This window comes from Heteronotia binoei, chromosome 21 (genome assembly GCF_032191835.1).
Source record: "Heteronotia binoei isolate CCM8104 ecotype False Entrance Well chromosome 21, APGP_CSIRO_Hbin_v1, whole genome shotgun sequence".
Classification (NCBI taxonomy): Eukaryota; Metazoa; Chordata; class Lepidosauria; order Squamata; family Gekkonidae; genus Heteronotia; species Heteronotia binoei.
In genome coordinates this window covers 86977066-87093208 of record NC_083243.1, presented here as the reverse complement: position 1 = coordinate 87093208, position 116143 = coordinate 86977066, and the positions used below count along the sequence as shown (strand labels likewise).

At 43.7% G+C, this 116143-nt stretch overlaps 1 protein-coding gene across 2 annotated transcripts; it reads right to left on the bottom strand.

Moving 5' to 3' along the window:
* Positions 1-4223: 4223 nt before the first annotated feature.
* On the bottom strand, positions 4224-71725 carry LOC132590022 (deubiquitinase DESI2-like). 2 transcript variants are annotated; one of them, XM_060262845.1, is made up of 6 exons: positions 71372-71725; positions 70718-70840; positions 25499-25571; positions 17340-17433; positions 14927-15068; positions 4224-4921 (listed from the first exon to the last, which is right to left on the bottom strand). In XM_060262845.1, the coding sequence occupies exons 2-6, from the start codon at positions 70754-70756 to the stop codon at positions 4685-4687; spliced, it is 585 nt and encodes a 194-aa protein (XP_060118828.1). In that variant the 5' UTR covers positions 70757-70840; positions 71372-71725; the 3' UTR covers positions 4224-4684. The 2 variants fall into 2 exon arrangements, with proteins under 2 accessions (XP_060118828.1, XP_060118827.1); XM_060262844.1 differs by lacking the exon at positions 71372-71725 and having other exon boundaries at positions 70718-71254.
* Positions 71726-116143: the final 44418 nt, after the last annotated feature.

Below are 116143 nucleotides of genomic sequence, written 5' to 3'. Positions count from 1 at the left end.
GGTCCCTTCCAACTCTAGGATTCTATGATTCTAGGTTCCTATCCTTTCGCCACTGCTGCACAACTCTAGAGAAGGGAATTTAAACTTTAAACTCCTTCTCTGGTATGGCGCTGCAGAGGGGCACACAAAGTTAGTTTTGGCTAGGGCTCAAAACTCTCTAGGGCCAGCCCTGCTGAGGCTTCCCCTCCCCATACAAACACCTGATGGGGTGTTTAAATGGAGTGTGTGTGTCAGATTGCCCACGGGTCCCTTCATTTTTTGAGTGGGGGTGCCATTCTTTGGTTTTGCCCCCCCCCCTCAAAAAATATGTAGATCCAGCCCTAGGCCATAGTCACCAACTGGCTGCTTGTGGAGGAGAGGGGAATTGAACCTGGCTCTCCAAGTTAGAGTCCTCCGCTTTTAAGCACTATACCACACTGGACCAAAAAATTGGGTTATTTTTCCCCCTCATACAGACTGCTGTTGCCTTCAGCTGTAAGGGATCCAATCTGATACTGACTTCACTCTATGACAAGGTTACTCCAGCCCCTGCAGGGACTTGGATATAGTCTCCCGTGGTGCTGGATGTGGGATATCACTATTTTAGTGGCTACAAGCATGAGCACAGTTTTCTGATGAGGCCCTAAGCTACAGAGAAGAGCATCTTTGGCAGTAAATCAACCAGGAGACTTTCACTAAGGCCAGGCTCCCTATTCCCAGGCTTCTTTAGCTTAGAACAAAATGATAACTTCACATGTGAATGGACAAGACAGCAGTGGGCCATTCATGGGAAAATGCAGAGATGATGGGAATATAGTAAGGATGAGGAACAGAATCCAGAACCATGGAACAATTCAAGGGTGGGAGAGGATGGAGTGGGCGGATGTGGCTGAAGCTCTGTTTATGTTTGTGTGGCTGTATTTTTGTTTCTCAGAGCCTGTGTGAGAATGTTGGCAGCAGGGAAAAAGTCAATGATGTATGTATGGGACAGCACAGAACTCTTTTCCTCACCCATGACTGGACACATGGTGTGAGCATTTCACTATAAAAATTCTTCATCTCTGCCAAGATCAGACAAAGGAAGTTTCATGCTCTCTTTGAAAAGGGGAACGTCTGTCTGCCAGTTCTAAGATCTTTTTTAAGTTGAACCATTTTCTTAACCTAGTCCCATCCCACCTTCCAGATTAATCAGTCTCTTTTTGTGCTTCTACATACATATGAATCTATGGCTCCGAATCGTGGGTTTTATACCGTCATCACCTGCGACTCCTTGAGCGCTTTCATCAGCGCTGCCTTCGCACCATCCTCAACATCCACTGGAGTGACTTTGTGACCAACACTGAAGTCCTCAAGAGGGCAGAGGTTACAAGCATCGAGGCACTGCTGTTGAAGACGCAGCTGCGCTGGGCAGGGCGTATTTCTAGGATGGAAAACCACCGCCTTCCCAAGATTGCTCTGTATGGCAAACTTTCCACCAGCCATCGAAATAGAGGGGCACCAAAGAAGAGGTACAAGGACTCCTTGAAGAAATCCCTTGGCACCTGTCGCATCAACCATCACCAGTGGTCTGACCTAGCCTCAGATCGCAAAGCATGGAGGCACACCATCCACCAGGCTGTCTCTTCCTTTGAGAACGCACGCATAGCTGGTCTTGAGGACAAAAGGAGACTGAGGAAGAATCGCACTGCTACAGCACCAACCCCAAATCAGACTTTTCCCTGCAGCCACTGTGGCCGGATCTGCTTGTCCCGCATTGGTCTTGTCAGCCACCAGCGAGCCTGCAGCAGACGTGGACTACTGCACCCTTCTTAAATCTTCGTTCGCGAAGTCAAGCCGAGAGAGACATACATATGAACATATGAAGCTGCCTTATACTGAATCCTTTGGTCCATCAAAGTCAGTATTGTCTTCTCAGACTGGCAGTGGCTCTCCAGGGTCTCAGGCTGAGGTTTTTCACACCTATTTGCCTGGACCCTTTTTTGGAGATGCCAGGGATTGAACCTGGGACCTTCTGCTTCCCAAGCAGATGCTCTACCACTGAGCCACCGTCCTCCTGATTACAATGAGAACAAACATTCTAATTTAGCAGTATGTGAGCAATAGTCCATAAATACCTACCTTGGTCCAGAATGATGAAAAGCAATATTTTCAGCATGGATGTCCAGCTAAATTGACAATTGTGTAGTTCACTAGTAATGGACATGCTGTGAAAGGATGGTACAATGATGGACACAAAGCTATTTCTAATGAGCATGAAGAAGTTTGTTAGGTAGGTTTGATGTCACTATTCACAGTAGTAAAACTGAACACGGAAATCAGTCTTTTATTGGGTGAACATCTGGACTTTCTGGATCAGCTCTAAAAATATGCTGGATTACTTAATGACATCTAAACCCCTACTACTGCACCTCCATGCTGAGAAAAGCTGCACCTCTTGGATTTATGTCCATCCCATAGCTATTAAAGGAGCAGAGCTTGTCACTGGATCTTTGAGGGTTCATTTTGCAGCACACAGACTTATGTGTTACATACTGATCTGGATTTCCCAGTACTCTGGCAGTAACTCTCCCAGGTTCTTCCTAGTCCTGCTCCTGGAGAACTTTTTAATCACAGGTGTCAGGGATGGAATCATTCTCACTCATGGCATTTGATCTACCATTCTCCAATCTGTGGGCTCTTGTTAAAATCCCAAGATTTCCTTAAAGGAGAAATGAATAGCCTAGCCTTCATGCTTGCAAACCAAAGGTTCAGTGGCCTAAGTAGGACTGGGAAGCATGGGATGCAGCAAGAAATGACACTCCCTGCCACTAAAAACCTGGAAAATGAGCCTTTAGGAATGAAAATAACCATGAGGCCTTAGTGCAAGTAGTGCAGAGCTCATTGAAAATATCAGTTTAGCATGCTAGGGAAACAAAAAGGCATCAATTCCATGTTAGGAATTATTTGGAAAGGAATTACAAGTTGCAGGGATCATAATTTCTCATCATTTGTTGGTGCAATCCCATTTTAAGTGCAGGCTAAAAAAAAGAAATTGCCCCATCTATCTATCTCAGAGCTGGATAATGTAGAAAAAATTTTGCTTAAAAGGTTAAGGAGTTGACAGCATTTAAGGCTTTCCTTTAAAAGTTTAGTGGTTTTAGTTCTGAAGAAAAATTGCCAAGGCTGGAGTAACTTGACTGAGATTTTTAAAACTGGTGGGACCAGATAGAGAGAAGATATCTTCTAAACACAAAAGTTCAGGGTCACCTAATGAAACTGATTTGATGTAGGTGCCAGACAAACTGAAAGAAATGCTTCATTGCACTATATAAAACTACAGAATTCATTCCTAGAACATATGGTGATTGCCATTAGCTTAGGTGGTTTTAAAAAAGAATTAGACAAGTTCATGGAGGATAGTCCTTAGAGTACATAAGTGGAGCCTGGAATGTTCAGAGACTGTACACCTCTGAGTATCAGATACTGGGAACAAGCAGGATCTGGCTATCACCATTATAGCTGTAATGGTAATTTGGTTGGCTGCTATTGCCAGACTGTTGGCTTCAGTTGATCTGCCCCAACCAAGCAGTCCTTAAAGATGGCTCAGGGCACAGGAACTGCTAGAGCAGCACTGATCAGGTTGAAGATGGGATGATAAAAATGTCCATGGTGATTCATCTGTCAAGCAAGTCATCCTCTCTGTTTTAAACATTGTATGATTTAAGCATTCACCAATAGTTTTAGCACACTCATGTTCTAGAACTGTTTTCAAAACAAAGATTGCCCATGGTAGCACCAAGGAAACCTCCACCACTTCAGGCCAATGCCAGCCTCAGATAAGTTTGCCAATTCCATTCTAGACTGAGGTGTGGCCACAGTTTCTTTTACATGACACAGAGAAATTCAGCAGGTTTCCCATGGAGGAGCTCCAGTGATGGTAAAAACATTGCACCCCTTTCATTTTTCCATGTCATGTAGGCCGTGGAGACATAGGAACCTCTGCCCAGGAAGAAGCTAGGGACATTAACTGTCCATAGCATTCCCCGAACAAATAAAAGTTGGAACTGTGCATTCATTTCTAGATTATTTGTGCAATTATATTTGAAGGGTGGAAAGGCCTTCAGTCTGGTACATGTGATTTTAATTCACACAAAAAACCCCTCTGGTGGTAGAACGGTAGAATAGCAGCACCTTTCATCTATCTTTCAGGTGACTTAAAAACTAGTGATTACAAACGGAGAGAGAAGATAAGGTTAACGAGCTGCTTCTGGTCTTCAGGATGAGAAAATGAAGCACTAATTCTAGTTTGTTATTTTGGTACTTGGAGGTGGTGTACCATGGGTGAGATACTGTCATGAAGAAACTGGAGAGAAGGTTTTTGGAGTGGGGGACAGGAGGAGGCAGAGGATTAAAAGAGTTCCACCCAAGGAACATCTCAATATGGCTTCCCTCCAGGTCCACTTTGTCGCATCCCAGAGATTTCAGCAGTTTTCTGTTGTTCAAGGAGTACATTCTGTTCCCAGAAGTTTAAAACTCTACACTGTTAAAGGTAGTTCTAGAGTGATAAGTCACTTTGTTAAATAGTAGCAGTACTTGGAAAAAGAGGCAAGAGATTCATCTCCCTCTTGAAATGATACTCCCCAGTGTTCGTAGGCGAAAGATAAAGAAATGAGTACAAACTGGGAGGGAAGGGGAGAGAGCCGAGAGCATGTTAAATGGGCACAGTTCAGACCCTTGTATGTCTGCAGGTTCGCGAAGGGCCTGAGGCAGCTGCAGAAGTGGACGGGGATTCCTCATCAGTTGTGTCTCCCTGCTCTTCCTTGTGAAGCCCAAGGCTAATGTGGCTCTGCAGTGCTGCTGGAGTCAGCCATTCCTTGGGAAGGCAGCTTTGGAGGAAGGGAATGCAGGAGCTGAAGTAGGCCAGGCGGTTCACCCAACGTGGGATTTCCTTCCCACACAGAATCTGTGGGATTAAAAAAAACATCATGGTTATGGAGAGGACATATGAAGAGGATTATCCACCCATCAAAACCTTCTCATTATTCCTTCTGTTATTGGTGGGGGGATACAAAGTGTTGACAATGAAGCACATGGATACCAAGAGCATAAAATAAAAATAAAAACAAATTGATAGCATTTTGATTTTTCAGGTAACATCCAGTTTCTTTGTTGAACGGTCCAGGGAAATAAAATGCATTTGTGTCATTTATGGAACAGAATTCAGTTAATGCAGTTCTTGTCCTGGATTTGTTCTGCAGCTAGGGTTGCCAACTCTGGCTTGAGAAATTCCAGGAGACTTGGGGTAGTACTGGGGGAGGGTGGAATCTGGGGAGGGGAAGGCCCTCTGCAGGGATCTGATTCCATGAAGTCCATTCCCCAAAGCTGCCATGTGGGTCTTTGTTGTCTGGAGGTCAGCTGTGATTCCAGGAGAACTCCATCCCCACTCAGAAGATGGCAATAGGGTTGCCATGTGTCCATGTTTGAACCAGACAGTCCAGGATTTCCCCTTTCTGTCCAGTTTATAAAGTGAGGAAATACTGAAGAAAGCTGTAAATATCCAGTATTTTCTAATTAAGCCAGCAACCTCCATGGCCAAGCTCTATGCATGCCCTCTTTCTTTCCCCTGCAGCTTGATAATGTGGTGACACCCCTGACCTCGTGTTCTCCATCAGAGCAGCAAGTAAGGTATACAAAGAATCAAAGCCACCACTCAGCCACCAAGCAGGATACTCCCAGAGAAATTCTGTTGGCTCAACTGAAGAAATTTGGGGAGGGAGAGATTTTTGTGGCAATCAATTGGTTCCAGCTGACTGGGCACGGGGGGGGGGGGGGGGAGATGGTGGCAGGATTGAATCTTCTAAAGAAAAGTGAAAAAGATTGGGGGGGGGGGGCAGAGAGCTATTGAAAGCATCCCAAGACACAGCAATGTGATTTCTAACTGCAAAACCACTGCATTGTGGGACACTCTAGGATTTCCCCAAAACTCTACAGTGAAAACCATAGTGTTCTGGGAAATCCTGAAACTTCCTACAATGCAGTGACCTCACTTCCAGTTATGCAGTTGGAAATCATGTTATGGTGTTGCAGAGTACTGTTTTAGCCCCCACCTCTTGGAGAATTTCCCCGCCTTCAGTAGTCACTTGGCAACCCTACCAGTTTTTCATGTCTGCTCCTTGCTGTGCCCAAGCCCCTGTTTAACACCTTTAATCTCTCCCCTGGACTAGGGCACAGTGAGTATAGTGTAGTAAGGTAACCATTCCAGGCTCAGGACCTTGGAAATCATTGGTTTTCCTCTCACTGAAACAGTGTGTTTCCACAGATGTAAATAAGCAGTTATTAATTTTGACCTAACCAATCAAAGCTCTCACTACAGAGACCTCAAGGAAGCCAGTCTGATCCCATTGCATCCCAATAAACAATGTCTATGAGCTCCAACAGCGGTGATCTTTCCAATAGCTTCCTCCTTTGGTTCAAATAGAAACCAGGTTTGCCACACAATTCTGCTTTTTAAATGCACAAAAATCCTTGAGATGAAGGAAGCAGCTGCAGGAAAGATAGCAAGTGGACCTTTGGGGCAGGATGGGTTGTAGTTGACTGAGACTGCCAGTGAATAGTGGGCTTCACCCTGAAATCTGTACTGGCACAAAATGAAATTTTTCTATGTCACAGATATTGCCATAAAGCCAGTATCTTTAAGCAAGAGGGCATTATGACTGGGCTGCATGAGATATAAGATTAGCTACATTATAGCCTTGCATTGTCCTGAAGGGAGAAAACAGTGATGTGGGAAAGCTTACCTGGCATCTACTGGTCTTTAAACTGGATTTGTCTCCATGGGAGGTTCTAGTTGGACCACCAACACTCAGAATTGCAAAGTTCAGAATGTAAACCTCTCTGCTCTCAAACCACCAGGCTAATTACAAGCTGAGCTTGAAGCCCCACCGAAGTTTGGAATTGGCTTTAAATGATTTTGACATCAGTGCAAAACTTCCCATCACTTTAGTCTCCCCTTGCATGCTGAAATGTACCTGTTAGTAGTGGTGGCAATGAGAAGGGCTGCTTCTGTGCCCGTCATTGAAAAGCACAACCATTGTAGGTGCCACCAAGACTGGGTTTAAAGCCCTAAAAAGGTAAAGGTAGTCCTCTGTGCAAGCACCAGTCATTTTTTACTCTGGGTGACGTTGCTTTCGCAATGTTTTCACGGCAGACTTTTTACAGGATGGTTTGCCATTGCCTTCCCCAGTCATCTACACTTTCCCCTCAGCAAACTGGGTACTAATTCACCGACCTCGGAAGGATGGAAGGCTGAGTCAACCTGGAGCTTCCACTGGGATTGAACTCAGGTCATGAGCAGAGGTCTCTGACTGCAGTACTGCAGCTTTACCACTCTGCTCCACGGGGCTCTTAGTTTAAAGCCCTAGGAAACCATAATTTATAGGAATCTGGGGGCACAGGATGCTTCTTGCAAATATGCTCACCAGTGCTAGTAGTACAGGGATCCGTGGGAACTGTAGTTTTCCAAGGCTCCAGAGCCCTGCCATTAGGATCCAAACTTAAACAGGGACTGACCTGCATTAAGGCCAGATAAGCTATTTTTTGGCAAGCCCACTCTGAACTGAACCTGGGAAAGTTAGTTCTCTCTGTCAATGACATCTCTCCTTGGAGTTGGTAAACATCCTAGAGACAAGAACGAAGAGCAATGAAAAGTTTTATGCTTAAAATGTCTCTTCTGTTCTGACAATGACAATGAAACTGGACAACTAAAATGTCTGGAGATTTCTGCAGATTAATTTCAATTATCTTGGATAAAGCAGACTTCAAGAGGATACTCTGATTTGATGGGGTTTGAAATCTGCATGAATAATTGAGCTTTTAAATCTATGGGAAAATCTTCAGGTTTGGCTGGATACCTTGTGGGATCCAAGCACCTTCCTCCTATTTTAGGAAGCTATTTTTCCCTCCATAAATGGTATCTCTCAAAGCTATATGATGTAGAAATTCACAGTAGTAAAAAACAAACAAGGTGCATTGCAGAGAAGCATGCTGGTAAAAAAAAAAATGTAGGCACCTGCCAAGATGGGATACCCCCACTTGTCCATGACTCCCTGCTGCATTGCATGTTTAAAGTGATGCAAGTTTAAGGTGATTTGCCTGCTTCATTCTTTACAGAATTTTCTACCGCAAACACTCATGCATCTGCACTTGCCCAGAGTGTAAACTGACCCTTCAAAAACTAGCTGATCCTTCAGTCTGGAATCAAAGAAGTGTTTATGGTGCTGAATCATCAAACTTCTAGAGGAGGTTTGCAATTATGATTGCTTATTCCAGCTGAGAGATGAACTGGTAGCTGATCAGAACTAGTAACTGTCCAGAATTTAAACCACGGTATTATCACCAAAAAATTCTAAAGTTTGGATTGTGTTTTTTAATCTTCCAAGTGTAGGCTGGAAGATACGGGGAATCTGGGGGTTCATCTGGTAAACTTTCTTGCCTGAATTTCAACTAATGCTACATTTCCGCATCCTTTTGAGGTAATACAGGCTATATTGGTAGGGAATTTCCTGAAAATCAGAGCCCTCTATCTCAGGGGCATCAAGATGTTTTGGACCAAGGGTTACATTTAGATAATCATCTGGTGGGCTTGGCTAGGGTTGTGGTTGGGGTTGGATCTACTCCATTTCTATGTTAGGCATGCCCCAGTTGCTCTAGAATCTGTAAACAGTCCAATCTCCTTTTTATAGGCAGGTCTCTGGGGTGTGCATTGGCATCACATCTCCACTGAGCTCCCTCATCTCCCCAGACTCCCCCAAGCATTGTCCCCAAATCTCCATTAATTTCCCAAGCCAGAATTGGCAACCTATTGCCTTAGCCAGTCTCCATGGGAATAGCTTTCATGTAATGCAGTGGCTGCAGTTCAAAAAATTAAAATCTCCTGGGTACATGAAGCAACTTCATAATTCTATATTTAGCAGTCCCAGTGGGGAGGCAATAAAGCAGATAACTGCACTAGACAAAAACCCTTAAGCTTTCTTACTAATAATTGGGGGGGAGGTGATTTCTGGAAATTGCTAAAATGTCAGGAGAAACTTCATCACTAAGAATAACTGAGCAATGATATATCTTGACTACAAGAAAAAGGCAAAGTTTCCTATAGAAGCTTTTCTAAAAGAGACTGAAGAAACAAAAAAAATGGTTCAGCCCACTGTTTCATGATGAACTGTTTATGGTGCTGAATTATCAAATCTATTAGAGTAATTTAGAAAGGGAGTTAGAACTATAGGAACCAAAGATTCCTTCCAGCCAAATAACTCTCGCAGACCACTGCTGTGCATGTTTACTTGGAAACCTACTGACTTAAATGGGATTTACAAGAAAGTAAATAAGCATAAAATTCCATCCTTGAGAATTAATCTAACCCAGAAATGTCTATTTTGATGGCCTTCTATTGAGTTGACTTTTACTGCGACATCTCCAGAAGGACTGCACCACTGTCTCCTAACTCCATTATTACTTTCAATTCCATTACTACTTCAGTTGCCTAAAGATTTTCCATCTTTTCTCCAATGGGTCCTGTCTGCTGATATCATGGTTTCTACGGCATCCCATCTTCCTTGTCTAGATCATGTCTGTATCGTTCCTTGATATACTCAGATTTTTCAACTGGCTTACAAAGTTATATATATTAAAATTAAAGTTATATTAAAGTTATTATTAAAGTTATATATTCTTAAAATAACTAGAAGAAGGACAAATTCTGTGGATATATGATTATTATCTGGGATATTAACTTTGCATTCAGCATGAGACATTCATCAGGATACTCACCCAGGAGGAATGGATCATCATCCATGAGATTGGACCACCGTATGGCCTTGTACTAAACTTTAGAATGGAGTGTTGCTCAGTTGGAAAGGAGGGAAATTGAGAGTGTAAATCTTGGTTATGAGTTTTAACAATATGTGCAATAGTTGGCGTCAGGAATTTTGTGTAAGAGGTGATGGGTTTGTTTTTATGATTTTGTTTTTGTTTGTATTAAGCTGGTCGGATGACCGTGAATAAAGTACTACAAGAATGGAGTGTAGCATGATCAACATTCTCTTATCATTCTAATGCAACAAGAATGATCACGTTTTATGGGAAATGTGGTCTTGAATAAATTTTCATACATATATAACTTCACAAAATGTGAACAAAATCTATGGCTGGGATGCAACTCCCATTTGTTGATTTGGTACAAAATGCCCCTACAGCAGGGGTGGCCAAGGGTAGCTCTCCAGATATTTGTTTGCCTACAACTCCCATCAGCCTCAGCCATTGACCATGCTGGCTGGGACTGATGGGAGTTGTAGGCAAAAAAACATCTGGAGAGCTACCCTTGGCCACCCCTGCCCTACAGGCATGCATATTGGGAAGCATCTACTCAAGGTCCATGTATAATGTAAGCAAATATTTTCTATGCCATTTGTATACAAGCTGATTTGCCAAAAATCTGGGACCATTCCAGATTCAAGGACCTGAATAGCACCAGTTTTCCAAATCTGTGCAGAATTTCATTCCCACACTTAATACTTCCATGTTCAGCAGTGATTTTAGTCTGTACCATATCAAATGAGTAGCAGGGTGTGATAATTATTTTGGATGAGTTATTCCATGCAAAATATTATCATTACTATCACTGTGATAGTGTCCTAGACAGAGAAAAGGATCTTGTCACAAAGAAGCTAATACTTTTGCAAGTGACTTCGTCAATCAAATCCTAAAAAGACATACGGTACGTAGGAGTAAGGAACCTTTGAAATAATAATTGTGCTTCAATTCTGTACTGAAGTGTAATAAAATGCATCTACTGAGTTCTTGGGAGGGGGGAGAGAAGACGTGGCAATTTAGAAAATGCCTTGAGATGTTTAAGTCTTTGTCTCAAAATCCTACAGAGCCCTTTAAGGGGTGGAATCTCCTGCCTACACATCTCAGTTTGACTATCAGGGACTTCAGAAGACCCATCACTTTCGCCTGAGCAGCCTGGCTTATTAAAATACACTTTACACAGTAGCCATAGGTGTAACAAAGCCTCCGACATTGTCTCCAGGCCTCGGATTCAGCAGGAGCTCACAGAAGTGCAGCTCAATTCCTGAACCTTTCTGAGGGTTCCCCCTCCTCCTCCCCACCTTGTCCCATAATGAATAGAAGGTGCAGCTGCATAACAATCCCTGGATGAGCTCCACCACCTATTTTTCTACAAAGCAACCCCTGATTATCTTCATTGTAAAGTGCTCTCAGGAAAGGGCAGTATGTATTAGACAAGGGAAAGGCCATGCTTATGCGTTCTCCTGGCAGTCACTGTCCTTCTGAAACGTCTATCTATGAACTTTTATTCTTCCCCATCAGCTGTGTTTACTTTGAAATAATAGAAGCAGAACCCACTGGGGAGTAAGGAGTAGCTAGATGTCAGCGGAAGGTAGAATCACACTCTTCCCTTCCACAATGTACATTGCCCCTTCTTGAGGGAGTTCTGCAGTAGAGAAGGGGCCCCTGAGGAATCATTACATATGGCTACAGGGTAATGTGTGGTTTGCGAGGATTGTCAGAGTGCTATGTTTCTTTCACCTGCAGCACTAGACACTGCTGAGCATCAAAATGACCATTTAGGCATTTTCCTGTTTTCTGTCTTTTATAGTGTGTTGGAGTAGGAAATACACACCTGCTTCACAGCAGCCACAGAACTTATAAATAACTCAGGATAATAGTAGATAACAGCAGCGTATGATTTTTTCTATGACTTTTTCTAATTTAAAGAGCCCCTACAAATCTGAAAGATATCCAGTAGAAAGTAAAGGGACAAATTGTTTTTTTGTAAACCAGAAACAGACCAGCTCTTTAAGCTCTTCTCTTAAGTCAGAGAAGGCTTGTTCCATAGTTTCCGTCAGGATGCCTTTCAAATAAAATAGGGTTGGGGGGAGGGGTGTTTAAAATCATTTCCCTAATTATCAAGGCTTCATTTGAGAATGCATTGCAAATGAGACTGCTGGGAGCAGCCATAAAGGATGGATGGATGGATGAGGAATCAAGGTTGTGAAATTGTATGACTGCAAAAGGGAACAGGCGAAAAGATTTTCCTACATCAACTGATCTTACAGTGCCTAAAGATCTTGGGCAGATTTATTTGTTTGTTTCTTTGTTTTATTTTATTTATATCCTGCCCTCTCCGCTGAAGCAGGCTCAGGGCAGCTTACAGTATAAAAATCACAACAACTTAAAATCGATACATATTATAAAAAATTACACATTCAATAATTAAAACAATCAGAAATAATTTTGTGCTAATCTTTTGATACTATGTTTTCAGTGGCAACGGTATTTCTTCAGTTTCCCTACAATACAGGCTCTGCGTCAGTTGAAGAGAGCGGTCTTACAGGCCTTGCAGAACTAGACAAGGTTCCACAAGGCCCTCACTTCCTCTGGCAGTTGATTTCAGGCTTGTAAGTGGTGGAGGTGGAAAGAGAGTGCAGATGGTGTTTTGCTCTGAGACCAAAGGACATAAGTCTCAGGAGCTCAGCATTTGCAAGACAGAGATGGAGGTTTGACTCACAGGGCGTTTTCGCACTCACCTTCAAGTGGCGTGACCACCCTCCTCACGCCGGAGGATCTGCAGGGATTCCGCATAAGAAGCGCCGGAGCAGCCAAAAGAGCCGGCGACTTCCGTCGCAAAAGCCGCTCAAACGTTTTCCTGCTTCTTGGCGGTTTACGTTTGAGCGGGTTTCGCGACGGAACTTTCCGGCTCTTTTGGCTGCTCCGGCGCTTCTTATGCGAAATCCCTGCAGATCCTCCGGCGTGAGGAGGGTGGTCTCGCCACTTGAAGGTGAGTGCGAAAATGCCCACAGAGTCATTTTAAGAACTGTCTTGCGGGGGGGGGGGGTGAGTTTAGCCTGCACAGCTATCTAGCTGTTCCTGGCTGTGCATAAACTGTTCTGGGTCAAAGTCTCTCTGGATTCTAAACAGACACTCAAAAGACCTAGCAGCCCCTGTTCACAGATACATGTACAATCCATGTACAGTCTATGCTTGATTTTTCCTTATACACATGTAGAGTGATTCTCATGTTGACTTGAACACATGCATAGCTGCATGTGAGATTTAAGCTTCACATTTATTCAAGTATTTAGTTTCTTCTGTAAAGTGAATACTCATTGGCTCTTCCTTACAAGCAGGTTGGAGGCTGTATGTGCACTCACTGCAACATGTGAATAGAGCTAAGGGTTTAGTACATGCCAAACTCAAGCTGAGTTAAGCCTCTGGCAGTGAATGCACAGCACAAATCAGCTTTGGCCCACTCACCAAAGCTATGACAGAAACTTGTCATATAGCAGCTTATGCATGGATGCCAGCCAGAGGGGATTTGCTAGAAAATGTTGTTTGCTTTTTGAGTGATACCTTTATTGCTTTGATGGACAGACCTTATTGTCTATTTCTCTATTTGTAATATTTCATCTTACAGGTTATATACGAAAGGCCATCTGCAAAACTAATAATCCTGCTGGAACTTTTTTCTAGCCAGTCAGTGAAATGCTGCAATGCTGTTACACATTTACAAATATTGATCTGTGGAATGAGAGGCAGTCAGCAATGGAATGTTGTTAAAAACTCCAACTTCATTAAAATAAATCTGTATGTTGGTTATGATTTTTAAAAAATCTGTAGGAACTAGGAACTCCCAGGGGCAGAATGTAATACGTGCTTATGGTATGCTGAAAGGCTTGGAGGACATAAAGTGAAAGACAGTTAGTTCAAGGTGACAACTGAGAAGAAAGCAAAGGAGACGGAAGGAAAAGGGCAAGAAGCTCGGAGGCAGAACTGCAAAAGAATTGCAGCTGGGAGAAGAGACCAGACCAAGGTTGCTGTTGGTAGAAAGGCAAATGCTAATGAGCAGAATGTAAAAATGGCCCAGAGGCAGGTTTGTGAAAGGATCTGAGAATGTACTCTCATGCCAGAATTAGGAAGGGAAAACCCAAAAGTAATAATGCTGTATTTATTACAAGTACAGTGGTGCCTCTGTATTCACTGATTAGATAACCAGTGAAAGGCAGGCTCATGCCCAGTAAGAACCTGAAACAGAGATGAGTGAAACAGACAATGAGTAGGAGGAGAAGAAGCAATAACATGACTAAGGTTTAGGGCTTCTAAGTGCTGGAGGTGGAAAGAGAGTGCAGGTTCTCCAAATGCAGAGCACTGATCATTAACGCACGCTGCCTCTCAGAGCATTGCCATGACATCACCATAAACTGTGTGTCCTTGTATGCACCACAATCCTTTCCATTCTGTCTTCACAATTCTGTTAGAGATCCATGACGGGAAGCCTTTACAGAAGACAGATACCTGCACTTAATTTCATATTCTAGGCCAACTAACATCTCAGTACCATGTTGCTAAAAGAAGGTGCCTGTCAGGCAAATATTAATGGCAGTGGCACCTTCTGGAGTGGGACGCAAGGAATATCCAAGTCTGCACCACTGTGCTTCAAGGGGAGAGCAAGGAGTGCCCTTACCAATGGATATTATGTTACTTAAACTAACATAGTCATTGTGGATATAAGGAGGGGATGGCAGAGCTGTTGTGGCCACAGCTACAGCACTGGGCAGGTGGGTAGCAACTGAGTGGGGAGTGGAAGTTGGCATATGTGCAGCCTGATGACACTGATGGTGGTGCTGGTTTATGCTAGCCACTCAACAGATACACAGCTGTAGCCATGGCCACTGCAACCCTTCCATACCTCCTGAGGACAACTGGTAGGGGTACTGCCTTCCCCTCCTGCTTCAGCAGCACTCAGTGGTATGGGTTGGGATACTTCCTACTACACCCCACTCCACAATCTGTAGCTGATCCATGATGCTCATGGTTGGATATATTGCAGCCTGTGGTGTTTCCTAGCCATTGTGAAGGTCCCAAAGCATTACACAAAGAAAGCAAGCCCAACCTCTGCCAAGGCAGCTGAGAAGTGATTACAGTTCTTGTGCATAAGGTGGTAGGCATTGCCCTTGTATTCCTTGCCCAGCTCCTCCATAATTTTATCCACATCTTCCTCTGTGAAGTCTGTTGTGCCCAGGGCAATAGATTCTCTGGTTAAAAAAGAAGAAAGAAATCAAGAGTAGGCATATGCTGTGGGAAATCATGAACGAGGCTGAGTTATTACCAGCTAAAGAGAGACATACATATTCTTCATTTAGCTGAATGATTTGGCTGTGAGACAGTGATGGTAGAAAGCCAGAACAGGTACATGCTACAACTATAATCTCTTTTATGACATTCCATGCTTCCCAAGGGAGCTGGGGAATTATATGTCATAGGGTAGGAATCTTTTATAATCTTGTCAAACTACAATTCTCAGGATTAAGCTACAGCAAAGTGGAATAAAACTCATGAAAATTTGTAGCTTAGACTTGGGCTGCCAGGTCCACCCTGGCAGAAACAAACCTGAGCACAGTCAGAAACAGTACAAGCTTCTTTTCACATGGCTGGACCAGAACTAAAAGGAGCACCTCTAGGATTTATATACAAGTCATTACCCATCCCTATTCTTGGCCTTTCCACTGTAATCAACAAGGAGCTAGATTACACTATTATAGTCAAAATATCCTGTGGCAGCTTAACAACTAACATAGTTATTGTGGCATAAGCTACCTCAGATATTGATTATCTATTTGGTTAAGTCACTCACTTATGAAGCTCATTTCAAAACAAATTTATTAGACTTTAAGGTGCTGGGTAATTGGGCCTGTACTGTTAACAGAATGTTCCAGAAAGATGCTTTGATAAAGGTATAGGGAGTATTAGGGACCATGGACCACACTAGTCTCTATTGTCCAAAGTACAATCCATTGTTTAATATGTTACATTAACATTCCCATCCCTCCAAAAAATTTCCTATATCCATTCATAGCCCAGAAACCAGTCCTCAAAGGCCATCATGTTAGTCCAATCCAAACCCAGTAATGCATGGTGATACACATAGCTCAGAGGTTTCCAGCCTTTTTGAGCCTGTGGGAACTTTAGGAATTTTGAGAGGGGGGAGGTGAGCACCACCTCAAAATGGTTTGTCACAAGAGGCAGTACCAATCCCCAAATGGCTGTCAAACACTGTGCCTCCTCCCTCACTTTGCGAAAACATTTCAGAAGAGAAATAAAAGAAACCAGGGAAGGAAAGGAGAAACAGAAGAGCAAATAAAAAGAATGAAAGAAATCCTGAAGTGGAGATGGAACCACAGGCTTCGATGCTTATCAGTCCTCCTGATCCTCCAGTGGCTGCTGCTGCTATCCATGGAAAGCCTTTTCATGAATGAGGATGATCACTCACAAGGCCTTTGTGAGCACCCCCTGACACAAGGTCACCTCCCTCCCTTGCTGCTGTTGTACCTTCTACATTGGAGCTCCTTAGGCCTCAGCACTGGGGAAGGTAGGATACCATCTGTTTTTCCCAGATGTGACATCATGACATCAGTGAGGGCATTCCCCTCATGTCCTTGCTCCCCACCTGTCTCCTGGTTGCCTGGCAAACCTAGCCATCACCTCTCAAATGTATGTTCATACTACCACATGCTTAGTGCAGAACGCTGCGGCACAGCTGTTAATGAGGCTCCCTTGATGGGAGCACATTCAGCCAGTGCTGAAAGAGCTGCACTGGCTACCTATTGTGTTCCGAATCCATTTTAAGGTGTTGGTATTGACCTTTAAAGCCCTTTATGGTCAGGGACCTGTTTATCTGCGGGACCGCCTTTCCCCATATATCCCCCAGAGAGCACTGCGTTCAGGGACAAAAAATCTGCTGTTCACACCTGGACCAAAGGAGGCCAGGTTGCGTTTGACACGAGCCAGGGCCTTCTCGGTGGCAGCACCAGAGTTATGGAATGCTCTCCCGGAGGCCATAAGGGCCCTGCGGGACCTTCCTACATTCTGCAGGGCCTGTAAGACCAAATTGTTTTAAACTGAGAGAGAGCTGCCACCTGACATCAGCTAGAGTTCCCGGTGACCAACCGTCTGAAAAGCAAAACCGCCAACATAGTAATGGTACAGCACCATGGAATAGTTTTTAAATTTTAATTGTATTAATGTTTTATAGATTTTATTGACTTATTGTTTTAAATCGTGTAAACAACTGTTGTAAGCCGCCCTGAGTCCACTTGTGGAGAGGGCGGGATAAAAGTCTAATGTAAATAAAATAAATAAATAAAATAAATGCTACACATAAACAGCCAAAAAGTCATAGGAAAGTACTTGGGAAAGGAGAAAGGATGGACAAGATTACTTAAAATGGATTGTCCTGTTGAGAACACATGGGCTGCAGGATGCCTGGGAGGTAATGATGAACGGGGAGGAGAAAGTAAGGCCCTTACTTGAACTTAAAGGTCTCGCCAAGCTCTACAGCACTGCCTGGTGTGATCTCAAAAATCCCACTGAAAGGGTAGGGATGCCCTCCATAAGCAAATTCTGCCAAGGAAAGAAAGAGACAGTAAGAGAAAACACAAAGACAACCCCTGGGAAAAGGCCACAACAGCTGTCTGCTTGGCTAATCATTAGCATTTAAGCCAGCTGTCTCATCAGAGCTGGTTTCAGTTGGGCTTCAACTTTGGCCTTATTAGGCAAAAGACAGCCTCACAGCCAAAGATCTTCAGCTAGGGATGCCAGCCTCCAGGTGGGACCTGGAGATCCTCTTGAATTACAGCTCATCTCCAGACTACAGAGATCAGATCCCCCAGATAAAATGGATGCTTTGGAGGGTAAACTCTGTGGTATTGTACCTCAGTGAGGTCCCTGTACTCCCCAGGCTCCATCCTCAAATCTCCAGGAGCTTTCCAACCTGGAACTGGCAAACACCACCCCCATCCCCTGCCAGTGGCCAGAGGAGACCTGGCAACCCTGTTTTCAGCAGATGTCATCTCTGCCTGTTCCAGTCAATTTGGGACTGCCCTGTTTGCCTTTGACAACCAGCAGGGCAGTGAGTGCATTATATCAATGAGAGCAAATAGCAGAAAAGCAGAAATGCTTGGTTAGAGTCCTTAGTTTCTTCAACAAGGCATTTAGTAAGCCAGATCTTTACATCCAAGGTACAGAAAATCTGTGATTTGCATTTCATTTGTATTTTATAAGGTCTTTTGAAGTCAAGGTCAGGTTTGAATCTAAAGAGACCAGAAGGCCTATAATTTGAACAGTCACTATGACATCCTCTGCAAAGAACTTGCAACTTGCAACTCCAGATGAATTGCTTCTGCAGCCTGTCTCTGAAAATGGCCAAATGAATCCTGGAAAAGCTACAGATGGAAAGGATAATTATGCTATCACTGCTCCTTTTTAAAACTGCAGCCCTTGTGGCCCCATTGCCAGTTGGAGCTGGTCTTCATTTCTTTGCTAGATTAGTGTGAACAATCCACACAAACATCTGGCCATGGGATACAAGGCTTCCTGGACAGGTTGATCCCCAATATTTTAAAATATCTCCCTGTATATCAAACACAAGGTATCGGAGACTAATCTAATATTTTCTGTAACATCCATTTTAAATGAGATTACCTCTCATTGGTAGTGGTGTCATAGAAGAACATTTAAGTATGTAAACCCCTTTGCATGTGAACTGCTTTTTATACAGACTGACCTTCATTCTTAAACTACAAACTGCCGCTGTCCAGTTTACCCAATCAAGAGGCAGTTGAGATCAGTCTCTTCAGCTTCAAGAGGGGACTGGATAAACATATGGAGCAGAGGTCCATGAGTGTCTATTAGCCACAACGTATAGATGTAACACTCTTTGTGGGGCAGTGATGCTCTGTATTCTTGGTGCTTGGGAGGCCACAGAGTTCTTGTCTTACTGCCTAGACCTCCTGGTGGCACCTGGGTTTTGGCCACTGTGTGGTACAGAATGTTGGACTGGATGGACTACTGGCCTGATCCTGATCTTATGTTCTTATCTTATGTTCATTCTCAAGGATCTTCCCAGTGACATTTAATTCAGCTATCTGAGAGGTCGTGCTGAAGTATTTTCTCCCAGCATAAAATTCTTCTTCCATCCAAACAATTTTATGGGGAGAAATGTTTTCTTTCACAATACATCTGGCTCAGGACATGAGGACAGCATCATCTATCTATTTGTGGCTCAAAAAGAAAGAAGGGGTGAGACCACAGAGCAAGAAAGGTGAGGCTGGGGAGGAGAGGGGAGAAAATCTGGACCACGGCATTTGCAGCATGAATCTCACGGCCTTCCATAACATGTCTGGAGTAAGAATTTGCAATGTTCACTGTGCCCCTCACAGTGCAGTGCAGCTGAATGATGAGACTGAATGTTTGAGTTTCACTGGCCCTTTCCTGGCCAACTCTTTCACACTGAAACTGAGCAGTTAGTATCAGCTAAGGCTATCCCTGCTATGCTATTTGCTAATGCTCCAATGCTTTGTGGACTTGTAATGTACTGGGAGACGAGACGTGTTGAAGGCAACATACTTTATTAGCGGGTACATCACAAGAGAGCGAAATGCAGGCCGGGTCCCGCTATATATACAAACCCCCGGAACAACCTTCAGTCTGGCCAGGTCCAATCCTGGCCAGTTAAACTTCCCGCCACAGATCTTGATTGGCAGGGAAGTTTCGTGCGCTACATCGAGCGACCAGTGGACTTCCTCTGGTCACCTCTGTAGCGTCACTGCGCAGTAACTTCTGGACCACATTGCAAGACACAACACTCCTCCCCCCCTAGTTCAAGACACATAGTCCTTCAAGTAAGCTGGCGCCCTGTGCTCCCTGCTTGACCTCCTTGGGGTTATTTGGGGCATTGGACAGGCCGCCGAGGATGGGGTTTCCTCTCGGGGACTTGACACCGGCAGGGGGCAGTCCGACTCTTGTTGCTGTTTTGGAAGCTCTGTTCTTGGTGGGTCGCGCCCTCCGCTGTGTTGCTCTTCTGCTCACGTGGTCGACAAGATTGGCGCCCTCAGAGCCACTTCCAGGGGTGTTGCGGCTATCTCTCCCCCGCTTGCCGCTTCCCCAATCGCTGTTGGTTCTTCCAGCAAGGTGCGGCGGCGCAGCTGGTTAATATGCCTCCTTAGGATCTGACCCCCCTTGGACAAGATCTCGTATGAGCGGAATCCCGTCACCTGAAGCACCCGGCCGGCAACCCACTCCGGGCCGCTTGCGAAATTCTTTGCGTAAACCGGAAAGAATCCCAGCGCTGCTTCCCTGACTTCGAAGGAACTGCGGACGTCGGTGGCCCTGTCTGGATGTAGCCTGTCTAACCTCGTGATTAATTTCCTCCCCATTAGTAATTCGGCAGGGCTTGACCCGGTGATGGGGTTGGGGGTGATCCTGTTGTCAAATAGGAAGGCTGCCAGGCGGTGGTCCCAGTCACCCTGTACGATGCGACCCAGGGCCTCTTTGGTGGCGCGCACCATGCGCTCTGCTTGGCCATTGGTGGCCGGATGGAAGGGGGCGGACCGAATGTGCTGAATGAGATATCTATTCAAGAACTCCTGGAATTCCCGGGAGGTGAAAGCGGTCCCATTGTCCGTGACCAGGGTATCGGGGATTCCATGTGTGCAAAAGACCCTTCGCAGGGCTCGGACCGCTGCTGCTGTAGAGGTGGAGGCTACGGGGATCACCTCTAACCACTTGGTGTATGCATCGACCAAGATGAAGAATATTTGGTCCTGGTATGGCCCTGCAAAATCTAAGTGAAGCCGGGACCACGGCCTCCGGTTGGACTCCCAGCGTTATACGAGGGCGCTAGGCAGATCGGGCCGGGACTCTTGGCAGGGTTGGCACCTTCTTACCCACCCCTCTATCTCGTCGTCCATACCTGGCCACCATACGTAACTGCGTGCCAGGACCTTCATCCGCACTATCCCTGGATGTGTTTCATGTAAAGCTTCTAACACTTGCTTCCGCAGTGGGGGGGAACCACTACCCTGCTATCCCAGAGTATGTACCCCTTGTGTGTGGACAGCTCGTCACTGTGCGATGTGAACACCCTGAATTCTGTGTCCAGTTTATCCATGGGCCACCCCCTTCCCATCCAGTCCAAAACACGTGCTAGTATACGGTCCCTCCCCGTGGCCCGAGCCACCTCAGCGGCGTGGAGGGGCCGCTTGGGCAGAGTCTCCATAAGCATCACATGGTGGGAAGGGCTGGGATCTGGGTCTGTCAAGAGTAGCGGCAGGTGGCTGAGGGCGTCAGCGTGCCCCATAGCTTTACCCGGGCAGTGAACCAGGGTGTTAGTGTATGAGTTTAGAAACTGGTTCCACCTAAGGACGCACTGTGATAAAATTTGTGGGGTCTGGCGGTCTGGGGTGAGGAGGCCCAGGAGCGGCTTATGGTCCGTGGCAATCGTGAAACGCCTACCATACAGGTAGTCGTTGAATTTATGCACGCCCGCCACAATTGCCAAGGCCTCCTTGTCAATCTGAGCGTAGTTGCGGGGGTCAGGGTTCTCGAATAATAGGCCACTGAAACCTCCCTCCCGTTGGGGAGTTGGTGCCCCAGGACTGCACCCACCCCATATGGGGAAGCATCACAAGTCAAAATCAGTGGTAGGGCTTCATCAAAATGGTGAAGCACCGCATTGGAAACAAGGTCTTTGACTGCCTGAAAAGCGGCGGCCTGCTGCTTTCCCCAGATCCACGGGGCATGTTTATCGAGCAGCCTGTGGAGGGGTTCCACTGTGGCCGCTTTGTGGGGCAAAAATGAATGATAAAAATTTAATAATCCCAAGAAACTTTGTAACTCCGCCTTGCACGTGGGGGTTGGGGCATGGACTATGGTCCTGGTCTTGTCCTCTGTCGGGTGGATTCCCGCAGTGTCTACTGCAAAGCCTAAGAACTCCACCCTCGGCACCCCTAGTGAATACTTTTCCTTTTTTACTTTCAGACCCGCCATCTGGAAACGGTGGAGCACCTCTCTCAGGCGGCTGCTGAACTCCTCCGCGTCCGGGGCAGCGATCAGAATGTCGTCAAAGAATGGTTGCACTCCGGGGATCCCTTTGAGAAGAGAGTCCATTATGCTCTGAAAGATCCCTGGAGCTACACTAACCCCAAATTGCAACCGCCACACCCAAAAAGCTCCCCTGTGGGTCACAATAGTTTGAGCCTCTGCTGTCTTGCCGTCTACCGGGAGTTGCTGGTATGCCTGGGCCAGGTCCAGTTTCCCAAAAACCTTGGAGCCTGCTAGGGCCGCCAGGACATGGCTGACCACCGGAACAGGGTATGGATTGTCCTGGAGCGCTTTATTGATAGCGCATTTATAGTCAGCGCATATTCGCACATCCCCGTTCGGCTTCACTGGCTTGACTATGGGTGTTTCCCAGGCAGCATAGGATACTGGTTCCAGCACTCCCTGGGCCATGAGTCGGTCCAGCTCCGCTTCTATTTTAGGTTTTAGCACGAAGAGAACTCGTCTGGCCTTCAGTCTTATCGATCTAACGAGGGGATCAAGAGGTAGGGTGATGGGCGGCCCCTTGTAACTCCCCAGGGACCCATCAAACACTTTGGGGAATTCCCGGCACACATTCTCAAAGTTATTCGTTTGCATCTGCTGCACCCCCACTATCTGAATACCTAGTGGTCAAAACCAGGCCAGCCCCAGTAATGTGGTGAGCTGGCGCTTTACCACGAGAATGTCCAGGGGCCCCCTGAAGTTCTTACGCTCTACCCATACCTTGGCCCAGCCCAACATGTGCACGGGGATTTTTTGGAAGTCCCATAGTATAAAATCAGCCGGCCTCAATTTGAGCCGGCGCCGGGGGCACAGTTTCCTTAGGGTCTCCTCTGAAATTATAGATATGGAGGAGCCTGAGTCCAACTCCATTTGGCATGGAGCGCCCTCGATTAGGACCAACAGTCTGACTTTGTCGGGGGCGGTAAGGGGCAAGTTCATTACCTGCAGGCTGGTCAATGCTGTTGTGTGAGTCATGGTGAGCAGTCTGGCGTCTGCGATTGGCCTTGGCCCAGCAAGCCCGCGCTATGTGGCCCACCTTTCCACAGTTCCGGCAGTCCATGTTGCGATAGGGGCAGTCCCGTCTCTCGTGGAGATCTCCATATCTGGCACACTTGCTGTTGGCCGGTCTCTCTGTTGCTCGTTGCTACGTGGTTGCTCTCGGCCCTATTCCTTGGTGGCGGCAGAGCTGGTTGGCATCTTTGTCCTCTGGGTCGCCTGGCATCATCTCTTCCTGGTGGACTGCTTCTCCTCGCGGGTTGTTGTACGCTTTGGTGGTTCTCTTGAACGCAGTTGCTTCGTTGAAAGCTTGTTGAAGGGTGAGCTCCTCCTTCGCAAAGAGCTTTTGCTGCAGCCTTTCATCTCGGAGGCCCCAGACGAATCGGTCTCTCAGGGCTTCCTCCTGTTTGTCAAATCCGCAGTTCCCAGCAATCTGGCGGAGAGCGGCCAGGTAAACGGCTGCCGTTTCTCCTGCCCCTTGATCTCTCTTGTGGAAGAGAAATCGGCGGGCGATGATTGAGGGCTGGGACAAGAAATGCCCAGTGAGGAGTCTGACGATCTCCACACACGTTTTCTCGGTGATCTTCGCGGGGGCCGAGAGCTTTGGCGATCTCGACGGTGGCCTCTCCGCAGACGCTCAGGAGTACGTCTCTCATGCGGCTGTCGTCAGTAATCATGTTTGCACGTAGGTAGCATTTAACCCTCTTCGTGTAGGTCTCCCACCTCTCAGGGTTGGCGGAGTCGAACTCAGCAAGGTGGCCCGTCATTACACTTGGGTTTGCCATGGTGGCAGCGGGCACTTCCATCTCTCTCAGCTGCGTGCCTTCCTCGTCTCCAGCCAGGTCAGCGACTTCCCGCTTAGGGAGTCACCTAGCTAGATCCCATCCTCGTCGCCAATGTAATGTACTGGGAGATGAGACGTGTTGAAGGCAACATACTTTATTAGCGGGTACATCACAAGAGAGCGAAATGCAGGCCGGGTCCTGCTATATATACAAACCCCCGGAACAACCTTCAGTCTGGCCAGGTCCAATCCTGGCCAGTTAAACTTCCCGCCACAGATCTTGATTGGCAGGGAAGTTTCGCGCGCTACATCGAGTGACTAGTGGACTTCCTCTGGTCACCTCTGTAGCGTCACTGCGCAGTAACTTCTGGACCGCATTGCAAGACACAACAGGTCTGTTGTACATTGCTATTGCTAGTGACAAGACTCTCCAGATCCTTCCTGACCTTTATATTCTCAGTGTGGAGCTGAGCTTGAATGCCATGGGAAACAGCAATGCTGTATATGCCTCACTATCATCTTATAATGAGAAATAATAATAATAATTAATAATAATCTTTATATTGCTATCTAATAAGTGCTCTATATGCAATATGTTAGTAATCCAATAATCAGGAAAAAAGGCTTGCCAGATATATGCTGTTTGCCTGGCTGTCAGAAAAGGAAGGGGCTAGGTTACTCTATTCCATAGTTGATTTTTACTCCTTAAGTAAGTAGGCAGCTGTTGTGCTGGGCTTGGATCTGACTAAAGCCACCGGGCACAGGTCCCCAGTGATGCTCTCTAATTTTTTTTTGTATGTTTGTGTTTATATGTGCGTGTGTGTATGTGTATGCACCTGGAAGTCATGGTGACCTATGGTGACTGACCGCTATTGGAGGCATGGAGGATATTCAGAAAGGTGGCTGAATAAAGCCTGTTGGCTGTGCTCTCTAGAAGCTCTCTCTGTTGGGCTCATGTAGGTCCTAGAAGGTTTTCTTTCAAAGGTTGGCAATTGTAGCCCCTCTGTGTCAATTACTGATACCACTGGGCATTCTTTACGATAACAATAGCTCTGGGTTGCCCCTGGTAAATCCCTGTCCCGCCTTTTTAGACATTCCTTTATGAACCATTTTAGGGAGTGCACACATGCACTGAAGGGACTACTCCTCAGGCACCCTCCATCTAAAGCCTGTGTTGGGTTATAACCAACACTAATGCAGGAACCTAAAGACCAAGGAACCATGCAATGCCCTGCCATACAGGGACATGCTGTGTTTTGGCTCTAATGCCCTTTCTGCTTTTAAACCATGTCCTTTAGTTCAGTTAAATCTTGGTTTTCTAGGACAGCAAAATGCTGGTGCACTGCTTCCCCTTCCCTACTATAGCCACCTGTCAAGACACCAAAGTGGGATTGATGTATTGCCATTCTTTTACTGGAAGTGCAGCTTCATCCACTGTGAGATGTTAAAATGGAAAAGGGCAAAGATCATTTTAGGGACATAGTTGCATCAGAAGACCTGAACAGGACAGGCTACTGTAAAGTAAATAAGACCATGTTTAGAAGGCACTGAAGAGACTTCAGATGATTTGTGTGAGAATACTGAAATCTGACATATATGTGTCATTTTCATTTGTAATAAAGGGGCAAATGCAATTGCAACCTGTGAGGTAGAACAGAATCACATAAACAGCAATAAGTCTGAAGATCTTGGTCTTTTAAAGACCAAGCTACTGCTCTGGACAAAGTAACATAGAGATCACACTCTACTCCCTCACTCATTAGAAGAACCTACTGAAGACATAATTAACAGAAAGCACCATACCTCTGCCATAGATTTCAATGCCAGAATGGAAGACTCCAATACCCAGTGTGGAAGTGTATTCATTTATCCAGTACTAGAGAAGGAGAGGGAACAGTTTTGAAAATATTAATGGAACAGAAATCTGCATTCTTGTATAATAATCTATTCTTTCATGACTTTACATATATATTGTACCTCATTTTGTCCTGAAGGCTGTGGATGTGTTTCAAGAGCATTAAAGCAAGCGTCCAAAATATAACCTATAAAATATCAGAATAAAATTGTGCAAGCCTAAACAAAACTAAAATACCTCCAGGCAGCCACCATATGCCAGTCCCTTTAAAAAGCTGTTCTGATGCTTCTAGAAACCAACCCCCACCCCCCATCCCCCCCCACCCCCGGCATTTGAATGCCCAGACACAATCTTTGAAGCACACTTGGCTTAGTGAGGACCACTAAAGCACATTGGAGCAAAAGTAAGGTTGCCAGCTCCAGGTTGAGAAAGACCTGTGGATTTGGGGGGGGGGTGTGTGGAGCCTGAGGAAGGTAGGTTGTGGGAGGGGTGGGACTTCAATGGGGTATACTGCCATAGACTCAATCTTTCAAAGCAGCCATTTTCTCCAGGGGAACTGATCTCTGTCACCTGGAGGTCAGTTGTAATAGCAGGAGATCTCCATCCACTACCTGGAGGTTGGCAGCCCTAAGCAAAAGTGCTCTCCCACTTGGTGGCTTTGTTTTGGAAAAAATGTCACACTAGGGTCAGGATTCAACAGATCTTATTATGTCTGCAGACTAGCCACTACAGCTCCACTTCTGGCCAACAGAAGGAAAGGCAGCATGGAAACTCATCCCTGCACCAATAGGCCAGAGCTAGCTCATGTCCTGTGCTCAATTTTTAAGCCAGGTTTGTTTCACCAAAGACCTGCCCTTATCCAAACAATTGGCTGTCTTATCCATTGGCTGTCCAGAGACCTGCTTGAGACCTAACAGCTACAGCATTTGCTTCAATTGCATACAAACTAGGTCTGATACCTCATTGTCTCTCCATCCTTGGTCTCAGTGTACAAATAATTCAATAATCATTTTCTTCACCTATTTTCGTTTACTTCTTTTATAATCCACCTTTCTGTCCAATGGAAATCCAAGGGGTGTACATCATTCTCTCCAACAATAATCCAGGGCTGTGTGCAGTACTCTAAAAATTAAAATTCTGCATGAAGAAATGATGGGTTCTGTGCTGCATGAAGTAGCAAGCAATTGTGTGCACTTTTGTTATTAATGTGAAATGGCAAGAAGCCATATGGGCCTCTGATTCAACCCCATTCTCACCCCTGGGAAGCCCCATCAGACACTTCTCTGGTTTGTGATATTTCATCAGACATTGTCCACATACTTTGAAGACTATCTTTCCAACTTAAACACTTACTTTTTAAAAAGATTCTTGGGATACTGAATTCTACTTCCACATCCAATTTCTGTATTTGTTTGGTGGTGATAAGGAATTCATACCTCCCTAACCATAATGAACGGCTCAGCAATGCATGGATTTCCTTTTTCCCAGTTAATCTGCTAAATTGCCTTCTCCAGGTCCCCTGTGCTCATTGTCCTCAGTGGGGAATTCTTGCCATATGGACTGTGCCCCCATCTGGCCTCTGGGTGGTCCTGATGTGTAGTTGTACCACCAGTGGATATTCCTAGTGGATATTCTTAATCCACTTCCCTTGCCTTTTTCCTTGCATTATTGATGATTCTGCCAGCCCTATTAGCTCTCTTCAGTATCTGGAGATGCATTTTGAATGAACACTTCAGTTCCATGTGAAAAATATAATTGCCTTATTATTCAATACAGGAATCCCAAAGGTGTTGAGAGAATGATGCCGCCTCAACCCAAATAGCATAAACCCCTAATTCCAAAATGCCTTGCCAGCCATTTACAAACCTGTTCTCTGGCCAGAAAGCCCCTTAATGCTCCTTGGGTGTCTGGCTGGAAAATGAATGCTCCCATTTTAGAAAAACGACTGGCATTATGACTGGAGCCTCTGTGGTTCCCAAGGCCATCTGTCACTTCTTTCATGGTGGCAATCCCATATTGTTGTGACTCTCCCTCTCTTGCTATCTCTCTCTCAAGGGCATTGACACAAAATATTGAAACAAAGTGGTTCTGTGGTAACAAAAGAAGCACTAGAGAGGGGATGGGGGGCAAATACTCATCACAAAGAATTAGTGCTACTTAATTCCCTCAAGCCTTCCTTGGCACGGGCTATTTGCAGGGCAGCCCACACCATGAATGGGATCACTGCTAAGTAAAGAGAGTCTCTCTATGCATGCCATTTTTTTGCCCCTTTCAAGATATTCATCCCCTTGGAATCTTCTTTGCCTTCCAAATATTATTCTTCAGAAAGGGGTATGGGTCTAAGCTTTCGTGTGCATGCACACTTCATCCGATAACAGATTGTGGGGGGCAGCATACAGCTAGTGCTGCTGGCCTTGATAATTCTGAGCCAATACATTCACACTGCTTTCTTGCCTTTGGTACAGGTCAGTGGATGCATTTGATTTTATTAAAAGAACTTGTGAGTCACCATTCTGCTTGAAAAACTGAGCAATTAAGGTGGCATAGAACGGTGTCTTTTTCCCCCATTCAGCTGTTGCAATTGGTGGGGTGAAGGATGATCCAAGGACAAGCTGAGGGATGAGCACTGACTGCCTAAGTGGAGGGAAGCATCAGTCTCCTCTTGACACTGGCTCACAGGATCACAGCCACATGGAAGAAGAGGGCAAACAGGGAGAGGTAAATTAGACCATTCCCACCACAGTGGCAAGAAATGCCCTTGGAAGTTCAGCAGCAAAGCTAAAAAGCAAGGCAGACAAATCATGGCATCCATTTTGTCCTTCCTTCATGTCCCCTACAGGAACATTTCAAGGGTGTGCATGCAAACCCCTCATTGCCTTTTGGAATAATTTGCACGTTTCTAGCTGCTCTTCTGTCACATACAGCCTGTAGGTGAGCAGGACTCATGCATAACATCTGGACTCCTACTGGGCATTTAGCCTGCACGGTTTTTAAACCATGCCCCTGCCCAATGTAATCTCAATTTTGTCCACAAGTCCAAACTATGGACATCTGTTCTTTTTCCTGCTCAACTACAGGCTATAAGTCTGCAAATATGGGTGGAAAGTTTGGAAACTGCAGAGGGTGTTTTGGAGGGTTAGCAGGAGCCTGGGAGAAGGGTTCTTGCACAGCTTATTCACCTTCTGTCTAGATCCTATACTTCCCTACTTTGTTGGGAAGTTTGTTTGAGTTGCCATGCCCTTCACCATCCTTGTCTTTGTTAAATTCGTCTGTGTTTTGTGAAAACCCAAATCAAAATAAATTGTACAAGCAGGTTTCATTCATAGCACAACTTAATGTGAAAAGTGATCTGAGAAGGCATGAATTGTATTTTGCCATTAACAGCTGACACAACGCAATGGTTTGTTTCTATTCATGAAAAGCAACCTTGGAGAGGTGTGTGAAAGTGGGAGGAGCCTATAGTTGCCAACTGCTAGCTGGGACTTGGAGATCTTCCAGAATTACAACTGATCTCCAGACTACAGAGATCAGTTCCCCTGGGGAAAGTGGAAGCTCTGGTGGGTGGCCTTTGTGGCATTATATCCTTGCTGAGCTCCCTCCCCTCCCCACACCTAGCCTTTCCAAAGCTCTTCCTCAAAATCTCCAGGAATTTCTTAACTTGGAGTTGGCAACCATGTCTGTATATGGCCAGCTATTTAACCTTTCACCCTCCAGTTGTTTCCCAGCTCAGACTCCAGCTTCCTTTGCCAGCAGGATAAAGGCAGTAACCACCATGTTTCTTGTGCTGCTGTGCCTGTGCTGCTCCTCAGCAGCCTGGGCATAAGGGGGAATGTGGGTGCAACTGGCATAGGGCAAAGCTGGATGCCAATGTGCCCATTCTCCTCCTCACTAGCCTAGGCAATCAGGAGTATAGACAAGGTAGCTTTTTGCTCTAAACCAGTGGCACCTTGGTTCCCCTTTTCTAGCCCCATGATGGGTATAGGCAGGGCAGAGGGCAGCAGCCCACCAAGATGTCCCTCAAATAAAGTAAAAGCAGATTCCAATCCACCTCTGAGAGCCTGAGCATCCATCCTGTCTCCACTTTAGCTCTTCTGTACAACAGCATGAAAACGTGTAACTCTCAGCGTGTAACATGCCAGTTCCTTTAAAAGCCTTTCAAAATTGCAGTTTGGAATCAGTTTGGAACTGAAACTTAACAAAATGGTCTGGGGACATTCAGGCTTTGGATTCCACCCACCAATGAAATAAGCATATGCAATTGATTTAGTCTTGTATTTCAGTTATCTCCAGTAGTTCTGTTCTGGTTCAAAAGGCTGTACTCTTATATGAGGCTCAAGATCCAGAATGCTTGCTATTAGTTTCCTTTTAAAAAAACAAACCCCTTCATCTTACCATTTGCATTCAACTTCAGCCGGCCCAGAGCCAAGGCTAACTCAAGTTTTACTGGCAGCTGCCACACAGTTTGCCTTCCAAAGCAGCACTATTGAACTGAATGAATCATCCTGTGAACAGTCATATTGCTTCTGGATGTACTCCCTGTGCTGATAATGAAAGCCACATTCATGGCAAGAGCATGCAATATGTTTCTGAGGCTCTTGTACAATGGGGGACTCCTCCTCTCCCTGGGGAATGCAGAATTTGCATTTGCATTAGAAGCACATGCATCTACTTATTGCAAGAGATGCAGTTCTTTTGCCCATTGTACAGAAATGAAAAGCAGTCTTGGGAGGCCACACTTCTGAACAGAGATGCCATGGGAAAGAGGGTCACTCACAACCAGGCCTCGGATTCTGCAGGAGCTCACAGGAGTGCAGCTCCTGAACCTTTCTGAGAGTTTCACCTCCTCCTTCCCACCTTGTCTATTGAATAATAGGTGCAGCTGCATAACAATCCCTGGATGAGTTCCACCACCTGTTTTTCTACAAAATGATCCCTGCTCACAACAAAGACAATTAGGTCTCTTTTATCCAGCTGGAGGGAAAGAAGCTGGGGGAGGAAATGTTTCAGCAGAAAACAGTGGCAAGGACAACCTCCCCCTTCTCTGCTCAAAACAGTAGAGCATCAAAAGTGAGGAGGGATCCATTTAAAACCAGTTTTATTTTGCTGGTTTTAAATTATGATGCTTTAAATCATGATTTGTAAAGTGCCCAGAGCTATGAGGAATGGCAGGAAATACACATAGAACCATAGAGTTGGAGGTACCTCCAGGATCATCTAGTCCAACCCCCTGCACAACGCAGGAAACTCACAAACACCTCCCCCTAAATTCACAGGATCTTCATTGCTGTCAGATGGCCATCTAGCCTCTGTTTAAAAACCTCCAAGGAAGGACAGCCCACCACTTCCTGAGGAAGCCTGTTCCACTGAGGAATCTAGGAAAGGATTTTAAAAGAAAACAGCCAGTATCATAATGCCCCTGTATAAATCGGTGGTGCGATCTCATTTGGAATACTGTGTACAATTCTGGTCACCACACCTCAAAAAGAATATTATAGCACTGGAAAAAGTCCAGAAAAGAGCAACTAGAATGATTAAAGGTTTGGAACACTTTTCCTATGAAGAAAGGTTAAAACCCTTGGGGCTCTTTAGCTTGGAGAAATGTCAACTGTGGGGTGACATGATAGAAGTTTACAAGATTATGCATGGAATGGAGAAAGTAGAGAAAGAAATACTTTTCTCCCTTTCTCACAATACAAGAACTTGTGGGCATTCAATGAAATTGCTGAGCAGTAGGGTTAGAACGGATAAAAGGAAGTACTTCTTCACTCAAAGGGTGATTAACATGCGGAATTCACTGCCACAGGACATGGTGCAGGTTACAAGCATAGCCAGCTTCAAGAGGGGTTTGGATAAAAATATGGAGCAGAGGTCCATCAATGGCTATTAGCCACAGCATATTATTGGAAATGTCTGGGGCAGTGATGCTCAGTATTCTTGGTGCTTGGGGGGGGGGGTGCAAAGTGGAAGGGCTTCTAGCCCCACTTGTGAACCTCCTCTTTTTTTGGTCACTGTGTGACACAGAGTGTTGGACTGAATGGGTCATTGGCCTGATCCAGCATGGCTTCTCTTATGTTCTTATGTTCTGTCAGGAAGTTCTTCCTAATGTTGAGCCAGAAACTCTTTTGATTTAATCTCAACCCATTGGTTCTGGTCCTACGTTCTGGGGCCACAGAAAACAATTCTACACCATCCTCTAGAAGTACTTGAAGATGGTGATCATATCATCTCTCAGCCGCCTCCTTCCAGGCTAAACATCCCCAGTTCCTTCAACCTTTCCTCATAGGACTTGGTCTCCAGACCCCTCACCATCTTCGTTGCTCTCCTCTGAACCCGTTCCAACTTGTCTATATCCTTCTTAAAATGTGGTGCCCAAAACTGAACACAATACTCTTGGTGAGGTCTTACCAGAGCAGAGTAAAGTGATACCATCACATCACGTGATCTGGACACTATATTTCTGTTGACACACTGCATTTGCCTTTTTAACCACCGCATCACAATGTATGTTCAGCGTATGATCCACTAAGACCCCTAGATCCTTTTTGCACATACTACTGCTAAGACAAGTCTCCCGCATCCTATAACCATGCATTGAATTTTTCCTACATAAATGCAGAACTTTACATTTATCCCTGTTAAAATTCATTTTATTGATTCTAGCCCAGTTTCCCAGCCTGTCAAGATCATCCTGTATCCTGTTTCTGTCTGCTACTGTATTTGCAACCCCTCCCAATTTAGTATCATTGACAAATTTAATAAGCATTCCCTCTATTCCTTCATCCAAATCATTTATAAAGATGTTGAACAAAACAGGTCCCAGGACAGATCCTTGAGGCACTCAATTTGTCACTCCTCTCCGAGAGGATGAGGGACCATTCACAAGCACTCTTTGGGTGTGATCTCTCAACCAGTTACAGATCCACCTAACGGTAACAGGATCCAAACCACATTTTACCAACTTGTCAACAAGGATAGTACGTGGAACCTTATCAAAAGCCTTACTGAAATCAAGATAAATGATGTCTGCAGCATTCCCCTGATCCAGCAAGGTAGTCACTTTCTCAAAAAAAAAGAGATGAGGTTAGTCTGACATGACTCGTTCTTGAGAAACCCATGCTGGCTCTTAGTAATGACATCCATTCTTTCTAAATGTTCCAGGACCGACTGTTTGATGATTTGTTCTAAAACTTTTCCAGGTATAGATGTCAAGCTATCCGTAGTTACCCAGATCCTCTTTTTCCGCGGGAAAGAGGATTTCGTTAATTAATTTAATTTATTAAGCTGTGAAAAGTAACTAAATTGAATTACAACAATTTATAATGCTGTATGATCAAGGTGATAGACTGAAGTCACATCAAATCACAATTGCAAAATATCAAGAACATTTTGAAACATTTCCAAAAAGTTTATGAGGTGCATCACTCTTTCCTTTTCCAAAGTAAACAGGTCCTCCTATCCACTCCTGTATTCTCAAAAGTGTTTGTGCAGTCTCAAATACTCAATAAAGATCTTTGAAAGTTCCATATGGTGTCATGTCTCATCAATTTCATTCATCAATTTTTCAATGATGGTATGGACCCTGAGCTAAGAGCCTCTGACGATATTGTTGAATTAATTTCAGTTTCTCCCCATGTCTTTGTCAAAGAGGCATAATCCAAAGTCCAGCTCATTCCAATAAAGACAACACAGTCTCAGACACTATAGATGGATTTGACTTGAGTATTTGAGACTGCACAAGCACTTTTGAGAAGAATATAGGAACAGATAGGAGGACCTGTTTATTTTGGAAAAGGAAAGAGTGACGCACTTTATTAACTTTTTGGAAATGTTTCAAAATTTTCTTGATATTTTGTAATTGTGATTTGATGTGACTTCAGTCTATCATCTTACAGCATTATAAATTGTTGTAATTCCATTTAGTTACTTTTCACAGCTTTTTTCTGTAATTGTGGCGCTTCTGTGATTGCCTCTTATAGTTTCCAGGTGGGGCCTGGAGATCTCCCTCTTTTATGTTTGATCTCCAGCTGGCAGAGATCAGCTACCCTGGAGAAAACAGCTGTTTTGAAGGGTGGGCTGTATGACACTGTATCATGGTGAGGCCCCTCCCCTCCCCGAATCCCTCCCTCTCCTGGATCCACCCCCAAAGTCACCAAGTATTGTGGAGGGCTAATACCTGGCAAGCCTGAAAGGGCCATATGTTTGCATATAAGTACAAAACAAACATCATAAGGCTACACAAAATTCTTTCCCCTAGACATTATTTTACATAGAAATAAGAGGCTTAAAAATATCTGGGGGCACCTTCATACTTTTGGTATGATACAGTTGAGAAATCGTTTTACTCACCGATCTGCTGTTGATATAGAATGCCTGATCATTTCCCTGGATCAAAGTTTAGCATTTGAACAAGGAAATGAAGGAAAGTGCTTTTGACCCAGTCTTGAGTTTATGATCAGAGGTATTTACACACACCTATGTCCTACCCAGGTTGCATAAATAGCCACAAAGATGAATAATTAATGCAAAGCATGGGGAAATCCATTCACACCATGAAATCAGCCAAATGGAACCAGCACCATCCTGATAGTGTGAGTCAGCTTGGGGCAAGGAAGTGATGGAGGGGGAGAGCAAAACGGCCTTGGCCTGACATTCTTGGGCTGTATCTATCCTGATGTGGAAAATTAGATTATGCAGAAGGGAAGAGAAACTACAGTGTTAGAAAAGAAGTGAGTGTCTCTAACTGGCTTTAAAGAAAACTCTAATCCCTACTTGAGGCTCTTAAGAAGAAAACAAAGAGGGAGAAAAACCAGAAACACAATAATATACTTTATCCTCTGGGCTTCCAGACATAAGACAGGATTATTATGGATAAAAGTAGATTGTTTGAGGAGAGGCAAATTCAAGACAAATCTTTACCAAATTCACCTCAAGTGGAGTTCTAATATATGAAACACTGTTTTCTGCCCACTTCAGGGAGTCATGCCGGCTCCCAAGCTGTGGATGGGCATCCAGCTTGAAACCCTGTTGTTCCTTGCCAGCTCCCGCCATGATGCCTCCAGCTATTGTGGAATGCCCTTGTACCCTGGCCATCTTCTCAACAGTCATCATTCAATAGGGGGAGCTGGCTGCCTCCCTGCAGAGCAATGGCTTATGTGGCTGGTACAGTTTCCTTTCAAAAATAATCTGAACATTCAGATTCAGCTCAACTTCACATGCATTTGAAGGGCTATATTTTCCTTTCTTGATGTCTGCTATATCATGACATAGAGACTACATGTGTGAATGCCTCACCAAAGATCTGATACAGCAGACAGAGCGTGCATATCAGCTTTTGATGACACTTGAGCATGCTGCTTCTCAATGGAACTGGCTCACACATTCAGCTGAGTGTCACGAAGAGATGAGGTGAGTCAGCAATAAGAAATCTAGAGTTAGACGAACACTTGTGGACTAGAGGATAAGCTAAGCAGCCAAGTTTCATTATATATTACACCATTTTTATTCCCGGCACCATTTTTCTGAGCTAAACTGGCCCTGGGGGTGCTTTTTGCCCCATTGTAGAGCTGCTTGTGTAGCCCCACAATAGAGCAAAGAAAACTCCTAAAGGCATTTTGGCTTGGGAAAATGGTAGCCTTTGGTTTCTTTACTACCACCCAACTTGTTTTGTCTGTCCATTTTTTTTGTTTGAGATTATTATATGCATGTAGATATTGCTCATGTGGCCATAACAGGGCTTCAAGCTAGTGAGTTCTCAGGATGCACTAAGAAAATAAATTGGTATAAAAAGCACAGGCCATGGAAACCTAATAGAATCAACAGCAGGTTGCATACACTTCCAGAACAATCACCTGTCCAGGCAGCTGACGGGGGTGCACCAACATAGTTTATAGGCATCTTTCTTACATTTTTTTAAAAAATGGGAACAACAGTAGCTTACTTAAATTATACTACTCATTTAACCTATAGGTTTTGAGTAGCTCCCTGACCTGGATAGCCAGGTTAGCCTAATCTCATCAGATCTCAGGAAATAAACAGACAGCCCTGGCTGGTTTTGGGATGGGAGACTTCCAAGGAATACCAGGGTTGTGATGTGGAGGCAAGCAACAGCAAACCACCTCTGAATATCTCTTACCTTGAAAGCCCTATGAGGTCACCACAAGTCAGCTGTGACTTGATGGCACTTTCCGCTGCCACCAGATGTAAGAGTAGGAGGTGGTGTGTGTGTGTTTTTAGCTACATTAGAATTCATATAAGATAAGTTAGCCTATAATCTTAAAGTATTTTTCTACAAGCATACCATTTGAAAAAAAAATTGCAACAAAGGAACCTCCAGATACACTTTAGCCAAAAGTCTCCCCAATTTTTCTCCCACTTACCGTCCCACCTAGGAATGGAATAATCCACAAATCTCTCACACTTGAGAAAAAAGGACATTTCAGTAAACAGTGCTTTAGTCTAGTGCACAGGTCCCCAACCTTTTTGGCACCAGCGACCGATTTTGTGGAAGACAATTTTTCCATGGACCGGGGTGAGTGAGGGGGAATGATGGTTTCAGGATGATACAATTATGCACTTTATTTCTATAAGTTTGGTATAATGGCTAAGTGTGCAGACTCTTATCTGGGAGGACCAGGTTTGATTTCCCACTCCTCCACTTGCATCTGATGGAATGGCCTTGGGTCAGCCATAGCTCTCGCAGAGTTGTCCTTGAAAGGGCAGCTTCTTGGGAGAGCTCCTTCAGCCCCAAACACCTCAGGGTGTCTGTTGTGGGGGAGGAAGATAAATGAGATTGTGAGCTGCTCTGAGATTTGAAGTGCAGGGCAGGATATAAATCCAATGTCATCGTCTTCTTATTACTATTACTACAATGTAATATATAATGAAATAATTAGACAACTCAAGGCACGGTTGCTAACAGGCCACAGCCCGGTACCGGTCCACGGCCCGGGGGTTGGGGACCCCTGCACTAGTGTATCAGTCTTCCCAGTAGCTCATAGCCTTTCTGTGAAGAGGGCAGCCATTAATTACTTCAAATGAATCAGAACATCAAAGCTCTCCTATATCAGGGCACAGACAACTGCTTGAGGTACAATGGGAGATTTCTGGGATACCTTTCTAGCTCCCTCCAAACCCATCACTTCTAATTCCAGCATTTGAATTCTCACCACAGATAACCTAGTTTCTATCACTTGTTTCCAAGAGCTTATATAAGTGTCCTTTCTTAGCAATAAGAGGCAACCATTATTTTCTAAAGTGAATACAATCTTCAATTACATCTGAAGCACAGTCACCCAAGCTCGGACTTCAAAGGAATGAAACCCAGTTCTGGTCTCAAAATGGTCCCTGCTACTGATCTAGGGACTCCAGTAAGATTACGCAGACATTTTGTCAGCAGTTAGTTCTGTGTTTCTTGACAAGCTTCTGTCCAGACTGGAGCATCATTCAAAAATTTGGTTACTGCCCTAAGTAGTGTCACTGCAGCAGGAAGATATTATCTGCCCTTAGTCTAAAGAAAAATTTATCAGAGTCTTTTCCCAAGCATCCCTAAGATGGAGCTTCCATTGCAAATTCATCTAGAAGTAGACCCCTAAGTAACAAAACTGATTAACTTGTTTTACACTTGCTAGCCAATTCTCTGGGTCTATTTTGGAAATCATGGCCTAGAAAAGACCATGACTTTAGATTTCTCATAGTTTAATGTTGGCTTTCTTGTCCACAGTATTCAGCAAGGCCTTTATCAATCGGTACAAACCTAATGGCATCCTGGCACACAGTACTGTGACATCAGCATGAAGTAATTTTGGTATTGCCAATTCTGCCAGGATTGAAGCATGGGAATTTACCTTGTTTAGCAAGTACATAATAACTTATATATGTTAAATAACATAGGTTCAAAAAAGATATCCAAAGGCCATTTTTTGAAATGGGAGGAACTGTAGCATCACTCCATCTTAGGCATCTGGGAAGCCATCAGGAGCCCAGTCCATGTGGGAGCAACCTGTGCTGCAGCTCATCCCCACATCAATGTGTCTGACACACCAACCACATAGACTCTTAATTTCTGTGTACCACTGCTGTGGCTGAAAACACCAACTCTTTTATCTTTCACTAGCACAAAGTTCGTATAGAGATTTACTGTGCAATCACAAACACGGTTACACCTTTCTAACCCCACTGACCTAAACAGACATAGAAAAGTGTAACTTGGTTTAGGATTGCACTGTTAGTAGAGGAAAACAAACCTGGGCCATTTAATCCAAAATCATCTTGTTTCTTGTTTAACCCTACAATCAGGGCTTTTTATCGGACTCCAGCTGGCCCGACCCGCCATGTGGCAGCCACATGATCCCAAGCCTGGTGGTATGACCTAATATGCAAATGAGCTCCTCTGGGCTCTTTCTACAAGAAAAGCACTGCCTACAACACATGTTCATGGTCCAGCAAGTCTCATGCACATGATAAATGAATGTCCTCAGGTGGATCAGGAAAGAAAGGGTTGGGGGTGAAGAAAGAGGGAAGGTGAAAGGCAGAAAAAGTTCTATCTCTTTGTCCTCTTCTTCTGGAGTGGAAGGTAAGAAGTGGGTGGGAGGTAGGAGCAAAATACATAAACCATAAAAAAATTTCACAGGTCTGTACTTGTGCAGTGTATAAATAAGCCTCTCCAAGGCCTCCCTCTGTGATATGCAATTACTTTGCAGCATATTGTTCTATAGTTACAATTTAAATATACCTTTCCGGGGTTTCAAAGCCATTACCACTTGGGAAAAAATGTATATGGAAATTTTAAAAAGTTGAGACCAATTACATGCTTTCCAACAAATCAAACACTTTTAAAAATATCCCATTTTCAGCCCTTCCTTGCCCTTTGCTCACTGGAATTTATAAGGCAATTCCATCTGCCTTTATTAGTCCCCTCAAGGTCTTAGATTCATCCTATTAATTTCTACAGCCTAAGTCAAGTGGCATGGACCTCATCATAACTGTGATCCTAAGCAACCTGCCCTGTGCCTGCTGAATGGCTCTGCCCAAAGAGACCAGTTCTGTCAGGGATTAAAGAAATGGGAAATAGTAGAAGCAGGTCCCAGCTCACAATCAGTCATGGATGATGGGCCCTCAGAAGCTAAGGAGCTGCCAGCAAAGGGTGATGCCTGACCAACCCCAGACCCAGAACTGGGCTCTCAAGAGCCACTTCACTTCCTCTATCCATAGAGTCATTGGAATGCCAGCAGTGAAGGGTGAGGCATGAACTATTTGAAAGGAGGTGAAGCGCACACCTCGCAGCCCGGAAACACCAGGTGTTAAAAAGCCAGGAGGATCACCCAAACACTGGCCAACACAACCCAGCTGTGAACTTAACACAGAGAAGTGGAAGACCAGACAGGCATGGAAGCAACAAGTAAAATTCCTCTGACCCAGCAAACCAGTCTAACTGACCCAGCCTTGTATTCTGAACCAGTCCCTGTTCTGCTGACCTCTCAGACCGTCTCACTACAGACTTCAGATCTGCAACACCTCACTAATGCCTGACTCTTAGACTGTTAGACTTTGGACTACCTCAGAATCTAAGATTTCAGGTTTTCACAGCTGGTAACATCATTAGGGTTTGTAGAATCTTTCGGGCTCAAGTGCCGTGTTCTACTGGAGAAAGTTTTTCTTCCAGACGTTTCATTCTCGGCTCAGAATCTGTTTGGTACTCAACCCTCAGACTGGCCCTTGACCTTGCTCTTTGGCTACCACTTCCCCAAGCCACTGTCTGCCTGTGCGCCACAACAGGCTCCAAGCAAAATAGACTCCTGGGTGACTGTATGCAGAATGGCTTACAACATATTTTTTAGTATGATGCTATTGCTGATGAGTGGAGTCTATAACAGTGCCATCACATGCAGAGTTAGTCCAGTCTATCCTCATCGAAATCAATTGGCTTAGGTTGAAGTAACTCTGAATAGGATTGCACCAGAAACAGGGACATAAATCTGGTTCAGACATGTATACTCATCATTTGATGACCTGGGAGGCAATTAGCATGTGTGAATGAACCTTCACAGACTACAGAAATTTGACATCCCAGAGACAATCCTTTTCAATGGTGTCATTCTGAACAGTCATCTATGATCTACCAGCTGCTGAGAAATCCAAAAAGAAATCAAATTATGCACATGAACATGCAAACTATCCTTTACATGTCCTGAGATTCACTATTCAAAAGGTTACTTGCTTTAAATGAGAGACAAATGAGCATAATATCAAATCCAAGAGTCCAGTGGCAGCTTAAAGGCTAAGGAATTTGTTGCAGCATAAGTACTTTGTAGTCTATAGACTTCATTAGCTGTATTATAAAAGAACAACAAGAAGAAGAAGTGTTTTTTATATCCCATTTGCTCTACCTTAGGGAGTCTCAAAGCAGCTTACAATCACTTTTTCCTTCTCCCCACAACAAGCACCTTGTGAGGTAGGTGGGGCTGAGAGAGCTCTGAGAAAACTATGACCATGATAGGATCTGGAGGTTTGATTGACAACACTATGAGCTGATAAATGTCACAATTGATAAGTGTCTAAATTCTGGATGGGCTTTTTAAAAAAATAGAATTACTAAATGATCATTTCTAGAAACAGCTGATGCTTTAAAATGCACCCACATCGTATTATATGTGATTGTATGGTGATGATGATTAAAATGATTTTACTTCTTAAAATTGTGCATGATATACATTTTTTTTTAAAAAAAGGTAAAGGTAGTCCCCTGTGCAAGCACCAGTCATTTCTGACTCTGGGGTGATGTTGCTTTCACAACGTTTCCACAGCAGACTTTTTATGGGGTTGTTTGCCATTGCCTTCCCCAATGATATACATAGACTGAAAATATTGCTGAATTCAAATGATGTGTCTATGTTGATATGTATGTCTTCTGCAGTTGCAGTTTGCAGGCTGCTTTCTGCAATATTATAGCAAAACATTAATATATAAAACATTATTTTGAAGATGGGATTGTGACCCCTAGTTCCTGATACAAAACAAAAAACCAGCATAAGAGTACATTACTAGTTCTGTTTCAGCTTCCCTCCCTTTCCCACCCACTCACCAAGTCTCTACCAGCTAACATAATCCACAGTCATACTCATTAGGAAGTATTCCTCTGGAAAGAAAGAGTTTGCTAACAGAAGGCAAATAAAGCTCTCTTTTCTGTTTTGTGGGCAGATTATGGATCATGTTGCAGAGGACATGTACCAATAAAGTTCATTTGACTGCTTGGGAAAACCTCATTAATTCTGTAGGTGTCTAAACTTTCTACTGGACTCTATCCTAATCTTATTCACAATAAACTGTGATAGATAACTGCATTTATAACCATGAAAGTTATGTGATAACACACATTGGTAGAGTTAAAATTGAGCTCTCTGCCATTCCTACTCAAATGTCAAAATCAGAGATCAGCCAGCCTCTAGGGCCATTGACAAGCTGGGGTGGGGGAGCTATTATCCTCTCACCCCAAGTTTAAATTCATGCTTGAAAAGTATGAGCACTTGGGATGAATAGTAATTAGACCATCTGCTCTTAATAGATTGTATTGCAACACCTTGAAATGCATGCAAATAGTCTACAGTATAATACAGTACACATATAGACTATAAGATTGTAAAAGGAAATTTCACATTTGAAAATCCTGGCACCAATTTCTTTATCTTTCTTTGTTAAGCAAGCCCTTAAAACTGGAGTCTGATTTACTAAACAGAGCTGTCATTCTTTTCCAAGGCTGATTCCGCAGTTGGTGTTTGCCTCCCTGTCGCTGTGCAGTTGTTCCATATGGGTCTGTTTTTCCAATTCCGCATTAGAGGATTTCTCCTGGAGCAGCTCTCAATCTGCTCCGCATCTTCTGATTCCGCATTACTGTTTTTTGAGGAGCTTCCCCAACATTCAGTGCTATTCTCACCTCCTTCCTCCCCTCCTCCCCCCCTTTTTTCCATGCATGTGTGTTTGCGTTACAATGCAAATGTAAAACACACAATTATTCCTTGAAAACAGTACCAAAGCACAAACAGCAACAGGAATACAGTTGTTGAGGGGGAGTTGGTTGATGAAGGAGAGGAGATGCTTTTTCCAAGGAACAAAACAAAACCTAAAAGCCATAAAGCAGGGGGGAATGTACAACTGAAAATGGTGGTTGGAGAAGTGTGAAAAGGACAAAGGCTTGCATTAGATCGCTATGTACTGTGTTGTGTTGTAATTGGAGTTCCTTTAAAAAAAAAATTGCTCATTGCCAGGCATGATTTCAAAGGGAAGGGGGCAAAAGTGATGCACCAGTGAATGACACAATAACAGGGTGTGTCGTCTCTGGCGTTTGTTCCGGAAAGTACAGCACAGCACACCTGTGGGCGATGCCTGGAAGGGACGAACACAGCCCGCCTATGATGATCAGTGGCGGGAAGTTTAACTGGTCAGGATTGGACCTGGCCAGGAAGAAGGTTGTTCTGGAAAATGTACATAACAGGGGACCCGGACCTGCCATGTTGTCTTTTGTGATGTACTTGCTAGTAAAGCATGTTGCTATCTGAACATCTCCAACATCAGTACATTACACTGGCGACGAGGATGGGATACCAGTGAGCAGAGAGCTGCCTCCAGCCGCCCGCAAGCCCTGCGATCCGAGCTCTAGTGCTCCCACAGCCGAGATCATGGCTACTGCTCCCAGACAAACCCTACCGGCATTCGACGTCACCCTGCCTGACTTATGGGAATCATAGGTGAACCAGATCAACTACTACATAGAGCTGCACATAATGGAGGCAGTGGCAGAGAAGAAGGCACTTCTCCTGAGTTCGTGCGGGGTGGAGACCATCCAGTTGATGAAGCGACTCGTCGCGCCGACCACCCTCACAAGGGCAACCTACAACCAGCTGGTCAATGCGATGATGAACCACATGGCGCCACAGCCGTCCCGTCTCACACGCAGGCATGCGTTCTACACGAGACAGCAGAGACAAGCTGAGTCCGCTGCCGAGTATCTTGCAGAGCTCCGTGGATTAGCCCTGAGATGCAATTTCACGGGGGACCTGGAAGAGATCCTGCTGGACCGTTTTGCGGTTGGCATCCGGGAGGAGAAAATGCACCGAAAGTTGCTAGCATATGAGGACAAAGACATCAACCTCGCAGAAGCACTCCGATAGGCAACCACCTTCAAACAGATGCACACCAGCCCTTCCACGAACCAGGCCGCCACTGCCTCAATCTCAGATGGCTCTGACGAGAAAGGGGCACATCAACTTCGCCGCCAGCCACGCAGTGGGCTGAAAACACCAAACCAACCACGGGCAGCGGAGAAGCTGAGCACCAAGTGCGCCAGCTGTGGGGACCCACATGAGCACCAAGACTGCCTCTACCATAACACGGACTATAGAAGTTGCGGAAAAGTGGGCCACATCGCCCAAGCCCCAATAGGAGGCCCCAGTCCGCACACCACGACTCGACAGATGTACACACAATGGCCGCAAACAGCATCCAGATAATGAACTTGCCCCAGGACACCCCCGACAAGGTCAAACTGCAGGTCTTGATTGAGGGGGGTTCCTGTCTGATGGAATTGGACACGGGATCCTCCATCTCCATTATTTTGGAGGAGACCCTCAGTAAACTCTGCCCCACAACTGGCTGGTCCTGTGGCCCGTGGAGTTCATATTGCAGGACTTTCAAAAGAATTCAGTGCAGCTCATGGGGTGGGCCACAGTTAGGGTGGAGTTCAAAAATTTTAAAGGGGCCCTGGACATTCTTGAGGTGAAGCACCGGCTCACCACCCTATTGGGATTGTCTTGGTTTAAGCCCCTGAGCATCAAAATTGTAGGGGCGGACCACATACAGGCCCACAATTTCGACCAAGTGTGCTGGGAGTTCCCGGAAGTATTTGATGGGGCTCTGGGAACATACAAGGGGCCCCCTATCACGTTGCAGCTGGACCCCATGGTTAGGCCCTTAAGGCTGAAGGCTCAGCGGTTTCTGCTTGCACTTAAGCCAAAAATCGAAGCCGAACTGGACCACCTCGTGGCCCAGGGGGTACTGCAGCCTGTCTCCCATGCCACTTGGGAAACCCCCATAGTCACCCCAGTCAAGCCGAACAGGGACGTGCGCATCTGTGCAGACTACAAATGTACAATTAATAAAGCACTACAGGACCACCCATACCCCGTCCCGGTGGTCAGCCATGTCCTCACCTCCCTGGCCGGTTCCAAGATTTTCAGGAAGTTGGATTTGGCCCAAGCATACCAACAACTTCCGGTAGATGAGCAAATGGCTGAGGCTCAGACCATCATTATGCACCAGGGGGCTTTCAAGGTGCGGAGGCTACAATTTGGGGTCAGCGTGGCTCTGGGAATTTTCCAAAGCTTAATGGACTCTCTCCTTAAAGGGATCCCTGGAGTACAACCCTTTTTCAATAACGTTTTGATGGCGGCATCCGATGCCGACGAGTTCTGCCGCCGCCTTCGAGAGGTGCTCCGTCGTTTCCAGAATGTGGGTTACAAAGTGAAGATGGAGAAGTGCTCGCTTGGGGTTCCAAGGGTGAAGTTCCTGGGGTTTGCAGTGAATGCCACTGGAATTCACCCAACGGCTGACGAGACCAGGGCGATAGTACAGGCCCCGGCCCCCACTTGCAGGGCAGAGCTACAAAGTTTTGGGAGGCTCTTGAACTTTTACCACTCATTCTTGCCCCACAAAGCAGCCCTAGCCGAACCCCTACATAGACTCCTAGATATGGGCGCCCCATGGGTCTGGCAAAAAAAGCAGACCGTGGCCTTCCAGGCGATCAAGGACATCTTGGTTTCAAATGAGGTACTCCACCATTTCAACGAATCCCTCCCCATGATTTTAGCATGCGATGCTTCCCCTTATGGAGTGGGCGCCATCCTGGGCCACCAACTCCCGGATGGGAGAGAGGTCCCCGTGGCCTATTGCTCTCGCACTTTGACCCAGGCTGAGTGAAACTACGCCCAAATAGATAAGGAGGCATTGGCAATCATGGCAGGCATATACAAATTCAATGACTACCTGTATGGTAGGCACTTCACGATTGCCACAGACCACAAACGGTTGCTCGGCCTACTCTCCCCAGACCACCAGACACTGCAGATCCTGTCACAACAGGTCCTGTGGTGGAACAACTACTCAACTCATACACCCATAAGCTTGTCTACCATCCTGGCAAGGCAATGGGCCACGCAGACGCCCTCAGCCGCCTTCCGCTGCCGCAGATGGACCCAGAGCCGGCCTCAACCCACCACATGATGCTCCTGGAGTCTCTGCCAGAGCAGCCCCTCCACGCAGTGGAGGTAGCCAGGTCCACGGGCAGAGATTGCATCCTTGCACGCGTTTCAGACTGGGTGGGGAGAGGTTGGCCCACAGGCAAATTGGATGCTGCATTCAGACCATTTGTTTCCCGCCAGGAAGAACTCTCCTTACACAAAGGGTGTATTCTTTGGGGCAGCAGAGTGGTGGTCCCTCCCCCACTCCGGAAGCAAGTGCTCGAAGCCTTGCACGAGATGCACCTGGGGATAGTGCGTATGAAAGCTCTGCCGCGGAGCTATGTATAATGGCCGGGAATGGGTGAAGAGATTGAGGGGTGGATTAGGAGGTGCCCGCCCTGCCAAGAGTCCTGGCCAAATCTGCTCGGCGCCCCCGTTCACTGCTGGGAATCCAATCGGGTGCTGTGGTCCCGGCTACATTTAGACTTTGCGGGGCTATACCAGGGGCAAATATTATTTATCTTGGTGTGGATGCATACACAAAGTGGCTGGAGGTCATCCCAGTCGCTTCCACCTCCACCATGCCTGCAGTCAGAGTCTTACGGGGTGTGTTTTGCATCCACAGAATCCCGGACACCGTAGTGAAGGACAACGGCACCGCATTTACCTCCTGGGAGTTCCAGGAATTCCTGAATAGGTACCTCATCCGCCACATACGGTCTGCTCCATTTCACTCAGCCACTCACAGCCAAGCGGAGTGCATGGTTCGCACAACCAAGGAGGCCCTGGGTCGCATAGTCCAATGGGATTGGGACCAGTGACTATCCACCTTCCTGTTTGGGGACAGGATCAACCCCAACCCGGGTACGGGCGTAAGCCCTGCCGAGCTTCTCATGGGCAGGTGGTTAAGCACCCGGCTAGATAGGTTACACCCCAATAGAGCCCCAGACCTCCACAGCTCCCACCAAGACCAGGGATGCCATGGGGGTTCTTTCTGGGGGATCCGGTCTATGCCAAGAACTTTGCGAGTGGGCCGGAGTGGATACTAGCTCGGGTGCTGCAGCTCACCGAGTCCCACTGTTATGAGGTCTCGTCAGAAGGGGGGCAGCTCCTCCGCAGACACATAGACCAACTCTGCTGCCACACCCTGCCGGGGGAACTGGCAGGGCCAGGGGTAGTGGGGAACGGGGAGACCACGGGGCCGCCGCAAGAAGCAACTCTGCCGAGCTCACCTTACAGGGCGGGGGAGATACCTCTGCAGGATCGAGACAACATTCTGCCAACCATGGCCCAAAGCGAGGAACCAGCGGTTACAGAAACCCAGGCAGCAGCCCCAGCTCCCCAGATCGAATCTCGGCGATCACTCAGAGAGGGGTGGCAGCACGCTCATTTGAAAGACTATGTATCTAGGTTGGGGAGGAGTGTTGTGTCTGGTGTTCGTCCCAGAAAGTACAGCACAGAGCACCTGTGGGTGGTGCCTGGAAGGGACAAACGCAGCCCGCCTATGACAATCAGTGATGGGAAGTTTAACTGGTCAGGATTGGATCTGACCAGGAAGAAGGTTGTTCTGGGAAATGTATATAACAGGGGACCCGGACCCGCCATGTTGTCTTTTGTGATGTACTCGCTAATAAAGCATGTTGCCATCTGAACATCTCCGACATCAGTACATTACAGAGTGGAATCGTGGGTGTGGAATTATATGGGTGTGTTCTAATGTTGTGCAAGAGTTCCACACAAAAATCTAGAACCCCAAGCATGGGGCAACCAAAAACTTCTGGGAAAATGAGGAGCACATTAACGCAGTGCAAAAGTGGGTGAGAGGCGGGTCAAACTGCCGCGCTGGATCAAATAGTGCAGAATCCGACAGTAGCCCCGGGGGAAATACAGCCGTGATGTCAGAGCAAACGCTACTGTGGAATCGGCCCAAGAGACATCAGTGCATAAAAAAGTGTTATTGTATGGTGTGCTGATCTTGATGGCCCAGGTGAGCCCCATCCCAATCTCAGAAACTAAGCAGGGTCAGCCCTAGTTGGTACTTGGATGGGAGACCACCAAGGACATCCAGAGTTGCTATGAAGAGGCAGGCAATGACAAATCTCTCCTACGGGGTCTGTGTAAGTGCCCATCATTAGTGCCCACTAGTAAGGAACATTAGCATTATTTTGTCATAGGTTGTAGCTCTCATCAGCTGTGTGGTCCAGTTCATAGGACTAGATCACAACACTAATCTCCTTCATTGTTATCTAAAGTTACAGACTGGTTCTGGGTTAACACCAACGTTCCCTCAAAGCTAAGTTAGTGTAAGCTAGCTCACAGCTTTTTAGGCTCTGGCTCACACATTTTTGTCTTAGCTCAGAATGGATGGCCGTTGAGCAAACTAATTTGTGCAGTAGCTCACAACTTTAATGCCAGTAGCTCACAAAGTAGAATTTTTGCTCATAGGACTCCCCAGCTTAGAGGAAGCATTGGTTAACACTGGAATAACATGTTCTCTTCCGCTGATTTGTCCAAAATGAGACCTCTGGCTAGGCAAGTGGAACACTGTTTTGGCAGAATGATTGCTTTTTTGTTTCCTAAAACACTCTGAAAGGTTTTTCATTAACTATTCAGAAAACCTAAAATATAAATTTGTTAAAGATGGAGTTAGCAATGTAACTTCCTCTGTAATTTTGTTTGAATGTTGGTTTATGGATACATTTGTTGATCTCACACACTAATTGTTTGTAATCCTTGGAATGAAATTCCTTATGTTTGTTATGTCAGTTAAGTTTTAAAAATTCAATATAAATTAAATTGCTAAAACACTCTGAAAGTATCACTATTTGCTTGACATTTTATCAAAACGAATATTTATTTAACTCTTCTTTGTAAGAACAGAGCCAGGCACCCTGAGTATGCTGTTATGTTCTTGGATTACGCCTCCATCTCTTATTTGGTTTCTCCAGTAGTATGGCCAGGATGGCAACACCCTCTTGCCCTGGAGGTGTATCCCCCGCAGTCACTTATTTTCTACCTATATTATCACATCACACAGCACTCTGGGAACTTCCACAACAGAGTTTGGGGGAAATTCTGGAGTGCCACATGACACAGTAAAATACCTTCCAGGAATACAGTAAGAAATGACATTGCAGTGTCATAGGATATCATTTCACCAGGTCTCTACCCCACCCACCATTCTCCTGGGGATGGCCAATGCAGGGCTGACCATGCTGCCCCAAGACCTAGTTTCCTCTTCCTCTTAGGGCTGCCAACTCTCTCTTGGAAAATTCTTAGAGATTTGGGGGTGGTCCCCCCAGACTCTGAAGAAGGAAGGAAGCTCAGTGGGGATGTAATGTCACTCCAAGACTTCTGTTCCTCCTGTACTCTATTGTATATCATACAGTCTATTATTTAAAGCTGTATTGTTTGGAGATGAGTTATAATTGTGGGAGAACTTCAGATCCCAAGACCATGTCCAAGATCATGTGACAGAGGAGGACTTGAAACAAGATCAGTGCCCCCCACCCTTGTACATGGCTGGATGGACTTCTCTGCCTTTGTTCTCGATCCGTAGAGTCAGGAGAGAGTTGGCCTTGGATGGTTTGAGCAGTAAAGGCTTCTGCCTGCTGTTGGTAAATAAGGGCATTTTGTCCTCTTGCTGGTTTTCTGAAATTTTAAATTATGAGACATATTTTAAGGTTGGTTTCCTTAAAAAAAAGGGGGGGGGATTAAGGGTTCAATAAACCTCCAAAAAAGGTTGAAGTCTCAGTTTCCAATTCCATGCATGCTTTCTTGGGATTAAGGCCTACTGAACTCATTAGATTTACCTCCAGATAATTTGTATAGATTGTACTCTTAGGAATACGGGTAAAACAGACAAAGAGAACAAACATATGTAGCACAAACAAATCAAATAAGAAGAGCAACTCTAGAAAACCTGAGTAGTATAATGGTTAGACTGTCAGGCTAGGATTTAGGAGATCCTCACTGAGCCCTGAAGCTCACTGGGCCAATCACTCTCCTCTCTTCTCCATGCCTAATCTACCTCACTGAGGTGATACGAAGATATAAGAGGAGAAAACCATGACTGCTTCCATTAATTCTTGGAAAAAGCAGGATAAAAAGATTAAAAAGTACCAGAGACACAGACAACAAATGACACTCAGATGCCCTCGCTGGAAAGCTTTATACAGCTTCAAATGCTTGCGTACAAGATTCACATCCTGTATAACGAGATTATGCTCTGCCTTCAATTTGTACAGGTAGTTAGGCTTGCTTGAAGCAAGGAATAGGAACTGAGCCAAAGGCCTCTTTAGAAACCTGCATTTGCATGAAGTGCGGTTGGAAGGGGGAGGAAAACACTTCCCTGCAATCATATTGCACTTGTCACAAAGCCAACAGCTCTACCCCAGGGAGTCACTCTGCTAATAAAAGAGGGGGAAAGTTACAGCTAAATACCTGTGTGCTGTATGTGGCAAAGGCCAGCAGAAACAAAAGCCAAGAACAGGTGCGTGGGCCAATTCCTAGAATTGCCAATTTCCTATGGATAGAAGGGAACTTAACCTCTTTCAAGAGAGCTCTATCCAAGGGGAATTAAGGCAGAGTGCCAGCGTCAACAGGAAACATGAAGCCTACGCTGTGTTGGACTTCAGTATGGCAAAACCACAAGGAAGCAGTGGCCAGAGATGCCTCTTGAATATCCTCTTGCCTCAGCCTCAGGGTGGTTGTAGAGGTTTACAGCATCCCATTTCCTCAGGGGAGCAGATTTTATGGCCCAAAACTTGCAATAACAGCAAGCTGTTAGTGGCTGGCTCACCAAATTAGCAGCAGGGCAGGAAGGGCTCACCAAATTAGCAGCAGGGCACTGTGTCACACAGTGGCCAAAAAACTCAGGTGCCATCAGGACATCCACCAGTGGGGCCAGGGCACCAGAAGCCCTCCCACTGTGCCCCCCCAAGCACCAACAACACAGCATCACTGCCCTAGACAGAGAGTTCCAACAATACACTGTGGTTAATAGCCACTGATGGGCCTCTGCTCCATATGTTTACCCAATCCCCTCTTAAAGCTGTCTATGCTTGCAGCCACCACCTCCTGTGGCAGTGAATTCCATGTGTTAATCACCCTTTGGTTGAAGAAGTACTTCCTTTTATCAGTTCTAAACCAACTGCTCAGCAATTTCATTGAATGACCACGAGTTCTCGTATTGTGAGAAAGGGAGAAAAGTACTTTCTCTACCTTCTCTATCCCATGCATAACCTTGCAAACCTCCATCATGTCACCCCGCAGTCGACGTTTCTCCAAGCTAAAGAGCCCCAAGTGTTGTAACCTTTCTTCATAGGGAAAGTGTTCCAACCCTTTAATCATTCTAGTTGCCCTTTTTTACGCTTTTACCAATGCTATAATATAGACTTGCCAATCCCCAGGTCCCAGCGGGGGTTCTCCTGCTTTCCCAGGCTCCTTCCCGCCTCCAGTCAGCTGGCTGGCGGGGGGAAGCCCCACCCCCACAGCCACCATGTGACTTTCCACCTCTGGAGGCTTCAGTCTCTGATTGGAAAGGCTTCCTCTTGGGATGGTATGTCTATGTTACTTCGAATAAGTTGGCAGCAACTCGTGAGTAGAGATGCCAATCCCTCACTTCAGAGTTGCCAGAAACAGGGGGGGGAGGGGAAATGTCTGCTGGGCACTTCATTATTCCCTATGTGGAGATCGATTCTCATAGGGTATAATGGGAAATTGATCTGGAGTTATTGGGGGCTCTGGGGGGGGGCTGTTTTTTGAGGTAGAGGCACCAAATTTTCAGTATAGCATCTAGTGCCTCTCCTCAAAATACCCCCAAGTTTCAAAACGATTGGACCAGGGGGTCAAATTCTATGAGCCTCGAAAGAAGGTGGCCCTATCCTTCATTATTTCCTATGGAAGGAAGGCATTTAAAAAGGTGCGCTGTCTCTTTAAATGTGATGGCCAGAACTCCCTTGGAGTTCAATTATGCTTGTCACACCCTTGTTCCTGGCTCCACCCCCAAAGTCTCCTGGCTCCACCCCCAATGTCCCCAGATATTTCTTGAATTGGACTTGGCAACCCTACTATAATATCTTTTTTGAGGTGTGTTGTACACAGTATTCCAAATGAGGCCACACCATCAATTTATACAGTGGCATTATGATACTGGCTGATTTGTTTTCAATTCCCTTCCTAATAATTCCCAGCAAGCCATTGGCCTTTTTAAATCGCAGTTGCACACTGTCTCAGCATTTTCCATGAGTTATCTACCATGACCCCAAGATCTCTCTCTTAGTCAGTCTCCTTCAGTTCACACCCCAGCAACTTGTATTTATAGTTAGGATTTTTGGGCCCAGTGTGCATTACTTTGCACTTGGTCATGTTGAACCTCATTTGCCATGTTGACATCCACTTGCCAAGCCTTGACAGATCCCTTTGGAATGCCTCACAATCCTCTGTGGTTCTCACCACCTTAAACAATTTAGTGTCATCTGCAAACATAGCCAGAGGTTTAAGCAGGCTTGTTGGCTTTGTTTAAACTGTGCTAGTCTCAAACTGCTTGGATTTTGATTGTGTCTGATACCTCTCTTACAAGGGCTATTATCAGGATTACTGAGCTGATGTACGTGGAGTCCTTAGAATGTACTAAAGAGCTTCTTAACAGCTATGTAAAGAAATAATTAACAGTTTCAGTAATATGGTTTTTTTATTGTACAGAATAAAGTCTGCACACCCTTCTCTAAAGATATTGTTTGCAACTAATGAAGAGGCTGCCATTTCAAGAACGCTTTGCTGATGAAAGTAAATTGTAGCATTTTATTATTGATTTAAAACATGAGCCTTTCCTATTCCATCAGTGTGAAGTGTCTTAAATGATCTAAACATCATTGCTCACAGATCCATGTGCCCAGATAACACAAAGTCTTCCTTTCTCTTCTGGGTAAATATCAACATATGGCACTGCTTAGGGAAGAAAACACAAAAAGAGAAAGAATCATCAATGGGCAGGAGAGCTGTGTAGTGATAGGGCTGCTGTGGAACATCCCTGGTCTTTATAACCTTGACAGGGGCAGTAGAGAGGAAGGAAAGACTGTGCCTTGAGGCTTGTGTGCCTTTGTGGGTAGGGTGGGAGTGGATTAATTCTAATAAATTGGAAAGGTTTGGATTTTATTCCAGTGGCCTGGATAAATGCATGAAGTAACTAATAGGACAATTATAATTCAGTGGACAAAACCTGAGTCTTCAATTGCACTTCAAGAAAAACATAAGAACAGCTGTGCTGGTTGGGCTGCACAAATGGCATGGAGAGCTTAGCATGGCTACAGCAATCAGTGCAACAGAGAAGACAGCAAAGTTCAGGATGCATTTATGGATTGTTCCATTCCCTGCTGCTTACTACTCCTTTCTACAGTGGAAAGGCAGTAAGTGCAAGGAAACTTGATTTCCCACTTTTCTTCCTTCAGAGTACCAGAATATGTGTGTGTGTGTTTTACAGGGAAGATTGAAACAAATATCAATGTATGTTCATCTTGCTCAGACTAAAATCATCTGTTTTTTTCCCAGAGGTGCGGGGGGCTGAAAATGCAGGAAGCTGCAGGGACTGTATCTATAGTATAGTGGGTTCAATGCAATAAAGAGGCGAGGTCATGATCATAGCTCTTTATTAAGTTCAGCATAATATAGGGCTGAATTAAAAGGACTGAAGACTGGGCCAACAGGGCCAACTATATATACATTCAGGTTCCTGTGCAAGCATGCCATTGGATCATTCAAACCAGCAGGGGGTCTGTGATTGAAGCAAGGCAGCGAGGATTTGGATCCTACTGCCCATTGTTTCTGAGTCCCCAAGCTCAGGCCTAAAGGCTCCAATGAGCCTAGGGTTGCCAAGTCCAATTCAAGAAATATCTGGGGACTTTGGGGGTGGAGCCAGAAGACTTTGGGGGTGGAGCCAGGAGACAGTAGGGGTGGAGCCAGGATCAAGGCTGTGACAAGCATAATTGAACTCCAAGGGAGTTCTGGCCATCACATTTAAAGGGACGGCACACCTTTTCAATTCCTTCCTTCCATAGGAAATAATGAAGGATAGGGGCGCCTTCTTTTGGGGCTCATAGAATTGGACCCCCTGGTCCAATCTTTTTGAAACTTGGGGGGTATTTTGGGGAGAGGCACTAGATGCTATACTAAAAATTTGGTGCCTCTACCTCAAAAAAACAGCCCCCCCAGAGCCCCAGATACACGCAGATCAATTCTCCATGATTTTCTATGGGAATAAATCTCCATAGGGAATAATAGAGTTCCCAGCAGACATTTCCCTCCCCTCCCCCCGCTTTCTGACGACCCTGAAGTGGGGGGAGGGTCTCCAAACCCGGGGATCCCCTGCCCCCACCTGGGGATTGGCAACCCTAAATGAGCCAGGCAGGAACACCTTTACCATATACAACATTATTTCCCATATACAGCAGTATCAGCCCTGTATCTGGAATACCACTAGCAAAATGTGGTGGGATCTAATTATGTGGATGTAAGTTAGAAACAAGAGAAAGAGGACAGTGATGCTGTAGGCTGCAATGCCACAGGCAGGCTACTTAAATCACGTTGTCTTCAATGTACTGGATAGTGCAATCCTATGCAGACTCTAAACAGGACTGCACCACAAGTAGCCCAAATATATGCAGGCCTGCAGCCCTTGTGGGAAGTCCATTTTCTTTTAGATCAAGAATCTCCAATGTGGCATCAGTGGGCGCCATGGCACCTGCTGACATCATTTTTGGCACTCACCAAATGTTTTTAGAAAGTGGGCATGGCCAGGTGGGACTCTTGCCCAGCAGGGCTTTTGATTGTCTCTGCAGATTAAAATAGCATTGTTTCAGTCGCAGCCAACACCATGGTGTTTATTTTATTATCTCTCATCTCTCTTGACAATGTATTTTTAATTACCTCTCTTTTCCCTTGCAGTTGGGCTCTGTGTGTGTGTGTGTGTGTGTGTCTCCACCACCTCTGGCAGCCATTTGTGGCTGGCTCCACCTCCATTTTGTTGTTTGTATCATGTGTCAGAATTCCAAAAGCTTCTGCAGGCTCAAAAAGGTTAGGGACCCCTACTTTAAACCATAAGCCACCAGGCAGAACCCTTCAGTTTAGTGTAATGGTTAAGTGTGCAGACTCTTATATGGGAGAACCAGGTTTGATTCCCCACACCTCCACTTGCATCTGCTGGAATGGCCTTGGGTCAGCCATAGTTCTGGCAGACGTTGTCCTTGAAAGGGCAGCTGCTGTGAGAGTCCTATCAGCCCCACCCACCTCACAGGGTGTCTGTTGTGGGGGAGGAAGATAAAGGAGATTGTGAGCTGCTCTGAGACTCTGAGATTCAGAGTGGAGGGCGGGATATAAATCCAATATCATCATCATCTTCTTTTTCTTCTAATATTAAAGTGCCTGATTGCAGGTGCTACATTAATAATAAAATTAAAATATATTCCATTTATATGCTACTTTTCTGCCAGTAGGCAGTTACAAACATCTCAGATGTAAGGGTTATACTAAGCATTTATTATTAGAGTATTATAGATCATTCCCCTTTTTTGAGACAGCGGATATTCACATGGATTTTGTTTTATTTGGAATGGAAGCTAAACAAAGAATTAATAGCATCTGCAGGAACTGTATTAGAGTCCAAGGTCTAGAATGTACAACACATGAAGCAATTTCTAAGGAGAGAAAATGCAGAAGGGACCTCCTGGTGGCACTTGAGATTTTTGGTGTAGCATATCGCGTTCGCAGAACGCAACCATTTCGTTATAACGCAACATAGAAACAGCGTGAGTCCGCGCCAGCAGCGGAGGCAACTGGGGACACCCAGATGCCTCCGCACAGAGCGCTGATCACCCGCCTATCGCCACCAGTGGCGGGAAATAGGCCGGCCAGGATTGGACTGGCCAGCCTGGAGGATGTTCCGGGCGATGTATATAAGCGGGGCCCGGCCCGCGTGCTCGCTCTCTCCATCTTGTAATGTACCCTGAATAAAGCATGTTGCCCTACGCTCGTCTCTCAGTTTGGTACATTATATTTGGCCACTGTGTGACACAAAGTGTTGAACTGGATGGGCCATTGGCTTGATCCAGCATGGCTTCTCTTATGTTCTTATGTAATTCTGGAGTGTTGATCTCATCTCTAGGATATTTTTATATATTTATTTGCAACATGCCCTTATCACAGTTTTATCTCACCTTTAATGCAAGGAGCTCAGGTTAGCAAACATGACTCCCTCCCCATCTGTCTTTATAACAGACCCATGAGGTAGGATAAGTCAAGACAGAATGACCAAACCAAGGTTATCCAGTGAATTTCATGGCAAGAAGGGATTTGAACCTAAGTCCCTAGCTTCATCTAGCAGCAGTAGCCTAACTGGCTCAATCTTTGTTTTATTCAAACAGCAGCAAATAATATAATTGAAAAAGAAGTTATCACTCCTGTCTATTTGACTAGTTAAAGAGTTACATGACATACATATTTGTGAAATCCTTAATATTTAAAGACTGAAATGAAGGTTTCTTCCAGGGGCCAAGCTTGCTTAATATAAGAGCCTCCAGAATAAACATCAGATGTTCAAGAGCTAAAAGATATGGACATCAGATGTTTGAGGGAAGGAAAGAAAAAAGGGAGGGGGAAGCAAATAGATGGGGAAGGGAAGGAGAGGTGGAAAGAAAACAACTTTAAATGCATTGTCCAAGCTGCCGGCTGGCTTGGCTTGGAGAAGTGATTTAAAGAGAAAGATTCCTTCTCCAAGCCAGCCAACAAGGCAGTGGGGGCTTTGAGAGTCACACAGTATGTGTGAAAGAGCCACAGTATGGCCACCCCTGGTTTCCTCTCTCTAACTGCAAGACTTGTTGCTTGGTTAGTCTGTGCGTTCCCTTCCATATCTGGAATATAAAAGTTATACAGATGTAAAATTCTCAGAGCTCTGAGACCAGTGACTGTGTGGGTCTGACTCAGATACTGCCTGCTATGGAGTTAAGGCTTATGAAGGTAACGAGATGGGCTATACCACCCTGGTTCTCTAAGCTGCTCCACTCAAGTCTTTTTTGTCCCTTGTAGATCTGATTTCCTCCATCTGGCCCAACCATTACCTATGGTCCAATACCCCTCTTTACATTGCAGTTCCACTAGTGTGTGTTAAACTTACAAACCTCTGGATTTTTTGGCTAAGACATAACCAATCCATATTGAGTTACCCTGTGTGCCTTGCTGGATCAGGCCAAGGTCCAGCATTTTTTGCTAGACTATCAGCAACCAGTGGAGTCATCAGAATCTGGCCAGTGAGTGACCCACTAGTGGGATCTCTTCTCTCCACCATGCTGTTATGGCAATTGGAGTGTAGCTGGCGAACCCCTCCCAGCCCTGAGGTACTGAACAGATCTTCAGTTTTCCTTCACAGAAGGTGGGAGAGGCAGATGACTGGACCAAAAAGGCAGTGGGTGGGACAAAGTATGGCTGTTCCCTCAGTGAATTTAAAGGTAACAGTACTGTTGGCGTTACAGTCGAGCAACCATAGACTTGAGAGTCAGAATGAATTCCCTTTTGTTTCCTCTTTTTGATTTCTGCATTTGCACAAACTTGGGGAAAACATCATAATGTTTAAAGAAAAAGAGGTGGATCCTTCTTCTTTTTGCAATCCTCACTGGAATATCCAAATAAAAGCAAAATGCTGAGGCTGGAAACAATGCCCAACTATACATGCGTGCATGTGCTCTCCTAGCCTTTGTAAATGTCTACCTGTCTGAAGATACATGGAGCCAGTGTAAGGTGAGACAATGAGCAATACAAACATAGCCTAACATGTGCGTTAAAGTGCAATTGCCACCCATTAAAATGGATTTCAATTGATTACATATTTAAACACGTTTCATGCTGGGGGCAGCACATTTGCAAATAGGCACCATTGCTCAGAAGAGGGCCAACTCTCAGGGAGCTGCGCATATCCTCCCAATGGATGATCCTTTCTGTTCTTACACATAAACTGGTCAGGTTGCCACCCAAGCATGCACAAGTAATTCATGTGCATAGAGTCTAGACAGCTGGCCTGGGGCCACGTATGCAAAAGAGCCATGGGACACATCTCCACAGATGACTGTAGTATCTAATTTGTTTAAGCAGCCATGATATTTCTATAACACAAGACACTGGTGATTGGTTGCCAGGCAATGTTACTGAGCCTGGTCTCGCCATCGGTGCTAGATGAGCCGCTGAATGGTATTACGCAGCCACCTACACCATCCAGCTCATTAGCGTCAAAGATGATCCTTGAATTTATATACCATATCTTTGCATACCAAAGTGCCCTCCCACCCCAAGAAACACATGACAGCCACCAGTATCTTCTTTAACTGGGAGCTTCTCATTTTTCTGTATTTATTAATCAGTTGTTCATGGAAAAAATACTGTTGGGATGCTTTGTCAAAATCCAAATAGTGGTCTATGAGCTAACTAGAGGGAAAGGACCATCAAGGCTTTCAAAATGTTGGGTATTGCCCTCTTCTAGCTTAAAGTAGCAGAGGGTGTACTCTGGCTATTGCAGTGTTAGTTGCTGGCACCCAACATACCTTTATCTTGATCCCTAAGAGGCAACCAATTGGAAACATGGCAGCTATCATGGCTAATTGATGTCCATAGCAAGTAAATTCCATGACTATCAGATGACACTAAGGTCAAGACTACCATACCAAGACAAGAAAAGAACCCCTGTTGTTGTGACTTCACAAGATGGAGAACTCTCATAGTCAAGCGCAGGCCAGCCAGGGCCTCAGCCAAAGTTTTCCTGAATTATTATGCATTCTCACAGCCAACAGCCTAGGTGAGGACACTCTTCACAGAAAACTGGAAGCAGCTGTTTCTGGCGTTTCTCACTGATGCTAAAAACCAGCCTGGCCTCCTCTTGTGCTGGCAACAGCAGAAACTACCACATAAAAGCTGTTCACAGCACCGCTGGTGAGCATTCTTATCACCTACTTAGGTCTGCAGATCAAAGTACTGTTAAAGGTACAGGAAAACCTCAAACATTCCTGATTCTATCATCTTAATGACCATACAGTTGCATTTTCAGTTAGTTTAAATGCTACAGTGCTATGGTGCATTCAAGTAGCTATAGGTAATGCAGCAGTGCAATTGTGTTAATATAAACCAAATCTCCTTATAAAATTATTTTCCCCAGAATGCCCTTGGGTGAGTCCATGATAATTATCATATCTCCATCCTCAAACAGTGGTTTTCTAGTGCTGACAAGTTAGGTGCTTCCAAAGAGCATAGGCTGTGCTTGAACTGGACTGCTTCAAACTGCAGGAAGGGATGTACATGAGTAGAGATGCCTCTGTGTGAAAAATAAAAATAAATTCTGCATGTGAAAACTGCCTTGTGAGTCTATGGCTCTATTTCCTTAAAGCTAGTTTTCAACATCCAGAAAGTCTTCTCATCTAGAACCATTCAGTCTTTGAACCCCATCTTGCAGCCTGAAGAGATACACACTTCAAACACAGTCTTATTATCTGTTGCTCACTTGGCCTGCACTAAGCATTATCAGTGCAGGGACTTGCTACTGCTGTTTTTTCATGGAAATTACTCTGCATTGAGAGGAACAAAGGGGTGATGAAGACCTTATTAGGGGAGCAAGGATGTTGCTATGCAATATTAGGAAAAGGAAATTACTGAATGTCAGATCCACAGAGATGTCATGTTTAGCATGGCAGACTAGGATCTGGGAGAACCAGGTAGGAATCCCCATTTGGCCCTGAAAGGTCATTGAGTGGCCTCAGGCCAGACCTTCTCCCTTGCTTCACAAGGCTGAGGTAGAGATGAAAAAATGTAGAAGAGAATGGTGTGGAAGCCATTTGGGGGCCCCATCAGGAATGCACATGATCACCACTGAGCCAGTGCAAGTGGCATGGTATACATGGCACCCCATGCCACAGAAATGGTGCAAGGAAGAGGCTCTAAGTTTCTAAATAAATAAAATAATAAAACTTCTATGAGGTCTATAACTTGTTGTGATAAATGCTACTCAGCCAAGCAGAAGACGCTACTTATTATCTTGAGGAATCAAACAACATGTCCAGCATTTCAGAGACAGCCCCTCTTACAAGGCATTGGCAGCCAGCCACTTGGGTGTCCGTAGATAACTGATTAAAGGACAGCTGGAAAACACAGAGAAGCCAACAACCTCCCCCCCACCGCCCCCCCAGTAACTGATGTATGACTAGCACTGCCAAAATGAAAGCCATGCTTCTGCTGCCAAGGAAGACCATGTTGTTCAAAGGTTTTTGTGTCTGGATAATGGGGGTCAGATTTTCTAGTGTGTTGCTACTTGTGTATTTATAAAGGCCAAATCAAACATAATACCAGCTCACTGTGCTCATCGTTTGAACTCCTACAGTTTTTTTTTAAGGTGATGGGGAACTGAGTGAATATGCAAAAACCTTGAATCTTTCCAAAGGAAGCTATGTTAACATGTTATACACAGCAGCTGTATTATGCCTGCAGTATGTGTGTGGGGGAATATATGTACTATAAATAACTGCTGATATTAGGTTATATTACATGCCATCCAGAGATAAGCAGAAAGCAAAGGCACTTATCACCTAGTTATCATACCAGATAAATAAATTGCCCAGGGTTAAGACCAGATTGCCCAGCAGCCAATAATCTTTAAACAGTAGTAAAGCTCTGCCATGGAGCAGAGTGGGTTCTGACCAGGAAGGTCACCTCAAAGTGGGATCCTCTGCAATTGCATGATTGACTGATGGTCAGTGCAGAAGGCCCAAATCCAGCATGTGGTAGCCACAGTACTAGGGGTGTTCTCATGGTGCCTAGGGATACACCATGGTGGCTCAGCACATGATCACCACTGAGCCAGTGCAAGTGGCATGGTATACATGGCACCCCATGCCACAGAAATGGTGCAAGGAAGAGGCTCTTCATGCAATCTTGGAGATACTGCCATTAGGTGTCATCAGGCCTTCCCAATGCACCTGAACATCCCACTGTGCTCATCTCCTAGCCCAGTGGGTCCATAAGGTTCTGTATTAATTAAATGTGAAGGTAATCCCCTATGTAAGCACCTGTCATTTCTGACTCGGGTGACATTGCTTTCACATTTTCATGGCAAACATTTTACTGGGAGGTTAGCAAAGTTGTCACTTTGATGCATACCCAGTGCCCAAAGCAAATATCTTCATCAGCCATCTAGAGGCATCCCAGTACCTTTCAGGTATGGACATAACTAAAGGGTACTATTTAGTTAGAAGATCAACAGAAGACAGCCTTCACTATCTGCCAGCCTCCAAGGGGGACCTGGAGATCTCCTGCTTTGTCAACTAATCTTCAGCTGACAGAGATCAGCTCCCCTGGAGAAAACAGCTGCTTTGAAGGGTGGACCCTGTGGCATTGTACCATGCTGAGACCCCTCCCCAAACCCCACCCTTTCCCAGATCCATCCCCCAAAGTCTCCAAGTATTTTCCAACACAGACCTGGCAACCCTGCTTCCAGGGCCTATTCAAATGCCCTTGAGACTCTCTAGGGCAACTACTACATGCCAGTGGCTAGTGGGCTGCATCCCACACAACTGCCACATTCTTGCCCTTGCTTATATTGACATAAGTATCTTTAGCTGGGTCTGGGATTTGAATCTGGCACATCTGAGAGCTGTCCTTTATGTGCTTGAAGCTATCAGGTTACAACTAAATCCTCTTGAGAGTGGGATGTGTTTCTAAGAGCTAAAATATGTGAGATTTCTTATGAGCAACGGCTGATTACCAGGTTTTTTTGTGGTCAGAAAAACCCAGAAGGAATATTTGCATATTAGGCCACACCCCCTGACACCAAGCCAGCTAGAACTGCATTCCTGTGCATTCCTGGAGTCTCCAGGTTATAAAAACAATTTACTTGAGAAATGGTTTCCTTTCCTTAAATATGTAAATTCAAATACCTCTGTTGACATGACTATACCTTCTAAATATTTAGATTTTGTAATAATTTTATAAAGGGAAGATTGCAAAGTCAATTAATGTATTACTTTCTTGTATGTACAACTCCTTGTTGATACTTGTATAAGCTGGTATTTGATTTCTCTGTATTAGTATGTTGTTCCATGTTTATTATATTAAAATAAAGAAATGTAAATTTTAAAAAAGCCTTGCTGATTACCATCCCTTCCCAAAAGGTATTTTGTATTTTTGTAATACAACATCTCTACCCAGCCCAAAAAGTAGATGAGGCACAATCTTGACTTAGAGGAATATTACAGTCACCTCACAGTGCATGCTGGTCCCCTCTCCAGCTGCCTCAAGAGGGAGCCTATTTTGCTCTGCTGGCCCCATGAGTAAGCAAAAAATTTTAGTTTTCGAAAGTGTCCTCAACTCAGGGGCAAGTCTTATGAAGGCCAAGCTTTGACCAACTTTTTGTGATGTATGCTGATGCCTCTAACACAGGGTTGGAGGAAATGTTCTGAAAGTTTGGCAAGGGGGTAACACTTTGTACCTGGTAATAACTGCCCCCAGAGACCCCCTACTCAGCGGTGGGAAAGGGAGCCCTGGTAGTCAACAGGGTGGTGTGAGTACTCCAGTATCATCTCACAAACCATGCATTGACCCTAGTAGGGTTGCCAGGTCTGACTCAGGAAATATCTGGGGACTTTGGGGGTGGAGCCAGGAGCAAGGTTGTGACAAGCATCATTGAACTCCAAAGGGAACTCTGGCCATCACATTTAAAGGGACTGCACACCTTTTCAATGCATTCCCTCCATTAGAAATAATGAAGGATAGGGGCACCTACTTTGGGGGCTCATAAAATTGAACCCCCTGGACCAATTTTTTTTTAAACTTGGAGGGTGTCCTGAGGAGAGGCTCCAGATGTTATGCTGCAAATTTGGTGCCTCTACCTCAAAAAAACACCCCCTCTCCAGATACCCACAGATGAATGCTCCATTATACGCTATGGGAATCAGTCTCCATAGGGAATAATGCAGTGCCCAGCAGACAGTTCCCTCCCGCACCCTGCTTTCTGATGACCCTGAAGCGGGGGGGGGCCTCCAAACCAGGGGATCTCCTGCCCCCACCTGGGGATTGGCAACCCTATACCCTAGTGACTCACCATGTGGGCTGAGAATCACCTGACTTCCAGCTCTGGCCAGTCACACTGCCTACCTCTTGAGTCTCACCACCTCTGGCAGCGGGGACTACAAAGCTGGGCCTGGTGAGGCTTGGAAGCTGGGGATCATGGCTGCCAGAGGTAGGCCGCATGATTGGGATAAGGCAATGAACAGCTTCCAAGTATATTAACCTGATCAGGATTTCTTGTGAGGCCACATGTAAGTTTTCTAAATGAAAATAAATGCAAACTAAATGTTCTATACATTTGGACTTTATTCATCCTCCATTACTTACAGTTCTTTCTTTTTTGTTTTTAACCATAAATTATTCTCACCTGCAGACAAATTATTTTCTGAGTTTGCTGGGAGCAACAATGGTGCAGAAACTATGCAGAAACTGTATGCAGCACTCTTTGGAATTTCCTTTGAAGTTCCTTTTGACCCAACAACCACCTGTTTATTTCTTTTTTAAAAAATCTTCTGGGAATTTCAGTTTTAGGTTGATTTATAGGAGACAGAAGACATCAACTGTGTGATTAACCCCTTCACTGCCTTTTCAGTTTGCTGTTCAACAGACCCACTGTGGTCACAAGTTTCTAATCTGAATCAAAACCTGATCTCTTATATTGTGCTCATTTAAGCAAGGGAAGAAAAAAATAGTTAAACTTAGGGTGATGGGTTTCTTTTGATTTAGGGTAAATTAAGCCTTTGGAAGTTAGAAGCCCTTATTTTATGCAGAAAATGAATCTTGTACATGTAGTCCACCACACTACCTATTAACATTTCATTAAATGCAAGGCATTTTTTTCCTAGTATGTGTCCAGCAGGGTGAAGATGAAATGGCTGCAATCACTGGCTACACGAGGCATCAGAGCTTCATGAAGTGGTTATTTCAGATATACACAGAACCTTAAATTGAAGTTTTGTCCTCGGGCGAAGCTTTCCTGTGGCTAAGGTGCTCTCAAGTGCCACACAAGGGACATGTTCTTTGTCAGACATGACAGAACTTTAAATTCATGTTAATTGTTATCCCCAGATGTCACCTCCTCCCAACTGCCACCATTATACTAAAAATCTTTTTGTATCAATTATTTCTTGACTCGTTTTCCTTCCCATGGCAATTAATGAATTGCCAATATGTGGCAGCTATGATCAAAGCTCCACTGCAGCTCTGGACAGCATGTAAACTGAGAAAAGCTACATCTGCTAATATCCAGAAATCCGGGGGGGGGGGGGGGGATGTTCTTGATTATCTATCCCTCAAGGTTGTGAAGAAACAAATTGTGTGTTCAGAAAATAGCATGACCCTGCAACTAAATGGGAAATAAGAAACTCCATTTTCATTTTCCATCGTTTCAACTTGATAATATCCTGATATTAACATCAAACCAACTCATGATATGAATTTGTTCCTCTGGATGATTCATTATCTAAGGGAACTATTCCTACTAGCAGGGCTATTTTGTAGGAAAACCCCAGCAGGAGCTCATTTGCATATTAGGCCACACCTCTTGACACCAAGCCAGCCGGAACTCTGTTCCTGTGTATTCCTCCTCAATAAAAGCCCTGCCTATTAGGAATATATGAACTATGTGACTGGGTCAAACCAAGGTGCAATGTTCAGTTTCCTTTAGTAGCCACCAACCATAAGCACAGTATGGAGTGAACACTGTCTAACAACCCAAGAACTTTGTTTTACAGTGGATTGCCTTGTAGTCTAACGACTCAGTCCTAAATGCATTACATGGATGTGAGTCCTGTTAATTTAACAGAACAGTAGTACAATTCAGAGAAAGTTGGACATGCAAAAGTCTGGCACTGCTTTCAAGTTCTCTCCAGAACAGATTTTAGGCTTGATTACCAGATTCCAGTTGAGGCAGACCAATTTCTTGACCTGGCATTTGCTGGTTTCTGGTAGGTTCTGGGCCTGGTTCAAAATTTCATGTAAGATAAGGCCTGATAAGTACAAGACCTTAGGATACTCCCAGGTAATGCAAAGCTCAGTATTCATCCTCAGAGGATGCCTATAGCAAATTGATGAGACAATGGTGGTTAGTCCAGAGTTTGGAACACATTGGAGTTCACAATTCACCATAGCATTCGGGGGTAGACTGGAACTCACTGGGCTTGTACAAATGTATATTTGCTTTTCTTTCATTCCCCCCCCCCAAAAAAAAGTAAATCATTTTCATTTTTTTTTTTTTGCATGAATACATTTCATTTTCTGTCAGTTTCAGGGGGGGGACACATTTCTAGTAATGTCTTTATATTCCATTCTGTTTGTATATTGGACCTTTTGTGCTTGCCAAATTTCAGACAGACAGGAGGAAGTATTCCAAAGCTATAGGCAATTAAATCCAAACACATTCCTATCTGTAATATCCTTGGTTTCCATCCAATTGGAATGGAACTCTCAGGGATTGCACTCATCTCTCAAGATAGTCTTCTTTCCAGATTTGGTTAGCAGTTGCATAGCCAATTTACCATTTTTTGCTTGTAGACCAGGTAAAGGCACCCTCAGAAGGTAAATTGCACTATGTAGTTGCATAGGGAGTTGCAGGTACAGTTAAATGGCAGGCACAGAACTTACATTTTGTGCCCCACTGAAATGGCAGAGTAATAGAAGGGGTAAAGGGAAGCATTAGGTATCTCCCCAAATGTTGTGCATTTAGTAATGGAGCCAAGGGGGCCAGCAAAACTGTGTCTTTGTGAACTACACCCTGTCTTTCCTGGACTAGGATCTTGATGTTAGGCATGTACAACTCCTTGTTTCTTTGCGCACCACTCAGGCATTGTGTGCGTTCTGGATGGGGTAATAGCAGTTGATAAAAAGCACTGCTGAAAAAGGGCAATTCTAAACAGTTAACTCATTCTGATTTCAATGGACAGACAGCAGTAAGTTTGCATAAGATCACACAGAAAAAAAACAGAAAAAAGTGTGGGGGGGTTGACAATAGGTAAATAATACACAAAGACTTGGTATTTTGATACCTTGCAAATAATTACAATAACACAGAGAGAAGAAACACTAACACAGTTACTGGTAGAATATAGAATTAACAGATTAATTTATACTAGAATTTACACTAAAGAGAAAGAGATTTATCACAACTGTCTCAAACACTAAGCCATCAAATTGCAGCTGTGCAATTTGCAAAGCAACTAAATCTGTAAATGCACCATTCAGTGAGAACACTACTACTATGGGCAGAGTAACTAAGGAGAGCTGTTGCTTATAGAATCGAAAAAAAAACCTTATCCAAGTTAGTGCTGATTGGTGGAGACAACATGGTGAAAAAGACCTATGGGGGTCTTTGTTGCTGTGCTGATTGGAAAAGTTCCCTATTTGTTTCAGTTCCTTCCTTCCTTCCTTCCTTCCTTCCTTCCTTCCTTCCTTCCTTCCTTCCTTCCTTCCTTCCTTCCTTCCTTCCTTCCTTCCTTCCTTCCTCTGAGCCTGAACTCAGCTTGAATTCTCTGAAAACTATAACTAGGAAAACTATAACTAGCATTAACTAATGCAATTGATCTCCCTATTCTTTTTTGTTATAACAGTATCAAAATTTTGCTTTGCTTTGTTTTTATGTTGATTGCTTGTAACATAGTTTTTAGTAATTATTATCTCTTTTATTGCTGCTTCCTTGTTGCTTTTTCTTACTATAGTTTGTATAGTTAATAGTTATTATTCTTTACTCATTTATTATTTAAAATTGATACTGTGAGTAGCCTTGGCTGTAATACTGTGAAGCATGCACGATACAAATGTTTAAGTTAAATTAGAAAATAAATAAATGAGCACATCCCTAGCACTCATTTGATCAGGGTTCCATCAAAGCCAATAGTTGCACTTGTTTGTTTGCTTTTCAAGCCATGTTGAACTCAATGGACCTCGAGTACAGAGGGGTTTACTATTAATCAGTTTCACTGCCATCAAGCCCACCTGCATTTCAGGCTTGCTCTTTACAGTGATTAGTAAAGAAGTGTTAACCAAACTGCTTTCAAAGTCTGTTACCTGAGTGTGGCTTCATACCCTATAAAAAACATTAAACTCACATGGCATGTTCCAACCAAAGTTAAAATAATGTTGAGAGCCCATTGCTTTCAGTGGGAAAAGGTTTAAATTGATGCTTAGGTATCACACTGAAGTCAGTGGGAGTTCAAAGTGCTTGACTTTGGCTGGCTCGTGTCTACGTGATTATAATTTATGACTGGCAGAAGAACTTCTGATTCTTCATACATCACAGGAAACATTCTGAATTAGATAGGCCATTGATCTGAGGAGAGCAGAGACTATTCTAGCCAGGAGGAACCATTAATATTTGGCAAAGAGAAATCATTTCAAAAGGAAGAGATATAATGGACCACAGAAGGGTGTTTTCCACACAGGGGCAGGCTTGTGTGATTTCCCTCTTGCTGCTGATACAACACAGCAGCCACAGGGCTTCCAGTTGCCCTGCATTTCCCCTGCCCCAGCCTCCCATAGCAGCCATAACCCCAGTGCCAGTGGGGTGCTTTTGAATTGTTTTAAATTTGCAATTAACATATCATTACAAGATTATAATAGTCCCAGATTTCATTTTTTCCAGTAAGTGTCCAGTCCTTTTCATTGTGGAAATCTAAGGGAAGTTACTGTTCTTTAATGTAGGCTGGGAGTTCAAAGGGCTTGTTAGACAGATTGCTCTATAACATTATAAAAATATGTCAATTGTTGATATATTTGTAAAGCCCATTGAAGGATGGCTACTGCGGGGGACAGAGACAGGCAAAATAGTGTTGATGTGAGTGGACCTGAAAAGATCCAGACTCTCCCATTCAAGTGAGTGACCACCCAACTTTGCTGGAATCTGTCCCAAAACATCACAGTGAAGCAGGTTTGGAAAAGATCTGGGGAAAGAGGAAAACCCTGAGAGGTTCACAGAAATGCCATGACTCTATGGGGAAATGGGGAGGGGGCGGAATCCCCTTCCCAATATCATCCAAACTAGAGCCATCAACCTAAGTATATGTGTCCAGTGTTGTTGATTGGATTCTAGTCAGCATGCTTGTTAAAGCAAATTGATTTTCTTCAGGGTACAAGGAGCCACACTGGTTCAATCAATCAAAACCAAAAGCCATGTTTGTCTTTTGGTAGGAACAATTAAAATAACAAAACAGCGTTCAAGCCTTTTGAGTTCTAGAGAACTCTTCATCAGTCTCGAGGTTCAAAAAAGAGAAGGGAGACATTTCAGATCTTGTTCAAGGCCTCTTGTCTGCATTCTGTATAGAATGGCAAGCAGATCTGATTGTACAATATGGTGCCGGATGGAGCTGGTATTATGTTGCTCCTTTGGTTTTCTGGAAAGAAAAGGGGAAAGCAGCAGCCAAATAAGGGCCTGAAACTTCTTTTCTCCTGTGCCCTTTGGTTCAAACAACCAACCTAATAAAGCATTCTATAGAACTCAAAAGCTTGCCTTTTGTGTTATTTTTGTTGGTCTTAAAGGACTTGCATGGGGGCATTTTTTGGATTTTTTTTTTGCCTCTGAGTGACCTAGGTAAATCAGAATACAGCTTCTATGTTGCCCACAGCATATTTGATGAATCATAATACTATAGTGGAATTAGAGACAGGATTCTTTTAACAGACACTGCCCAGGAAATCCTTGGTAATCTGAATCCACTCCACAATTATAGCTGCTTCAGTGGGGAAAGGGGGGGATGAGGTAGAATAAGTTCTACACTTAAATGAGTTCTAGACTTAAAGTCATTTAGCTAGGAGAGAAGCTGACAAGCAGTGAGATCTTTATAAGGCCTTTTACAAATTGTGTGTACCAAAACTGGTACATCTAGATATGACATGGTTTAGTTCAGTTCCCAGCGACATTTCCATCAGAAATCCCAAATCTGCAGAGACAGTAAATTCTCCCATGTGCACTCTGCTGCCAGTTTTATAGATGAAAAATCAAAAGCCAAACAGGTCATTGCAAATGTATTACTCTTATCTCCAGAAGAAATCCTTTCGGTTCAATTTCAAGACATGGATTATGGGGGAGTTTAGCCTGCTACTTCATCTGCAACAGTCTGGAGGGGGAAATAATCAGGCTTCAGCATCTAGTGCTGCCAATCTAACATTTTTTTTTCTGATGGAGCAAATGGATTTCAAAAAGGAAGAAACAATTGCTAGTGCTGAAATTAATAGCTGAGAAGCATGATTCTATAGCAACTGGCTTTTATGTAAAACCAGATTCAGAGCTGGGTAGCTCTCAGTAAGGCGAGTCAGGATTCACAACAAGGATCAAAGGCCACCTTTGAATGTTAAAATTAAGTTATAAAAAAAGAAGTATATCTGAAGAGCATTTGCTGCAAGTAAATTTCAAATACTTTATAATAGCCATAGACAAAGTGTTTTTAAATTTAGTATTGGGAGGGATTGATTTGTTTGAATGACTGATTCTTCTCTGTTCTTAAGAAACACACAACACTTTGAAGCTATAGTTTAGCACAGGTCAAACATGGACATATATGAGAGAAGTTTTGAGAAGGAAAAATTTTAAAACCACAAAGGCAGAAAGGCAGCTAGAAGTCAACACAGAAAATAGTCTGGTAGAAGGCCCAAAGTATACTTCTAAAACAACTTTATCCCAGAATTATACTGAAATTCTCAGATTTGCATTTCTACCCCCTCAAAGGTGGAAATTAAGATATGCTTTTTCAAAGCATTTACCCATATCTGCAACATGTTTACAAAATGTGTTGTACATTTTCATAGAGAAACACTTTTAAGGGTTTTAGCAATTTAAAATTTGCTCATAGTTCCAACCTCCTCCCCTGACCATTTATAACTAACCATATTGAACCTCTAAAGGGTTTGTTTGAAAGATAAATAAATGAAGCCTTACAGCTCATTTTCTATACATTGTTAAATTAACAGGCACTTTAGAAGCCATAGAGCTTTGAAGTGTTTCTTTTTAAAAAGTTATCAAAGTTTATACCTGACAACTGTAAAGAGTCAAAAATTTTACCCTTTTGGAAGCAACCTAGAAGCAAAAGCTGTTTCAATGCAATCATACTACACTTTTTAATTAAGGGGATATCTGAGATATCTTTCCCTCAAGCAAAATTAGAGAAGAGGGACTTTTTCATAGTTAAGGCCACCTGCTTCAAAATCCCCTGTTATCAGTTAATCTTACTTAGAGACATCTAAGTTGCCTGGTCTAGCTGCTAGATCCTCTGAGAGATTGTGAAGTTAGAATATTGCTTTGCAGTTCAGGAGTATCTACCTCCGTTTAGTTGGACTTTGTGACTTCTTTGCTTGATGCAAACTCAAGTAATAAACAAAAGTTTCAATTCATTTAAATAGGAATCAGTTGTTCAATCAATTCACTACGCTTCTTGAAGTTCCTCACAAAACCTTCCACCACAACTCTTTGGACAAACTAAGACTCTACAATGGATGCCCTTTCTTATAAAATACCAGTATTTGTAATAACATTTTTCAGAGGTGGAACTGGTAGAATTTATGAAAAAGTTGTCTGTTGGTCTAATTTGACAATTACATTCATCAAAAGTTTGGAGCTCAGTTCATCTTTTGATTCTTGGGTTATGTCATTTTTTGTCTGATGATCAGGCCCTGATTATACTTTTTCTCCCTAAGCCAATTCTTATAATGGTGAGAAAGTTACTAAATGTTCATGAAAAATAGAAACATTACCTCAGCGTAATCTAGTCCAACTCCACTGCACAATGCAGGAAATTCACAGCCCTCCCTCACTCCCCCAGTTACCTTTGCTCTATGCCTAGAGGAAGGCAAAAAAAATTAAAGCGGTGTTTTCCAGCAGCAACACTGGTAGAAAAAGAGCCTTACCTCTTATGACACAGTAGTAGAAGGGTTGCCAGTTCTTCTAGTCATCTTAAAATATATCCACCTGTTGTTTAGCATTTCCTCCAGTTTCACCCATACATCTGAGTTAGTTTCACCCATACACCCATATGACTGCAATCCTACACACTCTTACTTGGGAACAAGCACCATTTAACTTTGGCAGACTTTAAATGGGCAGCATAAGGCTGTTCAGGGTATAGCAGAATGCCAGTTTGGTGTAGAGGTTAAGTGTGCGGACTCTTATCTGGGAGACTGGGTTTGATTCTCCACTCCTCCACTTGCACCTGCTAGCATGGCCTTGGGTCAGCCATAGCTCTGGCAGAGGTTGTCCTTGAAACGGCAGCTGCTGTGAGAGCCCTCTCCAGCCCCACCCACCTCACAGGGTGTCTGTTGTGGGGGAGGAAGGTAAAGGAGACTGTGAGCCGCTCTGAGACTCTTCGGAGTGGAGGGCGGGATATAAATCCAATATCCTTCTTCATCATTGATTGTGATCATAAGGACACTGTCATGGGAGTAAGCCCCATTGAATAAACTGGGATTTCCTTCTGAGTAGAGTTGCTTAGGAGTGCTCCCATTATCACCCCCATTCCTCCCTAGTCTAGTACATATAATTGCCTTGAAAGTCAAGGGCATCCAGTTCTGAGAATAAACCAAACTATTGCATCTCTGCAGTCTCCCCTGCCCCTTTGTTAAGTTTTTATGAAAGAAAGAGGGGGATCAGTAATCTCCTGAAAATCCTGCTATATTTTACCTTTTGCCTGGACCAGTAAGGCTGCAAAAAAAAAAAAAAAAAAAAGAGCTAGTGTCGGCAGCATCTCTGTCACAAATGGCTGTGGAAATTCAACCTGACCAGTGCTGTGTGTGCAGCTAGGCTTATCATAACAAAATTGTTTGTCCAATCACATCCTGGAATTGTCTCCCTCACCTCCCACCCTGAACAGAGGCATCAGATTGTTTCTTACTCACCATGTCATAAACATTCAGAATCACCGGTTCATTTGCCATTGTGGATTGCAGTGATGGCTGGAATTAAGCCCTTAAATCCTTGCCAGATGTGGCAATGCTCAGGCTTGCTGGCTTGCTTGCTTGCTTTCAGCCACACAGGAAAAGAAATTTCTGGTGTTACAATAACCCAAGAAGAGTCAAATGCAATGGAGATGTATGGGGAGGGCTTCCCCCTCTCTCTTTGGTGCCAAAGTTTCTTGAGAAGATACTTCTTTCCCTCACCTCACAACAAGATAAGTCAGTCTTTCAAATATTGCAGTTCACAGATGTGGCAATGTTTATACAGCATGTTCAAGCCAGTCCCTGTCCTGTCTCCTCCTAACTGCAAATCCCAACCAGCACAAAAGCCAGATTCCTTTGCTTAGAGATCAATCCTTGTTCTAAATCTCCCAAACAGAGAGACACATAGAAGGGACATGAGAAGATCAACTGGGGTGGAGGTAGGTCAGATCCAAAGAAGACTTTCAGCCAAATTATAAACAATTAAACCAAGCATGAAAATATGCAGGGGGTGCGGGGTTGAAGAGCTCTGAAAAGCCAGCTGAAAGTAGATATCAACACTACAGCTCTAGACTACAGCAGAAACATACCTTAAATACACACTGTACACAAGACAAATGCTTTTACAGAGACTCTGAACTCAGCTAAGGAGAAAAGCCAGGGCTTTCTAATGCTTCTTTGGTTCCATCATTTTGTTGTTCCCAAAACCTCACTGTTGGATGGAACTATCAGGGTTCTGAAGTTTATCTCTCAAAAATCTGTAGCAGTTAAGCCTGTCTTTAAGGATCATTTGAAAGAGCAAGGAAACGCTGTGATTTTAATCAGGCTCCCGAATAATGTACCTGGTAGGTGAGTGAGCTACCTGAAAGGGAAAGGCGACGTGCACCAAACCCCTTGGTTCAAGGCTTGGTGCGGTGCGGAGGGAGGAGGGGAGCTGTCCAGAGTGCTGAATCCGCTCGCGCATCCATCCCGCGGAACTACACCCTGGGTACTCGTCAGAAAGGATAGCTTGCAAAGAGCTACCCGGGTGCTTAACCCAGAACAGCAGCAACCCCGAAAATTCTGAGTGCAAAGTGTACGGGGGGGCGGGGGGAGCCCTTATTTTTTTGCGAGTTCGTCCCAACAGAAACATCCCCCTCTGGCTGCAAAGAGCTGAAGAGTACCACTCCATCTTTTCCTGAGATGATACATCTCCAAAGAGAGACGTTTAAACAACCAGGAGCAAGCAAATGAGGACAGCAGTTATTACTTCTTGCAGGGGCTGGTGTTCTGGACTTTTTCCTGTCCCGCTGTTAGTTAGGAATGTGAGGTCTGGCACAGCATATTCTTGCTGGAGACTCGCAAATCCCATTCAGATCGGACCTGGAGGCCAGAGTAAATTGTGAAATTCATTGCAGTATATTTCTTCCTGTGTTTGCTCCTCCCTCCCTCTCCCCAAAAACCATTCTGGGATATGCATTCAAGAGATAGCAATCTAGGGAGGGGAAGGGGGGGGGGTCTTTCTGTGACCGGTGAATTTCAGGGAGGGGAGAAAGCTGACCTTAAAGCTGGAAAAGCGCAGATCCCGCTGGAGTAGCCAAAAAAGGGAGCTGGGATTACCTCATCGGAGTTGGAGGCGTAGCTGAGGCTCTCTGCCAGCTTGCAGCCAACCACATCTGAATGCAAATTGCAGAGAGCCTGTTACATCAGCATAGCCCAGCATCCCCCGGTCTCTCTCTCTCTCTCTCTCTCTCTCTCTCTCTCTCTCTCTCTCTCTCTCTCTCTCTCTCTCTCTCAACAGCTGAATGTTTTCCCAGCTGCATGCAGACCATTCAACAGAAGAGAAAACGTTGCTTCCTTCCATTTGGAAAATGAGAGAATCCAGCATGTGTATTGATCTGGAGAAGTACAAACTGTGTGTACCTTTCTGTGAAGGGTTGGTGCCATGGAGGATCATTTCTTCTAGGGAGCAAAGGGTTGTTTACTTATATGGGATTTAGTGATGTGGATGATTTTAGAAACCAGGACTTTTAAAGAAGAGAGAGAAGAGGATATTTTTGAATTTAGAACAGGCAATTGATAGAAGCCTAAATGTATCCTTTACTATCTACTCATTGAAAGGACATATATTGAGAGATAGTGGAAGTGTGTGTTGAGTGCACTTGTGTGTATGGATGTTCAGCATGGTTTCCATCTGTTGGATTATTGTTGTTATTATTATCATATTATATTGTGTTTAGTGTAGCCAAGTGATCCTAAAATTGTCTGGTAGCCAAAAGTTCTAGTTATTTTAGTATTATGCACCACTAGGTGGTGAGCTAGGTTTGTTTTTAAGGCAAGAGACAATTCAGAGGTGGTTTGCCACTACCTGCCTCTGCATCATGCCCCCGGAATTCCTTGGAGGTCACCATTCCAAATAATAGCAAGGCTGGCTCTGCTTAGCTTCTAAGTTTTCATGCCATTGGGCTAGCCTGGGATATCCAGGTCAGGGCATACATTGGGTAACTCTGTAAAACTAATGATACAAGTGCAATTTGTCACCTGCTGAATTCCATGGCAAACTCCCTACAAATTGTTGAATACCACCCCAGCTGCTAGCATTTAGACTGATAGAAATATCCCATTATTTCCTTCTGGATTTAATCATTTGCACTTGGGTAACATTTGGTTCCTACTTCCATCTCTTTTCATGACTACAGCAAAGGTTGTTTTGTTAAATATCATCCTCATGGTGATGGCATGGAAACTCAATTCAATCTAAGACTGAAAATAACTGGGAAATTTGAGGAATGTGGCTCTTGCAGCTATCCATCCTGCCCCCTTGAGATTGCAGCGGAAGCACTCATCTGATCCACTGCAGTCCACTCAGTACACACAGACACTTTCTTTGCAGCTCTGTAGGGACAAAGCAGGTAGCAACAAACAACATGGGTGCAATTTGTGGGAACTGTAGGAGCTGGCCCAACCTCTATACATTGGAATTTCACTCAAAACAGATCTCCATCTGAAGAAGTCAAGTGCAGAGGCTGAACAGGGTGCCCATCATTTGTTCTACTTTTCGGAACAAATTCCTATATTAATCCTCCATGTTCCAGCATGGAGAAGAACTGGTAGAGGTATATCTTGAAGAACATGGAACAGAAAGTCTCATATTCAAGCCTGACCTTGATCCACAAGTGCTATGTTGAGCAGTAAGTATTCAAAGTAGTTCTTGATGCTAAAAGAGCCACCTTAGTGTAGGGGTTCAGTGTGCAGACTCTTACTTGGGAGAACCAGGTTTGATTTGCCTCTCCTCCACATGCAACTGCTGGAGTGACCTGGGGTCAGTCATAACTCTGTCAGAAGCTGTTCTACAAAGGGCAGTTTCTGTCAGAGCTCTCAGCCCCACCTACCTCACAGAGTGTCTGTTGTAGGGAGGGGAAGGGAAAGGAGATTGTAAGCCACTCTGAGACTCCTTCAGGTAGTGAAGGGTGGGGTATGCATCCAATCTTTTCTTCTCCTTCTCCTCCTTCTCCTAAATGAATATATAATCTAATACAGCATCTAAGAAGTCATTGCTGCTAATTAATAGATTGAATCCTGGGTATCAGATGGATAGATTTCCCAAGAATGTTTTGGGAAACATTGCTAAATGTGTCTTTTAGATATTTTTTCATGGTAGTATTCATTATGTTATTTGTATTCTACTGAAATAAAATATCCCCTCCCCCACAACCTCCAAATATGATGTTAATACCTGGGCAGATTTATATGAGAGAAAGCCATTTTTGAGCTACAGCGGTCCCAAACCACTTAGGCCAGGGGTGTCAAACATGTGGCTCAGGGGCCGAATCAGGCCCCTGGAGGGCTCCTATCAGGTCCCTGAGCAACTGGCTGCTATCTGCTTCCTTCTCCCTCTCTCTTGCTTCCTTCTGCATAACAGTTTGCTTTGTCAGGCTTGCTCAATTGCATAGGAGCTTCAGAGCAAGAACTCTATTTTCTCCATTGGCTGAGGCTCCTCCCTTGGGGAGGAGGGAGAGCTTGCTTTGCCAGGCTCTTTCAATTGCACAGCAGAGCAACTGAGCCAAGCCTGTTTCCCTTCTATTGGCTGAGGCTCCTCCCCCTCCTGGTCCCCTGGGGAAAGAAAGAGCCAGAGTTTCCTTTGCCCAGTGTCCCGCCCAGCCTGGGCAGGGACTGCGCGGAGGAGACCCCCCGGCGCCTGCCAGCCGCTCCAAGCCCCCGGCATCACCCCAAGAGCCCTCCCCACCTCTCCAAGCCCCTGTGGAGGCCCCACCCCTCACCTCGACTGACGGGGCGAAAGCAGCCACCCGAGCGACGCCTCCCAGACGGCGAGCCCGGCTTCGAGTCCGTGAGGTCTGGCCGGGGCAAGACGCCGGAGAGCAAGAGGGAGAGCCATTCAGCTCGTCGCAGCACGAGACGCTCCCTTGCAGCACGCCGCTGAGGGCTGGGACGCCCGAGGCACGCCCAGTCAGCCCGGCCCCGACGCACCTCTCCTGGGCATCTGGGGCTTTGAAGGGGGGAGGAGCCAGAGAGGGGCAGGTCCTGGGAGGGGGGAGGATGGGTCGGGAAGCATAAAAGGAGGGAGGGAGGAGGTCGCTGAGGAGAGCTGGCTGATGCGCAAAGAGGCTGCCTCGCGAGAGAGAGGGACAGGAGCCATAGCACAGCCAGGAGGGAACGGGGGCCTGCGGTGAAGTAACCCAGTGCCCACCCCCCTGTTTCTGAGACCTCCGGGGAACGCCCCAGAGTGCCCGGGTGGGGCAACGGCGACGCCGGGGGACCGGGAGGGGCACCAAAGACCTGACACCCAGAAATACAAAGCACCTTTAAGACTAGCAAGTGTTAATTTTTAAGCATGTTTTATGTTAGGGGTTTTTTAAAAAAAAAATCTTTAATTGTGTTTGCCTTTATAAAGTTTATATCTCTGCTACCTAATCTGAAATGGGTACACACATGGCCTGACCCAACATGGCCCAGCCTGACAAGGTCTCATTTATGTCAGATTTGGCCCTCATAACAAATTAGTTCGACACCCCTGACTTAGGCCTTTAGAGGCAACAACCAGCACTTTAAGCCCCAGAATAAACTGGCAACCTGTGAAGATGATATGCAACAGACAAAACAGGCATAATGTTCTTCTACTGTCTGCTTCTGACAGCAATATGGCTGCCATATTTTAAATCAGTCTATAATCACATGAATGCATATGAAGTTGCCTTATATTGAGTCATACCATTGATCAAGGGCAGCGTTGCCTTCTCAGACTAGCATTAGCTCTACAGGATCTCAAGCAAAGGTCTTTCCCATCACCTACCACCTGATCTTCTCACTGGAGATGCTGGGGACTGAACCTCCAACCTTCTGCATGCCAAGCCATCATGCTACCACTGAGCCATGTGCTACCACTGAGTCTAAATCATGGCCACATTCCTTTGACCCAAGAAGGAGAATTCAACTGACAAACCAATCAAAACTAGATACAAGCAGCCAAGTATGCAAGTGGGAAGAATGGTGTTGTAAGTTGCTTTGTTTATTTATTTTATTTATATCCCGCCCTCCCCGCCGAAGCAGGCTCAGGGCTTTGGGGCCCATTGGAGAGAAAAGCAGGGTAAAATTATCAAGTAAAATAGCACTTATGCTAAATGGTACAACCTAAAGTCAACCAAGCAAAGTGATTCAAAAGGATGTCATGGTTAATGAATGCTACTGAAAGATCCAGGGATATCCTTCTCCTGTATAGCTCCCAGTATAGGTTATCTACTAAGGTGACCATATCAGTTTCTGTTTTAAATTCTGGGAATAAATCAAATTGGAATAGGCTTAAATAATAATTCAGGAATCTATGGTTCAGGTGGGTAATCATGTTGCTTTGAAGCAACAGAACAAACTGAGAGTCCAGTGGCACCTTAAGAACATAAGAGAAGCCATGTTGGATCAGGCCAATGGCCCATCCAGTCCAACACTCTGGCTGTTTTCGCACTGACCTTAATCAGCAGCAACCCTATTCGCCGTGCAGGATCGGCACGGATTTCGCACTAATTGCCGCGGAGCACCCGGAAGAGCAGGAAAGTCCTGCGGCTTTTGCGGCGCAAATGGAAACTGGCAAAAACCAGTTTCCATTTGCGCCGCAAAAGCCGCGGGACTTTCCGGCTCTTCCGGGTGCTCCGCGGCAATTAGTGTGAAATCCGCGCCGATCCTGCGCGGTGAAGAGGGGTGTCACTGCTGATTAAGGTCAGTGTGAAAACGCCCTCTGTGTCACACAGTGCCTCCAAAAATTATATATATACATATATATATACACTGTGGCTAATAGCCACTGATGGACCTCTGCTCCATATTTTTATCCAATTCCCTCTTAAAGCTGGCTATGCTTGTAGCCGCCGCCACCTCCTGTGGCAGCAAATTCCACATGTTAATCACCCTTTGGGTAAAGAAGTACTTCCTTTTATCCATTTTAACCCGACTGCTCAGCAATTTCATCGAATGCCCACGAGTTCTTGCATTGTGAGAAAGGGAGAAAAGGACTTCTTTCTCTACTTTCTCCATCCCATGCATAATCTTGTAAACCTCTATCATGTCACCCCGCAGTCGATGTTTCTCCAAGCTAAAGAGCCCCAAGCATTTTAACCTTCCTTCATAGGGAAAGTGTTCCAACCCTTTAATCATTCTAGTTGCCCTTTTCTGCACTTTTTCCAATGCTATAATATCCTTTTTGAGGTGCGGTGACCAGAATTGTACACAGTATTCCACATGAGACCGCACCATCGATTTATACAGGGGCATTATGATACTAGCTGATTTGTTTTCAGTTCCCTTCCTAATAATTCCCAGCATGGCGTTGGCCTTTTTTATTGCATTCGCACACTGTCTTGACATTTTCAGTGAGTTATCTACCATGACCCCAAGATCTCTCTCTTGGTCAGTCTCTGCCAGTTCACACCCCATCAAATTTTATTTGTAACTGTGATTTTTGGCCCCAATGTGCATTACTTTGCAATTGGCCACATTGATGCTCATCTGCCACATTGATGTCCACTCACCCAGCCTCAACAGATCCCTTTGGAGAGCCTCACAATCCTCTCTGGTTCTCACCACCCTGAACAATTTAGTGTCATCTGCAAACTTGGCCACTTCACTGCTTACTCCCAACTCCAAATCATTTATGAACTAGTTAAAGAGCATGGGACCAAGTACTGAGCCCTGTGGCACCCCATTGCTTACCGTCCTCCACTTGAAGACTGCCCATTTATACTCACTGTCTGCTTTCTATTAATTAGCCAGTTTTTGATCCACAAGAGGACCTGTCCTTTTACTCCATGACTCTCGAGCTTACTAAGGAGCCTTTGATGAGGAACTTTATAAAAAAACTTTCTGGAAGTCTATTGGGTCTCCTTTGTCCACATGTTTGTTCACCCCCTCAAAGAAATGTAACAGGTTAGTGAGGCAAGATCTTCCCTTACAGAACCCATGCTGAGTCTTCCTCAATAACTTGTTTTCATCAATGTGCCTACTCATTCTGTCCTTGATAATGCTTTTTACCAACTTTCCTGGTATTGAAGTCAGACTGACTGGCCTGTAATTTCCCGGATCTACTCTTGAACTCTTTTTAAAGATGGGGGTGACATTTGCTACCTTCCAGTCCTCAGGAATGGAGGCAGATTTCAATGAAAGATTACATATTTTTGTCAGAAGATCCACAAGTTTAACTTTGAGTTCTGTCAGAACTCTTGGATGTATGCCATCCGGACCTGGTGACTTATTAGTTTTTAATTTGTCTATCAGTTATAGGACCTCCTCTCTTGTCACCTCAATCTGACTCAGGTCTTTCAACACCCCCTCCAAAATAAGTGGTTCTGGAGTGGTTCTCATCTTCCACAGTGAAGACAGAAGCAAAAAATGCATTCAGCTTCTCAGCCATTTCCCTATCCTCCTACAGTAATCTTTCTACCCCTTGATCATCCAAGGGCCCCACTGCTTCTCTGGCTGGTTTCCTGCTTCTAATATATTTGAAGAAATTTTTATTGTTGGTCTTTATATTTTTTGCAATATACTCCTTTTTGCCTGCCTGATCACAGTCTTGCATTTGATTTGCCACAGCTTGTGTTCCCTTTTATTAATCTCTCTTGAACTAGCTTTCCACTGCTTACCTTCTTACCTTTTACAGCTTCCATTACTTTGTTTATTAACCATGCAGGCCTTTTCTTATACCTGTTTGTGCCTTTCCTAACTTGTGGTATATATTTTATCTGAGCTTCTAGGATGGTAGTTTTAAATAGCCTCCAAGCTTCCCCAAGGGTTTTGACTGTATTTACCTTTTCTTTCAGTTTCCTTTTCACATGCCTCCTCATCTCAGAGAATTTACCCCTTTTAAAGTTAAAAGTGGTTGTGCCAGTCTTTTGGGGCAACTCTCTATTTATACAAATGGTGAAATCAATAACGTTATGGTCACTGCTCCCTTCGAGATCAACAAAGTTTTATTCTGGGTATAAGCTTTCATGTGTACACACAGTGTATCTGAAGAAGTGCACATGCAAACATATACCCAGAATAAAACTTTATTGTACTTAAAGGTGCCACCATACTCACTTTGTTCTTAGGAATCGATGGTGTTGGTCTGCTACCATGTGCTTCAACATCTTGCGTAATAATGGTACTTTAAAAAAGAACCATCCCCCATACTATATCACAACTGCTTTTAAAACTTGCCTGGGACTGTTACATTAATCTGGAACAGAAATATGTAGTTTCCCTGGCTTTTTAGAACTAGCCACTCTCTAGATCTGGGCTATTTCCACCCAACCTTGAAAGTGTGGCAAAAGTCTTTCTTCCTCATTTTTGCAACCAACTCCACAAAATGGAGGGAGCTACTCTGTGAACAATTCCCCATGCTCTTTTTATCTCTCTTTCTCTGTGTCTCTCTCTAGTTGAAGCTTTTCAAGCTGATGTCACTTTTAATTTTACAGATTGATCTGCCTTTCAAAATGATGACTGGGTGCATTGTAAAGATGACTACACCAGTATTTATTGTACCTCTTGAGACACAAAAATTCCAAACCTGTCTCTTAGCAAGTTGCTCCACTTTTTCTTGTCCTTTAGCTTTGTGGAATTAAACATTGGGAAGTAAACATGATTTAAGTACTGAATCACATTCAGATACATAAATTACACGGCTTGGAAAGAACATCTGGCCACTGCCTTCTAGGAAGTCTTATGAAATGTTCCATCTGTAAAGTACAACCAACATTCTTGGGGCATCAGATGCTTTCTGTGGCAATACAAGCATTATCTTTCAGTTAATTTTTTTTACCCTTTGCATCAAATCAAATAAAATCATATAAAATTAATATCCCTTGTATAAGGAATCCGCATACTCAAAAGCAACTTTCCTACCATAAACATACAAGCATTCATTTGAGTTCTTGCAGGCCAAGCCATGGCATAGGCCTGCTCTCCATCTCCACCTTCTGGTAAACCTATATAATCTCTTAGCCTTTGTTGTTCCATCTGGATGAGGTGTAAGATGCTCAGTGGCCTTAATTTTAAAGCACGGATTATTCACCACTAAATTAAAATAAAAATAAAAAAAAAATTGTCTGTCTCACCATCAGTGAGACATTGGATCAAATTTTTGGATACTTGAATCTGGTGACTGGAGCTGTGAACAGGCAAGGCAGATCTTTCTACAAATCTGAAAAGGGCCCCAAGATATGCAGAAAAACATGAAATCTTTTTTTAAAAATACACCAAGGGATTTTTAAAAACCAAAATTGATAAAAGCATCTGTAGCTTCAAAAAACAAATCCCTGAGGGCTTCCGGTTCCGGCGGGGCGGTGCGGTAGCATTCCGAGCTAGCTCTTCATGACGAACCGCAAATTCAACCTGTTGGGGGGCCTTCGGGTCCGCACAATCCTCCAGTCGAGGGAGGTAAAGTGCGCTGAAAGAGCGAGGGGAATAGTGGGGAGCTCGTATGGGCATTCTCCAAGTGTTCACCCGCCGTCTTGTGCACCGCGGTTGAAGGCGTCTTCGGGCGAAACAGCCCCAGCCACCGGTTTTCTGAGGTGGACTGCGGTTGGCGGTGGAGGAGAAATAAGCGGTGAAGGAGACGTTTTGTTTAGTGTTTATTTGCTCACCTCCTCCTTGGTACTCTTGTCGGGGAATCCCTCCCGGTGGGAGGGGGAGAGAGTAAGTGAGTCGGCGTTGCAGCGGGTCCGACGACCGGAAAAAAGAGGATTGACGGTTTTTTTTTCTTTTTTTCCCTTTTCTCTTTTTTCCCCTCTGTGTGGCAATTGGGCTGCACGAAGGTGGAATCTACACTTAAACAATTGGAGGTGAAGTTCGAGGCATCTTCAGCAGTTCTTTTTTTTCCGTGATGACTGTTGGTGATTAAAGGGTTAACCCGAGGCGCTGGAGGGCGCACTGACGCGCTGACGTGCTGGGCGTACTGGCGCGCTGACGTGCTGGCATGTCTGACGGCTGGCTGGGCAGGCGCTTTTGTTACTGATTGGCCAGAGGAGACTCAAGAGCTGTGGATAGCCGAGGCGTGCTGATGTTAGAAGGACAGGAAGGGAGCTGTCGCAGCTGAAGCTCAGGCAAGACAAGTTTGATCTGACTTGTAGTTTGTGTCTATTCCATCCTTGACTTCTTGTGTGCTTCAGATAAGAACAGACAGTGTGATTTGAACGGACTAATTTTGAGACATCTCAGAACAATCATAAATGTTCCAGGTTCACTCACATTTATATTGGATGTCAAAGGTTTGAGACTGAGATCCCCACCGCACCATCAGTGTTTTGAGTTACATTGTGTATTGAGCTACACCCTACTTCAGCAAAGTTTCATTGGACGGACGTTATTGTCAGATGGTGTAAGACTCTGGACAGCTTGTGGTTTAGCATCTCTTTGACTCTCGCTGCCAACTCATACTCTTTTTATGTTATTGTGTTATTGTTTTTCTTTCCTTTTCTTTTCTCAGGTTAAGCATAAATACTGGTATCTGCTTAAGAAGGGTTAATCTTCTCGAGTTGTCGGTTAATTTTTTAATTTGCCCTAATTGTTGGTACAGTTTTTGATCAAGCGTCCTTGTTTAGTCTGAATAAGTAAATAAGTAAGTCAGTTTGACCTGTTGTTAGAACAATGTCTCAGCCAGGGAAAACAAAATTTTCGCCAGGGCAGCCAAAGGCTGTAGGTGCAGCTTTATCACAGGAGGCGCTGAAGGATATTCAATTAAACTTTTTAGATGCATTAAATCAAATGAAGGAGGTACTAACAAAACAGATGGAAGGGGTTGTAAGTAAAATGGAAAGTCTTGATGATAAATTTGGGGAGACAAAGAAGGATATAACTGAGGTGGTTAAAATGACTAAATCAATAGAGGGCAAGCTCAGACTAATGGAAGGTAAAATGGAGGAAATAGAAGTTAATCAGGGAAAATCTGAGGCGAAATTTACCCAAATGGAAATGGCTCAAGCGGAGTACGTACTTAGGTTTTTAAACATACCGGAGGAGAAGAATGAAAATTTGGTCAAATTAATGAGTGAAGCTTTAGCTGACCCGTTGATGATGGATAAGACTGAAGTAGAGAAGGAATTTGATTCTGTATACAGAGTTAACACTACTTATGCTAGAAAGAACGGACTCAATCGGGAGGTTCATTTAAGATTTACCCGTAAGATGATTAAGGAGAGGGTTTGGAGGGAGGCAAGAGACCAGCAGCTGACTATTAACGGGATTAAAATAAAGATAATGAAGGAAATACCTTGGTCGGTTAGAAAAAAGAGAAAAGAATATATGCAGCTGGCCCTTGCTTTGCAAGAAAAAGGGATTTTGTACAGATAGCTAGTCCCTGAGGGGTTGTTGTTCACGTACGTAAATAATAGATTCAAGATAGACTCAATTGCTAAATTGGAGGAATTTATCAAAACACACAGTGGTAATTGGCAAAAAGGGAAAAATAAGGGGATAAATTCAAATGGCGCAGAGAGACAGCCAGAACAAGTAGACCCATTAAAAGAATTTCAGTTGTTGGATCTAGAAGAGCGAGAGGAGGGAGAGGTTTACCAAACCGAAGAAACAAAAAGGGAGACTAGGTTACAGAAAAAAAGAGAATTCAATAGATTAGTGGTGAAACTAATATGGCGAACAGACTAAAAATTATTTTGGTAAACGTTAATGGTCTTAACTCCCCCCAGAAAAGGAAGAGAATTTTTTTACAGTTGAATAAATTTAAGGCAGACATTATATGTGTACATGAAGAAAAAAGATGAAATGCTCCTACATAATAAGAGACTCGGTAAAGCGTATATTACATCGGAGGAAGATAAAAGAAAGAGAGGGTTGGTGACATATATCAAAGAAGGGATACAGGCTGAATTAATTTTTGAAGGTAAGGAGGCAAGAATGCACGGAATTGAAATAATAAAGGACTCAAAAAAGTTCCTTTTGGTTAATGTTTACGCACCTAATGACAATCAAAGACTGTTCTATAAAGAATTATACTCTAGGGTTACCGACGCTGATTATGAAAATCTTTGTATTATTGGTGACTTAAATGCAGTCGAAAATCCAGAGTTAGATAGAAGTCCTAAAAACGATAAAAGGAAATCTAAGACAAATAGTAGTAATATTCTCCCTGAAACCTTTCTGAGATTAGTGGACGAATTTGCCTTAGTGGATGCTTGGTGTACTCTCAACCCTAAAACAAGAGACTATACGTATTTTTCAAACAGACATGCTTCTTGGTCTAGGATCGATTCGATTTGGATATCATTAGGGTTAATGAAAGTGGTACAAGAAGCGGAAATTTTCCCTTCTACAATTGCTGACCATTCACCTATTATGTTATCACTAAGTACTCTTAAAAGGAATTCGGGATGGAGAATGAATTTAAGTCTGATGAGGGATAAAAGATTTATTCGGTATATAGAGGACGAAATGAAGACTTTCTTTTTGATAAACACGCAAAATGATGTATCTTATTCAACCATTTGGGAAACCAGTAAAGCCTTTTTTAGGGGACTGGTTATTAGTTACAGTGCAAAAAAGTGGAGGGAAGACAGCAGTAATCTGACGAAATGGTCAGATTTAATTAAAACCAAGGAAACGCTGTTGAAAATAAATCCCACATTAAAGGAGCTTAGGTCTGAGATCAGGAATCTCCAACATAAAGTTCATCTAATCTTTTTAGACCAGGTGGAGAGAAAGATAGCTTATTCCAAAGCATATTTTTTTGAGAACGCAAACAAACCTGGCAAGTGGCTTGCGTATAAAGTAAGTAAGGAAAGTGAGAAGAAAACGATTAAAACCTTAAAGGACAAGAACGGGCAGAATACCTCGGCTCTGGAAGATATGAAAGTAATAGTCCATGAGTTTTACAAGAACCCATATAAAAAAGAGGAAAGACTTAAGACTGAACAACAAGAATATCTTCTGAACAGGGTGCGGACAGTATTAACAAACGAACAGAAAGAAATACTAACCGGTTCAATTACGATGTTTGAAATTGTAGAAGCATGGAATAAAATCAAAAGTAATAAGGCGCCCGGACCCGATGGCATTCCTCCGGAATACTATATAGCCTTCAAAGAGAATTTACTAGACCCATTCAAAAATCTATTAGAGGAGGTTTGGTGTTTGGCTAAAATTCCAGAGTCATGGCGGCACAGTAATGTAGTTCTTATCCCAAAATCTGGTAAGGATTCCGACAACATAGGGAACTACCGCCCTATATCTTTATTAAATATAGATTACAAAATATTTACGACGATTTTGGCAAATAGACTCAAATTGGTTTTGAGGGAGGTTATACACCCTGATCAAACTGGATTTCTACCAAGAAGACATATGCGAACAAATACTAGGATGTTATTTAATTTTTTGGAATATTTTGAGTTTAATAGGGATAAACAATTAGCACTTTTATTTCTCGATGCGGAAAAAGCTTTTGATAATTTAGATTGGAATTTTATGTTGGAACTTTTAGAAAAGACTAATTTTGGGGATAAATTTGTAAACAACATACGAGCAATATATGACAAACAATATGCCAAGATAATTATCAATGGAGATTTGACAGAAGAAATCCATCTCACTAAGGGTACGAGGCAGGGCTGTCCTCTATCCCCCCTACTGTTTATTTTTTCTCTGGAATTGTTAATTGAAACAATCAGGTCTGATAACAGAGTTGAGGGTCTAAAAGTTAAAGGCGAAAGCTATAAAATATTAGCCTATGCAGACGATATGGTTCTTGCTCTGCAAAATCCTCTGGAGTCAATAGAGGTGGTTTTAAACCACCTGGTTGAATACGGGAAAGTTGCCGGCTTGAAAATAAATATAAATAAGTCAAAATTGCTAACTAAAAATATGACGGCACAGGCAATTGCTGATCTTGAAAGAATATCAGGATTCAAAAGGGATAAAAAAATAAGATATTTAGGTTTAGTGGTCTCTGACAAGTGCAGTGCTATCTATGAAAATAATTATGTTCCTTTATTAAAAGAAATTGAGACTCTATTTAAAAGGTGGGCCAACTTGAGACTTTCATTTATGGGCAGAGTGTCATTACTCAAAATGAACATTCTCCCCAAAGTTTTATTTCTGTTTCAAATGGCAAATTTTGCAATGAAGGATTCTTTCCTCACAAAGTTAAATCAGATGTCTAAAAAATTTGTTTGGCAGGGAAAGAAACCCAGAATTGGTTGGAAAATTTTAGCCGATAAAAAAGAGAATGGAGGTCTTGGTTTACCTGATTTTGAGATTTACCACACTGCCTGCTCAATTTGGTGGTTGAAAGACTGGGTAACTTTGGAAGATTCTCGTGTATTATCAATAGAAGGTGCTGATTTACAAGCCGGTTGGCATGCAAATATGTGGTATATCCAGAAACCCCAAAACTACTTCAAAAATCATTTAATACGTAAATCGTTACTGCAAACCTGGATAAAAATAAAAAGGAAAATATATGATAAAACGCCCAGGTGGTTATCCCCAATGGAGGCATCAATTCGGCCGCAACTGTGGTCTCCGGGAAAGACATTAAGATACTCAGACCTATTAGACGAGAATAATAAAATTAGGAAGAAGGATGATTTAGAAGTAAGAGGGATCTCCCTGGACTGGTGGGTAATGACCCAAATTCTGGCAAAATATAATAATGACAAAACCGTTGGGTTTACTAAGACAAATTTTGATTTTGACATGATAATTACAGCTAAGACCGGAAAATTGATTAAGAAGGTTTATAATTATTTATTACAAATAAAACTGGAGGATGACACGGTTAAAAATGTAATGTTAAAATGGTCTAAGAACTTAAAGGTTAACTTAACATTGGAACAATGGGAGATGTTATGGAGAAATAACTATAAGATCATAAAACCTGTCAATTACCGGGAAAATTTTTTTAAACTTTTCCACAGGTGGCACATCACACCGGTCTTATTAAATAAAATCAACCACGTTATTCCACCCAATTGTTGGAAATGTGAAATGAGAGCAGGAACTTATTATCACTTATGGTGGACTTGTAATGTGTCCAAAAGATATTGGAAAGGTATTCATAAGATATTGGTAGATATACTTAAGGTTGACTTTCCTTTCAAACCGGAATGTATGTTATTATCGTTAGTTAGAGAGATGGTTCCCCGTGAGGACGAATTTATTGCAGTTTATATTATAACGGCGGCTAGAATATTATTTGCCCAAAACTGGAAATCCAAAACCCTACCAAAGAGGGAAGAACTAATTCAAAAAATTCTGCAGTTGGCCGAAACGGGTATCTTAGCTAATACGATACAAGGTAAATTGAAGGAGGATGCAATAAAAAGATGGGGGAAAGTATATTTATGGTTAGAAAAAAACTAAAGTTAACAGGATAACTTAATTATTATTATAATTCTCTAATATTTTCAGTATTATTAACATCAGTGGTGACTTCTCTTTAGAAAGAAAAGAAAGATATCAAGTTCAGATTTGGGATTCTCATGCCACAGTACCACCCCAATCGGGAAGAGTGAATGCTGTTATAGGATGATGTTAATCCTATATGCGGTTTGAATTTGTTGTATTAGGATTTGGTGTTTTTATTTAGGTTTGTTTATGTTTTATATATTTCTTGTTTTGTTTTTATGTTTCAGGCATTAATGGTCTGTTTCTATGAATGTATGGAAGATTAAAATAAATATTATAAACTGAAAAAAAAAACAAATCCCTTCAGTAACTGTTGCTAGGCAACCGCAGTATTTCAGGCTTCAGTTTCTGTGAGTAAAAGGCAGGGAGAAAGGTCATGGCCCTTTCCAGGCCTATTTTGACATTTGAGGAATGACTCATTGGGGTCAGATCTGACTAGGGTAATGGAAGATATGGGATTGCCAGGAGGAAGGAAAGAAGATACAGTGTAGGAGGAAACAGGGGAAAGTGAGATGCCACCCTACAAGTCCTTGAGGCTTTCCATCTCTACCATGCAAGTGGGTCTGGATGCTAGGAGGAGAATAGAGCGGGGAAAGCTTAAGACAGAGGCGCAGGTTAGTTTGGCTGTTGGGCGAGAAGGAGATAGGTTTGCCAGCTCCAGGTTGGGATATTCCTAGAGATTTGGGGGTTGGAGCCTCGGGATGGTGGGGCTTGAGGAGGGAAGGGATCTCTGAGGGGTATAATACAATATACTCCAGCCTCGAAAGCAGCCATTTCCTCCAGAGGAACTAGGTTTACCAACCTCCAGGTTGGGGCTGGAGATCATCCAGAATTAAAACTTATCCCCATATGACTGAGATCAGTTACCCTGCTGAGGCTGTTTTCCTTCCCAAACCTCACCCTCCCAAACCTCCACTCCCAAATCTCCAAGGTGCTGAAGCAGTTCCACCCAATACCACCATCTCTTCCAAAACCATGAGCATCATGAAATCTTTTGTTGCCAACATCTTCAAGAGCATCATCACTGAGGCTTTGCACCTGGCCCCATTACAACAAACATACCACCATCACTTCTCAGGAGAATCCCAAGTCTTAGCCCCCAAATCTCTAGAAATTTCCCAACCTGGAACTGGCAACCCAAAAGTGGAACTGATCTCTGTAGTTCGGAGATCTGTTCTGTTTCCAGGAGCTCTCCAGGCCCCACCTAGAAGGAGTGAGGGAAGGATGAAAAGGGAAGAGGCTATGGGAGCTTTCAGGAAAGGGAAAGAGGAAATAGTGAGTGAGGGGAAAATAAGATGTCTCCCACAAGTCCTTGCAGGTTACCACTTGTTTTAAAAATATTTGCAAAAACAGCAGTTCCACACATAAGCAAAAAAGGATCTCTATAGTCTTATTCTTAAATCAATGAGTTACTAAACCAATAAAATGTTTTCTATGAGAAGTTTATTATTCCATGAAAATGCTACTTTGCTGAAAAGATCCAGAGAAGCATGCAAATTAGTTAATGAGAAGTGATATGTTCAGCCACGAATCCCCTGGCCCTTCATTAAATTCACCAAGCAACAGGATGAAGACAGAGAGGCTGGAAAAAAATTATTTATTTATCTTGGTTAATTTATATTCCGCCCTATCCCAAGTGGGCTCAGGGCGGATCACATACATATATATAAGAACGACACTTTGGTATAAAGAAATATTTGTATCCTTAAAATGCCAACAAAAGTGTCACAACATCATGTATGTCTTAATATCAAGACTGTTATCATGGTAATATGTTAATTTCTTAGAGGCTGCAGGTGTTTTTACACCTCACAGGAATTGTTTGTTTGTTTTATAGTCTGCCTTTCTTGCCAGGACTCAAGGCAGATTCCACATAATAAGTTAATATAATTAACAGGGTGGGACACCCAATTGTCAGTGCAGTAGGATTTGATGTGTTCAAATCTGCAGCCAACTAGAAGTGAAGCAAAGCAGAAGTATTCAACAAGATAAGTTAAATGAGCTGAGGAAATTACATAGTAGGAACCTACTTACAGCAACAGATATATGAATATACAAGTGATATAGTCTAGAGTACCTAACCCTTAGCCTTTGATCTTCCTTACCTTGCAGACAGTCCATAGCAAACCCAAGACAATAAGAAAAATTAATTGTTGCCCAACTTGATGATGAGGAACTTCTGGCACCATACAATACAGATTCAGCACTAGAATCACTCCTGGCTAAAGCATAGTTTGCAAAGTCTGAATAAATTAAAATGATCTCTGGTGAGCAAAGAATATGGCTGCAATATGTGCACACTTTATTGCTCACATTAGAACAATATCTATTTACAAAGAACAAGCAGTTTATAGGAACAAAGGAGACCTAACTGTATGCAGTGCTAAATGTAACCGTTTGTAAAAAATTGACTAGAATATTAATTAGAGAATATGCCATTTAGTAGATGTTCAGACCATGGTCATACTCTGATCTAGAACCTTAAGTACTTTCAAGACAACAGTAAATTAGCCTGAGCAACAACAGACATTCTGTTATGATTGCTATCCTTCAACTTATCCTCATGTTCTAATAGTTCTTTCAGGACTTTCCTTGCTAATTTGCTTCTGAATTTTTAAATCTCTGATTACTCCAACTGGCAGGGGCTCTCTAGGATCTCACCTAGAGGTCATTTGCATCACCCACAACCTGATCCTTTTAGCTGGAGGTGATGGGGACTGAAGCTGAGACCTTCTATATGCAAAAAAGATGCTCTACCACTGAGCCATCACTCACCCAATTACCTGAAAGGTTGTTCATTCCATTCAGTGAACATTACCAGCTCTTAGAACTTTGTAGATTCAAGGAGGAATTAACTGGCCAATTTTAAAACAATGGTAGAGCATCTGTTTTCATGCAGAAGCTCCCAGATTTAATCCAAAACATCTCCAGTTGAAAAGGATCAGATAGCAGGTGATGTAAAAGACCTTTACTGAGACCCTGGACAGCTGCTGCCAGTTAGAATAGACAATACAGACCTTGACGAAACCATGGTCAGACTCAGTGTATAAGGCAGCTCATATGTTCTTAAAGTTCCCTTCTGAAAATAAACGGAATGTGAAAAATACCACCAAACTTGGCTCATTATACAGCAAAAAAACAAAATATAGCTGTTGTTCTTGCATAAAACTAACCTCCAGTGAACATTATTGGTGTGAACACATTTAACTGACATTTCAAAAATACGGTGACTAAAAGATTTTTTTCTAAATTGGGCTTACACCTACTGCATCACTTGGGCTTGAGACAAGTAGTAAGGTATTTTTTATTCTTTTATTCTTTATCCCTGACTGCCTAAAGTTTGTCTAAATAAAAATGTCTTGGCTTTAGGAGATCTCCAGAGGAAAAAAACTCTGAAGTATGCCTTGATTTGACTCACAGATAACTTGGTAGTATTCTTAGTTGACTGATGATTTATTTATTTAGAGAATTTCCATAGCATCTCTCCAGCAATCGCTTGAGGTAAATCACAATACCATAAAATCACAAAAACCAGCATCAAACATCCATTAGCATGCTAAAATGATCCTCATAGAACAGCCCTCTGGCTAGAAGTGGACCATAAAACAGCTTTTTAAAAAGATAAAACTAGTTAGTGAAAATATGGGAAATGAGAAATATTTTGGTCTAGCACCTAAAACATAGTAAGACAGATGCCAGGGGAGCATCAAGGGAGAGGGCAAAGGTCTCTGCTGAAGAAGTCCCGTATCTGGTTACCATCCACCTCACCTTTGCAAGGGGTGGCACAGACAGAAGGGCTTGGGAGGCAGATCTTTACCGGCAGGCTGATTGGAACATAGAGCTGGACATATAATCTCTTAGTTAGGTAAATAAAACAAATATTTAATGACTTCACTATAATAGAAGCCAGCTGGCACATTCAAACCAAAGGCAAGTAAGGCAGAGGTTGCTACAGTATTGTCAAGGATTCTTGGTCTACAGCTACTGATGACATACCATTAGGGGTTGTTGTGACACACCCCTTTAAGTGAACAACAATGAAGTATGCAATTAGCCTGTGTGTATACACTATGAGGAAAACATGCCCAATGATAAGGCAGAGTTTACACTGGTGTGCCTGTGCCAGATCAGCTGAGCTGTACCTAATATGGACACATTGGAGGCATCAAGGGTAAAAAAGCTGAGCCTTCAGAGGATGGGACGAAAGGGAGAAAAATTTTCCCATGGTGTTATGAGGTAAAATAACAAGCAGCTCTGGAGAGACAGCATATATAGAGTCTGATGTCATGTGGGAAGTACAATGGAGCCCCCAAATTTAAATGTCTCAGCAGCTGCAATCTGCAATTCTAAAAGAAGGATCCAACATCATTGGATCTTGTAGTATTCAAATTACTTATTTCAAAGTGTTTCCATTCCAAGGGCTCTTCTTATTTAAGGTGGTTTAAAGCAGGGGTCCCTAACATGGTCCCACCCAGAGTCCCATGGGCACCTGCCAAGAGTTTTTAGAAAGCAGGAAGGGCCAGATGGGATTTTGCCCACGAGGGTTTTTGATCGGTCATTGGAGATCTGATTGGCTGAGCAGATTTTTAATAATGTTACTTTGGGAGAAGTGCTACCACAGCACAAGGAGCTTCACTGAGAAACTCCATATACACAGGAAAATATTGAAAAACAATATGTAAATTTTAAAAGGCCTCCTGTTAAACAGAGCATCTGCCTGAAATGTTGCAGAGTAATTATTAGTAATACATAATCTCACTCTCTGCCATGTTCTGATTGGCCTCATCTCCAGCAGTGGTCATTTTGTGGTTGTGCCCACAACACTGTCAGAACTCCAAGGTTCAAAAAGGTCAGGGACTGGTTTAGAGAATGCAGAAAGTTTGGGTTTTGTTTTGCTATAAGTAAAATGTTCAAACCAGATTTCAGAGATACATTTCAGACCTCAAGTGGAGATGTAAAAACACAAAGAAAAATCCTGCAAAGAAACAGAACGGCATTTGACAACTTATCCTAAAGGAAGGATCCATGTTCAAGATGTAGCCTGTGTTCAGATTTTCATTCCCCCTTACACTGAGCAGAGGGGCAACCAGATCTAGGCTGATATTGGATCTGGTTGCCCCTATTTTATGAATTTATATATTTACCCTAACAATAAATACTGTATGTATTTTCTGGAAAACAAAAATTATGCTAATGAAAGATTATGAGATTCCTCTTCCTGCTACAGTTGTGGGCACCTATCTGAAGAGTAACCTGAAACTATTAGAAATACATTTAGCTTTTTTTGGGGGGGAGGGGGGGATAGGTAAAACTAGGTAGCCCTGAATGTGCTGTTGTTTGCATGGCTGAGTTGCTTTGTGCTATTTTATGCTCCTCTGAAGTGAGACAGTAGAAATGTATTTTCTGTAACATCTTTTAAAATTCCTTTTTATCCCACAAGATGTAAAAGGAAGCCCTGTCCACAGAGAAGTACTATATTGGTACATATGATGTCTGTGTACTAATAGACACATTGCATAAATATGTACACCAGCACACCCCTAGAGCCCACTGGCACTCTGGACAATTTGACAGCTCACTTCTGAATGGGGACAGTTAGTAATTCAATCCATATCCTTCTCCTATCTGTTCTGTGTGTCAGTATCTTCAACCTGTGCAGGCTGTTCTGTTGAGCAACACAACAAAGACATAATCAGGACAGGATGGATAGTCCATCTGCTAACTTCAGGGGCTTCCTAAACTGCCATTTAAAGGGCAGTGGAGGCAGCTTTTCTTAGACACACTGGGTTAGCAGTGATGGTGCATAGTATAAGATAAGAAGTCATTTGTGGTAGCTTATTTTTTGATGATTCTCTTTTGTACTCTTCTCATGATCCTCCAGTTTCTCAGGAAATGATAACACCTTCCTGGAGGATTATGATCAGACAACAAAGATGACCTTAGGATAAATGCAGTTGTATTCTGGAAGACAAGGTAAAACAGCAGTGTAAATAATAAGAATAATCCACAACAAGTCCCTTACTGAGGTTTTAAATAGTTCACAAGATTAGAGTTCTTTGGGAATGAAACGTGCTGCAGTGCAAAAGTTTTATTTCTCTATGACTCCAATGGAGTTAGAAAGGTGTAACACCGCTTAGGACCGCTCTATTCTCCTGCAAATCCTAAACCTAATGCCATTTCCATCAACTGGAGCAGGCGACACTTCAGTAGAGTTGTTGCTTTGGCTCTTTCAAGGCAGAATATCAAGGAATGAAGAATGGATGCCCAGATGGAACACACTTTTGCCACATATTACAAGGAACCAAAGCTTGGCTCTTGATTCCAACAAAAGTCAGTGCTTGTACCTTGCTCTAGCACATGCATCTGAAATTTACTTTCCACCTTGAAGGGACTTCATTTTCACAACACCATTTGTCAACCACCATTCAATAAACAGAGAATGCCCAATTAAACAAAAGCTGTAGTCTGCTGTAGACTCCCCTTTAGCTCAGGGTGCTGACTGGACACATTAACAGCATTCTCAAACCTCATATTCCAGACACAAAGGTGTTCCTAGGGTTACTTATGGCAAAGTTTTAGGATGGTTTTTCATGCTGAATGATGTTGGGACAACTTAGTGTGAGTCACTCCTATATATAGAATGATATGAAAAAAGTTATTACCTGAATGAATAAACCATACAATGATTTCCCACCAGACCCATATATTGGTGAACCACATCCAAAGAGTATCATGTTTAATGTGTCTGTCTGGGAGCTACTCAGTGCAATATTCCACCAACACCAGAATAATTACCAACTCTTAAAATGTAACTGAGAAGCAGCTCTCAGTTCTACTAAGTGTCACGTATTGGATGGCCTTAAGTAGCTATAGAGAGACCTCATGCGGTCATTGTTAAGGGAGGGTTGCAGCCTAAACTGTTGTGCCACATTCATCCTGAGCAGTAGGGAGCTGAGACTAAGTTCCATTGACAACAAGTAAATATTAGGGATGTGGGGCCAGATTTGGAACAGGTTGTAATGCTATTTTAAAATTTAAATGGGATTGTTTAAAATTGAAAATAAAGCTGGTTGCATTAGGAAAGCAGTTCAGCATTTGTTCCTATGGCTTTTGGTGAGAAACATATATCTGTATGCAACTTTTCCCCGCATTGGGAAGAAATTCTCTGGAGTTGTACCCCTCATCCAAAGGATCTGTCTTTTCAAACTTCAGCAGATCAAAGGAGGCATTCCCATTCCAGGTGTCAAGTGACATGTGAGTGTACCTTTCCAAGAATCAAGTGGCAGAAGGGGGCAGGAGGGAGACCATTTTTTCACAAAAATGAAGCATACGGGGATGAGCCCCTAGACTGTGCCCCCCATACTTTACCTCACTGTCCTCCATTTCTTTCAGCATTTTTTGCCCAGCCGACTTTCTCTGCAGGAGCTTGTTCCAGAGAAAAAATGCACCAAGAGCAAGGGTTAGCTTCAGGACATGGTTTAGCAACCTCTAAACCACATGCCCTGGTTTTGTTCAAAAATAAGCCTTTCCACACATTTCTGTACACGTGAATGAGAAGGCTTTGTATCAAGGGAAAGGTGTGGCTATTGAGTGCTCTTATAGTAAATTAAAAATACACACAGAAAGATGGTCTGACTGCTCCCCTCAGTGATCTCTTGCATCTTCTGTGAATTAGTGTGCATGTGGGTTTTTACTGGTGGGGAAGGGCACAAAGCCTCTGCTCTGTTGTTGCCCATATATGAAATACAATAAATATCCCAACCCCAACCCCATTATCTGGATAGTGGGGGGTTGCCTCAAGATGGTGACGAGACAGAAGCTCCGGTGTTAGGGCTCCTGTAATGAAACAGCTTCCACCTAGCCCACTCTGCAGTTGTAATACTTAATACTTAAAAGGTAGACGTGATAATATGCTACTGGGGGAAGGTGTGATACAATTTACAAGAACCCGGTGGACTTCAAACTCCCCCAAAATATGAAAGAGGTGCCGCTTACGACTTCAGTGAGCAGGGCCTGGCGTTGAGCCAGAGAGCTGCTGCGACCGCGTTCTGGAGTGTGGGGTGAGCCAAGCAGTGAGCAGAACGCCAGGGCGCCAGTGGTCGTTGGAAGCCAGAGAGACAGAGCAAGACCGGCCGAAGGACGTGGACAGAGAGGAAACATAAGCAGTAGCTAGTTGGCTGGAGGAGGCAGTAAGGATACGGTGGAGAGCCCCTGATTTATCGGGGGGGGGGCAGTGTCTACCCGTCAACTGGCGTCTGAGGGCCCCCGGAATTGAGGGGGCTGAGGGGCCTTGCTGCAAAGTTGATCAGTGCATTCCTCGGCAGTCGGCCGGTTACTGCGGTCCTAGCTCTGGCTGGGAATCTTGTGGGCAGCTGTTGAAGTGGTAGCCCGCCCTGTCGCTGCTACTGCTGGCCCAGCCATGATTGACCCGCTGCTGTTGTTGCTGCCGTTGCCTCTGGAGACCTGGGCAACATGACTGGGAGGCACAAGGAGGGCTACTACCTCCCTTGGGTCTGCTAAGTTGTGCAGGAGGGTCAGCTGGCACAAAATCTTATACCAGAAAGGACGGGGAAGTGAGGACTCTGCACTATATCATCGCACTTTAAAGGACATTGTACTTAATATCCTTGCACTTTGGAGACACAGCAGCACTTTATTTGTTATAACTATCTACCGCCACCTGCCTCCAAGCTGCTAAGCTTATAATAGAACTAAGACTGGATTCTAAACTGCTAAATTGATTGATTGGTTGGTTAACTAATACTGATAAAATTACCTATTAACTAATTGGCTATTTGATGTAATATAATATATTATTAGCAATTAATTTGGAGAGTTGATTAGTTGGGAGGGTTTTTATAATTAATAGCCATCTGAATTAATTTATTATTATTAGCTAATTAATTTAGGGGAGATTGTGGACTTAGGGCTTAGCTTGGTTAACTATTAGAATTGGCAGATATGGACAAAATTAAGAGGAAATAGATTGGTAAGGGCGGAAATGGTTGGGAAATTAATTAACTGTAGGGTGGTGAGCTGTGTAATAACTGTTCTGAGGCTGAGACCAGTGGGGGGATGACTGGTCTGGGGATTCCAGTATTCCTGGGGAGGGGAAGGTATGACTGTGGGAGCAGACATTGTTATAAGGGAAGGAGACAGAGACATGGAGGTGCTTGGCCCCCTTCCAGTCTGTGTCCCATCTCGACAGTGGCAGGTAGTGGGGTCAGGTTGAATTACTTGCCTCCGTCATTGGTGTTATGCAATGCCAGGTCCATAAATAATAAGACCTCAGTCCTCCGAGAGTTTCTACTCGAGCAGGACATGGACCTGGCTTGTGTGACTGAGACCTGGGTGCGAGATGGAAAGACAGTAGCTCTCTCCCAAATGCCTCCGCCAGGGTACTCAGTCTTTCACCAATCAAGGACTAGCAGGCGGGGGGGGAGGGGTGGCCCTATTCATACAAGAGGCTTACTCCTTTTAGGCTCTTCCGGCCCCAAAGATCAATGGTATTGAATGTGGCAGTCCAGCATGGGATGTTGGGGAGGGGTTGGCGATATGGCTGGTGTACCGTCCGCCTAATGCAGCAGCCAGCCCCTTACCATCCCTGATGGAGGCTGTAGCAGGCTGGGCATTGGAGTACCCAAAGCTTGTGATCCTGGGTGACTTCAATGTCCATGCTGATGACGTGACCTCCAGTCAGGCGATGGACCTAGTGTCATCCATGACGACACTGGGACTCTCCCAACTTGTTACAGCGCCCACTCACCAGGCAGGGCACATGTTAAATTTGATCTTTGCAGCAGGGGTCTTGGTGGACGATATTATTGCAGAAGCAGTGCCATGGTCAGACCACCTTGCCCTTAAGGCTCGTGTGGATGTCCCACCTCAAACCCCTTTAGGCGGCGAGCCACAGAGCCTGATGGACCCAGAGTGGTTCCAAACAGCTCTACGGGATCCCTGGCCTCCTGGCGATTCTCTCGATGACCTGGCTGAATTGTGGCATAGTCAGCTCACCAGAGCCATTGATGAGATTGCACCTTGGTGCCCTCTGCGCCCTCATGTTAAGCTGGCACCGTGGTATACCCCGGAATTGCGGCAGCTGAAATGAGGGCTCAGATGACTAGAGAGGCAATGGCGGCATACTCGAGATGAAGTGACTAGAACATCCTATAGAGAGTTTATGAGATCCTATGAGGCGGCGGTCAAAGCCACAAAGAAAGCTTACTTTACGGCCAAGATTGCATCTGCAAACTTGTGCCCAGCACAATTGTTTAGGACTGTGGAGAAACGCCATCTTAGGTGGGGGGGGGACATGAAACTCCTAAGCAGGCTTTGGCCTAGCCTCCCTCCAACCCCCCCTCCCTTCCAGAGCCAAACCAACAACTCTAGGGGGAAAACCTCCTAGAGCAGCAGGAAGTTCTTTTGTTCTTTGCATTTGAGTTAACCAGGAAGAGAAGTGAGTTCTCAGCTAGCGCTCAAAGGAGAAGGATGTGAGCATGGGAGCTCCTGCCTGGGGAAGAGACCTAGTTACGCAGGAAAAGGCCCCCAGGTAGTCAGACCAAGTAAGTCATCCGCAAGACAGGGCAAGTTTAGGCCAGGGACAGTAGGATGCGTTTATAATCATCTTTTCTTTGTCATGCTGTTTGCTGTGCGGGTGCTGTGCTGTGCTAACCATTCACATGCAACTGTTTTTGTTTTGTTCTTCTTTTCTTTTCTTTTTCTCTTTTAATTAAATATTTTTACTGTTTTAAATGCTGGCAGTCAATCTCTGTTCCACATAGATCCCGACCGCTTAGACCACGCTGCTTTAAGAAAGGAGGCCCTGGGGAAGGGGGAAGGCATGCAGTTGGATAAGGTGCCAGTCCTCCAAGGGTTCCCCAAAGAAATGCTGTGGTCTCTGTGATGCCCAAGTACTGGGTGGCAGAGGGCCTTGAGGCCTGGCCTCATAGCTGGAGAGGGGGATTGGGAGTCCTGTTCCTCTCAATCTGAACCCCTAGACTGAGCAGGTGGTGGCAGCGAGCCCAAGGGGCAGGAGGAGAAATAGCTCCCTCCAGGAGTTGGCGACTCAATAGGGAGTTGACGGGACCGGGTCTGAAGGCAGAATCGGGCCGGTTCCATCACAAGGACAATTCAGACTCTTACAACACTGCCACAAGGCAGGTCAAATGCTAGGCAATTGGATATTGGCTGTGAGGCTTTTGCAGATAAAATCTCGTCGCTCCGTTGTGACCTCCCCACCACATTGGAGACAGTATGTGAACTTGAGTCTCTGTTCCTGTCTTCTGGACCAGTTCTGGATTGCTTCGAATACTCAGCCTAGAGGAAGTTGACAGAATTCTCTCTACTGTACGACCAACAACTTGTAATCTGGACCCCTGCCCCTCCTGGCTAATTAAAGCTTGCCAGAGGGAGCTTAGATGTCCTATATGGGACATTGTAAATAGATCCTTCTCAGAGGGGCTTTTTCCAATGACTCTAAAAGAGGCTGTAATCCATCCGCTCCTGAAAAAAGTTAGATCAGACCCAGCCGAATTGGCAAATTACCAGCCAGTCTCGAATTTACCCTTTTTGGGTAAAATTATTGAGAGGGCAGTAGTGTTACAGTTACAGAGTTTTCTGGATGACGCTTCTGTTTTAGACACCCACCGATCTGGCTTCTGCCCAGGACATGGGATGGAGACAGTGCTGGTCGCCCTAGTGGATGACCTCCAGCGGCATCTGGATCGAGGTGGCTCAGTGGTGCTGATGCTGTTAGACCTATTGGTTGCGATAGATACGGTCTACCATCGGCTACTGACCCGACACCTCGCCGACACGGGGATTCAGGGGTTGGCCTTGCAATGGCTTTCCTCTTTCCTTGATGGCCGGGACAAAGGGTGGCAATTGGGGGAGAACTGTCCCAGAGGCACCCACTTAACTGTGAGGTACCACAGGGGGCGGTGCTCTCCCCGATGTTTTTTGACATCTACATGCGCCCCCTTGCCCAGATTGCCCGGAGGTATGGGTTGGGTTGTCACCAATATGCTAATGACACCCAGCTCTATCTACTGATGGATGGATGGCCTGACTGTGTCCCAGAAAATCTGGATTTGGCATTGCAGGCTGTGGTGGGATGGCTCAGGCTGAGTAGGTTGAAGCTAAATCCAATGAAGACAGAGGTCCTTTGCCTGAGTCGGGGCGGTCTGGGTAGGGAAATCTCCCTCCCAATTAATGGTGCACCACTGTAAATGGCACACAAGGTCAAAAGCTTGGGAGTACAGCTGAAGTCTGCCTTAGCAATGAAGGCCCCGATAGCAGCCACTGCTAAATCCGCTTTTTCCATCTTAGGCGGGTGAGGCAGTTGGCCCCCTTCCTGGAGCACGACAACCTGGCAACAGCGATCCATGCAACAGTCACCTCAAGGTTGGATACGGAGCCTACATCATAGATGGAATACTGTCACACTGTAAAATCTAATATCTAGATCTGAGCACTAAATGATGTTGTTTTAATCTCTAAATGTATAATTTTACAGAATGTACTATTATATAGTATGGTTTTAATTCTGTGAGGTTTTATGCTGTAAGCCGCCCTGAGCCTGCTTCGGCGGGGAGGGCAGGATATAAACCAAATAAATAAATAAATAGTAAGGACCAATGGAAAGCCTGGCTAGCTGCCTCTATCCCACCCCGTCTCCCTTATTGTAGTCCTGCCTCTCAGTACCCTCTGTAGCCCAGGGTCCTTGGCAGCTACTTGAAGGAACAGTCCTATGGCTCAGGTTTTGCAGGAGGCCAGAAGAACTAAGGACTTGACTTGCAGGAGAATGAAGCCATATTAACAAATGTCTCAATTTAACCTCATAGTCTAAACCCTTTAGACAATTACGTTGCCCATCATTCTTTTATGCAGGGAGAGATGAGCTGTGCAATGGACTAAGGACTTGGCTTGTTGGGCAGAGAGGTGATAGCAACTAATCCCACCCCTGGCAGTTACCTAGCAACAACCACCCGTGTTCCCCATTTGTTTCTGGATTGGGGAACATGTCTCCTGTGTCTTAGCTTTTTCTTAAACTCTCCAGCAGTGATGTCAGAATGAAATATAAAAACCTTGCCTTGCATCAATACAAATTACACATGCATGTGCATATTTTCCTGTTTTCTCTGTGTGTGTGTTTTCCTGTATTTTTGCAGCAGTGCTTGTTAGCAAGGATACATTTAGCAAGTGACAATTTTTTTTGTAAAAAGAAAGAAGCAAAATGGGCATGACTAGCTATAACTCTGCACGTGTAACCCGAAGCACCCACGCAGACATATAAAGCTGTACACATAGAAGCAATAGTTGTAGATAATGGCACTTCATTTAAATAAAATCTGTGCTTCAGATTTTTCTGCCAAGCTCCTTTAAAATGCTAACACACACACCTCCTTCAGATTAATGATACAAGATAACAGTGGTTTCATACCCGTTACAAACGAAGAAGCGTATAACCAGATGCCTTCAGTCTCTTCAACAGGGTCACAGGCATAGAAATATGCATATTGATACACTAGAGAAATGAGGGCAAATATACCACATTATCTATTTGTATCCCTGCTATTAACTGGAGTGGGGGCGTTATATGAACTAGCCAACCAACAGCCCACAGCCCTACATATTAACCAAGGTTTTCTGTGGCATGAAGAATGTCAGTGCTTTTCAGGAACAGAAACTGTTTCTTTATTAGGTCATAACATCATCAGTGTCAGTTGAAATGCAAAAAGAAGGTAATAATGACTGGGAGTTTGGTATAAGCAAAGACCATTTTAACTGTGAGTAAAAAGCTAAATATACTGGAGTCTTTCTTTCCAGGCATTCCTTGTTTAATTGTTTATTTTTTCTTCTGTTAAGCCTCCAGCTTTATTGAAACTTTCACTTAGCTGCTGCAACCACTAGACTCATTCAATAAGAGGTAAAAAAAGAAAAGAAAAAAGGTAAAGGTGGTCCCCTGTGCAAGCACCAGTCATTTCCGACTCTGGGGTGATGTTGCTTTCACAACGTTTTCATCACAGACTTTTATGGCAGACGTTTTCATGGCATACTACGGGGTAGTTTGCCATTGCCTTCTCCAGTCAGTCAAGAGGTAGTACTACTTAAATACGTATTAGGACTAAGTTCTTTCACTGGTTTCCTGAGCAAACAATTAAGCCCTGCATTTTTAAGAGCAAAGGGCTGAAACCAAGAATCATAGAGTTGGAAGGGACCTCCAGAGTCATCTAGTCCAAACCCCTACACAATACAGGAAACTCACAAATACCACCCTCTAAATTCATAGGATCCTCATTGCTGTCAGATGGCCATCTAGCCTCTGTTTAAAAACCTCCAAGGAAGGAGAGCCCACCACCTCCTGAGGAAACCTGTTCCACTGAGGAACTGCTCTAATGATCAGGAAGTTCTTCCTAATGTTGAGCTGGAAACTCTTTTGATTTAATTTCAACCCAATGGTTCTGGTCCCACCTTCTGGGGCCACAGAAAACAATTCCACACCATCCTCTATATGACAGCCTTTCAAGTACTTGAAGATGGTGATCATATCACCTCTCAGCCGCCTCCTCTCCAGGCAAAACATGCCCAGCTCTTTCAATCTTTCTTCATAAGACAGTCTCCAGACCCCTCAGCATCTACGTCACCCTCTGGATCCGTTCCAGCTTGTCTATATCCTTCTTAAAATGTGATGCCCAAAACTGAACACAATATTCTAGATGAGGTCTTACCAGATACCATCATTTCATGTGATCTGGACACTATACCTCTGTTGATACAGCCCAAAATTGCATTTGCCTTTTTAGCCACCGTATCACATTGTTGACTCATGTTCAGCATATGATCCACTAAGACCCCTAAGATCCTTTTCACACATACTACTGCTAAGACAAGTCTACCCCATCCTATAACCATGCATTGGATTTTTCCTACCTAAATGCAGAACTTCACATTTATCCGTTAAAATTAATTTTACTGGTTTTAGCTCAGTTTTCCAGCCTGTCAAGATTATCTTGTATCCTGTTTCTGCCTTCTACTGTATTTGCAAACCCTCCCAATTTAATATCATCTGCATATTTTATAAGCATTCCCTCTATTCCTTCATCCAAATAATTTATAAAGATGTTGAACAAAACAGGTCCCAGGACAGATCCTTGAGGCACTCCACTTATCACTTATCCACCAAAATAAAGAGTGTTTCGATGTTTTGGATGCCAAGGTTGTTATACCTTTTTCAAACGATACCATTGGAGATAGATAAGCAAAAAATGAGTAATTGGAATACTAAAATAAGGGAATGGATATTTGGAAGTAGGAAACTTAGAATCCCCAAAAAGCTAGCATACAACCATCAATCGGAACTTGGATGGGGAGTTCCAGATATAATTAATTATTATGAAGCATTCCAGCTTAAGGCATTATTAGAAATAGAGGAGGAGGGGGATCAGAAATGGGTAAGGCTTGAGAATGAGGTGAGGGGGCGTGGCGTCGCACGCATAGGGAATGGACGCCTGAAAACAGAGCTCCTTACTTACCCCTGCCAAATCCACTTAAGCAAGCGCCCAGCGTTGTTGTTTGTTTTCTTTTTTTTCTTTAATTAGTATGGGAACAGTAGATGGTCAAAAATCCAGATCAAAAAGAAATTCAAGGAACTCTGTTAAAGACTATTTTCCCAAAAAGCCTAAGGCTAAGGCCTCAGGAAAAGCAAGCAGCCCTGCAAGCAAGATGGCATCGGGAGGAGGGGAAAACACAGCAGCAGACCTAGCTTCATTTCGTTCTGAGGTAATGGAGGCTTTTCAAAAACTGGAACAAAATATGACTGACAAAATATCTGCCATGATCCAGCCCCTTTCTGCTCAATTGGAGGGTTTCAAAACGTCCTTAGAGAAGGTGGCAGAGACTGCAGATTCTGCTTTTAACATGGCATGTGCTGTGCAGGAGGACACTCAGTATTTTTATAAAAGAGATGAATGGGCCACTGATAAAATTATTGCACTTGAGAACCAACTGAAAATGGGGAATGTTAAAATTCGTGGGCTCCCCGAAAATTCTGCCTCCCCCTCTGATCTAAAAACTCTTATAGCCTCCTGGCTATCGAAGGCATTGGGTTTTTCTGACTCTGATCTCTGTGCCCTGGAGACAGTATATAGAATTGGCCCATTGCGCAGACAGAAAACTTCGTTGCCTAGGGACATTTTAGTCCGTTTCTCTTCTGCCTCAGTTAAATCCAAGTTGCTGCAAAAAGCCCGGGCTATAAATCCTCTTCTGCTAGGAGATTACAACATCCAAATTCTACAGGATTTGTCTTCTGAAACCTTGCAAAGGCGGAAAAATCTGAAGCCAATTATAGAAATCCTGAACAGGGAAAACATCAGATATCGATGGGTTGCTTCGTACAAGCTGCAAGTTACAGTACAGGACCAGTCATTTGTAGCTGCAGACCTCGACTCAGGCCTAAGCTTGCTGCGCGATTTGAATCTTCCTGTTCCCACCGGCCTTCTGGAAGCAGCCTCTCATGCTCATTCAATAACTTCAGACACTAGATGGCGTCGTGTGCCTATGAACCGTCCTGATCGGCCTGTTTCTTCTAGAAGCTAAATGCTGGAACTGTTGCTATGCAGAAATCTTCCCCCCCTTTTCTTTTCTTTTCTTTGTTGTTGTTGTTGTTGAGGATTCCTGGCGTCCTTTTCCCCCTGACATATAAGCTTTGCCTACTGAACTGCTGACTTATAAGCTTTGCCTACGTGGTGCTTATGAAGCAGTGTTTATATATGAAATTGGGGGGTTCCCCCCCCCTTTTTTTCCCCTTGTTATTTATATTTTTTGAAAGCAATGTTATGAATGTGAGGGAGTTAGTAATTTAAATCAACTCATTAAAGGAAATCTTCTTGGTTGATTGGGTATGCATGATTGGAAGAATGGAGTGACTTGGAATATATGGTTTAAAAAGTAAGTGGAAGTAGGTGTTTGAATGGGGAGGCTGGGTGACGAGAGAGGGTGTGGGAGTGAGTGAGAGAGTGAGGGGGGGTAGTTCTGAGTGAGAAACTTGAATAGTATGATCAGGGCTTTATATCAATATATTTCTTTCTACTGTGAGTTAATGAAGTGTCAGGACCTTTTCCCTTCCTTTGTGAATTCTTGAATGGAAATGAGTGTGTGAGACAGAGGGTTGGTAGGGAATGTATGTGTGTGTCAGTTTGTGCCTTATGCTATTATGAAGGTTTGGAAATTTGTTTCCCTTACTATCACATCTCCCTACATAGGCTTATAAGTGGCTGAAGGATAGTTGGTGGGGAGTGTTTGGGGAGATCAGTATTTAATAGTGTTCATAATTCTGTTTAAAGTTTCATTGTATTTTTATCATAGTGTCTTAAGTTTCACTATAACTTTGTGATCGAGATCTGATGCTGTTACACATGGTTTATTAGTTTGCCTGTACTTATCTTTAATTCACTAATCTGAGTTGATAAAAGGCACAGATTTTATTATATGTAGCTTTCTAGGCATTTTAGCCTTGATTCAATCAGCTTTGTGTGGCCTTTCATTATAAAACTCTCTATACATTCGGCTCTGTTATTCTGTTTATAAATTTTAATTTTGCTGGGTTGATATTGTTAAATATAAGCATTTTTGGCAGAGAGGGAGAATGGAGAACTTTGGGTTTTTTTTTAAATAGCTCCATTTGGTAGTTGTTGCTAGTTGTGTGGTGTCTTCAGTAACGAAGACTTCCGCTTCAAATTTAACCTTTTAAGTAAGTAGTTGTTGTTTTCCCAAGTTTGGGTTAACAGAGTTGGAGGGTGAGTTAGTGGCTAGTGTCTGTTAATGCTAGACCACTGGTGTTGGTTATGGTTTTTTGTTTTTGTTATGGGCAGCATAACTGTATTGAATTATTATGGTTTTAGCTGGAAGTTTTTTAAAGCCTTTGATTTGAAATCTGTCCTTATACCTTTGAAATTTGATCTACAGGATTCATCTCGAGCTATCCTGGTGGCACCTGGGTTAAATGCTATAAATTGTAATAATTTTGATAACCTTGGTTATTTCCTCTTTCAATTATGGCAGAGTGCCACTTGAAATTTCTTTCTCTAAACTGTAACGGGCTAAATAATTTAATTAAGAAAAAACGGGTTGCCTCTGCCATCTCTCGTCAGAAACCAGATATAATTTTTTTGCAAGAAACTCACCTTAAGGGTAACCAGCCCAGGGTCTTCCAGTCCAAATTTTTTGCTCATCAATTTCAAGCTTATGGGTCTTCCAAAGCAAGAGGTGTGGCCATCCTAATAGGTAAATCAGTCCAATTCACTTTTGAAAATTCCTCAATTGACCCTAGGGGTCGGTATATTTTTATCAATGGGGTCTTTAATGGTAGCCCTTATACTCTGGCATCGGTGTATGCTCCAAATGATGGGCAAATTGCATTTATTAAAGATACGTTGTCACAACTTCAAACCTTTCATACAGGGCCCATTATCTTGGGAGGAGATCTCAACTATGTTGTTAATCCTTCTTTAGATAGATCTCAAAAAAGCCTGCTACCTATATCTGCCAATAAACGGTCTCAATCAAAAGATTTGAATGGCCAAAATGATTTAGCTCAAGTTTTTCAATCCTATAATCTGTCAGACATTTGGAGAAGCAGACATCCAAAAGAAAGAGATTATACCTTTTTTTCTTCTCGTCATCAAACTTATTCCAGAATAGATTTTCTTTTAGTTTCAGATTCTATTTCTAATCTTTTTTCTAAAGTAGAAATTGGCCCAATGATTTGGTCTGATCATGCATGGTTGGAAGGGTATATGTCAGGCGGTACTGACAGATCTTTTTCTTTTAATTGGAGATTGGATAGTAAACTTCTGTCTATGAAATCGGTTACAGATTCCATTGAAAAAGACATTAAAGAATTTTTTCAATTCAATATGGAGCGTGGAGTACCCCAGCATATAGTTTGGGATTCTTTTAAAGCTGTAATTCGTGGCAGATTTATGGCTATTGCCTCTTCGTATAAAAAAGAAAAAGAAAGAATTAGATCTGATTTGGTTGCCAACATTACCAAATTGGAAGAGAAATTTAAAAAAATTGGTAGCAAAAAAACTTATTCAAAACTTCTTATAGAAAGAAAAAAATTAGAATCTTTTGACGTCTCCAAGATTCAAAAACAAATGGCTTTTATAAAACAAAAATATTGGTTTCGAACTCCTCAATCTCTTAAACTCCTATCATGGAAGGTTAAAAAGAGAGTATCCTCAATGGCTATTTCTTCCATTCGTTCTAAATCTGGTACCTTGAAACATTCCACTAAGGATATTGTAGGAGTGTCTAAAAAGTACTATTCATCTCTATATTCCTCCCAGCATCCATCATCAGACCTTATTTCATCTTTCTTAGACACTCACTCAGTTATTAAGCCTGTCTCTCCTGAGGTTAAATCCTTTTTGGACAAACCTTTTACTGCACTTGAAATACAGGAGACTATCAAGTCTATGAAATCCAATAAATCTCCAGGCCGAGATGGCTTTATACCAGAATTTTATAATTTTTTTAACATTTTGTTGGCTCCCATCTTGGCAGATGCCTGCAATCAGTTTGTACAGTCTGGTTCTTTCCCTGTTACTTGGTCACAGGCAAAAATCATACTTCTTCCAAAGAAGGACAAAGACTTACTAGACCCTAGTTCATACAGGCCGATATCGCTCCTTAATTGTGATTATAAGATTTTTACAGCAGCTCTGGTGGCTAGGCTTAATACTTTTATAGGGAACTACATTCATCCTGACCAATCGGGCTTTATCCCACACCGTGAGTTAACGGACAATACTAGAATGGTCCTTGATGTTATTCAATACTGCCGGAAATTTAATATTGAGTCTTCTTTTATCTTGTCTATTGATTTTGAAAAAGCCTTTGACTCCGTTGAAGTTCCTTATCTTACAACCTTACTGCAGAAAATGAACTTTGGCCCGAATTTTCTGAAGATAATCCATTCTTTATATAAATCGCCTTCTGCTATTCTTTCTATTAATAATTTGGATTCTGAAGAATTTAATCTTTTCAGAGGGACGAGGCAAGGTTGCCCATCGTCTCCTCTGCTTTTTGCGATCGCAATAGAACCTCTTGCTAATGCTATCCGTGATACCAATATTATCGCTGGTATCCCTATTAGAAAGAAACAAATTAAGGTGTCTTTGTTTGCAGATGACCTAGTGCTTTTTGTTACAAAACCTAAGTCTTCTTTACCGGCTGTCTTTGATTTATTATCTGTATTTTCTTCTATATCAGGCCTTCGAGTAAACCCATCCAAAACCATTCTTTATCCCATCACAATTTCGGATGCTCTCCAAGACTCCATCTACTCTATTTATCACCTTAAAAAAATTGATAGATATTGGACATATTTGGGGATCAATATACCTTTGAAATTGGAAGATATTTTTAAAGTTAATCATCATTTATTGATTAAGGACATTCTTACCCTGCAAAAGAATAAAAATTCTTCACGCATTCCCTGGAATGAAAAAATTCAGATTATTAAATCTTTTATTTTCCCCAAATTTCTGTTTTTATTTCGAGCCATTCCTATTCTTATTCCTGAAGATTTATTTGTGGGTTGGCGTCGTTCGTTCTTAAGATATATTTGGAACAAGGGCTTGTCTAGAATAGGGTATGCAACTCTTATTCGTTCTAAATCCTCAGGGGGTCTGGCTCTTCCGGATCTGCATAAATTTTATGAAGCTGCCATTTTAGGTGGCCTTATTAGATACCATGATGCTGACTTAAATTCAGGTTGGAAGGCCCTAGAAGATACCTATCTAAATAACAAATCGTTTCACTCTATATTATGGGAATTTCCGAAGAACAGACCTCCTATTATCTCCTCCAACCTTTTTCTTAAAGCTGTTTTTCAGATTTGGGACAAACGTCGCCTCTCTTTAGCCCCTCCAATATCTCCACTATCTCATTTTGTGGATGTTTCTTGGTTTCAACCGGGGTTTTTTTACAAGTCTTTTCCAATTTGGAAAAAATATAACCTTTATAGGTTTGTGGATATTTTGTCCAATGGAAAAATGCTCGACAAAAAATCTTTGGAAGAGAAAACTGGTGGGACAAAAATCCCATGGTTTGAATACTTGCAAACTAACAACTTGGTGACATCACTCTTAAAGAAATACAATTTCAATCGACCTCTTACTTTCTTTGAACACTTGCTATATTCTCCTTTTTTTAAGCGGAAGGGACTGATTTCATTTATTTATAAGGGTTTGCTAGACATTGATGCTGTTGATTTGTTATCCTATCAAGAAATTTGGCAAAGGAATAGTTCAATTAATTTTCAGGAGGATGTTTGGCAACAAATCTGGTCATCTCCTTCGTTTGTTTCAAAATCATTGAATATACAATTACAAACTCAAAAAATTTTGTTTCGGTGGTATTTAACACCTCAGAGATTAAGCCATATGGCGATAAATCAATCCTCCAAATGTTGGAAAAATTGTGGAGAGGTGGGCACATTTATACACTGCTGGTGGTCTTGCCCGAGGGTGCAGTCGTTTTGGGCAGTAATTGTGGCGAAAATCAAGGATATCACGGGCTATAGTTTACCCTTAAGATTGGAACTCATTTTGCTTGACTGTTGGAAAGATTTTTCTATTACTTCTCTTAATAAATCCCTGATATCCCTTTTACTAGCTGCTGCTAAAATGGTGTTAGCCCAATTTTGGAAATCTCCCAATATTCCTCCAGTTAAAGCCTGGTATGCTAAAATCTGGGAGGTCTATGCTATGGACAAGATAGCAGATAGTTTATGCAATATAAACAATTCAGAAAGTAACGAATCTCTGATGTACAAGTGGCTTCCATTTCTTAAATTTTCTTTTGGTCCTGTAGATCAGATGCGTACATGTATACCTGGTAGATATTATGACATTATTAATTTGATGTAATTAATATATGGACAGAGTACTTATTTTTTAATTCAGCTGCCAATTATGTATGTGTGTGTTTTGTTTGTATTTTGTATATATATATATTGTTTTCTGCTGGTAAGCTATGCTTATACACAAAGAATGATTGCAGATACAGTCATTGATTGCTTTATTTGTATGTTTATTAAATTCAATAAAAAAGTTTTTGGACAAACAAAAAAAAAGAGAATGAGGCTAATAGCAAGGTAGGAAAACATGGCATCTTTATGAACATGGAGGCAAAGGAACTTAATTTAAACGTGGGACCAAGGAAAAATGGGTTAATGGTGTGGAAGAAGTGGCAGCTGAAATGGCTGAATAGGGTATCTAGATGGACGCCATTAGAAACGTTGATGGAGGGAGATAAGGAGCATAGGTGGAGTGAACTACTTAAGATTAAAGGTTTCAGAAGGGTAGAAGACTTGTTAATTTTAGATAAGTTAAAACCATTACAGGATTTACAAGAAGTAGCAGTAGCACAATATTGGCTTAAAGCCGCAGGATTGTACACTAAAGTTAAGAAGGAAGTGGAGAAAAGTAATATAAATGAAGAAGAACCTATGGAAAGGATTTATAAATTAATGGGTAAAACAAAAAAAAGGAATAGTAAGCATCTTATACAGAGGTATGAATTCAGGCAACAAAGGAGCAATAAGTTACCTTCAACGGACATGGAATTCAGAAGGCCAAATAACGAAATGAATACGGGAGAAGTTAATGGAAGGTTTTAAAAAAGTTAAAATTCACAAGGTTAGAGAAATGGAACTGAAATTTTTTACTAAATGGTATAGAACTCCGGCTACTTTATATGTTTCCTGGGTTGAGCCCTAAGTGTTGGCACTGTAAGAAAGAGAAGGGATGGTACACCCACATGTGGTGGGAGTGCCCTGAGGCCAAGAAATTATGGGTAATTGTAGTGGGAATGATAAAGGAACTCTTTCAGGTAGAGCCAAGAATTAACTTTGAATTAATGCAGATGAGTGTATTAGGGAATGAGACAACAGGGAAGAATAATCAAGATTTACTAAAAGCAATGATATCAGCGGGTAAAACGGTAATAGCGGCAGGATGGAAGGATAAAAGTAAATGGAAGGAAAGAACTTGGCATAATTATCTCTCTAATTTTGTTCAGTCAGGTATAGCTGCTATAATGTCTCAAGAAGGATCATAGGAGGAAAGAAGATTAAGAATCAAGGAAAAGTGGCGGACCTACCTGAAATGGGCGAAGGAAGAAAGGAGAGTGGACATTCAGTGGAAGCTTCAAGCCCTTTGTCCCTGGCTGGAAGAAGAAGAGGATGTATAGACTAAGGGGGGTGGGTTAGGGGAAATATGTAAAATGGATATCAGAAAGTGTGTAGAGAAATGGATAATGAATAATAATAATAATAAAATATACATATAAAAAAATAAATGTAAAAATGGTACAGCTTATGTTCTGAATAAAGCTAAATTGGTCTTAAAGGTGCAAAAAAAAAGAGAGAGAATCACTTGTAGATGCACTCTTAGAGAAGCTTTGGACACAGCAACCACCAACCAATCAGCTATAAAAGGAAAAAGGATGATATCCTGGAGATGAAGGTACGCCACCACAACAACCATGGTCTTTGTGAAGACCCTGGGGGCTGTGGAGAGCCCAAAAGGGAGCACCTGGTATTGGAAATGGTTCATCCCAATGGCAAAACAAAGAAACCTCCTGTGACTGGGGAGGATGCTGATGTGGAAATAGGCATCCTTCAAGTCGAGGGTAGCCATCCAATCCCCCTTGTTGATGAGTGGAAGGATGCTTTGTAGAGTCAGCATTCTGAACTTCTGATAAGCAATGAATTCGTTCAGTCCTCTCAGATCCATAATTGGACAAAGTCACCCGTTCCGCTTGGGAACTGTGACGTATCTGGAATAAAACCCCTGACCCCTGAGATGGTCGGGAACCAGTTCTATTGCTTGCTTGCTTAGAAGAATTTGAACTTGCTCCAGTAAAACAGTTGTAGGGTGTGTGATCACCAATCTGGGATGAGAAGGGGGCTGAACAAATTCTATCGCATAACCCTCCTGTATGATGGACAAGACCCACTTGTCGGTGGTAATCCACTGCCATGCTTGCAGAAATCTGTGGAGGCGAATGAGTCCAGAGGAGGGGGGGGAGAAGGGGGGGTGCCAAAGTCAAGAGGGGGTGCCAAAGGGGGGGTGCTTGGGTTCCTGTTAGTCTTGGACTTTTCCATGTGAGAGGAGAAAGAAGAAAACTTGGCTTTTCCTCCTGCAGCGAAAGAACTCTTGGCCTCATGCTGTCCCACACGCAGTTTCCACGAACTCTCAGGGGATTTGGTGTGGTAGGGCTTCTCAGGCCATTGCTTAGACCATAGACGAGGCTTGCCAGGGCGAGAGGAAGATGCAGGTACTCCCAGATTACGTGACGTCTTAATGCTCTTCTCCATTTCTTGTAGGACTGCATCCATAGTGGAGCTGAATAGACCCTTACCTTCAAAGGAGAGATCCTCAACCCAGAATCTGGTGTCTAACTGGAGGGCAGTGGCACAAAGCCAGGAGTGACAATGCAATGTAATGGCCGAGGTAAGTGTCTTAGCTGCAGTGTCCACAATGTGTTTTGAGGTCTGTAGCTGTTGTTTTGCCAGGAGCATCCCCTCCCTCTAGGCTTTTTTGGCCAGGTAACGTTTATCCTTAGGCAGAGCGGCTAACAGCGGTGAGAGTTGCTCCCAGAGGGAATACTGGTATCTCACCATGCAGGCAGAGTAGTTAGAAGTTTTTATTCCAAGCATGCCCGCAGAATAAAAGCGCCTGCCAAAAGTATCAATCCTCTTCCCCTCTTTATCTAGAGGCGAGGAGTGGGTCTTCTTAGCCTTGGACGAGAATGACAACACCACAGAGTTGGGGCATGGATGGTTAAAAAGAAACTCTGTGCCCTGTTCCTGGATTCTGTACATATGATTCATACGTTTGGAAGACATAGGGGTTGAGGCAGGCTTGGACCAAGGATCTTTAATGGCTTGCAAGATGACCTTAGTAATGGGAAGAGCTACAGCTGTCGAAGTGTCCTTCTGTATAATGTCAAAGACTGTGTCATCAATGGCCTGGAACCAATATAAACCCAGTTGCCATCGTCACTGCCACACAAAACACAATCTGTGTCATCAATGACATCTGTGTCATCAATGGCAGAGACAAGGAGTTCACCATTCTTTTAATTAGCTCCCCATAGGATTTCCAATCCTCGGAAGGAGAGACTGGAAGATCCTCAGCTATCTTGGATTCTGGTGACGACCCTTCTTGCTGATGACTCTACTTGTCCTCCTCATTGTCGTCAGAGGTCAATGGAGAGGAAGAGGCGCTCTCTGCAGATGGTAAGCCTGGGGCATCTATGGTAATGCTAGTTGCAGAGGTTTGCACGACGTCGGGAACACTGGAATGTGTCGGCTTCCTGACCAACTTCGGGGTCGAAGTCAATATCGATGAATCCCGTCGACCCGGTGAATGTGCCAAGATTCTGGAGTGGTGTGAGGTCTCAGAATGCTGATCCCAGTCTGGGTTCTGAGGAGGATACCAAGGGAATGATAGGGATAGCCCCCAAATGGATAAGCCCATGATTGTGGGTCCCAGTTGGGCAGAGGATGCGGACATCGAAAAAGGTCTGAAGTCTCCCCAAACCTCTCAGGCTGGAGCATCAGCATCTCCAGCATCTTCGGTGTCGAGCGGTCCCTTGACTGCGAAACTTCTAAGTCCAATGCTGAACTAGGATTGCTGCCCTCCTTCGAGTCTGCCGACCGTTCTGTAGGGTCAACCTCCTGGTCAGAGCCGGAAAGGGAGGTGTGCAGAACATCCGTCAGACCTGAGGGGTTGGTCGGTGGAATCGGTGAAGCAAGGATTTTTTCTGGAGGCTCCCCCAAAACTATCGCCGGGTCCTTTGGTTGCAGAGAAGGGGTCTGCCGATCTTGGCGCCTCTTCTTCTCCTTATGTTTCCTGGGCTCAGCTGAGCGAGAGTCACAGACCCCTCTGGCCTTCTTGGTCAAAGTCGATCGTTTTGAATGAGATGCCGAGCCTGCACGCTTGTGGGGGCGGTCAGCTCCTTGGAGTAGTTGAGTCAGTTGGCTCGATAATGAGGCTGGAATCGATGACATTGGCTTCAACCAGCGCTTCGATGGCCATCCTGGCATCGAAGCGCTGGTCGAAGCCAATGTCAGCATCTGTGATGCAAGAGCCGATTTTAACAGCGCCACCGAAAGCCTTGCAGCTCGGTTTTTTCTCGTCTGCTTAGAAAATTTCAAGCAGTGATGACAGGATTCCACCTGGTGACCTTCCCCAAGGCACAGCAAACAAAGAGAATGTCCGTCCGGAGGAAGAATCTTGCTCCTGCACTTCAGGCACCATTTGAAAAAAACCTGTCTTTCCATAGACAAGGAATGGTGGGAGTAGGGTGGTGGAGGGAACCCCGAAGAGTTGCAACAACTAAACTAACAGTCTCTCTCTCTCTTTTTTTTCCAATAACAAGAAATGAAGAAAACAAAGAGAAACCCAGAGAAGCAAAAAGGATAAGTAACTACCGACCGGAGTGATGACAAACATGTCTATCTGATGTGGTGGTAAAGAAGGAACTGGCGGGATATTCATGCCCACTGGGTGGGCATGCAAACTGGGGCTGTTGCGCATGCCTACCAGGGTCGGGCTGCGAAAAATCCCGGACTTTGGCGTTACCAATTGGGGATTGGCGCTGGCGCTTCATCCCATGAGTGTGAAGCACAGAGACCACGAAGAAGATCCATGGACCACTTGACATTTTATAAGGGTAGCCAACAATCTTCATATGAAGGTTCAGTTAGAACCTAAGGAAGTTCAGTTTCACTCATTTGTGGTTCCTGTATCACTGTGCTCAGAAAAAATCACCTGTCCATATATCACTAACTACAAGAACCAGCAGGAATTGAGAAATATAACCTGATATATAGAACAGGGACTGGTTGGATTTTCTTAACTGTGATAACTTCACCCTTGAAAAACAATAGATACACAGCACAAGTTCACCTAGGTCAAGAGAACAAGGATGATGGACCTCTAGAAAGCGCCATTGCTATTATTGTGGGGGGGAGGGGGAGAACATAAAAGAAAGACATGTCTATACTCTTTTCTTCGAACCTTTCAAGTCTTATTCTACTAAAGCATAAACCATTCACTAAGGTTTCAACAGGATTCAGGATCCAAAACCAATTATACTGAAGTGATGTTAATAATACTTTGTACTAAGCAAACCACCTCTTTAGCTCCCATAAAAAAGGTAGTCCTCTACTGCAAGCACCAGTCATTTTTGACTCTGGGGTGATGTTGCTTCCACAGCAGATTTTACGGGGTGGTTTGCCATTGCCTTCCCCAGTCATCTACACTTTCCCCGCAGCAAGCTGGGTACTCATTTACTGACCTAAAAGGATGGAAGGCTGAATCAACCTGGAGCTGGCTACCTGAACCAGCTTCCACCAAGATCGAACTCAGGTCGTGAGCAGAGGGCTCCAACTGCAGTACTGCAGCTTTACCATTCTGCACCATGGGGCTCATGGCTTAGCTCCCATAAGTAATCCCAGATTCCTTAATACCAGATTCTCTCCCGACATAGATATTGCATTTGCATTAAAGCAGTTCTAGAAAGAGGCACTAAATACTAAACTATATTTAGTTAAATATTCCCAGTTTACTCCAAGAGCAATCTACATAATACGTCAATTTTAAATGATTCAGGGAGAGAATGCATTTAGCAGTTCTGTGTTCACTTTTTGCTGACAAAGACTTTCAGAACAAAAAAGAAACTAGCGATTCTGTGATCTTCACCACGAAGGAGCTCACTGGGCAAACTTACCAAAATCAATGGTAACCATTCTGGTAAGCAGATCCCAGGATTAGTTCATGGGTGTGGCAAACATTGGTGACTGGAATGGGCACCAATGAAATACACTGAAGTGCCATAAAGGTGCAAATAAAACAAAGAATGGACCAAGCAAAACAAGGAAATGGTTCTAATATTGTCTAAGAATGATGAGGCTGCGATCCTTGTTCCAAGGAGTAAATTTACTGAATAAATGGGGACATTTATCTTAGTAGACCTGCTTAGGGCTGCACTTCACGTCCCCAGGGTCTAGATTGATAGAACAATCCTAGGAACTTAAATGTTTTAAAACAGAAACGACATCCCCACCCCAACATGATTATGGTCCCTGGGAGCAGAATGAACATGTGGGGGAGCCATGAGTTGTGAAGGGCATCTCATTTCCCTTGCATTCCATCCCCTAGCAGCCCCCTTAGCCTCTCTACTTTTCCTGCTTCTTTCTCTCACCTACCAGCCAATCTACCTTTAGCAGCCACATCCCAGTCTTCAGCTTTCCTTTCTTCCCTTCTCTGACAGCCTCTCTCCAGGAAAAGCCTGGCCAAGTTGTAAAACTTGCTGGTGACTTTTGCTGCTGGTAGACCCCGGCAAGCTGTTTAGCTATGTGGCAGCCAATACAACCACCACCCTGGCCAAGTCATGCTGTTGTGCAACCACCCAACCAACTCCAACAAATGGCTTGTCTATTAGTTGATTCAATGATGAATAAAACCAGTGTCATGTTCATCATGGCAACCAATTATGATGTGACCAGAACCTGCAGGAGTCTGGGTACCCCTAAAAGAAATTCTACCTACCTGTTTTGTAAGCTGTATACAGTCACTTCTTTCCCTGATCTGCTGTATGGCAGTTAGTATGTTTTCACCAGCCAATCAGAGACTGCATAAGCAAGTGGCAACATTGTAAGTCCAGAGACCGCTGCAATCACTTTTAAAAGACCCCACAATGGATCCAAATAATTAGACTGGGCTATGTTAACAAGTTCAAAGAATGTGGGCATTATTTTCTGTCCTGTCATCATGAGCAAATGTTTTTAATCTACTTTTCAGGCCCAACAACATGAATGCCAAAACACGAGCAATGTTTTCAACAAAACAAAACACCTTCCCATTTTGTCTAAGTATTTAGCCAGCAAACGTTGAAGTTACATCTAAGGATACCATGAACTTCAGTACATGCTTCACAGGTGCACAGCATTTGTGAGGAACTGTATTTCCATGTCATGCAGGGGCTTTTATATTTGGGAAAATTATTCGAGTGAAGATCATGGATGGTCAGATCAGGTTATTAAAGAAACAAAAGGTGGGAACTGCACCTTCTAAAAGGCTGTACATGAAACAACATTAATAACACAGACATAAACTAACACCAAATAGCAAGGGGGGGGGGGGGGTTAATACAGTGTTTGTCATTGCTGGCAGATTTGCTGTTTGTTTACATAACTGGCTCTCAAAGAGTGTGCAGAAATAGGTCTGTGGGAGGAGGAGAAAACCAGGATCTCTATTGGGCTGTGAGGGAATGTACATGCATGGAATGCTGCCCACTGAACAGTCCTGTATGTACTGTTTAAATAGGTGAAAAGTAACCCAAACAGGCTCCAAGCATTCATGAACAGGCAAACTGATCAACCAAAAATCAGCTCCCTGTTCACAACCTCAACTGTTGAACCAACAA

What these genes read in the sequence shown, in the direction of transcription:
- LOC132590022 (XM_060262845.1), bottom strand. Translation starts at nt 70,756, where the DNA reads ATGGCAAATGAACCGGTGATTCTGAATGTTTATGACATG. An exon ending in CATTGAAATCTATGGCAGAG is followed by an intron (nt 17,434 to 25,498) that starts GTATGGTGCTTT and finishes TTTCCTTGGCAG; the next exon opens with AATTTGCTTATGGAGGGCAT. An exon ending in GGCGAGACCTTTAAGTTCAA is followed by an intron (nt 15,069 to 17,339) that starts GTAAGGGCCTTA and finishes TTTTTTAACCAG; the next exon opens with AGAATCTATTGCCCTGGGCA.